Source organism: Populus euphratica, unplaced genomic scaffold (assembly GCF_000495115.2).
Source record: "Populus euphratica unplaced genomic scaffold, PopEup_1.0 scaffold63.1, whole genome shotgun sequence".
Classification (NCBI taxonomy): Eukaryota; Viridiplantae; Streptophyta; class Magnoliopsida; order Malpighiales; family Salicaceae; genus Populus; species Populus euphratica.
In genome coordinates, this window is record NW_011499942.1 from 283377 (window position 1) to 424635 (window position 141259).

Genomic DNA, 141259 nt, shown 5'->3' on the forward strand with positions numbered 1-141259 from the left:
TCTGCCTGGTGTAATATTAAAATGAAAAAACCCCACTTCTAAACCTTGATCCTTTTTACCTGCAAACTTTTCAACATTTGTATAATCTGTATATGTTCACGCAAGCTAATCCTTTCTTTAATGCGTGCGTGATGAGATCACTCGAATCCCAATGAGTATTGTTCATTTTCTCAGTATTTGCGGCACAAAGATCGGTTTGAATATTGTAATTATTTTACCAGTCCACTCGGCGACTCAAAGCATTAAAAGAAAAGGCAAACCACCTTATCAAACGGAGATCACAATCTGAATTCAATTCTGAACCCTCTCCTGCCACTGGGCTAGATGTCCTTTAATTATCTCTTAAAACACTAGTCGATACGCTATTCATTGCCTTCATCAAAATATGTCTGGCGATTACTTTATAGAAAAAAGCCAGCATGTATATCATTGCAACATTAAAGAAAAAAGAAAAAAAAATGCTCCAAGGAGAACTGTATTATCATTCTTTAACATGCAAGCTTGGCATCTCCAACAAGATGATACATGTGTTGGAAAAGAGCTTGCATTTGTAGATGCAAAAGAAATGAGACAATGAAATTCGAATGCCCGGATTGGATGGCATCGGTGATTAACATAAAAGTCATTTCCTTGGAAAGTTAAATTTGTGCTACAGACGGGGGAAAACATGTCCTAAATGTGGATGAAGTGGGACTTATCCCACAGCTCCCAATAGACAAAAATAAGTGAAATGTTACAATCAAAACAAAAGACTTGCGAACTGTACATTTTGATGGAAGTTCCTCGTTGTCTATCTTCCTACGTTGTCGCTACTTGCATCTGAAAGAATCGTTAACCTTCTAGCTGTCTTCAAAAACTCACTGCACAACAATCAGAAGTACAATCTATCAACAAACTGTATAACGATGAAACAAGCCAAAAATGTTGTAATATGGGAAAAAAAAAATGAAATGAAAATACCTAAAGGGTTCATCACCAGCGTGCTTGGTGGCGCCAGCTGCATTCCGGTAAAGCACATTGCTCAGCATCTCTGAACTCTCAATGCCAAACGTGTTATCCAACTTTCTGTGCAGCTCTTCATATGAACCAAGGACTGATAGGTTAAGGGTTCGACCCACATCCTCTGATTCCATGAACACCTTGCAATGACCGGCCTCCAGGCCAAGATCAGTTTTTTGGTAATCTTTGTACCAAGGACACCTCCCACCTGAAGAATTTTCCAGCGGAACATTCTGTCGTGATGCAGAACCAGAACCATCTGAAATTGCCTTCCCTGGACGTCCATCTGATGAACTGTTTGCATTTGTATCACCCGAGCAGCTTTGAGAACTCTGCTGATCGGTGACAATAAGCTGACCAAACAATAAAATGTGGGGTGTCTTTGTGTCACTGCCCTTCATACTCTGTGAGGAATTTCCCATTGTCAGCAAGCAAGAAATACTCTCACTGTTTTGAGTATTGCCAACGAAGTTACTATTGGAGATTCTAGAAGGAGGGGCAGCACGATCAAGCCGCTGAAAATCAACCGGGAACAGTCCCGCCTGCAGTTTGTTGAAGTGGAGATCCGAAGAAGATAGTCCAAATTGAGCATGCCTGGCTCCCTGTATGCCTGCAGGAATGTTATCTGAGACACAGCATAAGGGACTGTTCGATCTATGAGGGTTGCCAGTAAATGACGGCATAGGGATTTGACCAAGGGAGGGAAAATCCGGGGGTTGTGGAAGTCTCAGCTTCTTTCTTGGGGGTGAGAAGGGTGATAGGTGGATGGCTGGCATGTTTGATACCAATTCAACCAACCATGGGCTCACACGCTTTACATTATGGAGTAGATCTGGCTCATCCCATGCTACCTGACAAATGACAACATGAAAGAAGATATAGTCAGGAAAATAATGATCAAAATGAAGAGATTCAAGCCCAAGGCGGGACATTTGCAACGTGCTCTTATTGATGAATGTATATTAGCTACATTCTTCCTATCGCTTGCAAGCAACTAAACTAAGAAAATAGCAGGACATCCCCAAAGACAACAATTTTGCTATCAACGGGTGGGAATAGCAGGACATCTAGCATCTTGGACTTTAACTGAGCATTTTCAGATTCACCGACCCAACTACAAAATCATTTGTTGCCCAGATTCAATAATTACATGCAAATATATCACTCGACATCAACATTAAATCGAACAGGTAACAGGAAAAAAGAAAAAGAAAAAAAAGGCACTGAGTGTTGACGATCTACAAGTACAAAATTCCACATCCAAAATTGAGATTCACAGTACCTGCAGAAGCCGCCAGGGAGAATTGGGCCAGCGGATGGGGTCAGCAACCTGAACAGAAGATATAGTTCCCATGAACCAGCTAATCCGAGACGAATCCTCAGTCTCAAAAGCCATTTTGAACCTCATCCCTGGACACCACTGAATCTGTATTGCACTCCTCACAGCTGAGGCCTTTACACAAAATTCTGGAGTACTCGCTCTTGGATAATAGACAGCTTCAAAAGGCTGCCCATTGGCTGCAAGAGATGCAGCTTCAATAACAGACTCAGCCTTCACTTTCCCCTTCATATCCCCATTGCCATTCCTCCTCATCAATTTACTCTCATCTTCCCTCAAAAACCCAGAATAGCCCCCAAATGAATTCCACCCTGATGAGCATTCATTTCCACCAATCCCTCTCTTAGCACGTCTAATTCCAACACAAAGGTCTCCATTCTCTGCTCTCAAAAACACAATAGAGTCCCCGGCCACAAGTTTCTTTTGGTTCACAAAATTACTCCATCCAGTAGTCAACAAATGGCGACGAGGCGTCCCTCTATAGATATGCCTAAACTTCCAGGTCTCTCCGTGCACATCCTTAGCAAGAATGGTCTGCACAGGAGGCTCAGCAGTGTAATCCAATCTTGGGAATATAGTCTCGGCGCAATAACGTGGCACAGAGAAACCACCACCGTTATTAGCATCAGATTGAGTCAATGTCTTAGCAAAAGAAGCAGGCTTCTCTTGAGACTCAATCCCACTGTGCAACCTATCATCATTATCCTCACCACAACCATGTCCGAGCATTAAAACGCTATTATTCAGCGGGATTAGCCTAATTTTGGCATAAACCTCATCGGTTTCAGGATCTGCCATGTACTTAATAGCAGATACCTTACAAGGGATTAGTGCAGGAATCTGGAAATGACCAAATTCTACACTCCCTTGAGCATGTTCTGCATGACCCTGTGGAAAGTAGAAAACTTTTGAGTTAACTGCTGGCATTTGAACCATGCTACCTGCACAAGCATGCCATAATTGTGAATCTAAGCATTTTTCTGCCACTCTCATTTTTTCCTTTTGGGAATTCATAACTGCAAATTCCCTGATCATTGCACCACTCTGTAGTTTTGGGATCTGTAGAATCTGGGAAGAACCTGAAATTTGCAAAAGAAAAAAAAAATCAAATTACATGAGAAAGGAACAAAAAGAAGACATCTTTATTACACATAGCAACTGCATAATATTTCTATCACATGATGTTTTCACACTTGACAAGCCAAAACAGGGGGGAAAAGAAACATGAGAAAAGGATCAAATTTTAACAAGGAAAAATTTCAGAAAAAAAAATCAGACCAAGTGGAGGAAGAAAGAAAACAAAAACTTTTGAGAAATTGATAAAAACTCATGTCCTCTATCGATAATTTACAAAACATTAAACAGTCTTCTAATAAGTTTCAACGATAATGAAAGAAAGAATAACATACAGTCTCTTAGCTTCGCCTCAAACATCAGACTTGAGCTTCATAGGGCAACGAAAAAGTCGCAAGCTTTTCAAAGGGTAGAGATCAGAACTGTGAATCTTGGAGAGAATCCTTGCAAAGAGAGTAAGGAAGTAAAGGGGGTATGAAGCGAGGGACTTTCTTAATGGGTTTTGAGAGTGTGTGTGAAGTTGAAGCTTCCTTTCCTACGTTGCCGACAAGACTCACAGGGAAGTATTTGACAAAAGAGAAAACAAAGGGATGAGAGACGGTAATTGTTTCATGTGATTTCTTGAGTGAGAAAAACTAGTTTAGATGGCTTTTTAATGATGTTTTGGATCACAAGAGTCCAGCACCAGAGACAATCTTCAGGTGAAAATGAATCATCATCTCCGTGATTTTTTCCCCCCTCTCTATCTGCTAATTTTCTACTTTATTCAGTTTTATATATAGGAACATTAGTACAACAGAGTGTCTATAAGTACTTTCAGTTCAGTTTGGTCTATACTGGCGCCTGTAGTGCACGCTCTCTCTTTCTCTCTCTTACAGTTATTTTTTAATTCTATTATGGTAAGGACTTTCTTCTTTTACTAAGCAATTATTGTGCTGTCTTTTCATTTTTACATTTCAGTATTTTGAGCCCAGCTTCATTCATTTTTATTGGTATTTTCTTTTTTAAAATACGAATATAAGTTCCTTAAGATTTGATAAAAATAATTCTTACTAATTAAAATAAGCATCATTATTATTAAGAATGATTTTTTTCATTAACTTGGTATGCTTTATATCACATTGCATGATATTTTTAAAAAATATATTTTAATTAAAAATATATAAAAACAAATTTTTTAAATTTTTTGACATTTACAAATCAAAATCATTCAAAAACGGCGACAAGGCACACTGAGGATTGTTTGGCTGGTTTTTTTCAGGGCGTTGGGATGATGGGATTGTAATCTTTAACCTAATAAGTTAGAGGCGCAAAGCATACCCACGTCAGCACTAAATTAAACTGTCCCAAGCTCTTTGCAAAGTGACAAACACGCGATACAAATAGTAAGTAACGGTGGTGGTTCTTACCGGAGTCTCTGAATTATTAAATAAAAGGAGAGAATTTATTTAATAAATAAAAATTACTTTCACAGTTGATTAAAAATTAGATAATCCCAAAAACAAGTTTTTTTGGCTTCGCATCACAAAAAGCTTTCGTCAAAAGTTGCGAGTCGTTTAGGCAAAGCTCTGAAATCAAGGCAACCAGACCCAAATCCTAGCTAGATACATTTGACCACAGTTAAAGCTCATTCAAAGAGAGTGAGGACCGGAGCCCTAACTCCTAGGGCTAACCATGGTTAATAATTGACTACTGAGGTTATGTTTAATTAACCATGGTCATTAGTCAACACCCTAGACTCGCTTCTCACTTGTTATGTGTGTTTCTGATTTTTTGGTCGGAGGAAAAGATTTGGTCACGGTAAATTTATGGTTAAGGGAAGGATATAAGGGGAATTATCCAACACAATTTCTATTTTTGTTCTTACAAACTCTTCGCAAATGTTTTTTGTTTTAAAAAATATTTTAATATATTATAAAACAAAACTTTATTTAAAAAAAACACGTTGCAACAATCTTATAAATCCTTTAACAATTGCTTGAAATTTGGGTTTTTACATTGAAGTTACACAAATGCACTTCGGAGTTTGGGTTTGATTAAATTAGCTTTTTCGTGTTCGGGTCCAAATGGAGACATTTGCTTTGCACATTACTTGTTGGAGATTAAGCCGAAGATTATGATTTTAGATTAGGGAGTTTGGTTGGTAATGCTTGATGGTGACATTGAGATTAAAGACAAGTTGATTTTATATTTGTTGCATAAACACTCCAAATAGTTTGTTACCTAGTCAGTCTAATTAAAAGACATTTATTTAGGGTTGTTTGTTGGTTTATAAAGTTGTTTTATGTAAATTATTTTCTAATTTTTTTATATTTATTTATTATTAGAAAATTTGATGGATTGAAAATAATTTATAATTAAAAAAATCTTGGCTTGATTTTTAAGAAAGTATTTTTTTATTTTGAATGGAAAATATTTTACAGATTGAAAATAATTTATAGTTAAAAAAATCTTGGCTTGATTTTTAAAAAAATATTTTTTTATTTTGAATGGAAAATATTTTACAAAAGTTGTGAAAAATTTAGAAATATTATATTATTTGTTAATTATATCAAATTATAAAATTTAAAAAAACAAATACACTTTTAAAAACTACCACGATAACTAGAAAGCCAAACAAGTTCTTAGATTGCTAATTTTCTAGGCTGCAAGTGTAGAGTAAGGGATTCCCACGAATTACGATGGCTTAGATAATTTTGATTTTGTTAGGTTTCCATGCAATTAGCCATTTCTTTAGCCAGCGCACCAAAAAAACAGTACCTATAGAACGTGTATTTACTGTAGATTGATTTCTTATTAAATGCTAATTGAGGTGGGTGATTTTCATGTATTAAATTGTTGTCCACAGAAAAAGAAGGAAGAAAAAATCAAACCTACATCGGCAATGAAAGTCTGTCCACGGTGCTTACAACAAGGTAATATTTGTTAGACTTGGTTTTTATTATTTTTATTATTACTTATTTTATTTGAGATAATTTATAAAATTAGATTTTTTCAACTTCACTCATTCAACTTTGTAATTTGTAAAATTTGTTTTTTATTATTTTAATAAAATTTAAAAAAATATTAATAAGGTATTTTCTAACTTATTTTTCATAACATGACTAAATACTGGAAACTGTTTTCCAACTTATTTTTCATTACACCACCAAATATAAAAAATTAATTTACTTTTTAAGAAAACTACTTGAAAAAAAAATTATTTTTCAGCAAACAGACAGGAGTGTATATTTGATATACAATGTAGCTTGTTTTTTAAAAGTATTTTTTGTTTGAAAATATATTAAAATATTTTATTTATTTATTTTTATATTAACACATAAAAATCATAAAAATATTAATTTAATATTTTTTTAAAACAAATACACTTTTAAAAACTACCATGATAACTAGAAAGCCAAACAAGTTCTTAGATTGCTAATTTTCTAGGCTGCAAGTGTAGAGTAAAGGATTCCCACGAATTACGATGGCTTAGATAATTTTGATCTTGTTAGGTTTCCATGCAATTAGCCATTTCTTTAGCCAGCGCACCAAAAAAACAGTACCTATAGAACGTGTATTTACTGTAGATTGATTTCTTATTAAATGCTAATTGAGGTGGGTGATTTTCATGTATTAAATTGTTGTCCACAGAAAAAGAAGGAAGAAAAAATCAAACCTACATCGGCAATGAAAGTCTGTCCACGGTGCTTACAACAAGGTAACTCAAGCCGAGAGTTAATTTCATTAAAATTAATGCCACAGGAACTGGGCCACGGATCAAACCAAACCAAACCATTTATGTGACTAGACTTTGCATAATTAAGATGGAGATGTGGGAGTGGAGAAAGAATAGTTCTGTTGTTGCGTGCCTAAATTTCTGTTAAAAGATTTGTCAAAAGTTTTAATTGTCGACAGAGACCCTGCACCAATATGGAAGAGGCAGCATGTGGACTGTGGATGCCATCACACCACTGGCTATTATTGATTGAAGGAATTAATGATGTCATTTTATTGTTCAAGTAATCTGTATTGCACAGAAAACGATTGGATGGCTCAAGTAGTCTTTTCAATGGCGCTAATGCTTTCCAAGGTGGAAACTCTTTTTCTAGCTAGTGCTGGTAAATCAAGAGAAGGATGAAAAGGAGAGAGAGGGAGGGCGGAAACCCATCTCCCCTTCTCTCAGGTATCAGCCATGGAAAAATGAATATATATATATATATATATACACACCAACCCCCTGCTAAAAACATTCCTGAGAGTTTCCTGCAACCCTAAAGCACCAAGAAAGAGACCCTCTAACCAGACATAGAAGATAAAAATGGACATGAATGGAAGAGACAGAAACAGTTGGAAGTGAAACAAACATTGACGAAGACATTACCAGTATTTGTCAAGCTTATCGTTCTTTTACTTTTCTCCAACAAACTTTAAACAGAGCTTGACCCATCAATTAATGTTTATCAAGTGACCTCTCAACTATGTGTGTAGGTGGGTTTGTTTTCTCCAACCATTTGCTTGCTTGGTCTTCACACCACCACAAACCCTAGACATGGAGCATCTCTAGAAGGAATTTTATCCAAAAGTTAAATAAATCGTTGTCTTCTGGTTGTCTTTCACAACGCGTGCCTTTGACAAGGACGACGCAGTTGAATTACTATGAAGACAAAAGCTACCATTGTCTCCTGCATGCAATTAATCTTCCTAAATTATGAAAAGTTAAATTCAAGTCTTAATTAATTTGAAATATTGCTTGGGATTTTTATTTTTTATTTTTGAAAGAATTTCTCAACCACATGAGCATGTCCGTACTGATCACAAGACGTTAATTTTTCATGTTGTTTTGCTCTTTTTATTTTTATTTTTATTTTTTTGAGTTTTTCTCTGCGAAAACATTATAGAGGGCATAACCGCAGAAATCATTACGATGGGGATGGTTTTCATTGGCACCTCGTGAAGGAGTTACTTGGAGACAGTGAGATTTCTATGAAGTTTCAAGGTTCAAATCATTTGATGGTTGCTTGCAAACATTTGATTTCCAAAGCCAAGCAGCACAAAAGAGGCGTCCTAACTACCCAAAATTAAAATCACAAAACAATATCTCTATTTTTGGCATCGCGAAAGGGTTGTTTAAAAAAACCAAGAAAAAAAATGGAAAAATCCGAGTTTGGTGAATCAATAACGATATTGTTTTAAAATAATTAATTAAATTGAATCTCATCATTTGAATTTTGATAAGGAAATTATAAGTTGATTAGATTACAATTTAAATTCTAAATTAATGAGTCATTGTATTAACTCGATTTTAGATTTTATAATATTAATTTGAATAACTAATCTAGTTATATTTTTTTTTTCAGAGGTTAGAAGACAGCTCGTTGAAATCCTTTGAAAGAAGGGAAACGATAATGATATTTGAACTAAAACTTAATAACCATCATTGCTCCATCGCAAAAATAAAGACTTTATTTTTATCATAAAAAGGAACAGATATTATATATTACATATTTTTTAAAATATTATTAAATCTTCACTTTACTGCTGGCAGTGGTAGGGTTTTTATTTACATATATTTTTAATTCAATTTTAATTAATCATTAATTAATTAGATGAGCAACCGCCAAGGCTAGCATGGGGTCGAATTGCACCCGCTACCGGCCCTAACTCAGACGGCTCAAAATATAAATGAAGGATGCACGTTATTATAAGCTTATAGTTATCTATATTCCAGTTAAATAAAAAATTAAAAAAAAATTTATATTTATCAAGCCAGGACCGGGATTCTGAAAATAGAATCTTTCCTTGTCAGAATGAAAACCTTGAGAGTGGAAATTGCAAAGGAAAAAAATAAAAGACATAAATGAAGGAAAGCAAAGGAGCTTCCCTGGGTGGTCACACCACTGATCATGGCCTTTGCCGACACATTTGTTTTTATATATATTTGGAATTTTCTATCCTTCTGCTGTGTTTACATTGCGAAGATTTAGTGCCCCATCTTTAAGTACATCGTTGAATATAATCCTATGAAAATTAAGTTTTCTTTTTTACCAGAAATAAAACAATTTATTGTCCTTTTATGTCCTTGAAGTTATCGGACCCCTTTTTTGTCGCAGACACAGCGAGTCTCTGTCGCGATAGCGAGGCAGCAACCACCGGCTCCTCCTAACACGCGCCAGCGGGTAAAAGATAAAAACCGAGGACGTTAAAGTTTTTTTTTTTAAAAAAAACTAAAATTGGCCATGCTAGCGTGACAGCATGAGGACAAAACATTGAACCGTACGTGCAAGAATTTCAATCGAGGGAGCGATTTAGATTCCGACACCTGTCGAGATTAACACAAACCGGGCCAGTGTTCTATGTGAATCTCGTCAGTGATGGGACATGACGCGTGGGGCCCAAAAAGTAACGGGGCCGGATCCCGAATCTCTGTCGTTTCTTCTGGGACTAGTGAAAGTCTTGTTACAGCTTTGTCGGAGATTTTGTTACTTTGTATGGCTTGGTTTTTTTTCTTCTTTTTTTTTCACATTTTTATATATTTTCTATTAAGGTTTTTTCATTTCATTTCTTTTTTCTTTTAGCAATGTTTTGTGGGTCTATCCTATGATGTAATTAGCCAAACAAGTGTTGTATTCCGCTTGTTCTCCCTTTTCTCTCTCTTTTTGGAATGGTGAATTGAATAAAAAGCTCTCTCAATGTTTTTCGCAATCTTTTTTTTTTTTTAACAATTAAGCGATAACCCACAAATTAACAAGGACAATGTTTTTCTTTTATCCAACTGTATTAGTTATTTTTAAAAATAATTTCTATCACAATTTTATATAATTTCTATCACAATTTTAACAATTAAGCGATAACCCACAAATTAACAAGGACAATGTTTTTCTTTTATCCAACTGTATTAATTATTTTAAAAAATAATTTCTATCACAATTTTATATATTATCTAGACATGATTTGAATTATGCTTGATTTTTTTTTTTAAATACGAGTTTTCAACACAATTGCTTTTCCAAAACAGAATCTACAACAATTTTATCAATCATGATCTGATGATACAAGGTTTGGATATCAATGATAAATGAAATGCAGGCTACATGAAGCATAATGTCAATTGCTTAAGCTTCTTGTTTTTTTTTTAGCAAACAGAAATTAAGAAGCCTCGAGTTCTACGTACACAATGCTCCGCCCTTAGTCACTAAATCCATGCTCAATCCCTCGCATGGTTTTATTAAAAGAAATATAGTCGAGACTTGCACCAATATTGCACATGAACATGAATTTAATTCAAGGTAATTGATGATGGGATTTGATCTGTACAGTAAAATTTTCTTTCACCATCTTGACAACTTACAGCTTGGTGTTTCAAAATTTTTGTAGTTGAGCAGCATGAGTCACAGTGCAACTAAGAGGCAGTTTCAACCTGTATTTGAGTATGTATGTTTTAATAATATTTTGTGTTTGAAAAAATATTAAATTAATTTTCTAGTGCTTTTTATTTATTTTAATGTATTGATATTAAAGATAAAAAAACATTTTTATATAATTTTTTTAAAAATAACTTTAAAAATACTGTGCATCGTTGTAATAATGCTAAAGAAACCCTAAAAAGAATCATAATAAGGAGGTTCACTAGAGCCACAAGCTATTACAAATTAATATCACCATGTCTCCTTGTTGTTCCTACCCAACCGACCACTCAGATGACTCCATTGTCGCATCATTACAATATATTTTCATATATCTCACTCGTATTTCCATTCATATTTTATATCTTCTTCCTGCTTCTCTAGTCATGGTTTTATTTATGGCACGCATGATTATACTTTGGACCGACCGTATTTGATCGACTTTTTTAACAACACATGTCCTTGGTCGTATTTGTCAAGTGAGAAATTATCAGCATGGACTTAAAATATGATCACATTTTTGTTTAGTTACATTAATCTTGACTGTTCTAGATTCCATTCTATTCCATTTCTTTAACGTTTATGATTAATTATACATGTAGAATATTCGTGGATATATATACATTTCACGTGCCAACAGCATGCCCGAGTTAATGGTTGTGGTGCGATCATGGTTCATGAATAACAAGATAGTTCGTACCTCTTTCTACCTTTTGGATTAAACAAAACCTAGTTCGTCCTGCTGCTAAGTATTTACATTTAAATACATCTTAGTAAAATTGGCTAATTATTTTCTGGATAGTGTTTGTGTTAGTATCGTTGTGTGTTTAAATAAATAAAACACAATTGTTACAAGTTTCTTCTTGTTCAAGAACATAATCTGGTCAATACCCATTTTTATTTTGAAAATAAAGCACATATTACTTGATTAATTATAAAGAAAAAATGTGTATTACTTTTGAGATAAAATATGATATGTATCCCTATTTTTAATAAAAAGAAACACAATTGTTTATTGTGGGATCCATTTTTTTAAACTAAAACAACAACTTCATTCACTATTTTTTTTTTTTAATCACAAGTATAAAGATATACACTAGTGTTTTGCCGAGCTTTATTCCTGAATTCTTTTTAATTAAGAATTATTTTTATATAATTATACACTCGACTACTTTTTAATTTAGGAATTATTTGTATGAAAAATGCGTGTTCATGTATCATGCAAGTTTTTGTGATGGGTGGGGCGAGAAACACAGAGCTAGCTAGGACAGCAGACAATAAAAAAATCAAGCAGCCTAAACGATAATCATTGCCAAACCAAGATTACTGTCTGTGTGAAAGCATGACATTTTTGTGAAGCTTTCATCTCACAAATTCGACATTTGTTCCGAAGCAGACCCCTTTTATCTCTTCCATGTCACAAAGCATCGAAAGAGTCAAACTCGTTGTAAATTCTCATGATCTGGCCAGTCGAAACACGACATCGACACGCCTTTTCTTAATTTTCTATCGATCCTCGTCCAGCAGCTTCCTAGAATGGCCATGGTGTTGGAAAATCTGCCAGTTTACATCACCTAGATAATTATAGCAGCTAGATTAGACGGCACTACAAGCAATCCTTTCTGCGAGGCCAAACTATCAATCCATTAGGGTTTGACAAAAGCCACCAAATTAAAGCCATTGTACATAGTAGCTGGCCGGTGATTTTTTTTTCCAAACAATTGATCATTTATTCATTCCTTATTTTATTTTCAAGAATGTTAATCATTCTTGTCAAAGCCTCTTGTGTTCGGTAGTTTCAGTCGATAATCTATCTATCTCGAATTTATCTTAAATTTGATTTTAAATTAAATAAAAATAAAATAAACTCAATTAAAATCGATAAATCAACCTAGAACGTGGTGAATTTTATTGATTTTTAAAATAAAACTTTGTAACTTTTGAATTAATCCATAATTAACCGGGTTTTCAACCATGAATGGTAAGAAAAAAAACAACAATCTTATCTAGTAATCGGACAATCAACTATGCTCGAGTGGGCAGATTCCATCACTCGATCGTGGCAATGGGACACATAATGAGTAGATGGAATTAGCACACAACTTGTAAAGGACTCTTCATCTATCAATCTAAAGTCTTACTACCAAGGAACGTTTGCCATGGAGTGTTGACCTGGATGTGGATGCAGTGCTTGTGCGATGGAGTTTGTGTCTTCCAGGCATGTGAGAGGCAACAAAGATCTGTCCTATAAATAAATGAAGTAGGGCAGGCACGCATTAACTCTGCCTTGTGGTTGCATCATTATTGGCCGTCTCAGCATTGATTACTACACGTGTATGACACATTATCGGAGGCTGCTGATATGCCGTCACGGTGGCCGCAGGCGGCGGGCTTGCTGGTGGATTTGCTATAAACTTAAATCTTCAACCTCTAGGACCACCTAGTTGTGATTTAATTAATGAGTATTAATTATACAAGAATGATGCCATTTCATTCCATAAATTGTTAATCATTCTTCATTTTCGTTGTAATTTTTATCAAAAGACTTAGTCACTCCTTGTTTTTCATATAAATGTGGGGTATTTTATTCTGACATGATACAAATTATTGAGATATTGTTTTTTTTCAAGGAAATGACGCGGAAAACGTATAGCATTGGCTAAGCTTTGCACATTTGCCCGAGTCTGGTTAATTTCTGTTTGGGCTCAACCTGGAAATCTTGTCCTAGGCTCTATGCTCATCGTGGTCCGAGTTGAGGTACACATTTCGTTGGACCACACCTAGTGAATAGAAGTCTAGCAGGCTAAGCTACTACACTTTCTGCCTTCTCCATCCACTACAGAGTACAGACCATCAAAGTCCAAGGAATGCTGGGATTTCGAGCATCGTGTTTATTGTAAAACTATTCTCAGGTCAGCCCATTTTCTTAAATGGGCTTCACCTAAACCCAAATATCACATGTTTCATTATTGAATTCATTCCATCAGGCCCAACCCAAAAGCAGCTGTAATTTTATTTGTAAAGCCCATCATGAGCTTATAATTTATTTATGTTTTTATCTTTAAAAAACGAGGCTAAGCATTAACTTTCAGGGTCGCCATCAAGCTGTACAAAGTCCAAGTTAGTACTTCAACTATATAATTATTTAGTTCATATTAGGGGATAGATACGCGCTATTGTGGCATATAATTTGTTTTAAACATAATTTTTTTTTGAGGTATGGCGATTCTTTTTGGTATTGTTATCAAATTTGAAAATATAGTTGTTTTATTTTTTTTATAAGGATAATTTATTTTATTAATATATCTCTTATTTATCATATTTAATATAATATTTTTAATTGAAATCATTATTTTTGTTTTTTTAAAATAAAATTGTTAAGATAAATTAATAGTAAATATCAAAATAATATGCCCATATTTAGTGTAACTGAAAACTTAACAAATAATAAAATGTGATAAAATCATGTTCAAAAATTTTAAAAACAAAACATCAATTTCAATCAAATTTTCATGAAAAAATATTATTAATATTATTATTTCCATTCCAGCTAAATAAAAATTGAAAAAATAATTATTAAGATTTAAATAAAAATTTATAATTGTATTTAATAACTATATAAAAACTAAAGTGATTGAATATGAAAAAAAATTAAAATTTGTGTAAAAAAAAACCAAATAAAAAATGGAAAACACAAAAAAATATTCAAGAACATGCACCTTGCTTTTGATGCTGTCCACTCATTATCGGCCATTTATTTATTTTATTTTTAAAAAAAAATTATAACAATAAAAATTATCATGTCACAATGCAGCAAATATGTACGTCCTGGCAAGAATCGAACTTGCAACGTCAATTTTTATAACCACTTCAATTGTACCATGAAACCGGTATAAAACAATTAGAAATGCCTCAATTTTTTTTATTATTTGGAGTGTTTAGGCAATTATAGAATTTTTTTTATTACTACTATTATAAATTAGAGATTTACAAAAAGATACAAGAAGTGAAATTTAGAAAATTAATATGTTTATGTTATTATTATAAAAAGAGATTAAAATTCTAATTTTTTTTTTTGAGATTAACATGGATATTTAAGTTAGTTTATACGTATCATGATTAATCCCACGAATTAATAATAATTATAAAAACAACCAAGAATATGAACCTTAAACCACATAAAAAGTAAATTCTTTAATTCCAAGTCAAAATTCTAGATTTTATTTTTTTTAGATTAACGTGGGTGTCCGGGTACCACGACTAATCCCACGGACCCTGAAGTTAACGACCATGTAAACCTCCAGTGGCCATCATATGAGCAACCAAAGACTCGAACCTGAGAGCACAAAAAGAGCAAACCCCTAATCCAAAATCTTTTATTATTACAAGAGAGGGGTACTCATTGTTGCAAAATCAATGTTTAGTCTGCAATTAAAGGAGGAAGAAAAAAGAAGACCCTTCTGCTTGCATATTCATGCGTGAAATGAGACGATGGGGTTCACTCCATATTAGGTCGTTAAGGCTTTTCAATTTGGTGATCGAATAGACAATTCTTGCTCATGGTACGTTGTCATTCTTGCAAAGTCAAAGCATAAACGTAAAACATGTCTTTGAACACAATGCCACACCTTATTTATGATTAAAATGTTCAATCAAACTTTAAACTTGTGGAAGCAAACTATGATGATTGATTCAATCTATTTTTTGTGTTCTTTTCAACGCAAATTATTCTTCACTGTGACTTTTCTGTGGCAGTGTAGGGTCAGATTATGACGTCTTGCCAGATGCCCCGTTAACAAACTAAGGCGTGGTTATGATGATTACATGGGCTGAAGTTTAAGCAAGCGAAGTCCTTCTGTTAAAGATTATTTCTTGCTCATATCTATTCGCTGTCACCTGCCTGGTAGCCTGTGGCACCAGGTTGGTATGAAGCTGAATTCCTTTAATAATCTGACTTGTCTTGGAGAATTGGTTTTTGTTCAAATTATTTAGTGCTGGACATCATGGCTGGGCCACATCAACGAGCAGAAGCAAGATTGAATTTCATATGGGAATCCAAAGATCCCACTAGTTCTTATTCTCTTGCCAACTAGCTGCTAGCTTTTCCTTATTCGGGGCTATGGACAAGACGAGTCTGCATCGCATTGTTCCATGATTGCATGTTCTCAATCGAGGCCATTGTCTCCTGGGGAAGTTAAAACGTGACGCCTGTTATCGCCACGCTATTTGATTCCCACCCCAGAGACATGGATTTCATTATTTTCATAGATGCAGTGATTCATCAATGTCCCCTTAATGCATATGCTGATGCCTGTACCAAAGATGAGCAGTTTTATCTGCAAAGGTGCCAGAACTTTTTCTCGGTCTTGTCTTCCACCTCATTCACTATAACATCTGATGAAATCAACAGCACAGAGTTGAGTTTCCTCATGAATATAAGGTTGTGATCAGATTTCCAATCCACCAGATCACTAGAGAACACATCCATCATTTGTGCAGTTCACCTGTTTGATGGTTCATCATGATGATTTGTGAACTTCAAAGTGACCTGACAGAATTTGCGAATCTCCTGAATTCTCTCGACAGTAATGCTCTCAATTCACCGTGCATCAAAACTAGATAGTAGATTGATCCATTGATGTGGTACAAGAAGCTCAATTACCATTGAGCATAGAATCCAGGCATTCCTGGATATATTTCTCCAATCAACAAAAGCTGAGGCCATTAAGGTATTTGACAAAGCATTAAAAAAAACCCAGGCTTCGCAGACAGACGAACATAGCTGAAATGTGGAATCTAAGAATTAGAACAGTGCCGTGCATGGGAGAAGGAAATTGAGGATTGATGAATCATTACAAGTTCTCAAAATCCATTACTCGTCTCAGGATTTTTTACTAACAAATTGGACTGCAAAAAGAATACTCATGGCGAAAGAAAACAGGGAAAAGAATGCAAAAGAGAAACGAACACAGACTCTCAATACCTACTTACCTTAATTAAGAACCTACCCTTGACTGACTCTAAAACTCTACTATCCCTTAAGCTTCCATTACGCTCTAACCCTTTTCTGAGTTTTTCCTTACAGTGCTTCTCTATTAGCTAAAATTGTGGTCATCTAGTGCTATTTCCCCCATTCCATCTCTGTACAAAATCCAATGAACAAAGAAATGAAATAACAGTGAGCGAGAAGCATGACAGTGAAAATAGGGGGCCAGCAAAGTGAAATGATCCAACAGGAACACTGTTCTCTACATCCTCCCTCACATGTAATCCATTGCAGGGTTGCTCTCATTTGGATTCAACTCTGGCGAGTTGACCATCATTGTAGCAGGTCTGCTGGTAGTAATTTTCTCCCCGGCCTTTGCTCTCATCTCAACAACTTTCTTGTGCGAATTAGAGTGCAGGGAAGGAACAAAGGTTGGACTGGCCGCAGGCCGGTACTCGGGGAAAAGCCGGCCCGACTTGTATCGAACACCACAGGCATTGCAAAGGGTTTTTGGACCCATTGGTCCTGCTCTCCATTGTGGGGTCTTGGTTATCTCACAATGCATGCATTTCCTAACTGCTTGCTGTGGCTGTGAGTTTTGATTCATCTCCACAGTACCTGAGGGAACAATAAACTTAATTTTCTTCTTCTTCTTATGTTCTGGGTCAACATGCTTTGGTATCTTGATCACAAGTCTTGACTCGGCAAAGCTCTCAGAATCTGAAGGGACCCTAGGGGAAACAAATTGCTGGGGCACCTCAGTGATCGACGATGTTGGCGAAACCAGTTGCATTGCAGGGCGAGGAGTGAACGCAGCAGGGCGAGGACGCTTGCTGCGAGCACGCCCACATTTGCCAGAAGCAACAACTTCGGGGCTCCGAGGTGCATTTTTCTCTCCTGAGCAGTAGCTACTGCTCTCAAGGACAGAAACTGGGCTGGAAGTCTGGAACTGGGGGTGTGGCGCTGAGTCCTTTTTGTCCTTTTTGTCGACAAACGCAGACTCCTCTTTCTTCATTGTCAGGCTGCCCCCAGAGAAGGAATCCTCCACAAAGTTCGATAGCCATTCCAGCTGAACAATATCTTCGTACTGCAACAAAAAATCACATATTTTAAATTCCAGAAACACAAATTCCAATCAGTATGCACAAAATTAAACCAGCACAGAATGAGTTCCACCAATTCAAAATCAAATATTGCTTCCAATTAAAGTCTAAACAACCGTAATTAGCATCTAACAATTAAAACATTTTAGTCAATGATAGATCATAATTGCTTGACAACATCAATCTTTTCATTAAAGATAATTAATTAGCAATCATAACCTGAATTTCTCACTTGCTTGACACACAATAAACATTAACAAAAAAAAAAACACCCTCTGCTTTTATGGTGGGCCTCTAAAGGTTATAACAGCTTGCACATTATAATAATTTCACTTTAAGTAAATCACATGACAACCCACGTGACTTACACAATGGAACCAAAATAAAAATAAAAAAATCCAGCGTGTCGCCGACAATACATGCAATTTCCAAAACACCCCTGGACACCAGAAATCCAAGGCTTTCAAATTCTGACACGAATTGCCAGCGTGGCAGTCAATGACATCACAGCACACAAAATCCAACGGTTAAAATTAGCGACACCGAATTACAGAAAACAAAAGCCGCGTGTAAAATTAATCAAATCAACTCACCGGAACGGACAACTCGGCGGAGAGGTCAGATGCAGAACCGGGGAGTGATTCTGACTGAGTCGACCAAATACCAGGAAACGAGTTATCATCGTTGCCAATGAAACAACTAGCATGGTTGTTTGTGGTGGTACCGTCAGGCAAACCAGCGTCGACATCATCAGACGGGAAGTCTAGGAGGTCGTCGATGTGGTCGAAGAAGCTTCCACAGTCTATCTCGTCCATGAAACCACTAGAAGTATTTGTTTGTCCAATCATTTTCTCTTCACTTCTCTAAAACTTCTTTATTTCCTGAGAAATTTTTTATCTTGTGAGAAAATAAACAGAAAAATAGTAATGGGCAAAACGTAATACTACTATATGTGTGGTAGTAACGTAATAATTAAGAGTGGTTTGTGGCGTTTTTTTCTGTGGGTCTTTGAAAAAGTTAAAAAATAAAAATGTTTAATTTTCTCCCTGTCAATCCATTATGGATTGTATTTTAGAAAAAGTGCTACGCGTTTATGAGGTCAAGAGAGAAATAATATCCCTGCTTTACTTTTCTTATTTGGAATTTTGGCAGTGTGGAATTTGAAATATAATTTGGGAAAGAAAATTACCTTGAGGAGGGAGAGAAGGGGGTTCTTGGTAATTCGAATTTTGGAAGTTTGTGCTTTCAAATTCCTGCAAAACAAATATATAATTAATTGATGCTTAATTGTCGTTTATGAAATGCTAATGGACAAAAAATGCAATGAACCTACTTGAATTCTTGGAATTTGTTCGAGGAAATATCTTAGTTTAATGCTTAATTTGATTGCCAACAAATTTGAGGAAAGCAGAGAAGGGAACCCAGTTTGGCTCTGAAATCAGGAAAATACAGTGAGTTTTCTCGAGTTCTTTCCTTCGTTTCACAGCAGCCAAACAAGGTTGAAATTCATCTAAATCAAGCAATTAGTCCTCAAGTGAAATAAACCACGCCGGCATTTGAAATTCTTGATTGAAAAACAATTTAAAACCCAATTTGAGAAACAGAACAACTAATTAAGCTCAAAACCACCAAAAACGCAGAGCCAAAACACATATGGTTTCCCGCCCAAAACCCAAAACAATGCTGAATTTCTCTCGGAGAAAAGAAAAACCCAGCAGCCAACAGAATGTAATCCTGCCGACATTTGAAATTCACATTCAATAACAGTTTGAAAGCCCAAAGGAAGTGCTCAGTTTCTCACAAACAAAGTAAAACCAAGCAGCCCAGATACAGAAGCAGTACTATTAACCAACGAGTAGTGCATTACCTTATAGAGAGAGGTAGAGAGGGCGGTGGGAGTGAAGTGAGGTGAAGAGAGGGGAGGGGAATGTGTGATATGTGTTTGAGTTTTGAAACAGGGAGGAAGAGGTGGGTGGGTAGTACTAATAGTGTTAGTGGCAAGTGATTGAAGAAGGAAAGGAAAGGGCGCTATATGGTAGTTGAGCCTCCTCCTTCATTGCTAGCTAGCTGTACTTTTTTTACTACTATCCTTCTTCTTCTTCTCCACTGTCTTGATGTTGAAGTCTTCTCTCTCTCTCTCTGTCTCCCTCTCTCTGTCTCCTTACCCACATGGGTCCCACACCACCTCCCACCGCACCTCCCCTTTTTTAAAAAAAATTCCCTCTTTTTTTTTTTTCCTTGTGTTTTGTTTGTGTTAAATTGTTAATGGACATCTTGCTCAACCAGTAAAAGTGACTGTCTTGAAATTACAAATAATAATAATAATAATGATGATGATGTTTTCTTCTTACCGTCCAAAAAACATGTTGTGTGTTAGCATTTTTCGTGTGTTTATTTTTGAAAGTGTATTTTAAAGGTGAACATCACTTTTAAAAATATTAAATTAGTATTTTTTAAATAATTTTAATATGTTAATATTAAAAATAAAAAAACCTAATAAAAATTATTTTAAAAAAAATCATATATCACCGTACCAACAAATACTCGCTGACCCAATGAAATTAAGTTAAAGTCATGACTTCCCTAATATGATACAAACCCAAACAGAGTAATACAAAATAAAAATGAAGAATTTAATAAAAAAAAATAATATAATCAATTAACTGTGACTATTTGCAGCTTAGTCCTCGAATCGGGGCTGAGAATTACGAGTTTTCATCCTTTTTACAGCATTTATGCGGAATGTTGTGAAAAGAGAACCAGAGACTGGATTGGATTATCAACTGTGCTACGTCTAGATAATAGATTCACAGAAAGAGACAGAGACAGAGAGAGCCTGTGGCTTTTGTCAGGTTTTTTCACTGCCGTATCCACATTCCTTTTGGATTCTGTAACTCCAATATCGAGAAAGACTGTAGAAGCTGGGCTTCCAGTTCCCTCCTTGTAAATGGGATAACTACGAATCAGTACCCAGTCTTTAACATATTTCTGATTCCTCCCTGAACTCTCTCTCTCGACTAACTAGTCATCCCCCTCCTTCGACTGGATTTATTGAGTTCTTTTTTATGAATAAATTACCCATGAGAGGTGTATATAGAGTATATTATGACATTTACTTTGTCTTTTTTTTGGTATGTTTTTGCTCGTATAATTACAAAATATTATCACATTGAATATAATAATTTAAAGGCAATTTTTTATTTTTATCAAGTCAATTATAATATTATAACATATTGTATAGGATAAAATCATATAATTATTGAAAAAAATCGAAAATCAAGTGAATGTTAATTTATTTTTTGAATTGACAAGATAAGACTGTTAATTTATATCTTTTTTCATTGAAAAATTATTTTTATTTTTTTAAATTGTTTTGATATACTGGTATAAAAAAATAACATTTAAAAAATAAAAATAAAATATTATTTTAATATAGCATTTTTTTAACCAACCACTTTCACTTCTCCTATTATCGTGTTTTGATGCACTTTTTAAGAAAGTCATGTTTGATTTCACATGGGTTGTTAGGGGAGGTCAGTCTACTTTCACAAGTTCTAGATTAAGTTTTTATTTTCAAAATTATGTAAAAGTAAATTTAAATATAATTTTGTTGTTTAAAAAATATTAAATTAATATTTTTATATATTTTTTAAATAATTTTGGTGTGCTAATATTAAAAATATAAAAAATTATTTTAATATATTTTAATTTTTAAAATACTTTTAAAAAAATATCATTTAAAAAACACAGTTATTGATAACAGGGACAAGAGATAGCACTTATTTTGTCCTCTCTGTTTGTTATCAGTAGTTTATTCTCTCCTTGTATTCCCTTTTTGGTTAATTTTCTCCCGTGATAGAAAAAAATACAGGTGAGTTAAGCCAATAGATAACGATCTCTAATCTCCATAATTCATGCACCATGTGTGACTTTAAACAAATAACGCGTTAATAAATAAATAGAGATTAGAGTAAATTTTTTTAAAAAAAAATGAAAATAGCAATAGGTGTGATAATTAAGACTAATTTAAAAAATCACAGATATTGATTTTTGACATGTTATTTGGTTCTTATTTTCTAAAATACAAATGTCGTGTCTGACTGGTATTTCAACACATAAATAATAAATATATATATAAAAAAAACAAAATTCAGTACCGGAAAGATTTTAAAACGAGTTTTTATATTTTCAGAAGATGCTCTATCTAATTTTATTGACGAGTTAATTTCCAGATCGATAATACAAAGAGTTTCTTTGACCACAAACAGACAAAACCTAATTAAAAGTACAAAAAGATCGGTACAATGTTGAATGATGTACCGCTATTTTCGACCCTCCTCTCGCACTTTCTTCTCTTAAACAGGGGCTCCATGTCTTAACAATTTCTAGAATATACAGTTTACAGCGGGCCACTTCAATTCCAACTAAGCAGCCTTTTTTTCCACAGGTGTCCTGAAAATGGGAAAGGCTTTGCAAGCAATTAAAGGAGATGATTAATCTAGGGTTTAATAATTAATGGAGGTCTCACTGATAAAAGTGAGGGCACACCAGAAAAACGTTCTGCATGGGCCTAACACAAGATGATGGGCTCTCTCACTCAACCCTTCGTCTCCTTTCACTGTCCTTTAGCTGACTTGAGGTTTACCCCATGGCCTCTCTGCATCAATCGCTTCAGAAATACTCCTCTCCTCTCTGCAAAAAAGAATTCAACGTTAATTGAGAGGATATTGTTCTCATGCACCCTTTTTTGACCCTTTCTTTTTTAACTAACTTGGATCGCACTCCTTGAATCATTTCCTTCCGAGAGACTTCTCTAACTTTGAAAAGGTAAGTTTGGTAGAATTCCCAAATACATTTCAAGGCAGCCATAGGTTAGGCTCCATGCACTACTGGGGATGGAGCAGCTGCCATCATGAAAGAAAGAAGATGTCTCCAAAAACTGAGGAAAAAATGCCGGTGTAATTCCTTCTTCTTATTATTGAATATACACGCAGAAATTATATAATATATTTAAAAGAGATGGAGTGTCATCCTGATTCTCAATTTTATCTTTCGTTATTATTTTTATTTCATTCCTGTAAATTATTTTATTTTTTTAATAACCTTATTAGAGTTTCAAATAAATATCTGATATTAATCATCCGAGCTATGTATTCTTGAACCTGTCAAATCAATTGTATTATTATATCACAATAATTTTTATATAATTTAATTTGAAAGTCAGACTAAATATAGTCGTGTGGAAAAACTTCAAGGATAATAATATTATAAAATAATTTTTTATAACTTGATTTTTTTATATATTTTTTTTTGTTAATTTGAGTTGGAGCTGGCAAAACCCTGTAAACTAGCGAGTAATATATACATGCCGGTGAAAAATAAAACATACTCCAAGATTATTTATAACTATGTAAAAAATAAATCATGCCAAGATATGCATCACTGAAAAATTGTCAATTAACCTGCATCTCCATGTACAAACGATGTAAAGCCCACAGCTTCTTGCTTCCAATCATTCAGAAAAAAACTTTCATACATACCCTTTCGGTGTTCGTTTTATGAGAATTTTATAGCTGAATTCCAAGTGAATATACATTTGTTTAATGAGACTAATTTCTTGATTATCTTGAAAACTATAAACATGCCGTCTGCGTTTTTTTATCTTCCCTTCAAAGAAAAGCGAACCCAGAGAATTGTGTCAACGTTGAGCAGCAATGCTAGTTCACGCCCTCAAAAAAAAAAAAGAAAAAAAAAAGGAAGTTGAATCCACCAATAATTAATTCTTACACTGATCCCATGATTAGATGACTCATAATATTTTTAAGGATCGAAAGAATGAGCTTTACAATCTTAAAACGTGGCAAGACAATAAAAAAAATAGCTTAACTACAAAAATCTAAGTCGTGCCTATCTAGAGTTTTACAGACACGCATGAAGGCCAAAAATATTTTTTAAAAAAATAGCACCGACGAGATACAAGCAATCTATAACACACATTTTTTCCTAACACTCCATTTGTCTATCCTGCATTTTACATAAGAAACTTGCGAAACTTGTTCCTAGACAATCCATGCATCTTAATCCCGTAACAGCAACGTCTTTAATCCACAACTCTGCGTCGGTCCAGCTTCACATCATATTGTCCTTGTCGAGAAAAAAAAATTATCTCGGTGATCCAGAATCTCCTCCTCCCCGGCCTCCCCGTTAATAATCAAGCATTCATGTGTCGGCAAGGAAATTTTTTGACCATCCACAGTAGCTAAAGAAAAACAGCACATGCTTTTGTGCCCGGCAGCACAAGCATGCATTAAATTGAAAAACTCAACAGTGATCCATCCAAACATATCCATGGCTCAGGCTGGTTAATTATGCTTAACAATTGAGTCATTGTTGTGTTGATTAATGGCAGATCCCTTCAGACACGGGCATCGAATATTTGATTACAAGAGCTCTATTTGCCAATTCAGTTTAAGATTTTCAAAGTATTTATAAATAATTTTATTTATGTGTTTTCGATAGTCTTAACAAGATAATTTAAAAAATACATAAAAAAAATGTTTTTGATGAATAATTTCCATGCACATGTAATTTTATTAACCTTGGACTATCATTCGATATAAGAAATAGCTGGTACGATTATTTTTAAACTATGGAAGACTAATTGCTGTAACCTAAACCTGGTCACTTGATTTGTTTAAAATTCGTTTGATTCAGACGCTAAAGTCTTCTGTCATCTGATTTTCTAGGTGGTCGTTCCCTGTCATTAAAAATTAATCCATTTTGTGTTAACATGTTGGTTGTCACACACGCGTGCGTGGGGTATGATAAACGAAATGACACTGTAAACTTCGTATCCATTTATGACTAAATTGCCCTTGCTTATCCCAGCTTTACGTGATTAGTGATGGGCTATTACGGTCAATTGGTAGTTCGTTGGAATAGTTGGTGACGTGGCTGTACCCGGCGAGATAAGCGGAGAGAGATTGCACATGCATCGTGCGTGCGTCCAAGTAAGTGGCCATGTTCATGGCGGGACGCATCTTTGCTTGCACGTTGAAAAGAGTTTAGAGGAGCAATAGAATCCACGCGCTAATCAGACGTGGACCAAGACATCAGAATTTACCGTGTGATGGTGGGAGCCACACAGCGAATCAAAACCTGCTCAGTTCCAGCTGGGTAGTGCAGTGTACCGTAAGTGGACTCCTGTGACTTTGATGTCACGTGAATTTGTCTAGGGAATTGTGCAGTGATAGTTTTGTCCAAGATGGACTAATCATTGGTTGCCACGTCGTATGACTGACTCTTGTGAGACGAAAGTGTCCTAAGGGAATTATTTTTATTACCTTTTTGGGGTCATATGATCAGTTCGTTGATCATGACCAAAGTGGGGCCCTGATAAGAGGTTACGTGGGACCTTCGAATGCACAGCCGTGCAAAATAGAAGTAGGGACAGATGTGATCTTATAGAGTGGTGTGGGCCATGCCATGTATAAGGATCATCGAGCGTAGTCCACAGATCAGTAAGCAATCTAGCATAGGAGAATTGCTGTCAAAGTTTGCCAAAAGGCTGTGGGTGCAACCCCACGGTTACTTTGCTAGGACACAAGCAAGTAACAACAGGAGTTCATAACAAGAAAAGACCAGACCCACGAATACACACTTGATGCTACTATACCTTTGTATTTTGTAAATTGCGAGTGATAAAATTAATTTTCCTCACAAGGTTTTTTTTACGGGATAAACAAGTCATTGGATCGTATTTTACAAGTATATATTTGGAATTGTAATGTGAAATACTTTTTACTTAAAAATATTTTAAATTTTTTTAATATTAGTATATCAAAATCATAAAAAATACTAAAAAACATCTATTTTATATTTTATATTTTTTAAAAATAAAATTCACTTTTAAAACATGTCACGCTATTAGATATTCACCAAGATAAAAAGAAATGTTTGGTTTATTTATAATGGACGTACGAAAATATATTTGACATTCAAATAAATGAGATGGCAAAGTATAACTAAATCTAATTACATTTCTATGGTGATGATATGTATTTTGTGGTGGAATTTTATGACGTGTTATAACTTGTCGGTGTTCGTTAATATATATATATATATCAGAATTATGCAACGCCCTCCTCGTGTAAGTAATAATTAGAAATAATAATTAGTTGTGGTGCGCGCAAGCTGATCTGGATATCCACGTTAATAAAAAAAAAATGAAAATAGTACAGTAATAAACGACGATCATTAGTTATCCATTGATTTTCAGTGCTCGCGTATGATACCTAGAATTTACTTGATTGACTTGCATATATGATCATCTTCGTCTCTTTTTTTTTTCTATTTTCTTTTCAATTTGCTCGATAGTTTCATATATTTGTTTTTTCAACAATATACTACCATGCTTAGTATTTAACTAAAACCTTGTAGTTTAAAAAATTTGGTTTTAATACACCAAACAAACCCAACAATATTGGAAGCTTTAAAACAGTAGAAATATTTTTTTTTCTTTGTCAATGAAAAAGAAAACATCTCTTGAGATTCAATCGACTTTTGTTAGTCGCAATTAGGCTTTTCTTAGCCACAAATATCCTCTCAAAACCTTAAAATAAATGCGGCACAGGGACTTGACTTAGTTGGGCTAGGGCGTCATGGTTTTGGAGGTGCACCTTCCTTTATATTGCCTTTTCTCACTAGCTTTAAGCGAGTTACGTGCATTTGTGATCAAGCTACTCCCACCTGTGGAAATGAAACCCTATCTGGTCCCACAATCACAATCAAAGGCATTTAATCGATCAAGCCTACTTTGATGCACACAGTTCCACAATCCTACAGCACACAATTCATCTCCTTACCTTTAGCACACATGAAATTCCAATAGAACCCCTGTATTTTTAGTGGCTTGTAATAAAAACTGCATGAAAGGAAAAAGGCTGTCTTCCGGTAATAAATCTGGCGTGTCGGTGCCGACACAAAAAGCACCGACAAGATTACCGGGTGCAACAGGGGATAAAATCTGACATGGTAAGTGTTTACCGGCCAGGGAAGGTTAACCGATGGACACCCAAAATCCATGATGGAATATAACGCGTCGGCGGCGTTTAATTCTTGACTTGTGATTTTGAACAGTGAAGCTCCGTGCCTTCAACGGTTTTCCGCTGCTTCCTTGATTCTTGAACGTTTGACATTTAACCTTGTTCTCCTCCGAGAAATATTGCATGATTTTTTTTCTTAATTGGTTTTACTGGTTATTTTTCTAACCGTAAGCTTACTTGGAATCCTTGTAAAAACACGCTTTCGATTAGCTTGTATGCCCATGTTATATTGCGTGAAGACTCAAATTCTTTTAATATAAGAAAAAATTTCACTTTTTTTAGTTGTTTTTATCATTAAACTTGAATTATAATCACTTTAATTTCTTTCATATAAATAAAATTTTCTATTAATACATCTCTTATTTGTCTCAGCCAATACAATCTTTTTAATTAGAATTGTTGATTTTTTTATAAATAAAATTTCATAATTGTTAAAGTAAAAAAAAAATATTAAAATAATATGTTCATATTTTATGAGATTGAAAACTAAAAAAAAATCATAAATATAAAAAAATCACATTTGAAATAGATTTAAACATCTTAACAATAAAAAAGCACCTTCAATCAATTTTTTATGAACATTTATTATTATTATTATTATATACATGATAGTTAAAAAATAATATTAAAATTTAAATAAATATTTAAGAACTATATCAATTCTGAAAAGCAGGTGAATCTTGTCATTTTTTTTAAGTGTAAAAGAGAATAAAAAAAAAACAAAGAGAAAAAATAGTAATGGACAGGCCTAACCAGATACTTGACCCACCATATTATTCTTTATTAGCCCTACTTCGTTTTGTTATTAAGAGATAGAAGACATGTTCTTTGTTTTTTGAAAAAGACAAATGTGACAAATGATAGATTATTTGTCACACTTCATAAAATAAATATGTCCCCGGTATTTATATCCACCATCTTTATCATAAAAATAGGTGTGCCCTCGAAGCTTAAACCCACAATCTCTAGCCTTTCATGTGCTCTTGAACTATGCCATAAACTTATAATAAAATTATTACAAAAAATATTAAAGTGCTTTAATATTTATATAAACAGTAAAATACCATAAAAAATCTGAGTTTTTTTCAGAGTGTTTAGATTATTATCTCCAGTGGCAACTAATTTACTTCTCGACAATGTTATCATGTTTTTTAAGGTTTTTTTTTTAAAAAAAAACACAATACACCAACTAAAACACTAGTTAAAATAAGTTAAATAGCACAACTAAAAATTTATATGTGAAATAACACAACTAGTTGAGAGGCGTATGTCTCACGTGCAGTACCGGTGAAAGGTGGATGTAAGACCCACGCCAAGGATCTCTGCCTGTTTTAATTCAACCGGAGGCATATGTGTTATACCTGCACCTCTCTTGGTGGCGTTGGTCTCACCGGTGCCTTTTTACCGGTGACGCACGTGACCTCTAACAAGTTATGCTATGTTCAAAAATAAATTTTTAATCATGACATCTGGGATAATAATTCTAGTCACTGTGCTATTTTTTTTCCCCCGTGACAACAAGTTTCAGCTCAAGGTTTTTAGATAGGATACTGCTATTTTCTCTACTACAACTCTTTATTCGAGATGGTATCGTACAATTGCTCAATTGTGTAAAATATTTATAATTATTCCATTAAAATAGTTATGGATGCTAGAAAAACTCAATATTTTCTCTATTATATTTATTTGTTTTCATTATAATAGATGCTACGTCATTTTATAAGTAAATCTGGTATCCCATGGCATTAACCACGGAGAGGTGTCCAAGAAAATCGTTGTTTTCTACTAATGGCCAAGGCTATAGTAATATTTTTTTAGTTTTTAATAGAAGGTGTGTTTGGAGTCAATGGCCAGGTCCCTAGTAATATTGAAGTCCACTACATACATGTATAACATTATCAAGCATGATATTTTAAACTTCATGCTTGGAAAATGTTAAAATATTTTTTTTTTTTTACTATCAACATGTTAAAATCATAAAAAAATACTAAAAAATATATCAATTCAATATTTTTTTTTAAAGTGAAACATATTTTTTAAAAATTACCCTACCTCCCAAACACTCACTGTGTACATGGTCGGATTGCTTAGGCAGAGCCACTCACTATAACGTGCCAAAAACAGGATGTCTTTGCACACAAAATTCAAATGGTCAGCGATACTCCCATCACGTGGCAGCAGCAGCACTCGACGAATGATTTAAAAATCTTCAAATTTGAACGTTCAGAGTCTTCAAGACAGAAGGCTCTAAACAGATTAAGTAGTGACAAAATAAGCAATAGCCATAGAATTTGTGCACTACTTGCATATGCATCGCTAGCCATTAGGCAGGATTGTCGCTGTATAATATACACTAGGAAATTCTACATAGAAAAAGACCACCATAACGTGCCATAATTTATAGATCAGACGACATGCTGTCATGTAACAACTACGATGGATTGCAAAGAAGATGTAGAAGGCAGCATGTGATGGTGCCACGTGGTTGCGTGTTTATTATAACCTGGAAAAATAATGGCGGTGTAGGAAATAATGCTTATATATTTTTGGTCATCGCCGTTATAGGCGCCGGGAACAGGGACAATATTAAATGTGATGGTAACATGTGGGACTCTCTCTTTTTTTTTTCATAGAAAAGTAATAATACAAAACACGATTTGAGTTAATTAATTACATAAATTAAGCGTTAGGGTTAAAATGTAATGAAATTACAAAAACCAAAGATTTTCGGAAGAACATTAGTTCGTATTTCATAATTCATTTAGGGAGTGTTAAGTACATGCAAACAGTTTTTAAAATACCTCAATAATCACAAAAAAGGTTAATTAGTATTATTATTATTATTTTGTGAACAGACATGTCTATAGAATACGGACTCATAAAAGAAAAACAAAAAAATAGTGAAAATAAAACAACAAAACATCTTTGAAGGTAGCCACGTGCCACGTGGGTGCATCAAATCTGATGGTACTACGTGGGGACGACGTTGGATAATTAATAAATGTTGGATGGTGGTGGCGAAATGGCAAATCAACCCATAGTGTGAGGTGATTTTGGAGGGTTATGGCGAGGGTATTTAGGGCAAGGTGTGGAAAATGGTTGGGTTTCCAATTAAAGGGATAACTCCATTCCAGGAGGAAGCAATGCATCTATCCCTGCTATAGAAGCACAAGTTCCCCACAGATTCATGCTGTATCGTACGTTTTCTGTATCTGTATCGTAGCAAAAAAATGAGTGAGCTTTTAAATGTATTATCTAATAGTTAATGGTTAAGCGTACATTAACTTAACTTTATTGTCATTTTAATGTTTATGGGTAATGATTTTTTATGTATATTGTGGTCGAGGCCCGTTCTTATTGAAAACCATGTCTGTATTGATTTTCTTCATGGGCCTGATTTCAAGCCTGATTGGATTATTTTTTTTATAAAATTGTTCTTGTTTTTTTTTTTAATTGTTGTAAGCATAATTATAAAATCTAATCAGGTTAATAAGTTAATTTGATGACTTGAAAATTTAAAACCTTACAATATTTTTTTTCAATCAAAATAATGTTGTTTTGTTTATTCAAGACTTGAAAGTGATGGCATTTTAGTAAAAAAAAATTAAAAAAATAAAGTTAATCTATCAGAAGTCATGTTCCGATTCATACCTTAGACCGAACATGATAACCATGATCGTGAGGAGTTTATTTCTTAAGACACAAATTTATTGCACCAAATTATAATTTGAAATTTTAAAATTCACGGACCCAAGGAAAGGGGATGTTTGGGACACTAATAACGGATAGTTTTCTATGTATTTTTTCACTTATTTTTTTTATTTTTTAAATTAATTTATGAAATTTAAAAATTTAAAATATTCAAAAACACAAAAAAAAAATAATTTAAAGAATTTTTTTTTAAATGTTAAAAAACTTCAGTTGAAAAGCAATACCATACACCCTCGAAGTATCAAACCTTATGGCAGTTCTCAGTACTTTCTAGAATGGACTGGAGCTATTGTGGGCTTCTCTAGTCCCTGAGCTTTGTAGTTTTGATTTCTGACAATTCTCAATCATTTTGCGTTTCATCCCAGCTTGTGTAAATGGGCTTGAAGCCCAAGTTCTATTCTAACCATCCTGGCCCTGCTCAATAATTTCCCATTCATTAATAGAAAAAAAAATAATTTCTTCTGTTCCAAAAATGGTCCCATATTTTCCAATTAAAATCATGCTATTGGCGTAAATAAACATTATATGATGCTGGATAGACTTGATGTCACCAATCCATCTATTTCGAACCCAAATAAACCATAACAGTGATGCCATCCGACTTGATTATTGGAGGGAAAATCCAACGCCATTTTAATGTTCACAAAATATAATATGAAGAACAAAGCTCCTGACAAAATATATTCTATATAGAACAATGGCTCGACTAGCACATTAGATTAAGAAAATATGTAGAGTAGCATCTACTTGGTTATGCATCTCTACGAGGGAAAATAATAATAAAAGATGTAGAAAATAAACTGCCCTATCGAAGAATCACTGACGAAATTAGCAAATTATTGCCATTTGAACCTTGAATGAAAGAAAAGGGGGCACGTACAAGTGTTAATTCCATGATCATGGAGCACCTCGCCTGCCATTTTCGTCACTCTGCCTTTCTTATCCAGCTTCAACATTCTCACGCGGAGATGTCAGAAAAAAGAAGTGCAGGTCATGATATTGTGGCTATACAGGGACGGATTTGGATACATCCAGATTATTGAGTCGACAAGTTCCGAGAAGCATCTCCGGGAGCTCTTCCTCATTGTTACCCTACACAATTTTTTGAGACAGCAAGCGTCAATGCTTTTGTTTCGGGGAGTAACAAAAAAAGACCTTCCAACGCTCATGCTGGTACGGTCTTAATCTTCAAATCAGCACAATGTTTTTGCAAAATCACTAGAAACTTGGAAACGTTATCGTTCGATCTCTTGGAGAATTTATTATTTTCATGAATCATGCACATGCAGTTATACAGGGATTAATATGTGTCACCTGCACGAGAAATGCCATTTCTATGACCAAATTGTTTAGGTATCCGAGAACAAGACTGACCACCCCCCTGGCAACGGTGGAAGATCCGACATCAATGTCAAGCTGAAATCCAGACACATGTTGACATATGATAACATTGTCAGAAGCTTAGGTTATTAGATGAAATTCTCGTATCATATCAAAATCAAATCCAGTGAAACTTTAAGAATGATTTTATATTATTCTTCAAACAAACGCGATATGCTCGACCTGAAAACTATAGATGCAGAAAACATTATTCATAACCTACCTCCAAGTAATTCTTCCCACGAAAATAATGCATTTCTAGTGCCTGACCAACTAAGCAAGCTTTCTTACCAACACTCTGCTTGACTATCCATGATCCCTAATAAATTACAGACAATGCAAAATTAAAATGTAAGTGGCGCGACCATTTGTGTGATATTCCATGAATCCAAACCGAGTCAAACTTTGCTACTAACCTTAGAAATATAGGGTATGAGCTTAAATCTTGAATTCCTAAAGGCGTCATCACCGTGGACAAAGCTGTGTAGCAAGGGAGTTTCTTCCAGAGGAGTTTTTAACATATAATAAAGTGCGAGGGTATACTGGGTTGCACCGGGGACCTGATTCATGATCAAATATCACGTAATCTGTTTCTTGATGACGTGGAGAATCATCATCAGCCTTTAAAGCAACAAGAACGGTTAATTTAATTTTAATTAACCTGTATATTGATGACGAAGAAGAATTCTGGTCGACCTTGTGCTGCATACTTCTGCATGAATCCAACAGCAAGTGCTTCTATGAGAAGAATTGCGTTTCTATAATTGTTCATGATTTTTTCCTTTCATGAAGATGTATTCACGTAGTTTATAGAGATGGTTGTCAAAAAACCTGAATGATACTCTCAGGACGGCTTCCAAGATCATCCTCTCGGTGGTCGGATCTTAGCCAATCGGCTCCAACCATTTGCATTAATGAACCTTTTGCTTTGATCTGGAGAAATTAAAATGCTTAAGCAGAGAATCTGGAAGAATGGTGGAAGTTCTTAATAAATGCCTTGGTCTGAATTAGATAGAATTTAAGGAACACCTTCTGACTGTCTTTTAAATAATTTTCTCCACGAATCAAAAAGGTAGAAGGCTCGGCAGTAGCCCAACTGCAAGGTAAAGAATAGGTTGAGTCCTTCTGAAGCGTATTACCATAGGATGTTGCTACATTTGCATCTTTAGGCAACTCTTGAAAGTCTATATAACCCTTCTTCTGAACTGCAACAGACAAGTTTCGAGGAAATTCTTATCAGAACACAATTAATCAATGGTTCGTACCACCCATCCAACAGTCACCTTAAATTGAGAATCTTGGCTACCACAGCAGGACTAACCTGCAAGATCATGTAACTTATTCACAAAGACAGCGGCAGATGATAATCTGTGCAGGCATATATGCTGCACATTTGATTGCCAAAAAATGTCAGAAAACAAAGGTTGCGGCTCTTAATCTCAATTCATTTCTAACATACACAGAGAAGAAAAATCTAAGCAAGGATTCACAACATCATCTGAAGTTCATGATAGGAGAAGCAAAACAGAAGTCTTTTAAGTCTGGTTAAACTACATTTTGGAAAGCATAAATTCAGTCGTGGAGATTAGTAAGTACCGAAGCAGGCTGTTCTTGACTCTTTTCAGGATACCAGCCATTCTCCAAGAGGTCAAAATCCATATCTTCATTGGAATCAGGAAAATCAAAGAATTCATCAGAGGCATCATTCAGGCTCATCAAACTTCTGCGTCCTGAATTTTTTTTTTCTGCCTCATTTTCCTTTAAATCAGCATTCTGCTCGAACTTCTGTTGGCCTTTATCTTCTGATTCAATATCCTCCATTCCAGCCTTGGGCAACATTGTTTTTACTGATGAATCTGAAGAAGAGAAGTCAGATGGATGGTTGCCAGATTTGGCTCTGAACAACTCCCTCAGTGCTGCAAAATGCAACAACAGAGATAGTGATTTAATAAAGTAAACTTTCAGGAGACAAAGCTAAAATTACCAGAAGTGCAGTTCCCTAATCAGCAGAAAAGAAAGTACCTGCAATTCTTTCAAGCATACGGATGGTTATAGATCTTGCAGACGGTGGACGCAGATATACTTTCCAAAACTTCCAATCAATTGCAAGCATGTGTTTCACAAGCGATTCTCTTCCTTGATTTACAGGAGTTATTACATATCCTCCACCTGCAGGTTTGTAATAAATTAATACACATTAAGGAAAGTTATGGCATGAAGGATAACAATTCAACATAACCAACTGTGGCTGTAAACAGAAAAAATAGATACAGAATAAAGTGGAAATGTAGCAAACAAGCAAGAGTTACCATGCACAAAAGCCTCTCATAAATAGCTATACGTCAAGCAAGTTAGAGAACCTCAAATTAATCTTTACTTTTTATGATCATTGGAAGCACCGGCAAAGTATAGTGAGAAAAGCGAAAGAACACTTCAGAAGAAACGAAATTCTTGTTTTCCTCATTCATGGTTGGGTCAACTGGCAGCATTACAAAGTAAATTAGCACTTTAAATTTCCAAAAGCAAAGCATACATTACTTTTAAGGCAAGCTCGAACATATCCTTTTTGTGGAGGACACTTCTTTTGAATCACAGAATGGTATAGAATTACTGTGAAAAAAACAGAAGAAATGTTAGGGCCAAATAATAAAGGCCGTAGCTTTTGGAAACCATACACCTTCTTGATATCATATGCGTTTTCCATAAAATTTATGAAATGTTACCATATGTTCCGTCTTCCTCTCTTCTCCAATATCGTCGCAACAACAAATCTCTTCGCCTCATCCCCCTGCAAAAAACTAATGAGTAAATGGGAACACATATTAGAAGCAAGTTCCTATTTGCAGAAGGTCTTTATCCAACCAGGGTAGCCAATTGCTGTATAACTTCTTGTGAAGAATATCTGTGTGACCATCAAGGTGCTCAACAACACTGCCCCTGTAAAAACAGAAGTCCCATCTGCAAGGCATATATTTGCTAATTCAGCCTCAGGAACATCAAATCGTAGATAATCTGAAAACAATGTAACGCAAGAAATTAATTTAAATTTTCTTCTGATCCTAAAATAAAAAAATGCGGGCCGGGGTTGAACAATGGAAGTGTTTCATGTAGTTTAAGAATCATAACTAGGTAGGCTGTGATGCTTTCCTCAGAAACCCAGAACTTTGACGGCTATAAATCTTGTCTCCAGGCTCATAAAACCATACGTGGAAGATATTTCATAAAAGTTATAAAAGGAAGTCACCTATTTTCTCTTAAAACATGTCCCTGATACAGATGAAAGTATTATATGTATGGCCATAAAAGAAAGCCTCATCGCCTTCCAACTTTATCAAGTGCATGCACAAGTATTTTACATGAACATCTTAAACATTCGTTATGAAAATTGTTACGAAGTATGCTTCCAGTTTCGCTTTTAAGAAGATAAGAGGAAAAATTCCAGCAATCTTACTCTGATCTCGAGGCACCAAGAGACATAAGAGTACGGAAAATGGCTTCTGGAGTTCCATCAACCACACCAACTGCCATTATAGCTGGATGATCATCCCAATGCTGAGAAAAAACATCATCTTTAGCTGAAGAATTGAAGTGCAGCTATCCATAACCAGCAAGCTATGAAAGGATGCAACTTACCCTCCCCCGAGAATCCCAATCTTTTGCTTCTTTGAAGAGACGCAATCCTGAATATGCAACAAGTTTTGAGCATATAAGCAGTAGCCCTTGAATGCTAGATTACGAATGTAAGTCTTACCGTTCTGACAACCAAAAATCTTCCATGTTGACGGGGCTATTACATCAGATGTCACCGCCTCATTCTGCAAGAAGGGGTAATAACCTACAGATCTTTTACTGTCAGCCCTTTTTGAACTGCCAAATCTGTTAAAACAAAATTGGATTGTTTAAGTGGAAAGAAATATAAGACTTCTAGTAAAGAATGACACAACGGAGTTCAGCGCTTTATACCTAACTAAAGAGCATGCTTATGTGCATTGCTACTTCAAACATTGAAGCTAAACAAGAATCCCAAATGATTAAGACAGAGGAGTGTACATGGGGGGGGGGGGGATAGAAAGAAATAGAGATGCAAAAATGGATAATACATAATAAGAACAAAACGAAACCAAATGAGAAGGTTCAGTTTCAGAACTTGTCTTGCTAGAGCCTGACATACCTTGAAGGTGGCCAGTTCTTCTTAGAGAAAGACATAAATTCCTTTTCTGGATTTGGGCATTCCTGGAAAACATAGTAAAAGGTGAGGTTTTCGTCACCAGAAAAACTATAGAAATGGTTTATTACAAGTAAACAGTTTTAAACCTTCACCACAGCATTCTGTAAGGAACGAATCCATTTTCCCGCATCTTCTGAACTACTTGCTCCCAACTATAAAATATGTGACCATTAGCGCTTGCACTACTGAAATTTATAAATCAAATAGAATAAAATTGCTTGGAACTTACTGCACCTTAAGTTGATCATTGTCTTTTAAAGTATTATAAAGCGTGAAAATGAAGAAGACCTGCAAGTTGCAAACAATTACGCGTGCTTGGAAAAAAGAGCCTTTCCCTTGCAGGGCTATGAAGAATTTCATCCATCATAAATTAGCAAACAGAAATCATGAAAACGAGGGGCATACTTTCCTATTGATGCTCTCTCTTCCATTATCTGTAATGCGAATGTAAGAGTCTATATTTGCACTTCTAAGTGGCTCCTGAAATGTGAAGTTCCAATTAGCCCTTTCTCCTTACCATCATACATAATAAAATCATCTGATTGAAATAGCAAAACTATGTAACAGCATCTTATAGATTTAAGATGTTAAGTGTAAGTATATCATGCCATCAATTTAGTTTTCCTTGCAAAACTTTGGTTTTCCACCACAGAGGCTCTTTTCGACCATTAATTGCTGCGCCAACATAACTGCACCCATAGCTACATATATTTAATAGGTTATTATCAGGTCATAATCATCGCAGATTGTCAGATTTGGATAACTTCTAGCCCCTTCTGCTTTCCAGAATGCCCATTCTTGTGATGTCACCTTCAGGGCTTGATGTTCTTTTAATCTTATCCTATCTTTAATCGAAGTCGAAGCTATGTTTTTACAGATGATTCTACCATCAGTAAAACTTTCAAGATACCTGATCCTGATTTTAATTGAAGTCAATAAATAAGTTACCATGATTCAACTCAACACCCTGCATTTTTGGGGTGCTTAGCAAACATTTAATGCGAGAAGATCAAATCTAAAAAGGTGCATTCTTCCATTCCCAGCAAGGTATAATATTTTCACAGAAAGATATGCTTCACAACCCCACCATCGTTTTAATGTAATAAACCACTTGGAAAACCCTTCACTTTCTCACCCTTTCTTTTTCTAAGGAAGATAAAATCATATATAGGAATCAAAGGTAAAGTTGATAGATTCTGAAATATCTGATACCGAAATCAAAATCATGAACTTATATCAATAGATAAAAATTTCAGGTGAGGAAGATTCCATTTCAGTGACAATTTTTAGACAGCAAACCCCCCCATTTTCAGAGCACAAAACAGATTCTGCTTGAGAAAAAGAAGGGCCCGAATTCAAGCACCAGCACATTCATACCTTCTCTCAACCGTATCCAATTCCCCTTTACCCCGATAAAAAAAAAAAAGAAGAAGAAGAAGAAGAAAAGAACCGGAAAACAAGAAGAAACATCTATCTTCCTGTATCCTTTCGCATCATGAGTTGATCAGAATTCAAATGAAGAAACAGAACAGAATGAAAAACAAAAGAGAAACAACAGGTTACCTCTTCCTGTGAGATGGGTCTTGTTTTGTAGCATTTGAGGTAGCTGTCTTGAAGAATGAAATACCTTTTGCGTGAAAACTGTAAACCAAACCTATTGGACCTGATGACATACAGCCACCCTTCCATTTTGCAATCATTTTGAGAAACGCCCATTTCAGCAAACCACTCAAAACGTTGAAACCCTTTCAAAAACCTTCTGAAAAATGCTTCATGCAATCTTTTCTTCAGGTTTTTGTGCTTTGCTATATAAAAATCTTGTACAATGATATGTGGAACTCTTTACGTGTAGAAATCTTTATATATGTGCATAAACACATATACGATGTTGATCCTCTGATTCCACGTAAGGGAATCAGAAAACCAGATGGTCAGTCTCTTGCAAATCTTTCAGAGAATTCCTCCTCTTGGACTCTTTTCTGGTTCCCTTTCAAGTTTCTCTTCCATTTCCCACTTCTCAAAATAACTAATTTTGAGGGTGACAGTTGACAGAGCAATTGAATTGTTTCTTTAACCAATTTATTGAAACTACCATATCGCCCTTTACCTTTACGCTTCTAAAATCAAAATTTGGCATGCTTTTTTTTTTTTTATTATTATTATTATAGAATAAGATTTTTTTATTTCCAAAATATTCATTTGGAATGAATTTTTTTATCCCCCAGATAATATCAATTAGTGATAGCATGTTCATATGATATCAACCATCAAATAATAAGAATTATTCATTTCAAGAAAATTTATGAATAAATGTAAAGGGGCAATTCATAAAGTAAAAACTCAAAAACTCATACAAAATTATAACTTTATTATCATGAGAGAATTCGTGACATTTTTTCTTGATTCGTAGCAGCTTCTCAGATCATTGATACTTATTTAAGGAACTTTTCATCGAAAAACTAACTAAGATGGATGCCATGGAATGGATATTATTGCACCATTAATCATCATTTATTTCAAAGCACCCCATGAATTTCTTGATATAATCATGATTTTCATTTTTTTTCCTTCATCTTCAAATGTATAGGTTTGTGCATTGAGAGAAAGGGCGTTATGGTAAAATAAATTATGTATAAAGTGCATCATTTTTACTTCAAAGATCAAATTGCAGATGGATGTGAGACACCCTTTGAAGACACACAGGAGTGGTTAGACTTGCACTAGTTTGAAGAAATGAGTAGCTAATTAATAGTTAGTTATTGTTCGTGTAACTAATCTTGATTATTAATGTCTTATGTATTTGTAGTTTTCTTTTTAATTTTTGAAAAGAAATTAGCTCTATTTTTTGGGAAAGAAATATAATTTCAAAGTGTTTTTTTTTTAAAGTGTAATAAATGTTATGTTTTAAAGTGTTTTTTATTTATAAATACATTAAAATATTTTTTTTATTTTTAAAATTTATTTTTTATATTAATATATCAAAATGACCTAAAAATATAAAAAAAAATATATTAATTTAAAAAAAATAGCAAAACAATGTTTCAATTGCAATTCCTTTTTACCTTAAAATAAGATGTTTAAGGTTTGGAGTCATCCAAGTGGATGGTGACCAATCTTTTGATACCTTAGTCTTTCCAAAGATTACTAACAATCCATGCACTGCCTCTGTCTTTTCTCTTCTTTTCATAAGTCAAACAAAATGTCCCCTCTCTCTCTCTCCCATTACCTAAACCAAAAGGTAAGCTCACCATCACGATGCCGATTCTCAACAAAACTTGATCATCTACATGCTTATTTATACTTACTATGAACCATGTCAACTGAACCATTGACAAAGCACTTCATTGTGAAAACTCTAAGGTTGGTCCGTAAGCTAAATTCATGGTCCCCCCTGAGTTGTTCAAAAGCTGTGCTGGGATCAAGTTTCCGAAATTGTTTTTACCTGCATAACCTGTTAATGACACTATATTTTCTTCAATTCTGGAGGATATTCCAATGTTACAGCTGCTCAAGAAATGGGCCAATTCCTATGCTTGTTGCAGCTTTAAACTATTCAAAATGTTGGGCAACGTTTGCCTTTTTACTTCATGTTCATCATCAACTTAGCTAAGCTCTCTTTTGCATGCATACAAGCAAGCAAACCCATCTATCATTTAGATCAAATCTTTTGTATTTTTTTTTATTAACATGAGTGTCCGGCTCAGTTTATATATATTTCGACTAGTTTCACATATTCTAAAATTAATGATTATATAAGTTTTCAATGGCTATAAAATTTATGATATTCAAATAATATTTAGATAATAAATCTTACAACTTAACCAATTGAATTGCCCTGTAATATTCGGGTTTCAAACCTTTTTTATTAACTTGTTGATTGCATGCACATGAAAAAAAACATAGATGCAAGCTAATGGCATCTTATCATCTTCAAATTATGTCAAAGCCGTCCCCATCCGAAGTGCAATGGCATTTTCTCAACCGTTCTTTGAATTAAGACATCAAAGGATGAAAGAGTTTTTAGATCACGAGAAGAAATGTTGTCAGAATCTTAAGCTCGATGAGTTGCTAATTAATTAATAATTATGGTTTCTTAAACTTGAAGACTGTGTACTAGCTTGATTTTCTAACCTAAACCATAAATTAGGTTTACCTCTTAAACATCGTTTCTTTCTTTTTCTATTATCTTATCCACTCATTGCTAAACTTCCTTCCTCGCTAAAATTAAACAATGCCCGCTCATGATAAAGACATTTATTGCAAGTATGAAATGGCACGTTCGCATAATAAGAAGAGACCTGCTGTTACTTGTCAGATTGAAGAAAGGAGATGGAAGCTAATTACTATAGCCTGGCAATTAATAAATGCAAGAAAGCCCAGTTGGAAGAAGCAGACTACACCTTAAATGTCCTTTTCTGGCTTGAAGGGTCATTTAAGAGCTCGACATGGTGATGGGCTACAAAAGAAAAAACAGGAGGAGATGCGTGTTGCGTTTTGTTGCTCTTATCTACACCACAAAGTGCCTTACTGATCTCCTTCCGTCCCAATCCTTGTTTCACCAGAGCTGACAAAAGCTGGTGGCATTGAAGTTCTTGTCACCTTATTAAATTTTTTTCTTCCTATTACTCCGGGAAAGATTTTGCACCAAACCAGTTTCACCCTGTAGTTCATCAACTTCTTGGTGTTTTGAGGTGATTCGAATAAGATTGCTACGAGCAATAGCATATTTTACAACAAAGTGATATGATATAAACGTAAACTTCCTACAAATCCACAAGTAATTGTGCATGCTTCGGGCCAATTAGGAGAATACAGCAGAGCAGATCAATCTGGGCGCGTATTTTAGCATGGCTGAATTTTTTTTGAAAAAATGACACTTTCTTCTCAAATTAAATTGAATCGATTAGATTGCAGCACGCCCTGGTCATTACTTGGACACTAATCCCTTGGGGGCTGCCATTTTGGGAGTTAGTCATCTATCCTTAAAACACTGGCTATGGCACTTCTAGTTGGGGTCACTAAATGATTGTCTATCACAGAGGTCAAAATAATAACAAAAAGTTTCCAGCCAAAATCCCAGTTCCCAGCCATATTAGATGTTTAGAGAAAAAATAAAAACAAAGGGAGAGGTTACCTCCCTGACAAACTACCTCAAAATTCTTATATTGCACGTATGAAGATAACTACTGTTCAACAGACCCCGACAAAGGATGGGGTGAAAGTTAACAAGAAAACTTTCTAGTTCAGAGCTAATTTCACTGCAGAAAATCTAAAAGTTTTATAAGCGGCCCCAGATGGGCCTTGGATTCTGACCTGCTCAGTTTCTGATGATTCAATGAAAGTAAAGCTGACACCCTCCTCGGCCAAGAATGGCGGAACGAGCATATCAATGTCAAAAACTGGCACATACAGCACTAATAAGTTGCATAACCTGGCCTTTCTGGAGCATTTGTCACTTGCGGATGGAAAGATCAATCTGTAGGTAAGCTACACATGCCATGAAAAACAAGAAAAATACTGATGCCAACATCAACGGTTCTGCTAGCATGAATATAGGTTTGAAAGTGTAATAAACCTGCAAGAACAAGGCAAATGTTTGTAGACATTGTTAAATAGGGGAATCCAGGGGGGGCATTTTGTATGAGAAAATCAAAATGGAAATAGCGAGTAATGTTGTAGAACATAACCCCGGAGAATCATACAAGTCACAGACATATTACTACTGAAGGCAGCCAAGCATTTTCAATCTAAAAATTTCATACCACCAAAGAGAACTTCCACAACTCTAAATGAACCACTAACCAATTTCAGCAAAGTATAAAAGTCCATGTAAGTTAAAATATACAGTACAATCCTGCAGATCACAAACTCTTAAAAATATACAGTACAATCCTGCAGATCACAAATTCTTAAATAGTCAAATTCAGAGTCTTATTTTAGCACGAACAAGCAACTTGCCTAGAAAACTAACACGGCCTACTGCATTGCAGTGGCACATGGTATTGCAGTAGAGTAGGTGCAGTTAGTATCCAGCATCATAGTCAAAAATTCTTATTTTTCAAGCTGAAAATCAACATCTGTAAATAAATGAAATGATTGGATCTAGAACTGTCTACATCCAGTCCTAGAAAGGTGACTTAGATTGGAGTTTAATTGCCAATCAGAACCTTGATATTTTAACCCTTCATTTGATACTTAAGAAAATCAAAATTGAGATTCAAGGGGATTGCAGATCACCTGGAAAGGAGTAATGTGCTCAGGAACTACATTTTTCTTTTCCAGAACCAGCACGGTCCTCCCAACAACATCGAGGTATGAATATTTGGTCTGCACAAGTTTCCAAAAATATAAACGCAATCAGTGCTGTTATGTTGCAATAAAGCAAAGCACCAAGCTCACTTTTAAAGATTGAATATTTCTTATACAGGGAAAGCTAATCATTCGGATTTTTTAAACTATAAGTTTCAAGCAATGTTCTTGTTATTGCTTAGCACATAAAAATAAAATATGTCAACGATACGCCTCCAACACACTTGTTAAACTTAAAAGTAATATTTTGGATTGTGCTGGGATTAGTACCTCTAGATGCTGCTCCACAGGAAAAGGAACAGCAGCTGAAGGGTCTTTTGATCCTTCTGGCAGCACAACCTGAAATAACACATCTTCTGGCATTAGCATGAGAAGAATATGACTAAAGCAACAAACAGACAAATGTCAGACAAACAGCATCATCACTGCAAATGATTAATAGAAGCAAACCCACTTTGATGATCAGCTTGTTCACAACAGTCTGGGCAAGAGGACAACCAAAGCTGAAGTTGAGGTATCGCTTGCCATCAGGAGACTCAAACAAGAAATCTTCCAGTGGTAACCCATATCCAATAACAAAAGTAGCCTTCCAACCTCCGAATAAAGGATACCGAGGTTCAATTTCAAGTTCTGACTGTTTAGAGAGTGTCGAGTCAGCACATAAGATGATGAAAACTGCAGTCCATAAAAATAACACCAAGTACCACTTTTTTCCCAATTTGCAGTATTCCCATCTCTCCTTCTATCAAAATATAACCATAGTTCCATTATGATGCAAGCACATAACTAGAGAATAGGGGCAATACCTTACGGTAATCTGTACGTAAATGTGACGATGAGATGTTTCCGATTTCATCCCGATAATACACAGAGTGCACCCTGGGTGGTAGACTTGCTAGAAGGTGCTTGAATGAAGATGCGCCTTTAAAAGATGGCCTAGATTGATAATCAACCCTGCCAGAAGGTCTCAGAAGATGAGATTAAAACAGACTAATTACAGAAGATGAAACACAAGAAAGAGAAAAAAACAGTCATATAAACTATATTGAAACAGAGGGGTGGAGGAAGGAGGGGGTTATTTCAAGAAAGTCACACAAAACTTAATTAGATCAGAAACAAGCTAGAAAATCCTTAGTTATGGATTGTCTATACAGAATACGCTGACCAGTATGGCATTTTAACTTTCATTCTAGCCTAAATTCAAAAAGAAAGAGAAGGCGTGCGTGTTGGAGTGGGGAGGAGGGGGGGGTACAGAAAAATGAATGAATATGAAGTGCTAAAAACTAAAAGGAGGAAAAACACGGCATGGAGCAGCAATTCCAACCTTGAAAACACGCCTTTGTGTCTAGCACCAGCATGAACCAACTTGTAATGCTCTGTTATCTGAAGGTTGCCCCAGTGAGATATCTCCACTTCTCTTAAAAGCTCCTCAACAACTGCAAATGGGCTGTTATTCTCAAGATGAACAATTACTGGAGAAAATGAATATGGAGGACGGTCTTCATATGGTCCATACTTCAGTTCTCTGCCAGCAAACTTGGTGGGTTCCACTCTTGTATATGATTCCACTTTCGTACTTGGTGTCTTAATAAAAGTAGTTTGCTGCTTAATATGATATGGTGACAGTATTAATGCACTATCACGGAAATATACCAATTGCGATTCCGATTGGCTTATCTCTGCTGGGAAAGGTTCCAGAGAATGTGTTAATATATAAAGCACTTCCATAGTGGCAGTTTCACCCAAACTCAATGGATTCAGTAAAGATATAATAAAATATTTAGTTCCATTTGGCGCATCATGTAGCTCTGATGGATTTACAACAAGATGAACATAACTTTTCTTCTTCTTCGTGCCTAGAGCTGCTTGTGCTTTGACAAGTGCTAGGTGATCAGCTTGCGAAGGTGGGAATGCAAGAAGGATTTCTGAAGCAGGAGTTGTCCCAACATTTTCAACCTGAATTATATCCATATACATGTCCATAAAAAGAAGAAATCCACAAACAACAAACATACACACACACAAACAATAACCCGCTACCTGGAATGCAAATTCCTCTATAAGTGAATATACTAATCAAAATCCCTGCATCCTTTTTACCCAACTGTTGAATCGTTATTCTAGCATACTCAACTCTTTTTATATGATATCAAAGGTAGAAAGAAGGCAGACCATTTGACCTGGCAGATCTTTCTGAGACATGCCAACCTTCGCAGTGGCATGCATAGAGTAAAAAAACGAATCAAAGTTTGGAGTCTTCGTCCAAACATGGAATTGTTTGCACCTAGCACAACCAGAAATCAAGCCTAAAACACTTGCCTAATTAACATAATTCGAAGCAAGCCCTTAACCATCATGCTACAGGAGTATTGAGCCATGCTTTTAAAAAAAAAAAAAATTGAATTTTGAGCTAGATTATCGAAATTCTGCCAATGAAAGACTGCAAATTTCAACATCAATAATATATTAAAACCCCCCACAATTAAAAATTTTCGAAAATGCTTGATAATCCCATTTGTTTGATTATAAGAAAAACTAAGAATCAACCAAAGTAATGATGATAGGGGCATACCTTTAAAGTTAAGAAGACCTTAACGATATGTGAACTCAAGTCAATCTGCACCAATTATCACACAAACAAACAACAAATCATGAAACCTGATCATCTTCTTTCGTTCCACAGGATCAAATCAGTTTTTATTTCTGAAATTGAGCAAAGAGAGGTGCTCTTACTCTACGTTCGGCGTTAAGGATTTGGATCTGGTTATTTGAGGAGGAAGCGGAAAGAGTGAGAAATGTGAGGATCAAGAGAGCTAGAATGAGTCCCGCTGCTTTCATGGCTGTTGACCTAGCCATCTCTTGGAAACTGCCAAGTCCTCTGCTCTATGTATTCTCTCTACAGGGACTTGGGGGGGAGTGACAGTGACGAGACATAAGTGGAGGTGGAGGAGATGGATTTGGGCTTTTCGGACAGACATGTTTGGACCTTTGCCAATGTTATTTGAGCAGGGATGGCAATTTGGCCCAGGGAGAATACTGGTCTGAACCCATCCGAAAAAAATCCCTAATTTTGCCTCTGGAGTATTTAATTGTATCTTATAATTCAATATTTTTCTTAAATAAAATTTTGTTGAAATTATTAAGTATAAAAATTAAAATCACTGTATTTAAATTTATTTATTTTTTTAATTTGAGGTCAAAAAGTGGAAATGAAATGTTAGAAAAGTGCTTTTGAAAAAAATTAAAATTTTTATATTTTTTTTTACTTTAAATTAATATTTTTTGGTTTTTTTAGATCATTTTAATGCACTAATATTGAAAATAATTTTTAAAAATAAAAAAATTATTTTAATATATTTTTAAGTAAAAAATACTTTAAAAAGTAACTGTAACCACACTTCTAGTATTATTAATTTTGTTTTTGTAGTTTGCTTTAAACGCAAAAACAATCATATAAATAAACACGCTCTTCTCCATGTTCTTGTATTTGTGTATTAGTTTTGTAAGAGAAGTGAACAACGCCAAATGAATTAATTCACGTAGTACTGTTTACTTGAACAGTGCCAGCTGAATTTCACTTGGTACTGTTCACACAAACAATGTCTCTACTATTCGTTCGACCGCGTCTAATCCGGTAAAAAAATATTCATTTTTTTAATTGTATTTTACTTGAAAAACTAATATTTAATATTATTTAATAACATTATATAAATTAAAAGAAGATTGCATGATGACGTAACACTTGCAGAATTTGATTGTAATTTCAATTTTGTTTATGATAATATTTTATTTAATTTTGTTGTACACTCCAAAAATCATAAAAACTGTAATTTTTGTTAGATGAATTTTATACGTGATGAAATTATAAACAAGTTAATGGAACAATAAAAAATATTTGATATAGATTATTATTTATTTAATGATGTAATTGTGATAGTTGAATCTATAATATTTAAATAAAAAGCATCAATATTAATATATATATTTTTTAGTTATTTTATAACTTCAATATGAAAAACATGTTTAGCCAAACACATTAAACTACTTGTTATTCAACCTCAATTTCAATCATAATTTTAATTAAATATATACAAATAATAAACCAACCCCAAATAAATATATTTTTTATAATTTTTTTTAAATCATAACTATAAAAGCTACCGTACTAAAAAAAACATTTTAAATATCCAAAGTGTTTGTTATATATATATATAAACACACTAAGAGATGGAAGGAAAATTCCTAACTTTATTTGTTTTTTTCTCATTATTATTTTCAAAATGAAGAGGTTGGGAAAGTGGGTCCATATGAAGAATTTTTACCTCCTTTTTCTCCTTTCCAAACAAAAGAAAATGAGTTGGAATTTGTTTTTTCTTCTTATTTTCCACACTTTCAAACATTGCTACTTCAAATGTTCTTCAAGTTAGGTGATGAATAATGAGTAATTTTAAATACAATGAGGGAAATAAATATTGTAGATTTAAAAACAGGAGTGCCTTTTTTTATTCATTACAAACAAAAGTTATTAGGTTATGAATTAGTTTTTATATTTTTCAAATTAATATGTATTCCTTCTTAAATAAATATCTTTTATTTTTTAAAAAATAAAAATAATATTTTTTAAATAATATTAGATATTAACCTAATTGAACCAAATCATATTAAATTTAATGTTTTTAAAAACTAACCCAAATTACTCAAGTGATTCCTATAATGATTTAGAAATAAAATTTTATGATAGTATGTTTGGTAATATAGTTCAATATATTTTCTAAACTGAATTTTTATTAAATAATATAAAAAATATTTCTTATAATTCTACTACAATAATATTAAAATATAAAATATTATTTTAATATATTCTAAATAATGCTAAATTGCAGCAACACACAAATTAAATGTGTCTCGAACAGTTAAATTGGCGATAATTCCAAGAATGAATAGTAACAACCGACGACAAACGAAGCATATATTAACAAGTACAAAAATGCTTGCACTACTAACGTAAGAAAAGAAGTAAGTGCCTAGAAAGATTATCGAAACAAACACTGCCTGTTTTTTGTAACAGCAGCAAGTGATTCTGCTCCTGGATTTTCCCCTTTGGACTCGGGACTCTTTATTTTCTTTAAATCTTTCTTTATTTTTTTTTCTCTATTACCCGAAAAGCTGCAAACTTTATCAAAAAGGATCCGAACCAGCTTCTATGTTTCACTTATTTCTCTTTCTATCACTATCAGAATTCAGAAATCAACATTTCCATTGCTTTTCCTCGTTAAAAGATCATTTCTTTGATACTTACATCGCAAAAGATTGTTGCGTTGACAACTTCTTTCAGTGTTTTTGTTGTGGTAGCTTAAGCTACACATGGCTTGCATGAAGCTGGGATCAAAATCAGAAGTGTTTCATCTTGATGGCCATACCTGGTCTGTCACTCTTTCGTTTATACTTATGTTCATATGCGTGTGTGTGTGTGGATGAATGTAACGTATTTGATTATAAAAACTGGGGGTTTTGTCAAAGTTGGAAATAGTACAACGGGTTTATTTTGTTTTTTGTTTTTATGTTGAGATGGGTTTTTGGGTTGATTATGATAGTGCTAGAGGGTAATTATGTGAGGTTGTTGTGTGTTTGTGGCTTATCGTGCTTAAGAAATGCGTGTTTAAAGATGATTACTTGCAAAGATCACTGGCATTATATAGTGGTATTGATGTAGCCAATGTAATGAAAACTGAGTGTAGATGAATGAGTGGGGTCTTTCCCCATCTTAGTTCTGGGGTGAAAATTTCAAATGATGAGTGTAACTGTGTAACAATAGGTGCAAATCTGTTGAGTCAGTTCTACTACTGTTTGCAGTCAATTGGATTTACTTCCACTTGCTTTTGCATTGGATTATACAAAGGTTTTCAGGCACTGTATCATTCATTGATGCTAATTTTTTTCACGTATAACCTCACTTGATAACTAATTGTGCGTGCTTCTATATGAAGTAGTGTTCGTTTTTTAAATAAAGATTTCCAACTGCATTTCAAATAAACCAGAATGTGCTTAATTTGGTGCAGGCTTTGCTCAACTGGGCTTCAAAGTGATGTCATAATTGAAATTGGGGAGACGTCCTTCCATCTCCACAAGGTGTGTTTACATGGCCAAACCTAACTTTTGTTCATCACTAGATTACTAAAATTTGTTGTGTGTTATATAGACACCATACTCTGAGGTGACACTCGAAGGATGCTCCTTCAAGAGCAACATTAAGCTTGGACGTGCATGTCTCATACCTTATGGTTCACCTTATGTGTGAATTTTGCAAGTAGAATAGAAATTAACCAGAGTGGCCGGCATGCTCATCTGGCAACACTGAGTTATTCTTTCGTTGACTATTTAATAAAACAGACCATACTAAGCAGACAATACTTGAAGTTTTTTAAGGGAAATCATGTTATTTGGATACAGGAAAATGTATGCTTGATGATTGCACTATTGGTTCTTCCTAGTAATTTGGCGTTAATTTTTAGTTATCTCTAATCATCATAGTTTAGCTAAAGGATATCATAACTGGCGTTTAATCGTAACAGTTTTCTCTTACCCCATTTCATCAGCTGTGTTCCGAGCTTGGAAGATATTGCTTCCATGTGTTAAATTAGCTCATTTCACCTCAAAATATCGAGGATATCGTGGATCAAAAGGAGATTTAGCAATGAGACTTTCTTTTGTACCTTTTATCTTTGCTGTTTGTGAAAATTTTAAAGAATGAAGTTAGTAAAATGGAAATAAATTTTGGAAGCAATTATCTCCACCCTGTTATTAGTTCTTTGATTGTTTCCCCTTTTCCTCTCATTCTCAGATATAATGATACTCGTGTCTTACACATTGGCCTTGGTTTGCTCTACCATTCATTGGGGAAGAACAAAAGGCTTCCCCTTCTGCCTAGCTAATTAGAACTGTGGTAGACACCATATCTTATAGTGTTCACTTTTATGATTTTATTTATTCACCATTAAGCTGAAATTTTTTCTTTTGTCCTCTTTTCTTTCCTCCAGTTTCCATTGCTCTCTAGAAGTGAAGCGCTAGCATATCTTATAGGAGATCATTCTAGCGAGAATGAAAAAAAGTGTGTTCTACAACTTCATGATGTACCTGGTGGAGCAAAAACCTTCTTGCTCATTGCCAAATTCTGTTATGGTGTAAAAATGGAACTCACTACATCGAATGTAGTCAGTCTCAGATGTGCTGCTGAGTATTTTGGGATGAGCGAAGATTATGGGGAGGAAAACCTCATCGCACAAACAGAAAATTTTCTCAATGAAGTATTTGGCGGCTGGACAGACTCCCTTAAAGCTCTTGAAACCTGTGAAAAAGTTCGAGCACAAGCTGAAGAGCTTCATATTGTTTCGAGATGCATAAATTCCCTGGCGATGAAAGCTTCTGCAGATCCAAGCTTGTTCAGTTGGCCCATGCAAGGAGGCAGCGAGATGAGGGACCCATGTGGCACTGTATTCTGGAATGGAATACGTACTTCAGCCACGCCGCATCCTGTGGGTGAGGATTGGTGGTATGAGGATGTTTCCTTGCTTAGACTACCTCTGTACAAAAGGCTAATTCTGGCAGTTCGTTCAAATGATATGAAGCCTAAGAGGGTTGCTGGGGCACTAATGTACTATGCAAAGAGGCATCTGCCTTTGCTGGGCAGGGAATCAAGCATCGAAAGTGGAAACTTTGCTGCGCCTAGATCAACAATTTCTGGTACTTCTGAAGCAGATCAAAGGAATCTTCTTGAAGAACTAGTGGGATTGTTACCTGATCAAAGGGGTGCTACTCCAAGCAATTTCCTGCTTAGACTTTTGCGAACTGCCACAATGATACATGCCAGTCCATCATGCCGAGGGAACTTGGAGAAACGGGTTGGAGCCCAGTTGGACCAAGCGTCTCTTCAAGATCTTCTGATACCAAATACAGGCTACTCAGTGGAAACCCTTTATGATATTGACTGTGTTCAGCGAATTCTCGATCATTTCATGCTGGTGGATCATGATAATCCTACATCAAATTACATAGTAGATGAGGAGCAAATGATGGAAGGTTCTCATTTCCTCACTCCAAAAACAACAGTGGCAAATCTGATCGATAGTTATCTAGCAGAGGTGGCACCTGATGTTAATCTGAAGTTAGCAAAGTTTCATTCCCTTGCTGCTGCTGTCCCTGAATACGCCAGGTCATTAGATGATGGAATTTACCGAGCAATAGACATATATCTAAAGGTAAAGGCGATTACTTTCAAATTGTTCTATACTTGTATTCCTTATCAAACTTCATCATTAATTCTGATGATATAGTTCAATCTTAGGGAGGAGGATCATAAAGGTTTTTTAAGAAAATAGGTTTATCACATTGTTTGAAATGGAGCACTATTCTGTTGAAAGTTGCGCCTTATGCTCGCAATGCTTCTCCTTCTCTTTTCAATTTTTGGCTAGCCTATGTTAATGGAATTCTTTTCCTACAAAGCTATTTCCTTGTGCCTTGGATCTGTGCTTTTGTTATTTCTGTGGTCACTAAAACTTTCCTTTTAATGCAGGCGCATCCATGGCTAACGGATTCTGAACGGGAACAACTTTGCAGGCTCATGAACTGTAAGAAGTTTTCATTGGAAGCCAGCACTCACGCAACCCAGAATGAGAGGCTACCTCTTAGAGTCATTGTCCAAGTTGTATTCTTTGAACAACTACGGCTTCGCACCTCTGTTTCTGGCTTGTTTTATGTCTCTGAAAACCTTGATAATTCACAACATCCAAGTGGGAATCTTGCTCTTGCCAGAAATGATTTGCACGCTGAAGCAGGAGCCACACATGGCCGCATTGCGGTTGATGACATGAAAAAGCGAGTTTCTGAGCTCGAGATAGAGTGCTTGAGCATGAAACAAAAGATTGAGAAGATGGGGAAAACAAAGTTGGGGAGTTGGAACAACTTGTTCAGAAAGTTTGCTTTTAGCCAATCAAAGTCAAAACCTGGGGATCCTAAAGCATCAAAACCAACCGATACCAAAGAATCATCAACATCCTCAGCACCACTCGTGAATGGAGGAGAACATCACAATAACGAATCAGTAGAATGAACCTTTTGATCTCCCAAGGAAAAGAAAAGGAAAAAGAAAAAACATTTCCTTTCTTGAGTTTAGCGTAAGCTATCTAGTTAGAGGCTGGTTAAGCTTATCACGTGATTGTCTGTGTTTACGAATTAGCTAGTCAGGACTCGCCAATTTTTTTTTTTTAATTTGTAATTAATTTATTAATAGTAGATTATCAAATTTTAATATAAAGGTGCTTTATTCATTGTACTGGAGGATTGTATTCAAGGTGACATGAAGGGGCATGTTTGGGAGCTCGAAAAAGAGTGTCTGAGGATGAAAAAATGAGATTGAGAAGCTAAGGAAGACAAAACAAAGTTGGACCATCTAGGCCAGGCAGTTTGTTCTGGTTGATCAAAGCCAAAATCTAGGATACCAAAGCAGTAAATTAAACCCAAAAATTCCAAAGTATCACTTTGCCAGCTTCACTCATGAATGGAACAGAACATCACAATCCCGATCAGTAGAAAGAAAGCGAACTCTCGAGCACCTCTTCTGAAAGCTATATAGGAAAGGAAAGCTAATTCGCTGCAAATCCATGCAAACCATAACCACAACTCACTAGTGGCTTGTATGAGGGATGCCATTGTTTTTCTGATGTCTTTCAAGTTTAATCGCAAGATTAATCCAACTATCAACAACAAAAAAATTTCCAATCAAAAACCACGAAATCTATCACAATATTAAATTGATTTTAGCCCACTTGTGCTCCTCTTTGTTAAATTGTTTTGATTTTAAAAAATTTACAACTTTGTTCCATATTCTTCTTCCAAGAAAATATTTGTAGACCTCACAACTAGGAAGCAAGGCCCAATAAACAAGAGAATCTAGTTAATATTTTTCAGCCCGCAGACAATAGCCTAAGCAAAGCCCAAGACATTTAAATCACCAAACATTTAAAAGACTATTCGAATCAAGCAGCAAAGATATCCCAAAACAGAACCCTGGAAAATCGAAATCCAAAACGAAAATCAAAACCAAAAAACCAGGGAGCAATCCGGTGATGCGTGTAGCTTTTAATGATTTAGAGTAAAAATGTCAACAATTGAGACCAATATGAGCCAGCCCCGTAAAACCACTAACGCGGCTAGAAAGATTGAGACGTCATTTGCATCATCGTTCAAAAGATGGGGTAGAGGCCATCCTTTTGTCAGATACGGTCTCCCCATGATTTCTCTCACTGTTTTTGGGAGTATAGGACTTGCTCATCTCTTGCAAGGCAGGTTTGTGCTTTTCTTTTTCTCAATTTATGAAAAAGTTCGTAGCTTTATAAATCTCGGGATGAAAGATGGGGCCTTTGTAATATTGTAAGATTATAAGCATTCATGTGAGATCAGTTTCTATTGTGAAAAACCCAGTTCGTAGTTTTGGTGTTTATATCAGGTTGGTGTTGAATTTAGGCTGATAATCTTAGCTTCTGTTTTGTGGTTTGAAACTTTGGTTACTTTATGAATCATGTTAGCTTGTGTTTGCGTGTTGTTAAATTTTTCATTAACTTTTGTAACTTTATGAATTGTGCTAGCTTTAGTCTGGCTTATTTGAGTTATTAAAAAAGGTGAGTGGCCTAATTTTAAGGTTACTTTCAAGCTCATGTTTGCAAATAGTTGCGGACAGAAGTTGCAGTTGGTTGATTAATTTATTGAGATGTTGGTATATTTAGGTTTTAGTTATTTTAGTTTCACTTGCTTTGAAGACCGATAGTTTGTGTAGTTCTTGTATGATATGCCGTTACCTGAAAGCCTGCTTGGTACCCATTTTTGGGTTTTTGGTCTGGTTTCTTTTCTGGTGGAGACTGAGTTTCTTGGTTTTGGAATTTTCATGGCTGAAATATCATTCATGGAGGAGATTACATGTTGAATGAGGTGCACTTATTTTCTCTTGATAGAGATCTGCTGGTTGTCAAAAAGTCTTGTTTTAGGAGAAGTCGGGAGCTTCTCAGTTTGGAACATGTGAATGATGTTTGAGAACTTTTTAATTTTATGACACTACCTTTATCTTTCTAATCTTTTAATGTATCATATGAGAAGATCTAACCATATTGGCTGCGCAGATTTCCTATGTGGTACCATTGAAACCCAACTCATTTTGGTTGTCCAGATTTCGTATGTGGCACCATTGAAATCTGAATGTGAGGTGAAATGGTCAGTTAGATCCTTTGGCTGTACTGGAAGATATTGATCAAGATTGTTGGATGATTTTGAGCAGTTTTAATCTGACTTAATCACTCTAGGAGGATCAGAATGTGTTATTTGATCATATAATCCAAATGATTGCAAAATGGCCATGGTTTATCTCGGGCACGGCTTTCTTCATACAATGCACGCGACATAGTGACATAGATGTTGCGCAGATGATCTGTATATATGCTTTTGTGATCATGATTTCAGTTATTGGTCTTGGCCCATACTTGATTCATGATATATGAAATAATGCCTGTTTAAAACACTGTTTCAATGCCTAAAAACTCACAATTATCTTGAGGTTTTCATTTCATTTCATAATCTTCTACTAAGATAGTGGGATTCTGTAGTTCAGGAAGGATATTGCTAAGGTGAAAGATGATCGAGAATGGGAGATTATTGAGACACAAGGAGCACTATCTAGATCTGGACCACCAGGATCATACAATCCTAAAAAGATGTCATTGGAAGAGGAGTTAAAGGTAATTGCGGTTCTGATAGCACAGCTTAAATTAATAAAACCATGGACATTTCTATAGCTTACTTGCTTTTCTGTGTTTTACAGGCTTTGCAAAAGAAAGTGGACATAACCAACTTTGAGTACAAAAAAATTCCTAGGCCAAACGAAGGCAAATCAGGCTAGTCCTGCTAGTTTGAGCTTGTTGCATGTGTCACTAAATTGCACTTTAGCTGGAAAGTTCATGAGATTTTGTATTATTTGTGTAGCAGTAGTGTTTTCTAGTTTTACGAGTGAAACACTCCCATATGCCCCGGTCGTTCAGCAATAAATAGTGAATAGATGTGATACAGGCATCCAGTTTTGCCTGAATAAGTTCAATGCTCATATTTGATTATTTTGTATCCCAATAGACCCCAGTGACAACCAATTACACTATCCAATTCATAAGTGGAAAACTAGCACTGGATCATACAACAAATCTCTCCCGTACATTTGTTGAGCATACTTCAAATGAAGAACTGGTCTGAGAGGACGATAATTGTTTATTTAAACTCGGACGAGCATATGACATATTCAAGTCGTCACACTGCTGGTGGGGGTTCAGGTGGAAACAGACCTGGACAGCAACTTGTAAATAGACCACAGCAGCACAGAAACCAGATCCTGGATATTTCAGAAATTGGGAAAAAAAAAGGGGTAAAATTACCCAACAGAATCGCAAGTACTGATATTTATTTTGAATGTTATATAGGCAAGGAGAAAGAAATGTTCATTACCATGACAATAGTCGTCTAGAAGGTCCAGGAGGCATGCCTGCCGCTGCTGGTGGTGCTTCTTGCGGTGGAGGTTGATCCATCTTTCTTTGTAGTGATCGGAGGGGAATTAAAGTAGTTCTGGAGTAGATGGGTGTTCGAGAGGTTTTGAACTAACAGGAGAGTTTTTGTTTTACGATACTACGTGGGAGCATGGATAGAGTAATTTGGTACAACTCCCGTTCTTAACACTTGCATCCATCTACCATTCAGACGCTGTTGTATCACGTCAAACTCACCTGTATTTCTCTTGAAGTCCATCAATTTTATGTACAAGTACCTGTACATTTGAATTTTGATGAGTGGTCCCTAGTCTCTTTTTTACAACTTGGGTGAACTAACAAGGACTCTTGAATATCTTATTACAAGGGGGGGTCTAGAATGCTAGTGTTCTGGGTATAGACACGATACCTGTCTCCGTCTGGAAAATCGGATTTGAATACAAAAGCGGATCCGTTGGTCTAGCTGGGCATAAGCCGAAGTACCAACTTCCTTACTATATATTAACTTGATGGAAATTTCAAGAATCCTGTGCCAAGGCTGAGCGCAAGCATCTTAAAAAGGCACTCAACTATTACGGTACAACGTAAAGCTGTGGCTTAAGAGGCTAGGATTCGAGTGAGTTCGAATCACATTAGGGGCTCCATCCTTTTGGAGTGAAGTGTCTAACTATGGATAAAATATCCGGCATCATTTCTGACGAAATTCCATTTATTATTGCCCTGATGTTTCTCCATTATTTGAGTTATGACTGATTGGACGCTGTGTTCCTTTGTTACTCTGCAGTCTGCCATGCCATTTTTTCACTTTCCACATTCCTCCGATGACAGTTAGCATTTAGAGTCTCAGGAAATACAAATTAACCATCTCATTGTCCAGCATGTAACCCACCGCAGGCATTGCAATAAGTTAATAACTATGGCACAAAGATCCATTTCATTATCTAACTGCATGTAAGATGATTCTCTTCTTTCCCTTCTGACATGCTTGATATAAATGACATAAAGATTAACCTCATCAGGCCCCATACATACATACATATTATGCATGTGCATGCACGAAAGCGGGGGAGTAAGTTGGAAAAAGCGATCAACACTCTCTGAAAAGAATTGAGAGCAGGTAAGAGCAGGTAAACTATATCAGGCGAAAACTTCACCCCAACCATCTCCACAATTACAAACTTATCCCCAGTTACCCCAGAGAAAGTACCGCTGCTCCTTATGTACATCTCCCCCATCAACACAAATACGAGAGCAAAAGTTGTAAAACCAACCTAGTGATCCTTATCTCTTTCCTCTCAAATATATCCCCCCACACCTTTCCCCAGTTTTTATTCATTTACACGTGACATCAGCAAAATCACAGTACAAAAAAACTCTCTTCTTATCTCTCCAATTTTATCCCCTTAACCCCAAATAAAATGTGAAAACAAAAGGGAAGGCACTGAAAAATGCTACTTGAAGACAATGACCGCGATGGTCCTAAAATCACCTTGGCTTTGGTTGTGATCCAAATGACCATGATGGTTGAACAAGCCTCTGATTTGATGGACTGCCCAGGAATGCAGCCTGAGATCGAGCGAGCATCTCCGTCATTGATGGGGTTTGATAAGATTGAGCAAGACTTGAACCATCAGTGGAGTCTCCTCTCACAGTTGCTCTTTGCCATGAGTGCGAGCTTAGGCCTGATAGAATATATGCTCTCCCAGATGCCTCATATACATGTCTGCTTGCCATCCTTTCTTGCATCTCCTTGAGCTCAGCATCTAGTGCAATACATAATCGATCATGGAACTTAGCCGACACAGTTTCTAACAATAACATTCGACAGTTTTCAAGGATAGAAGCTGCACCAACTAGATCTCCTCGTTCAGCTGTGGTTCTTGCCCGTGACATTGCTTCAGCTGCTTGGAATCTATTGCGTTGCCTATCCACTTCAATTGACACTATTGCTTCTCCAGATATTTCAGGTCTTTCAAGTTTAATTTCTTCACTTTCTAATGTTGCCATTTCTTTAGTTAAAGGATCCCTGTATGCACATCTCACCTTTAGCAGTGATGTTTGATTCCTGGAAGGCTCTGCTGGAACATTGACCGAAACCAGGAAATCTCTCTCTTCATCAGCATATAAATCTCCAACATCGATAAACCCAGAGCGGGCATCAACCATCACACGACTAGGGTAACTTCCTGCTTTCAATGAGCCAAGGTGGACACTAGGGTGCATGCACTCAACTCCCACTTGCAACTCCTGCACAACAACACTTAGAAGACCCCCAATGCACTGTGCAAATGCATCCTGGATCACAGCTTCAGTCTCAATAAAAGAGAAGGTGCCTCCAGAAATTTCAGAAATGGAATGCATTGATGAAGCATCATGGTCAGCGCCAAAGCCAAAAGCATGCACCGGAATCTGGAATCCAGCATTGTCACCACCATGAATCGACAAAGGGAGGAGCAGCTGGTAGTTTGGTTGAGGTTGGTTACCACCATTACCACTGACAGTATAAGTATCCTGCCCATCAGATAAAAGTATAATACTTGCCACAGGATTCTTTTCCCTTCGGTCTTCCATTAACTTGGCTCCCTTTCTCAGACCTTCAGCAATGTTGGTCCCACCATTCGCAACCAAAGAGTTGACTGCCTGAAGTGCATGCTGCCGACCTGTGTCAGACATTCTACGAAGGGGAAAGAGGCGGCGAGCATTAGAAGAAAAGGCAATAACCGAAAGCCTGTCATTGGAACCAAGGTTCTGAATAACAAACCCCATTGCTCGTTTTAGCAATGCCAGCTTTGTACCTGCGATGCTACCACTGATGTCAAGCACTGTGACTAAATCAACTGGAGCGCGTGGAGTTTGAGTTAGTTGAGGCAAGCTAGCCTGGTTTACTCTGGGGTTTAATCTTGCAACTGTTGCAGCAGCTTTGATATGGACCAAGACAGTGAAGTTATTGTAAGAATTAGAACATGATGCAGCTGACACTTCTGGGTAGGTTTTGATCTCAACTGTTTTAGCAGGATTGTGGCCTGCATCATTTTTATTGCCGGAATTTCTCTCAGAGGATGCAGGTTGGAGATCTAAGGATTCATCATCATCAAACACACTAGGTTCAGGAGCCTGCAGCAATGACACATGTCGCCGATTAAGATCTCGACGTGGTAGGGGAGGTAATCGGTGGACCCTAGTAATCACAGCATCAGTTTGAGGCCAGCCCGCTGATGCTCTCCCAGGCAGTGGATCCAAAGTTGGTGCCTGAAAGGGGATTTCTTTCCATTTTGCTCTGCAAACTGGACAAAGTTGGTTGCCATGTTTGACATTTGAAGAAATGCAGTGGAAATGAAAGGAATGTGAGCACTCTGCCGTAAAAATAGCATGTCCATCACCTTGTTTCATCTTGGCCAGGCATATCGAGCAGGTTTGCTGAAATTGAAAATAAAGAAGTCAGAAAGGACATGTGTCAGACAAAAATTTGGAAAAAATAATTCTCACAACATCCATGACAGTAGTCGCAGCATGCCATAGCAAACCAGCAACCTCAAAAATAAATCTGGGAAATGAATATATAATAGATCTACAGAAATCAGATGAAAAGTTAGAGGTTGCATTGAGCAATCTGATAAGTCTCAGTATGACAACATTTACTTCATAGAAGTTGCTGTATCACAGGACCAGTTAAGGATAGTGAAGGACTAATATGAAGCATGTTAAGAACAATCTCCCAGAACTCGAGCATCTAATAGTGAGTGGCTGCATATGTCAGTCCGATTTAAAGAACCTGCAAATTAGAAACTACTTCTGACATCTAGTACTCAAGAAAAACAGACTTTAAACATGAAAAAAGACACACGAGCACATTTTCTTATTTTTTTCTTGTGGTTATAAGTGCACAATATCAGCATAAATTACAGATATCAGATTGTTTTACGTCAACTTTATCATCACAAATTGCATAACAATCTATTGCTAGCATATCACTGTAATCCCTGGGCAATCTTCTTGTTTTTAATGCCCCTCCCTCTGCTTTCAATAAAAGATGAATGCGAGGATATTTCATGTTGATCGGGTAGAACTACTCACAACTGATTACAATTGTAGGTGTGATTAGCTTTAGGGCCTTGGGCCAGTCCAGAAAAGAAGTATTATAAAAAGGGGAGTAAGGAAAGTAGCAAGAAATCAACATTAAGGTTAAAGAAAGTCAATGTTAGGTATCCGACATATGGGACACACTGGGAAATGTAGAGTTAAAATACGAGAGTGCCTTTTGAAGATTATCATGCAACTATACAGTGGATACAGATGAACCAGAGCTTTCAACAATGCTAAATCCAAATCCACATCCATGAAAGGAAGCGAAATGTTAAGTTGCTTTATGATGATTCTTTTCCTGTCTTTTCTTTTGCTCTCTGATGAAGTTTCACACCTAGAAAGCTTGCAACCAAATACTCGAAATAGTTCAAGTCACCAAGCAAGCTGCTTTTCTCGTCTCCAAGGGAACGAGGAAAAGGAGAGATGAAGTCTATAGTGTTCCTTTTACTATTAAGCCAGTTGGTAATGGTTCAGAAAGGGGCTCAAGCAGAAACCCCACAAGGTCAAAGAAAGGAAAACAACATGACATCAGCTTCACAGCGCAATAATTTCAAGTACTGGTCAAAAACTGCCAAAACTACTGATTTAAGATCAGACCAAGTAGAGATATATTATTAAATTCTACAGTCATTTTTTTTTATGCATACAGATGATACGCAGACAAGATCTTCAAACAAATCAACGGATAGACGCAGAGTCCATCATATGTTCATTTTAGAAATAGAATACAGAGCCAAAACAAGACGCAAAGATACAAGCTCGTGCAAATTCATTAGAAGCAGGAAAAACAACAATAAATACCATGATTAATGGTACAAAATCTCTAAAATGCAAACAAAACAAAGATGCTGGAAAATACTTCTAAATGCCAAAAACTGTTTCAGCTGTCCATGTCATGAGAAAAATACAAAGGAAATAAATGCTTATAAAAATCCAGTGCCCCTATTTTGAAGGTGACAACGATGTATAATGAAAATCTAGGAAACTAGATTCCTTATCTATGCTACACTTAGTAAGGGAAAACCTTCATTCAATTAATAGTAGTACACCTAGTTGGCTTATTAAAACTAGTTGAGCAGAGCTTTTAAGGATCAGAAAAAAAAAAAAAAAAAAAAAAAAAAAAAAAAAAAAAAAAAAAAAAAAAAAAACAGTAGGAGATACATCAACCTTTCTCTCTACTTTCTCAAGAATCAAAGACCAAACAGGTAATTATAAGATCCATCACCCATAATTACTTGAAAATCACAAGCTCTGGCAATAACATATACCTTAATAGAACATGGGCAAAACTATCTACACTAAGAACTACCCTAAAACACAGACTAGAATATAGCAAATACTATACACAAAACTTCTTTTTCACCGCAATCTCAACTAAAAACTAACCAAACCCATCAAGAAACAAGAAAGAAAACACTATAATGTTCAATCCTTTGCAAATAAACAAACCTTGGATGATTTGCTTCCACTCTTGGCCAACCTTAACCCATGCGAAGATGGTGTCGGCGTCATTGGCCTAGAATCCCAATTTTTTGGTGAAAGCAAAGCAGCATCAGATAATCTTTCACTTGAAGGTGCTGCCAAGTCGTCTAGAGTTCTAGGTACATAAACACAAAGATTTAAACCCAAGGCCAGCTTTGCTTTTCTCCATTTACTTCCCATTTTTACTTCAATAATCTTTCTTAGCTAAACAAAGCAAGAACACACACCCAAGAAAAAAGACAGATCTCAAAGTGAAAGCCTTTGAAACTCCAAGATGCTTCCTTTTTGTGTTTTCTTTCTTGGAATGATAGAGAAAAGTGATGGGTTTTAAACAAAAGTAGAATGGAACACAGAAACCAAGACCGAGAGAGAGAGAGAGAGATTAGTGGGGGGAGGTCTTGTTTTTGTTTTGTGGTGTTATATATTCTAGAGAGAAAATTTTGGGTTTTGCAAGGCTAAAAAAAATGTCAAAGGAAGTGACTGATTCTCAGACACAGAATGAGAAATAGGTGGCTTGAGAGCAGTCCAAGCCCTCTCGTGGTGTTCTTCTTGGCCGCCATTGAAGAGGGAGTTAGAGAGAGATAGACAAAGTAGGCTTTTAGAGAGATTTAAGGATTTTGAGTTTTGACCTTTGTTGTCGATGTGTTGAGATTTTGAGAGTAGCAAATGGAGGCATAAATATCTATTTTTTTATTAAAAAAATAATAAAGCACGTTTGGGTTGAACAGAGAAAGCTTGATGGCTGCTTTATGCTATCATCAATCATGCAGCTCTTGGCTATCGGATTACTGATTACTCATCTCCTCCATTTTCTTTTTCTTTTTTACTTTTTCACCATCTTTTACAGCTCAGTCTAGGTGGTAATTACTCCACTTCTACAAAGTAAAATTACCATCCAAAACCATATGCGCAAGAAATCATGATGATACGTTTTGAGAATGATTTCAGTCTACAAAGTTTAATTTTCATGATTCCTATCCACCTGAGTAAAATTAGAAAAATGTATTTTAATTTATTATAAAAGGGTTGATTGGAGCAATTTTTTTTTATTTTTTAATCATTTGGTTCGCATGCTGTCCATCTTTTAGGTTTGCGATGCCCGTACATTTGACTATGCATTTTTAACCCTTGGGAAACCTGCAATTACTTCCTGACAAATCTCTTTTCGAGGACAAATGTCTTTGGACTATTCCTTCCCCCATGTTAAAACCACACAAGATAAAGTAAACTCTACTTTTACAATTGGTCAGCACCCTATGAAGGCTAACTGTGTATTTTTATTTTATTTTTTGTATTTTGTATTGATGGGGAGGGTATGTTTAAGAGTTTTTTTTTAATCCAAAAGAATTAAATAATATATTTTTTATTTTTTTCCTTACATTGTAATATTAGAATTATAAAAAAATATCAATTTAATATTTTTATAATAAAAAACAATTTAAAGAATACTTAAAAAAATATATGTTGTAGAGGTTTGCGAGTTGGGACTTCCTCAAAGCATTAAACCAGTTTCGGTGTGTATATAAGTAATAAACATAAATTAAATGGGCGTTTCTGTGGTAATGTTAGTGCTTGGTTGTCAAATCTCTGAGTCTCTCCCTGTTTACCAAAATAATTCTCCGAGTCAAGTGAGAAGTCTTAAAATAATCAATATTTTCCCTTAGTGGATCTCTGCCATGATCCTCTTTCAAGAGACCCTCCTCCTCCATCACTACTCCATTCATTCATGACTCCATTTCTATGGCCTGGCCTCGCTCTGGCCAAGCCACCATTATGAAGAATCATTGCTGGGCGTGAGTCAAATGGTGGGGATTTTTTTATAATGATGTTAGTTTTTGTTTTTTTTTTGTTTTTTAATTTTCCCACATGAAATGATAAGTATACCACACGTGCACATCATCACAGTTTAGTCGTTTTGTGGTTCCCATGTCATCAGGGGGTTGACATTGCTACATTTTCTTTCACATTAGCTTGAAGGGATGCTTCCTCTTTTACCCTTGATTTCTTTCTACCAAGCATTCTCATCTTCTAATCCCATATATTTTTATCATGAAATTATAAAGAATAAAATAAAATAATATTAAAGGAGGTAGATTAACAAGTTAAATTTTAAATTTATTTTTTAAAAATCATCAATTTGAGTACTATAAATATTAAGGCTATTAAAAATTTATATAATTATTAATTTTAGGGCTTATAAAATTAGTCAAGGTATGTTTATGTTAACTTAGACACTTACTTTAATTAAAAAAAAATAATTAAAAATTCTCATGCATTTCATGGAGATGCATCAAATTTGACTTTAATTTATTTGCATTCCATGTTGTTTTTTATTATATAAAATTACTTTAATTCCAATACTTTCAATTTCCTCTTGATTTCTTTTTTTTTTTGTTATATTTAACGGAAACATGTGTGTTGAAAATTATATTCTTAAAACTTAATTCCAAGTTGATTTAAGATAAGGATTTTGTTATATACATAGATAGTTCATTTATTTTTTTAAAAAAATTAAAATAATATTATTTTAATAAAAAATATTTAACAGGCTTTTGACCAATTGCAAAATAATTTCGACTTTTAATCGAATTTGGCTATTTAAATTTGTTTATTATTTTAAAAAAATTCAAACCAGTCCAAATCAAGATTCACCGGGTGATTTGGAATTTAAAACTTTGGTTGAAACAATGTGTTTTTTCTTGTTGTTGTGAAAGCTTATTATATATGGTAACTTACACATTTGGAATTTCTCAGACAGGCATGGCTTGCCTGGAAGAGAATATATAAATCTACTGTACACTCAACAAGAAAATTAATAAGGTACTTTAATTAATTAATGAGATATTTTACATATATCAACACATTTGGCATTCAAATTCGGCGCTTTGAGTTGGATCGCTAGATAGTGTATTTGAATCCATAATTCAAATGATATTTTATATAGTACGTATTATAACCGGTTCATATTGAAGAGTTCAAATGAATTGAATTTTTAATACCGGTCCATATGGATTCAAATGATCGATGCGGCCTGAAATTAAAAATTCAATTCATTTGAATTCTTCAATATGGACCGGTTATAATACTTACTATGGAAAGGTCTTGAAAATCCAGAAGTTCAATTCCAAGCTGATCTTGTATGCGTTTAGTCTAGCTGTTCGTTAACTTGTTATGGATAATTAACAAATTATACATGTAAAATGGCGATAAAAAATGTTGAACTTTCCAGATAACGATGTGATCATCTCGTTATTATCGTTGTCCTCAATAGACTAACCCTAATTTTGGTGGTGATAGTTGATTATTAATTGTTGTATGCCAAGCTTGGGACGTGTGTTCAATATGTACAAAAGCCTTGGTCGATGAACCAAGACAGTCTCAAAAATTGGGATTCAATGGTCAAAAACTGATCTCTCGGGAGTTTTCAATATAGCCATGTATTTTGAATTTTATATTCGCTGGCTGAGATTGATCGATAAATCTGAAATCCTTAGCTTGATGCATGGTCTGTGCATACTGTTCTTGGAGACCAGTACCGTGCATGGCCGGTCTTGTTGACTCTAATGATCAATTCCCCGCTTGCTCTAATTGATCCCAGTCTGATTTCTTACTTGATTTAAGGTATTAATCGGTGATAAGGGACGGAACAGTGTGTTGTGATGTGATTTTATCCTTCAGTTAAAACCAGATTTAAATACCATGATGGAAATATATATATATATATATATATATATATATAGAGAGAGAGAGAGAGAGAGAGAGAGAGGATTGCTTGGAAGGAACAGGGAGTACGTGGTGTTTTTTTTTTTTTTAATCTTGGGAATATAGAATGGTGTCGAGGAGGAGCTAAACTAGAAAAAAGGAGGATATATTCTAGAGCATATAAAGGTTCCCTGATGGACCATTATAAATTATAATTCCTAGGCTAACACACCTAGAAGTAGTCACCATGTGTTAGGGGAGGATTCTTGAGCATATGTTCCCTCAATGGACCATTATAAATCATTCTAAGGACACCAATGGAAGTCAATTTGAGTTGAGTCCAACGTGTGCATGCCCCCATTATTTCTGGAATAGTACAGGCAACTTTGTTCTCACCTTGGAAATTAAATACGGTACTGATCTTCCATCACTATCTCTCTCCAATTCCAATTGGGAGTTGGTGTTTTCTGATGAATTTCAAAGGTAATTTGGTGCTGGGGCACGAAACAAATGGTGATATACAGTAGCTGAGAGTGCACTAATTAACCAAGCTTTATCAGCGTAGCCAAAAACACCGCATGAGAGCTAACCTAAGAGACTAGTTTTGAGTGGAGTTCCCTGTTCCCACATACTTTTACCACTCTTAAAAGACAACCTTTTAAAAGGAAAATGTTCTATCTTTTTACAATGGCAAAAGTTATTCCAATCCCCCACAAAAGAACACCAGCAAGGAACCAAGACGGTGACTCCTTTTCATTTCACCCTTGCTTTTAAGAGCACACATGCCACACATACACACACAACTTGTTAGAGATGGGAGAGAGAGAGAGAGAGAGAGGGTAATGAAGGGTTCTATGCAATGAGTGGAGATCCATTAACAAAGAATCCTGATAAAAACATTTGCGGGTGCCGGGATAGGATTCCCTTTACTGCCTCTAAATTTGCCAGACTTTCTGGGTCAAGTCAACGAGAAAGCTGTAGCCTTTATTTCTATTATTATACAAAGGGAACCTCTCCCTCTTATGGTGCCTCCCACTTTAGGAGGTGATTTAAGAGCAATGGGATGTCTTGCACTTAGAAATTAATCACAGTAGTAGCAGTGCCCAATCACTTACTATCTTGTCTTCGTCCCATTAATATAATAGGATAAATTAATTTACTGAAGAATCTTCAAGTGTTTTGGAACCCTAAACACAATATCATATGACCAAGCTAGCTAGGTTTGCTCACCCTGCATTGATATTCTCGTCTTGCGGAGGGCGGCGTATGCGAAACACAAGTAGTTGATTATATCAACGAGAATATTTATTCTTGGGATGTGCTAGTGAATATATATATATATATATGTAAGATCACATCATCTTAAAGAAAAATATATCGTTATTATCAACACAGCAGTAATTAAAACATTATCGGAAGTCAAATTAATTTATTCCCAAGCATCATCACTACTTGAGACAATAATATATATAATTAAGACTCCAGCTAGCCATGCATGCATATCCAATACAGGGAAACAACTATCCAGAGTGGGGGGCTTTCCTTAAATCATGATGTCACATGAAATCTTTCCACTGTTTGTCATCAGCAAGTCAAACCTAATCCATGCATTCTCAAGGGCCCAGATGGCTAAGATCATGTCGATCCAGAACTCTCTTTGTGAATTCAATCTTTCACTATCATTTGACACTAGCTAGCGTGCACTTGGATATATCTCGCTTAATCATGACCATAATTTTAATTTATAGATAAAAAGTTTGCCCAAATGACTCCTTCAATCAGGGCTTCTTGAGTTTTGTATGGATCTTCTAAAGGGATTTTCCCACCATGAGACCATTTAATTGGTAGAGATACAAACGAAGAGCTTTCAAGTGATGATTCTAATTATCACACAACTAGCTAAAGAGGGAGTCGTATGAATTTCTTTTGTGATCTAATGATCATAGCAATTAACTTTTTCAAGTGATCATGTCAACTGCATGGTAGATTTGGGTTTGCCGAATTCTAGCCAGAGAACAGGGTTCATCCAAGAACTCTCAGTGCTCTCGCAGTACTGTAGGGATAGCTTTGTAGTGATGTCTTGTGTAATCATGTAAGTTTGGCCTCTTTATCGTCCACGTGTAAAGCATTTCGGCACCAATATTTCTCCCATGGCAATGGGAGTGAATTAATTAGAAGCTTTCAAGAATTAATGTTATAGAATCACCTTTTCTTTCTTCAATTAACGGATATTATATTAATATTATATCAATATTATATTAAGAGTATAACTTAATTTTCATATCATTAAATCACAAGATATCATTTATTAACATTGCCACAAAAAAAAAAAAAAACATTGCAGCTCGTTTAAGTGTGAACACTTTGTCACTAACTGGTTGCCATGGGAAAAAGGGAGGGGCGTCGAAAATATAGAAAAGAGAAAAAAAAACCCTACTTTCTGGCTTGCCCCATCATCATCAGCTTAAAATTTTAGTACTTTAATAACCTGTGAGCTGTGGTTTCCTCCTCTAGCTTTTCATTAATGATTTGAGCCGGGTTTAAATGAGTTTGGGTTTAAAAATAAAATAACAAAATTGATTCATATAAAAAATTAGATTAATTTGCTATCCGAGTAAAATTTATAAAAAATTATTGATTTTAAAAAAACTATCAAAACATAATTATTTTAATTATTTTTTTAAAAATAGAGTTAACTTAGATGAATTCTAGAGCTCAATCTGATTTTGCTCCATGTTAACTTCCAGATCTGTTTTAAAACTAAACCAAGTTGTTGACAATAAGTCCTTTAGCGATTTTTTTATTTTTTTAATTGAGTTTAATGCTTGAATTTTTAACACTGATTGATCAAATTTATCTTATTCAATCAGCTTCAAACTTGAATGCGTGATGATGTTCGTAAGATTTCTCATCTATGAACAATGCTTCCGGTTCCATAAGAAGAATCTTATATGAAAATAGCCTTTTTCTATGTTTTTTTAAACTATCGCTTTCAGTTTGTCAGTATTGTAGAGTTAAATTGTTAGTAGTTGAAACTAGACTGCAAAGCCTGCCTAGCCCGCTGAACAGCATGAACAATCAATCCTACAGTACTTTGTATAGGACAAACCATTGGAATTGGCAGGCCTTTGCAAGCTCCCTGTCCCCTGGGGCTTGAAACAGGTAACAAGCCTATGCCTATATATAGGTTTTCTACTGTTCATCCACCACAGCCTAAGCACTAAAAGGCGTTTACAGCACAGCACAGCTACACTGCCCTTTTGCGGTGGCAATCATCGACCATCTTCTTTACCAGGGAAGCAATCAAGGTGTGCCCTAGTGCCTCTTTATTTCATTTTATTTTAATTTGTTTTTGTGCTAAGGAAAAGTTAAACAGACCCAGGGCCTGACAAAGAACACTTCACAACATCTAGCGAACAGCAACTATCTCAACCCTGGAGAAGGGTTCTTCCAGTCCAACTTCGTCACCTGTTGATGACATCCTAATTTGACCTTGAAGCCTGCACATTGAGCAAGTGAAGCCTCTAGCCAAGGAGGGTAGCCGCCACTGCAGTCCTTGGAGGATAAATGAATGGCTTCCAAAGAATCCTATTCCACATAACAAGCAAGTGGAGCCTCTAGCCCAGGTCCCCATGCCATCTCTTATCAGACCACCGTCGTGAGGGCATATCAAAATTCTGTAAATTTGTAAGTGAGGTTATCACCTAGTGGTGGGAGGGGCTTGTTCCCTTTCTTTGTACCTGAATTCAAACTTTATTATACATGTCTGTCATCCCCGCGATGCCTTACCTGTTCACTGGACTTGCAGGATAGTCAGTGGGCCGTGGGGATTAGTTATGGTGCTCGTAAACTGACCCGAACACCCCACGTAAATAAAAAAAAAAATTATGTAAATTTTGATGTTTCAATTGTGACTCGTAAGTATTGCTATCAAAATTTGCATATCACTTTAGGATATTGAAACAATACATTCTCTATCTACAAGTGAAGGCCTTTTTTTCCTGGGCCTGTCCTCCCTCGGAATCCTCAAACCAGAACATATGTATTATGTATTACAGCGTAAGTAATTTTGTATACAAATATTTCACTTCTCTCCTCTGTCCAGTAATTTCGACTCACAATTGTGTATTCTCCAAAATATAAAAAGTCACATCCACTTTACACTCTTCAATCTCTCAAACTGTACTCCATCGAATCTCAACATGTATCACTCCATTCTTCGAATCAATTAGATGGTATTTCTGGTTGATGCGTCCATTGTGCACAACATCATCAAGATTGATTTCCACATGCCCCAGTGATTCCTTCATGGTAAAAAAAAAAAATCATCAACAATATAAGAAACAACAACGAAAAAACAACAACGCTGATGAAAAAATTAATGTTTTTTGGTACCTTTGATCGGAAACTAAAGCTTGTCCGCTTGCTCATGACCTCGATACGAATCAACTCGTGCAAGGGAGGTTGATCCAGAGTAAACTGGAATTCTTCGTTCCAGCGTGGATCGCGAGTCTTTTTAATCATCTGCAGAAACGAAGTCGCAGATTTAAACACAATGTGAAGACTAGACTATGTATGCAGATTCAGTAGTGGACTTAATATTTATTATTATGAAGAAAGTTCACCTTAGTTCTCTTCCTTTCTCCTCTGAAATGGACTAAAGCATAGGGATTAATGTGATGCTTCCCTTCTACATCCTCAGCTCCTTGAACAATGACTGAGAGCAAACCTGCTCCACTCAGTGATTCGTCACCTGAAGAAGACCTACCGCTTGCACTTCCCCTTCCATCATTTCCATCCAAAGGTTCTCTAAACTCGATACTGTCTTCTCTGAAAGGCACATAGGTCAGCTCCAGCACAATTTGCCCTCGTGGTTTCTTGTCCTGAGAGTCCGAAATATTTGTGTGCTTAAGCAAATCAAGAGTGAATTCCTTAGTTTCACGGGGGGTAAGCACTTTCAGGGGAACAAACTGCATTCCTAATCTGTCATGACCACCAACCTACAAAATAAATTAACAAGTTTTGAATTCCTGCTGCAAAATGAAATGCAAGTTTAAACTCAACCAGACAAGTTCTTTTGAATGCTGTTCTCGAAGGAACCAGAAAACAACTATCTATCAGTTCTTCGAAGGATTCTTTAGATGATGAAAAAATGTCAGAGAACCGAGAATACAAAGAATCAATGTTTAGATTTCTAAGGGAAAACCTTGTCCCAGTCAAACACTTGTAATTGAAGAGCTTGAGATTCAGGATCCTTGACAACAAGCTTGAAGTTCTCGTTCCATTCAGGATTCAAATTCTTCTTCTTGATTGTTGTTTTCTTTGCCGGGAGCTTTTCTCCAGTCAGGCTAAGTTTCACATATGGATCAGAAGTTCCCAGGATGTCAGCCTTCAAAAGTTTCTTTGCTCGCACAACTTTCACATGAAGTATCCCCACTGGCTTCTTTATAACCATTCTAAAGAAAAAATATAATCAGGAAATAATATCGACTCTCATTGAAAATCGTGTGTGAATTCAGGAAAAAAGTTCTAAATCAAGTCCTGCAGGCCTTCTACTAGTCTAAAAGCTAATTCTAATATTTCAAACATGAATTATGTATAATCACATTGGTGAGAATCTAAACTGTTGTTTGAAGCCCTATTTGTGACCAACTTCGGCTATCTGATCTTTGGATGCAGAGTAGACCAGCAATATTACTTTTTGGAGTGGATAGCACAGGTGAAGCAAATGATATTATATATATGGAACTTAAATTCATTGGAAGAATGGATAGCTTAAAAAACCATATAAGGTTTACCATCTAATATAAACTTACGTTGAGGCATCAAGGACAGGTATATCGAGAGTTTGGGGCCATAGGTAGAGGCTCGCTACTTGTTTTTTGATCATATCCTGCAAGCAACTAGAATAATTAGTCGATTCAAACCCCCCATCTAACTGTTTTATTTAATACTAGGAATCTTAACGATGATCCATATTGTAGACACTCGTATTATTGCTTGACTCCACATATACAAGAATTACAAGTGTAGCACCTGAACTAATGGATAAAGGCCAGGTATGGACATAACATCTCCTCCCAGTATTTTCAGTCCAAAGTCTACATGAGGCTGCAGATAAATCAGTAGAGGATGATCATAAGAGATATTTAGTCATCAGCCTTTAATCGAGTTAAAACCTCACTGTACCAAAATACACGTCTCACCCTCTCCATCAAGGACACCACAATATTTGCAAAACATGGAAAGGTAGGCAAGAGAGGTTTCAAAGCTACTCGTGGCGCTGCAAATATTTGCATATCAACTAACTGCAAAGAAGCACTATCAGTCTACTAGGAAGCATGCATCTTCTTTATAAGCATGAAGTCTACTAGCAATACTATAATTCTGAAAAACAAGATTGTCTTAAGGCTGTTCTGACCTGAAATCTAAGTCTTACAGACAGTAATTGTAGCACCAAAACGATGTTGGGATTTCCAGCCCACCTAATTGCTGGTTCCATTACTAAATCCTTCTCCATTGTTTCGTAGACTTTAAGACCTGAAAAATTATAGACCACCACCAAAAGTAAAAGAAGTTAGGGAACTTGGATTAAAATTTCTGATGCAATTTTCTCCCACTTAACTGAACGTTCATTTCATTGCTTCGCTGAAGTTCACACACAAGATTCTTCACTTTTGGAATTAGAAAGCCAAGCAACATGGAAGCACTCCAATTAATGAATATGATCAATCACATACAATGTAAAAATGAACCGAGAGAAAATATTCTGAATGTTCCTACGTTGTTTAAATGTGCATGTAGTAAGAGCTATTCAACTGGCTTTCGATCTTCAAATTTCTCGGTCATCAACATCACAAGGGCCATGAAGAACCTACCTTGAATTATAGGAGGAAGTGTTCCGAGAGTTAGATGCTCAAACTCAATTGCTTCTATCTTATACTTCCCAATATACTCCGCAAACATAGGTTTTGTTGTGCTTCTTATCATTGCACAAATTGCCTGAATGTAACAGTGAACTCAAAATTCTGAAAATGCTTAAACAAGATGAAGGCAAGTTTAATTACCAAATCACCTTATCAAGGTAAGGCCACATATCCAAGAGAAACTTGTTCAACCAGTCTACCTGTGATAATCGCATAAATACAATCAAGACATCGACACCTTTGAGATAATATTTAACTAACAAACAACAATAAATACACGAAAAACAGTGTTTTAACTCATGAATTGGCCTTGCTAATGTACAGTACTTACTCGTTCATAATCAGGGCATTTAACCCATAACGGGATATCTGGTAGAATATCTAGCAAAGCATCTGTGTCTAACTCATGAAGTGGCCTGACCACTGGATCCTGCATTAGATAGCCCAACATTAAAATGGCACGCATGTTAAGCAAAGATTACCGAGCACACCTCTCCAACTTCAACCAGCGTCCTTTTGAGCATACACTTAAAGGACTTGTGTTGCCTTCAAATCATCAGAAACAAATGCAACCAAAGGAAACCTTAGTGCATTGCTTGCAAGTGAACCGATCAACATTTTAACTTACAGAGTACTTTAGAATTGGTTACTTAAAACTATCCTAGTTTTTTTTTTAAATTTAATTTCATGAAATATAACATAATTTCAACTCCGCTTGAGTGTTTTGAGAGGAAACATCAACAAAAAAGCAGTAATAACTAATAAGATGGTCTAATTTGTCAAACTGTTGAAATTGATGCCAAATTTACACGGGAAAAGGAACAGAAAGCCAATCTCAAAAACTAACTAATAACAGATGAGTTAATCAAGGCAGACCCACAATACAAGTATATAAGCAGTCATATTCAACTTAAATTTAGACCTAATCAACAAAGTTAAACAACAACAAATTGCAAAGCAATTATAAGTATAATATTTGAATAACAAAGAGGAAATAAGAATTAATTCGTGTCTGTCACCATATTCTCAACTATTCCGGGAGAGCTAGGAAAAAAACATAAGCAAAAAATATTATTTCTTCTTTCATATAAGAGCCCCACCAAAACAAAAATCACAATTCAATCTACAAATAATTGAGCATCGAATGTCACTTTGTGCTAAAGAACACAGCATCGCATTCAAGAACTGGAATTCATAAAAAAGTACAACCACGGAACATTAAGAATCTTCTTAAAGTAAAGAAATGCAACTCCTCCACATTAATCTTAACCAAGAAAGAAAGATTTGTTTCAGATGACAACGTAAACATAATCAATCAGAGTAAAACAATGATCAAACAAAGAACATTTCCTTGAGAACACAACAGCAAACTAACATATAGATAGATAGATAGATAGATAGATAGATAATGATGATGATTAATTACCTGAACATCTTTAGGCTTGGAATAAACGAATAGAAAGAAACCAATCAAGAGACCAAAAGAAAGTCCAATTCCAAAACCAAGAAATTCCAAGAACGCATTCAAGAATCCCATCTCTCTATCTCTCTCTCGACAAAAACCAACAACATAGACAACACTAAATACTTATCAAGGAGTGATCACTTGGGCGAGAAAATCAAAGGTAAGAAAGTGTTTACTGGGAAAGGTAACGGGTGCATGAAGAGAAAGAGAGAGAGACAGACAGACAGACAACAATGGAGTCAATGAAAAGCGCCAAGAATTTCGATATAAAACAACGAAAGAAAGACACGTTGTCGCCAACTATTTGTTAATCTATTTTGCTTTCAAAATTCAAAATCTAAGACAGACAAACACTAAACTGAACTCTGCGTGTCCTTCTCTCCTCTTGTGAATCAGTGCCTAAGCATTTTTTATTCAACAATTGCCTGAGTTTCCTTTTAATTACTTTTCTATTCTTCTTCTTCTTCTTTTCTTTTCGTCAAACACCTGGTTGGAAAAATAATATAAAAGCTGTCCAAAGTTTGTGCTTTCTACTTACATTGTATTTTCTACCAAAAAAATAGCTATTTCAGAAAAAAAATCACAAATTTGCATAGCATGTCTTAAGACACAGTATTAAAAGTATGTCATTTCACCTTAGTGAATTAACTCACCAAAAAATATCAATCATTAAATTTATAAATTTATTAATGTTACTTACTATATAAGATATCATTAAGAATCGTTTGTTGTGGATCACTTTTAAAAAAATTATTTTTTATTTTTTTACTTTAAATTATTATTTTTATGTTTTTAAATAATTTTAATAGATTCATGTTATAAATAAATTTTAAAAACAAAAAATATATATTATTTTAACCGCTTCCATAATGCTAACAAATGGAATTTAAATCTTACCATGGCGGTGGAGCATGGAATTGATTGTTAGGGTACATGCCTGAAATATTGAGAAGTTGAGAGGATATTATAAAGATATTTTGAAAACTTTGGGGGTATAGTAACAATTTTTAAGAGATTGGTATGAAAAATACTTGAAATGCAGAGACTGGAATGATTCTCTAAATCTTTAGCAATATTACATCTAATTTTAATTTTAATCTTAATTGAATAAACTTTAGGAATTACGAGCACTTGAATTTGTGCATAATTTGAAGTCATTGGGCCTTGAATACTGTTTTTGATTATAATAACTATAATTAAATCTCTATAAATTGATAACTTTAAAATTATAAAATTTATTATAAAAATATTATTTAACCAAGTTTATTAATTTATAAATTAAGATTATATTATATATTAGACCCTCTTGCGCGCATGGCGTGATGACCAAGCTAGGAGAAACCGAACCTTGAGAAAATATTCGCATTTTCATGAAAAGGGGTTGTAAAGAAGATAAAGCCTGGCCTATTCCTGATAATTTACAGTATAATTTTCCCTTTTTCTTTTTTTTTTTTATTTCATGGAGGCAAATAATGACAAGAAGGAGAGGAAGAACTAGGAAGAGTAAGCAAGGTTGATTCGGGAGTTAGGAAACATCGACCTAGGACTGTAGAGACCAGGACAAATCAACAATGTTTTATAACTGGAAACGTTATTCTTAAACACGATTCATTCGATTGTTACGTAATTATCTTATCTGAGAGACAAGAAAAACGCAAAACCCTTAAAGTTGTCTTTATCATTTGTTGTTGTGATGTTCTCCGAACGAAAGTTCGTCACGGGCACGTTGCGACGGTTTTGCAGTTATTGGCCAACTTGTCTTGGAGTCCTGGACTGACTTTTATTTAGAATTGTATTCGAAATGGTTTTTTATAAAAAAATTATTTTTTAAAAAAATTATTGTTGTTTTTTATATTTTTAAATCATTTTTATTTGATGATATTAAAAATAATTTTTAAAAGATAAAAATATTTATATATTATTTTAATATAAAAAAACTTTAAAAAATAACTACCAATCTAACAGAATTAAAATTTTCTATATAATTAGAGCGCTTGTTTGAGGTTTAACCAAGAAGTAACTGGGATTTAGGCGAGCTGTTAGCTGGACTATAATTTTTCAACTTCATCTCCAATTTTTCAAGTTGATCTGTCAGTCCTCCTCCTCTATCTCTAGAAGCGCGAACCTGGTTTTTTTCTTTTATTTTTATACCTATTTATATCATATATTTTAAATATTGGCAATTGAAAATTAAAACATTATATTATTTTTTTTCATTTTATTGTAAGGAAAAAAAATGCACGATTTACACATAAAAGTAACTTTAAAAGACGCTGGTTGATTTATAAAATATATTTATGAAAAGTGTATCATGCTTAAATTGTAATTGCTTTGATCTTGTAAATTTCTTTTTTCTAATCGGAGTATCCTTAGATTATTTTAGAAGATGAGACTAATCCCGTTTAGAATTTGTAATTGTTTTATTAATAAATATATTTTCTAAAAATTAAATTTATATTCTTATTCTAGGAGGTATAAAAATACCTTAGCTGTTACATCAATTTTACTGGTAAACTAATTTATCATATGTCTATACCTTCCCAGATACCAAGAATATAATTAATAGCCCTGGGCATAAGATCTGCCATGCACGTTAAATTATATATTTCACCTTATTAATTAATCAAGCATCTTTGAATTTTTATTGCTTTTTAAATCTCTCTTTGTTTTGCTGTCACATGAACAAATCACATGTAAGCTAAGTCCATATTCTAACATTAATTAATCAAACCCAAATTCGATTGAAAAAATATTCGTTGTGAATATATATTAATTTAAATGTGGAAGCATGGTCAACTTGGAACATAATTTATACCTGCCTATACACGATTACATTTATATTATTAAGAATTGACATTAAAATTTAAAATACTCCTGAAAACGAAGGTATTTAATAAAAAAAGAATACACCATCTTATCAAGAAATTAATAGTGTACACAATAAAATACACATTACATTTATATTAATGAGAGTCGAGATTAAAATTTAAAATACTTCTAGAAACGAAACTATTTAATTAAAAAGAGAATACACCATCTTATCACGAAATATTTATTTAAAACATTGAGCTCACTGTGTTATTGATCAAAGACACCATCTAGACCCACCTTGCTAGATGTTCTTACGTGATTACCAACCTTTAATTAATTTATTCTTTTATTTACCTTCCCAGCTAGGGGAGTTCATGCCAGCACCTCGATTATCTCTAGCTTTCGCTTTCCGGTGAAAAAAGTTCAAAGATAAAGATTTCAAAAAATAATAATTTTATTAAAATATTTATAAGATTTCTCAGCCGTGATTATGAAACATGGAAAGTTGAAATGGTCTCTCGTTTTCACTTGGCACCTAGTTTTTCAAAATGGCATAAGCAATGACTCGTATTTCATTCATAGCTTCAATGTCCCAGACTAGACTAATATTTCTTCTTCTTCTTTCCTTTCAACGTCCCAGACTAGACTTGATTCTCTCTCGTCGGTCGTAATTTAATTAAATGATATCAAATGGATATGACAGATCATCCTTTGAAAGATTATTATTGTTTGTTGCAGAGTTTTGTTTTGATTTTAATCGTGTTAATTACGGCACCATTTTTTCTCTCATGGATGCTCTTCTAGAATGGTGACCTGATTAAGGAAAGGATTGGTTAAAGAGTAAGCCAAGAACTAGATATGTTGCCGTGGCCGAGTAAAAAAAAAAAAAATTAACGTAAAAAAAATTTGTAAAAGAAAATTTAAGTTCCAAGTTATTTGCCAAGATTGTTTTTTAAATAATATAAAAAATAATAATCAATAAACTAAAAAAAAATTCTAAATGGGCTATCAATTTATTTTTTAATTGTATTTAATAAATATAATTTACAATAATACTTTCGAGGCACCTTAAAAATTATAATAAAAACAATATAAATTGACAAAAACTCCCTTAAACGAGAGTTCAATTGGTTTTATCTATAAGAGCATTAAAGTAATCTTATTCTAAAAAAATTAAAAATACAAGAATAACAAGTAGGAGGCATTAAATTATTTAGTTTCAGTCTTAAATGAGTAATTTAATACATATTAAAAAATAATATTATCAAAATAACCAATATAATAAATCATATCAATGACTAGTTTAAAGACATAATAGCCAAAGAAGAATATAATAATTATACTATAATACAATAATTTGTGTTTTTGGGCACAGTAATTATCCTTCCACCTTTAGTTTTGTTTTTTTAGTACTCATTTAGTTGTGGGTCTGCATTTTAGGGGAAGAAAGGAGACTATAGAAGCCACCATTATCGAAGTCGAAATGGGCAAGGGCCACCAGATGACGGGAACGAGAGAAATTTAGCTACCAACAAGTCAATGGGCCTGCCAATCTATGAATCATGAGACCTAGGCCCAATACACCCATATAAATCCAACTACTATTCTTAACTACCAAGCCCATGCCGATTTTCTCTCTTCCTTTTCCTTCTAAAGTTCAAAGCACTCAGCGGCTTCTACTAATAAAATTTTCTGAAAAAAATAAAAATCGATTACCATTAAAATTAAGATTATCTTGAGAATTGAAAGCTTAATATCATTAGGAATGATATTCTCCCTTTCATCTTGCTTCTTGAAGGTAAAATAACTAAATAATAATTCAAAACATGATTTATGAATATTGTATGTATCAATATTTTTATTTAATAAATAAAAATAATAAGATAAAAAAAATGATGTTTGAAAATATATTAACTATTGTTTTTTAAAATAGTTGTTACTTGGAAATACATTAAAGTAATATTTTTTAATTTTTAAAAAAATATTTTTAACATTAACATATCAAAATAATTTAAAAACATAAAAATAATTAATTTAAAATATAAAAATATTTTTTAAATAAAAAACATAAAAACAAACATGACTAAAATAAGGTAACATAGCACTATGCTATTCAAGTAAAATTTCCACGTTGATCTTAGCGTTAAAATCCAGAGGTATTAAATTTTAAAACTCAATCCATTAAAGAAATTATCTGTTAAATATTTTTAATTGGATCGTTACATTTCTTATATTATAATAAATATAGCCATGTTCTTCTATTAATATTCTTTTTATGTCGACATTTAATTGAATCGGGGCTGCAAATTTAAGGATCCTCTAATTGAATTGGGTAGTTGCCTGCCGAGTGCTGCCTATCACTTGGTCTGGAAAGCCTCTAGTGTCGTGGTCCGTCAATGCAGACATGCACAAATTGAAAAAACATGTAAAGCATTTTAGGACACTATTATTTTTTCTTGTCCTTTTTGTAAAATTTACTTCACAAAAATTACGCTGATGATCTTATAATTTAATTTTTATTTTACTCTGTAACTGATTTTTTAAATACCATATATTTTTTTTAATCTTAGGTCAAATTAGTTCTATTAACTTATTTGAGGAGGAAATCTCAAACATATGCCGAGTCCAAGATCAACGAAGGTGTCAATGATTTCATAGGTATATTTATTTTTATCAACATAAAAAATTGGAGGAAGCAGTGTAAAAAGACCATTTCTTTTTCTAAAATGGTATTTAAAATCACTTCAGATATTGGACTGAAGATGGCATTTGCTGGGCTAGAAATTCCAAGGGCCATGCCTAAGAGATTTTGTTTATATGTTTTTAAAATATTTTATTTATTTATTTATTTATTTTAAAATATATTAATTTAAAATAAATAAAAAATTTAATCATTTTTAGTATTTTAAATTATTTTAATATGTTAATATTAAAAATAAATTTTAAAAAATAAAAAAATATAATGAGCAAACTGTAAATGGGATTCCAGCAAATCTATACACGACAAAAAGAATTAAAACCACCGAGCGACAGTAATCATTAGAGTCCTGGCATCTTCTGTTCTATGTGGTAGATGTGTTCAGGCATTTAGAGAAAAGCGATGGGTTTGGCTGCCTTCCGGGGCAGTCCACAAGGGCTGTCACAGGAATGTTCAAATTGTACAGCGCTTGTCGGATGCTCTTTATGAGTTACAGAGTTAGAAGATCTTTGAATTTCGGGATTGGGGTGGAACGTTCACTCTGTCCGCGCAACGGTGCATGGTGGTTTTTTTTTAAAAAAAAAAATATATTAAAATTTTTTTTCAAAAAAATCATTTTAATATCAGTATATTAATTTCAAAACATTAAAAAAAGACACCCAATAATATTTTTGTTATTTTTAGATTTTAAAGGTTTTCTTAGTTATTATTTAAAGTATAATGATATTTTTGTAAATTAATAAATTTTTTTATTGATATTTTTCTTGACATCAACTCTCCATAATAAAAAAAATATTTTCCACACTTTTTAAAATTAAAAGTGTAAAATATAATAGTTGAAAAATTAATTGTAAAGTGAAAAAAAAAAAACCACATCATCATCATCATCAGAGTCACTTTGTAATTTCCCCCCTTGTTTGAAAGAAAGAACTAGCCCGATCTCTTTCATACGGTTATGACCAGGAGGCCAGAAGTAGCTGAGGCCTTGAAGGGCTTGTCTGTGCTGTCGGTCCTGCTCTGCTAGTTTGAAAAGGATATTTCATAGTTTTTTCATTTTGCTCGAAGAGACATCTCCAAGTTGGGTAATTATTAAAAAAAAATAGAGTTATTGGATTGGAAGACTCAATCAATTAAATGTCTACTCGTAAAAAAAAATGCATGTTAAATATTTTCGATTAAATTGTTACATTTCTTTTATTTTAATAAATATAAGCATGTTCTTCTATTAATATTTCTTTTTTATGATTTAAGTCTAGAGTTCACGAGTGTGGCCGGAGCAAAATCATCATTAAGATTTTTTTAAATATTTTTTTTATATTTTATATAAATATGAAAATTGAAATTTTGGAAAAAGATTATTTCATTCTTGAAGTTTCCTGTTTGTTAGGTAGAGAGAATCTTTGTTTTATAAATTATAATTAACAAATATATTTTATTTATTTATTATTAAACATAGATATTGAATCATTTTTCAAGTACTATTAGCTTATGCCATCCCTGTCACTTTAATTAGCTGTTTGTGTTTTTAATGACATTAACTAGTGAGAGCTGCTTCGATGACCTTGCCCAGTATATTGTGGTCCAGAAACAAGAAAGAAAAGCTGTAGGGTTTCTCACTATATCCACGTAACAAGCTGGTGCAAATTTATGGAGCCTCTGATTGAATTGGGTAGTTGCCTGCTGTGCTGCCTGTCATTTGATTGGCAAGTCTCTTGCATGTGCCCGTGGTTTGTCAATGCAGACATGTGAAAATGGAAAATACATGCAAAGCATTTTCTAATTTTCTTCTGTGCTTCGGAAAGTTTGTGAATTTAATCAATCAATAAATAAATAAAAAATATTTTTTTTAAATTAATATAATCAATTTAAATATATCTCAACTAATTCTATAAATTTTAAAATTAACAATTATATAAATCTTTATAAACACTGAAGTTTGCTAAACTCAAACTAATGATATCTAAAAATAAAATTCAAAACTTAATTATTTAAATTATATCTCTCATAGTTAAATTAACTTACCAAACTAATCATAGTGAATTTATTTTTTTATTTATTAAAATAAAAATAATATTATTTAAAAATAATTAATAATCAATCCTATATTTTTTGGTCTAACCAGATTACATGGAGTCAATTATCTTTAAACATGTGTAAACCCATCTGGTAAAATATTTATCACCTTTTTCCTTTCTTTCTGATGTCTTTATTGACGAAAAAACGAGGAGCAGTTGATGAGGGCAGCACCTCCCTCTTCGCAAAAGCATGCTGGAATAAAAAACGAACATGATGCCAGGACAAACATAATTAAAGCACTAGAACTAAAACTTTCTGTTGGAGGAAATTCATCTACTTTGATCTTACGAGGTGCAGACCACTCAACTTTGAGTACGAGATTATCATAGCCATATCCATGAGATTGTCGATGGCTCTCTCCGAGCATCTTCCTTGTTAACAAGAGGAACACAACCAAAACCTTTGTTCAAACCAGTGACAGCAAACACTCGAGCTGTTGGTCCCAATGGTCGGTAGAGGTCATTCAAGTCTCTTTCTCGAGTGTCCTCTAAGAGGCACATGGCTGTCCACCTGTCGTGCCACAAGTCCTACACTGTAACATGAGAGTTGCACCCCTGTTTCCAAGCTGTGCTGGAGAGTCCCCTGCTTTCTTGGTTTCGCCGTATGCTCGACTTCCTGTTTGCAATTTCAACAAGGGATGTATTAAGTAAGATTAGGGTTTTAAATTTCAAATTTAGGGTTGTGGCTTGATTTTAATTTCAACGGCACCACCGCATACTTTTCATCCGCCACACCAACAACCTTCACTTTCGATCTTTTCTCTCTCCACAACGAGCAGCAGCCCAGTCAAGTTTATCTTCATCATTACTCTATTCTGAATTCTAAGAAAAATTCAGATGAGAAAAAGGTTCTGGTTGTAAACATAAAAGAGAAGACAAACTTTACTAGCAGCAATAGTGGGCTTGCTTAGGTTAGTCAAATCCTATAACACTTGAAAATGTCCGTTCAGATTCTGATCAGATCGCTTTACTGAGTTTCCGTAGTTGTTTTTTTATATATATATGTTTTAAAAGTTTTTTTATTAAAAATATTAAATTATTATTTTTTTAGTAGCGCTTGATATTTTTAACTAAAACAATTTTTTTCAATAATTTGCATTCCTGACTAATTCCACTTTGACCATATTATGTGCATGGAGTGAGGCTCTCAACAACCATACATGTAGCTTATCCAAGTGTTTGACAAATTAAATCAAGCCCGTAAGCTTGATCTCTCTATGATTTTCTCGTTGTCTTCACCTACCTCCCTGGATGAGAACCACAACTGTGGTTGGTGGTGAGCAAGACCCGTCTAACCACAACAACTCTTGGCTCCTATTTTTTATTTTTTATTCTTTACATTTTCTTGAAGAATATAAATATATGCACTGTGGTGTTCTCCACTCTGATGTATCTTTTTTTAATTGATGCAGGCTGCTGGATATCTACCAGGACCTCACTGTCAGCTTTTGTCAATCTTGGACTTGCTTAATTGGTCAATATTCATCGAGAACAGCGCGTTTTTGAAGCACTCAACCTTGTCAATGGTTGACTGCAAATCTCATTTTACGATCAACAGTGATGAGTAGAGACACCAAGAAGAACAACAGGAAATTAATGTGGAAAAATTAAACGCTACCCTTAGGTACTTTGCTTGTGATCATGAGTACGCCCATACGTTGTTAGAAGAATTGTGCCAGCAACGATTGCCGATTTTCTACGATACCATACCCATAGCTTGAACTCTTGGTAGTGTTTTGTTACGACACTCGAAGAAAAAGATAAAAATAATAGAGATATGATATATTTATTTTTATATATTTCTTGTTTTGAAAATATATAAATTTATTTTAAAAACCGTTACCATATAGACACATTTATTTTATTTGTGTAAATTTATCTTCGAATAAATATGTTTTTTCCTATCTTTTTTTTTACGACTGCTCATATTAAAGACTTTATTATGAGCAATCGTCCATTAACACCATAAAAGAAAAGGCATTCGATTTTTTTCAAGAGGTTAATGATCATAACACATGTAATGCTGAATTGATCATGGGAAACATGTAAGATATTTCTTTCTCAAACAGCAAACCTTAAACTAGTTGCTTTGAATCATTCTGTACGCGTGATTCTTTGGAAGGTCAAGCAAGACCTGATGCAAATAAGGAGGCTTGAGAAGAGACCCCGTGATGCATGAATCCTACTAGAAAATGGAAATGTGGGAAAATCAAAGAATTTTGACAGAACCTAATTAAAACTCATTAGTTGTAGTTATTATTTTTCTAGAATAGCTGTTAGTTCCTAGTTAAATTAGTGTTACATTTCACATATATATCAAACTACTTTGAACAAAATAAGAGAATTAATTAGTTTTTTGTATTTTTTACAATTGCATTCTAGAAATACAAATTGGAAAGATTCATATACATCAAGACCATTCTAGAATATTATTAATAGAGAAGGATCTAGCTAGTTGCTAAGTCTTATGTTTGAATCCAACATATTTCCTTATATATACATATGACTCCATATATTTGTTTTCTTTTTTTTTGGATCGAGCAAGTAATCCAGCATAAAACACATAAATTAATTGTTTTTTTTTAAATGGCTATTTGTAAGTAGGGATTTCATAGTTGTTAATAATTTTAAACATAATTTTAAGATAATGTTATTTTAATTAAAAAACAAAAATTAATAAATTACAATTAAATTTTTGACCAGCTTTATCAGATCAATTAAGTTACCGAGATTAACCAAGTTATACTAGATTTTTTATTTTTTTTATTTTATTTTTTCAATCCAGTTTGATCAGCAAGATCCCGACCCGCCTGCCGTGCTAGGCCGGTTTCAAAAATATGGTTTTAAATGATATATACGTCCCACGATAAGTGATGTGACGAGGTTGTGAGAATTAATATATACGACCAAACCATAATTAACGAGCACCATCAATTCAACTACTTTTAGGTTTTAGAAAATTGGGAAAAAATGGTTGAAAAATAAAAATTTAAAAAGAAAAGGAAAAGGAAAAGGACAATTTCCCTGGTCTCAGGGCCACTAACTATTTTGTTTAATTTCCTGAATATTTTTTTTTAATCATCCGTGTGGTTGCTGCAGCTCCAATTTAGATAATATCGAACGGATGGCACTGTAATTACTGGCATTAGGATTGCGACAACACACCATACATGGCATAAACAATCAGCTAGCGTCATAAAATCAACATTAAATACAAATTAATTAGAGAACGATTTATATTGTTTGAGATAAATAAACTCCGATCAGTAGAGATATTTAGGAAATTTATAGTGGATGAGGAGGAGGTGGGGGCAAAGAAGACTTTAATGGCAGCACCCTACCAACCGCAATAAAATAAAAATAAAATGGGGGTGGCAAGCAGGCTTTCCCACTGCAAGTTGGTGAGGACAAGGGGAATTTGCAAGTACAAGAAATGTAAGAACCCTCCTACCTATCACGTTAACCAATAAATCTTTTCAAATTTTTTAATCCAATTATTTTACTGGCTCGTGTGTAAAATTAATCGAAGTAAATATTATTTTGATATGAATTAATAATCTTGAAAACATATAAATAAAAAATAAAAAATATAGTTTGATTTTTTTAAAATAAATCTAAAATAATATTTTTTAAAAAATTTAACATGTTAAATCTACTTAAATTTTATGGATAAGTACGCTAAATTTATAATTAATATCATAAACTACTTTGTTGTATTTGATAATTTTATTTTAATGTTATGATAATAAAAAATATATTAAAATTAAATATTAATAAATAAAAATAGAAGTAAATTAAAATAAATTATAAGAATAATTTTAAGTATTAAAAAATTAAAAAAGATTCAATAAAAAAATAGAAGACGAATTCAAGAAAAGGACAAAAAAGGGAGCAACACCTTTATTGTTCTTTTTATCCCGGTTCTTTTAGCACAAGGAGACAATAATTAAAGATTATGGGGGTCTCTTACAAATACCGGAAAAATCTATTTAATATATTTTGCTAGTAAGCAAGCAAGCTTGACGGCGACGTATGAAATAATGACGATGGCTACACGGATGTGAATCCATGGATGCTTACTGGCTAGAGTTTTTTCTTCTCTCTTCACTGTTATTTTTTGTTTTTGTTTGCCATTGCTGGACTGCGTAGGATTCTGCTGCGAGGTTTCAAAATATTATTATATATAAGAGAAATACAGTACATTTAATAAAACCAAACTGAACTTGTGATTTGCATTCTATATATAAGAAACAGTGGTGTGCAGACCATGGGGGCAAAGGGATCGCTGCAAAATGGTACAAGGTTCCGCAGGTCCTTAATTGGAAGCATGAAACGTCCAAGAGATAGGCTACAGATGTAGAGGTATGCACAAAAAAAACCAAAATGGCTTTCAAATTGTCAAGTAATCAGTGCATGGAGTCTGGGAAAAAGAAATGGCTAAAGAGCTGCACATTACAAATGAAGAACGGCCGGCCATGAGTTGAATACTTTCAGCTTTTCTTGTTAATGGTTAGCTTCAAGTGACATTATTTTAATTTTAAAAAATTAAATTTATTTTTTATTGAGTTATGGAATGATTCACTATGTTATTTGTATTTGACTAGCTTATCTCCAGCCTGATTTTTTTGCAGCCGGTCCGAGATAGTTTTCGGATCAACCCGCTAGCTTAGATAGATTTTAATAACACCATGGTTCAAATGTTACGTGAGGGATAAGAAATAGATTTTTCATAAATTTCTTAATTGTGACGTGGATAAAGAATTCAAAATGAAAAGTTTCACATTAATAACCGAAAATAGAGCGAATTAAAATGAAAAGGATAAGAAAAGAATTAATTCTTCCCTAGTTTTTTTACAACTCTACTTTGAGCGTGTTTGGAAATATATTTGTGATTGTTTGTTAAAATATTTTTAATGTTGAAATATATCAAAATAATATTTTTTTATTTTTTAAAAATTATTTTTGAAATCAATATATTAAAATAATTTAAAATATATAAAAAATTAAATCTTTTTAAAAACACACTTTTCCAACCATTCTATGAGAGCATGTTCAAACAATAGGGCAAGCAGGTTTTAATAAAGGTGGTTCTCTATGCTCTGCTTTTCTACTCATAAGAGAGAAGGATGTATATGGGTAAACTTTCAGGATGAGAAATATATCATTTTCTTTGTTGTCTTCGTAGATTTTTTTTTTTTTTGGATTCGTAGATTTTTTCTTCATTATGGCTATCCTATGTATCAGCCAGTACGTGACTTGGTCCCGGCTTTCAGCTGTAAAAAAAAACCCTAACTATCCTCAATTATATCTGATATAAATTCTTAAAATTGGTTGAACCGGAACACCAAATAATATTTTAATAGCAATTTTCTTTTCCAAATTTTGCCAGGAAGCACACTGTTCAGGCTGTTTTAACACCCAATTAAGTAAATCTCATCAGGAGTAGCCAAAAGAAGAAGCACATGATTGCAATTAATAAATTTTACTCGAGTTTTCTTCTATAATATTTTTGCCTGGCATTGATCCAGCCGACATGATTCTTGGATTCACCACGCACTCGAAATGAAAATTCACAACTTGGTGTAATTAATATAAAAAAAGAAATACCTAACACCAAGGCCGAGTTAGAAACAATGCCCTAGTCCAATAGCTTGCATCAACTTGAAAGCTAGGATGACGGGAAAGTTTATAAGAAATCAAAGAGAAACTGTAGAAATTCAAAATAATCCGTAAATATCCCATGATATATAATTATCAATATTTATTTTTTAAAAGGAAAATAACTAACAAAATCAATCGAGTTACATAGCATTTCCGCGTGTGGATAAATAGAGAAAAAATGGATTTTTTACTATTTTCAGGTAAATATATGCATGGATGTGTTCATGATATCCAGACACCGTCGATGATTATAATCTCCTCCGCCATTTATGGAAGGGAAACTAAGGTAGATATGGTGATTTAAATTTAATGGCAGAAAAAATCATTGATTAAATAATAAGAAATAGAGCCGTGACGTAGTGCTGATGTGCCACTTCTCAACAACCCCCATTTCTCCCCAAACTTCTATCTTTTTGACAAGAACAGGAAATCCTCCCAGTTATGGGACCCCACTTAAGTGCATGCTACTTACCACAACATCCCAAGTGTCACAATCCCACCCATTGAATCCCATGATGATCCAACGGCCACGTACACTTTTCAACTAACACATTGGCCAACCCACCCCACCCTCCACCTGCCTGCCGCTCCCCGTTCCTTCTCTATTTAAAGCACCGAAATTTTGGTGAACAAACTCAGGATTTTTGGGTAACCTGAAAATTCCTACATACATTTAGAGCCTCGCAACTTCAATTTTGTTTTTACTATAAAGCCCTCATATAATTTTTTACGCCAGAAAATTCTTTGTGCTCACACATCCGTTCTTCTCTCTCATTTTCTCTTTGATCATCCCAATCGATCCATCACTCTTTTTTCGTCTCTCCCCCATCTTGGCATAGAGGATCATCGCTATACTGCAGGAAAAAATGGAATTTTGTCAAGATTCACGCAATGGCAATGGTTCACTGGGATTTAACACTAATGACCCTTTGAACTGGGGCATGGCGGCAGAGTCACTAAAAGGAAGCCACCTGGATGAGGTCAAGCGCATGATCGAGGAGTACAGGAAGCCTGTGGTCAAGTTAGGAGGTGAGACCCTGACCATAGGCCAGGTAACTGCGATTGCCAGCCGTGACGTTGGTGTCGTGGTGGAGTTGTCAGAGGAGGCTCGAGCTGGTGTCAAAGCCAGCAGTGACTGGGTCATGGACAGCATGAGCAAGGGCACAGACAGTTATGGTGTTACTACTGGTTTTGGTGCAACCTCACATAGAAGAACCAAGCAAGGTGGAGAGCTTCAAAAGGAGCTTATAAGGTAATCAAACTCATGACAAATCCCAAAATTTACTTTAATAGTATCTTAACTGCTAGTAAGGTAGCTTTTTTAATTACTGTACATATCACGCAGTTTTTTTTTTTGCCATGATATTGTTCATTTGTTACTTTAAAGAGGGGATTGTTGGCTTGTTAGTATTGATATTTCCCAGGAAAAAACAACTAATGTCTTGTCAGAGACAAAAAAAGAAGAAAAAGGTCTTGTTGTGGACACGATTCGTTCCTGTTAGTTGCTTCCACGTTCGACAACATATATATGTCTGCGTTAGCAGTTGAATCATTAATCACATAGACAAATTGATCTAATCATGTAACAAACGTATTAACAATTATTAATGTCTTCTTTTGGTCCTTTCAAAACAATGGAAGCAAAGGGTTCTTTCTGTTAATTGGAATTTTGGATCATTTCTGGCAAAAATCCCAAGACATATAGCAATAATGATCGATTGTTAAGGTGGGAGATGATGTATTGTGTCGTGTCATAAAGATTAAAAAAAATTAAAAATTAAAACCTAAGGAGTTTTTGTTAGGGAGGAAGATACCACAAGGGCATGTGAGCCTTAATTTATATATGAGGTGCTCCTTCACTCTCCTGGAAAATGCCTAAAATTAGCACGCACGCACGTTACATCAGCAGTCTTGTTAACTTGTTATTGTTAGGTTGGTAAGTTGTACGTGGAAGTCCAGCAAGGACCAAAAAAAAATAGAGAGAGATGATGTGGTTAGGTAGGTGATCAGATTAAAGCAGTGAAATAAACTATTATAAAGGGTTGAATATTTCCAACCGGCCTAATTATATTTAAATTACGTATCAAAGATCATTTAGGTGCCTGAATTTCAAATAAAATATTTTGCTTTGTGTATATTTCCAAGTTGACCTGACTCGTCTTGTTTTATTTTAACCATCAAATAAAAAAATATTCAAAGAGAAAAAGTATAGTGTCCCGGACGGTAAACATCATTAATTACTTGTAATTTACTTCGTTAATTATGGTTTGCCAATGTTAAGAAAGAGTGCAAGAAACTATCCTAGTTGCTAGTAACATTTTTTGGTTACAAATTGTCACCTACACTTCGCTGAAGTTCTTGCAAGAATAACTAATTAAAAATTCTATTACCAAATAAACTTGTCACCTAATTTATTTTTGTTTTCAATTAAGATTGTTGCTAATGTGGTTTATGGGATTTTATTTCACCAGGTTCTTGAATGCCGGTATCTTTGGAAATGGCACGGAGTCTAGCCATACATTGCCTCGCTCAGCAACCAGGGCAGCTATGTTGGTCAGAATCAACACCCTGCTTCAAGGTTATTCAGGCATAAGATTTGAGATGCTGGAAGCTATCACGAAGCTGCTCAACCACAACATCACCCCATGTTTGCCACTTAGAGGAACAATCACTGCCTCTGGTGACCTTGTACCATTGTCCTACATTGCTGGGCTCTTGACAGGCAGGCCTAATTCAAAGGCAGTTGGACCCCATGGAGAGCCCCTAAGCCCTGCTGAAGCCTTTACACAAGCTAGGATTGATGGCGGCTTTTTTGAGTTGCAGCCGAAGGAGGGTCTAGCACTAGTGAATGGTACTGCAGTGGGTTCCGGTCTGGCTTCAATGGTGCTTTTTGAGGCTAATGTGTTGGCAATCCTATCAGAAGTTCTGTCAGCAATCTTTGCTGAAGTTATGCAAGGAAAACCTGAGTTTACTGATCACCTGACACATAAATTGAAGCATCATCCTGGCCAAATTGAAGCTGCCGCCATCATGGAACATATTTTAGATGGCAGTGCCTATGTTAAAGAAGCTCAGAAGTTACATGAGATCGATCCTCTACAAAAACCTAAACAAGACCGATACGCTCTTCGAACATCTCCACAATGGCTAGGCCCTTTGATCGAAGTGATTAGAACATCAACTAAAATGATCGAACGAGAAATCAACTCTGTCAATGACAATCCTTTGATTGACGTGTCGAGGAATAAGGCTCTAAATGGAGGGAATTTCCAGGGGACCCCAATTGGTGTTTCAATGGACAACACTCGTTTGGCCATTGCTTCAATTGGCAAACTCATGTTTGCACAATTCTCTGAACTTGTTAATGACTTTTACAATAATGGATTGCCTTCAAACCTTACTGGTGGCCGCAATCCAAGCTTGGATTACGGGTTCAAAGGTGCCGAAATTGCCATGGCATCTTACTGCTCGGAGCTCCAATTCCTAGCCAATCCTGTCACCAATCATGTCCAGAGTGCTGAGCAACACAACCAAGATGTCAACTCCCTGGGCTTGATTTCTTCAAGAAAAACAGCTGAAGCTGTTGACATATTGAAGCTCGTGTCAACCACTTTCTTGGTTGGTCTATGCCAAGCCGTTGACTTGAGGCACGTAGAAGAGAACCTAAAGAACACAGTTAAGAACACTGTCAATCAAGTTGCTAAGAGAGTCTTGACAATGGGCTTCAGTGACGAGCTTCACCCTTTAAGATTCTATGAAAAAGACTTGCTCAAGGTTGTTGACAGAGAACATGTCTTTTCCTACATTGACGATCCTTGCAGTGCAACCTATCCATTAATGCAAAAGCTAAGGCAAGTACTAGTCGAGCATGCCTTGGTGAATGGCGAAAGGGAAAGGAATTCAACCACTTCGATTTTCCAAAAGATCGGATCTTTTGAGGAAGAACTGAAAACCCTTTTGCCTAAAGAAGTGGAGAATGCTAGACTTGAAGTTGAGAATGGAAATCCAGCTATTCCAAACAGGATCAAGGAATGCAGGTCATACCCCCTGTACAAGTTTGTGAGGGAAGAATTGGGAACTAGGTTGCTAACAGGTGAGAAGGTCAAATCTCCCGGCGAGGAGTTCGACAAGGTTTTCACAGCTATCTGTGCAGGGAAGTTGATTGATCCCTTACTGGAATGCTTGAAGGAATGGAATGGTGCTCCTCTTCCTATTTGCTAAGCTATGGATGTCCTGTAATCATCTGTCTTTTTTCTTTTTTCTTACTAAACTTACTTGTCATGTCAATTTGTACGTAACAAGAAAAGTGTAAGCCTATGTTGTCTATTTACTTTCAAATCATTAAAGAATATTTCTTTGTACATCAACAAATGCACAATCCTAAATAAAAAGGATTAGTTTTTTTACTATGAAATTTCTCTACACTACTACTCCTCAAATGCCTACCAGTACAGATTTCAAATTATTTAGACCAATATCTTACGCTATTTAATTGCATTTAAATCTAATAAACTTTTAAGCAAGAACACCTTTTTGTTTTTACAAAGATACAACCCTTTAATTTTATTAATTAAACTAATTTTAAGTTTAATTAAATATCTAAATTTATTAGTTCTTCAATTACATTCTTGATTTGGTTAAATAAACTAATCTAAAGTTTAATTAAGTCCTAAAAACTTTAATTTAGGTTGTCTTGACCCAAAATTTAATTTATTCTTTATTTATTTCATTTTTCATTTATTATTTTTTTACTTTTATATCATCATTCTTTTTATAAAATAAAAATTGTAAAAAATTGTGTTATGATTCTAATTTGACCAAATCAACTCGTTTAACAAAAAACTTGACTTTTTGGTCGGGTCAACTCTCAAGCCAAGTTTGATAATTATGATTATCATTAAAATATATTTTTTATATTTTTTAAGCTATTAAAATACATTAAAAAAATTTACATAAATAATTTTTTTATATTTTTTAAGTTATTAAAATACATTAAAAAAATTTACATAAATAACTCTTTATAAAAAATAAAAATATTTAACTTATAGCACAGCCCGAGCCACGTGATTAGTAGCTTTAAGAACCTGTAAGTGGCGGAGGTTGGGGACTACCCCAACACTTCACCAACAATGAGGTTATAGATCTTATCCGTCTGGTTGTTCTTAGTCTATCTTTGGAGTTCTCATTACTTTTATCTCTTTCAATACCATCGTTTTATTTTATATTTGAGAAAGGTTTTTTTTTTTTTATTTTTCCACTCTGAAAGGTTAATTCAAAAGATAAGAATAAATTCTTATTTTGACTGTTTTATAAACTTGATTTTGAGTTTTATAATCAAATATTTGAAATTTGTATCGATGAATGTAAAATTAATTTATATATACTTTCATTTTATTTACTAAAAAAATTATATAAAAAACTGGTAATGCTATTTATATTTACTACAAAATGAGCTGAAATTTAATATTTTATCTTATTTTGATCATTATCTCGAGAAAAATACATTGTTATTATAAAATATAAAATAAATATTAAAATAAATTAAAATGGATAGAAAATAAGCTAAATACATCATTAACTAAACAATAATAACACATTTAAAGGGTGCTCGAGGGTGAAGTAAATTTTGATTTTTAAAGTAATTTTTATTCTAAAATATATTAAAATAATATTTTTTTTATTTTTTAAAATTTATTTTTCATATTACCTATTAATTTATAATTTAAAATAAAAATCCTTTTTTATTTTAAATTAATCTCAGTTCCAAACAAGTGCCTACTATAATACTTACGGATGAGAAAAATAACTGAAAATCGATTAAACTGATAAAATAAAAAATAATAATTACAAAAATTAAACTGTAAAAAAATAATTAAACTGATTATAATTTAAAAAATTAATTGGTTTGATTTGATTTTAGTTTTATAAATCTGAAACTAAAAAAACCGAACTAAAACCAAACCGGAAAAACTAGAAAAAACTACAGCCAAACCGAAAAAACTAAGCCAAATCAAGAAAATTAAGATAAAAAATCGAGCTAAACTAAAAAATCAAACTAAACTGATTTAAATAGGTTTTTATCTGGAAAACCGAGCCAAAATACCAAACCGAAAAAACTAAACCAAATCAAGAAAATTAAGATAAAAAACCGAGCTAAACTAAAAAATTAAACTAAACTGATTTAAACAGGTTTTTATCTGGAAAACCGAGCCAAAATTAACCAATTTAAACTATTTTTTAAAAATAATTTAATTTAATTATTTTTTTATAAAAAACAAATCAAACAAAAAATAATTAACCTGATTGACACCGCAGCTTCCCTATTTTCCCCTGTGACCCCGCTTCTTTCTACACGCGTAAGCTCCCGTGTCTCTCTCTTTCGATTTCTCTCTCTCCTTCTCTCTCACAAAAGAAACACGAAAATGGCGTGCGTGGGGATCTTGTTAGGCACGGGAAACCCGCTCCTCGACATTTTTGCTGTTGTAGACGATGATTTCTTGCAGAAGTTGTGTCTCTTTTAACACCTCTTTTACTATGTTTATTGCTCTCATTGTTGCAGAAAGCAAAACCTGAACTTTGCTTTATTTGATGTTGTTCTTTTAATGCTTCAATCTTTATTATTCGATACTGCTTGATCCGTGTTTGTTACCTATTAATTAGTTCTTGTTGTCTGATTGAAAATAAGACGTAGATCTGAGCTGCTTTCAACGTGTGTTCTGGTTTGCCATGACAGATATGATTTTGTTCTTTCATTGCATGATTGATTCTCTGTTTTCTCTCTTTAAGAAATTTCATCGTGATTGTTTGGTTACTGAGAAAATCTTAATGTTTGACGTGTTAAACGAATTTCTTAAATGTGAGAATTGAGCTCGATTTTTTTTGTAAATCTTTGTTTTCTACAGTTTAGATCATATTCTATTCGTTTCATATTTAAGTATTATGTGATTTACTTTGGGAATTTGAATAGCTTTCGTTAATTTGTCTATTTTGATAGATACGACATCAAGCTGGGCAATGCTATCCTCGCCGAAGACAAGCACTTGCCTATGTGAGTTCTTTTTATATCTATGCATTTTCCTATAAGGGTTCCCTTTTTCAGGCATTTGAAACATTGTATTGATGCTTCTTGTTTTTATGGATAGTTGAAGGTACGATGAAATGGCTAGCAAGGACAATGCAGAATTTTCCTATTTGAAGGTACATTGCTGGAGGTAATATAAGAATTTCTGAATTTAATGATGTCATGTTTAAATTTTAATATTTTCAGTTAATGAGTAATATTATTTTATTGATGCCTGTCAACTAACAAGCATCGTTTTTTATCCCAACCAAGTTATACTGAGTCAATTATCTTTGTATTTTTGTTGAAACATGGTGTAAACCCGTCTGGTAAAATATTTATCACCACCTTTTTCCTTTCTTTCTCTTGTCTTTATTGACAAAGAAACGAGGAGCAGTTGATGAGGGCAGCACCTACCTCTTCGCAAAAGCATGCTGCAAAAAAGAAAAAGAAAAAAAAGGAACATGATTCCAGAACAAACATAATCAGAGCACTAGAACTAAAACTTTCTGATGGAGGAAATTCATCTACTTTGATCCAGCGAGGTGCAGACCACTCAACTTTGAGGACGAGATTATCATAGCCATATCCATGAGATTGTCGATGGCTCTCTCCGAGCATCTTCCTTGTTAACAAGAGGAACACAACCAAAACCTTTGTTCAAACCAGTGACAGCAAACACTCGAGCTGTTGGTCCCAATGGTCGGTAGAGGTCATTCAAGTCTCTTTCTCGAGTGTCCTCTAAGAGGCACATGGCTGTCCACCTGTCGTGCCACAAGTCCTACACTGTAACATGAGAGTTGCACCTCTGTTTCCAAGCTGTGCTCGAGAGTCCCCTGCTATCTTGGTTTCGCCGTATGCTCCGCTGCCTGTTTGCAATTTCGACAAGGGATCTATTAAAGTACGATTAGGGTTTTTAATTTCAAATCAAGGGTTGTGGCTTGATTTTAATTTCAACGGCACCACCGCATGCTTTTCATCCAGCCACGCCAACAACCTTCACTTTCGATCTTTTTTCAGTCACGTTTATCTTAATCATTATTCTATTCTGAATTTGGAGAAAAAATCAGAGGAGAAAAAGATTTTGGTCGTAAAAAAAAAGAGAAGTCAGACTTAATTTTTAATATACTAATATTAAAAATAAAAATAAAAATAAAAATATTTTAATATATTTTTAACGAAAATGATTTTATTCAATAATTTGCCCAAAAAATAAGCTTGACTAATTTCACTTTGACCATATTATGTGTATAGAGTGAGGCTCTCAACAACCATACATGTAGCTTATCCAAGAGTTTAACACATTAAGTAAAGCCTGTAAGCCTGATGTCTCTATGATTTTCTCATTGTCTTCACCTACCCTCACTGGATCAGAACCCCGACTGTGCTTGTTCCGGTCTAACCACAACAGCTCCTGGCTACTATTTTCTTCTTTTTTTAACATTTTCTTAAAGAATATGTGCAGTGTGGTGTTCTCCACTGATGTGTCTTTTTCAATTGATGCAGGCTGCTGGATATCTACCAGGAACCTCACGATACCGGGAGTAAAAGATAAAAATAATTTCATATATTTCTTGTTTTAAAAATATATAAATTTATCTTAAAAACTGTTTCCATAGAGACATGTTTATTTTATTTGTGTAAATAAATATGCTTCTTTCTATCTTTTTTATTACTATTGCTCACCATAAAGGCTTTATTATGGGCAATCGTCCATTGACAGCATAGAAGAAAAGGATCATAACACGTGTAATGATGAATTGATCATGGGAAACATGTAAATGTTTCCTTCTCAAACAGCAAACCTTAAACTAGTTGCTTTGAAGAACTGAAAAAAGGGTTTGGATCATAAATTAACTTGACAGGTAACTTCAAATTTAATTGATTAATTCTCACCTAGGTTTTTACAACTCCACTCAGAGCAGGTTCAAATTATCGGGCAAGCAGGGTTTAATAAAGGCGGCTCTGTAGTCTCTATGCTCTGCTTTTCTTCTCGAAAGAGAGAAGGATACATATACATCAGTCAATGACTTTCAGGATGATAAATATATACTTTTCTTTGTTGTCTTCGTAGGCTTTTTTTGGATTCGTTGATTTTTTCTTCATTATGGCTATCCTATGTATCAGCCAACGACTTGTCCAAACCCTACGTTCGATATAAATATTTTTAAATAGTTGAACCATAATACCAAATAATATTTTAATAACAGTTTTTTCAAAAAAAAAAAAAAGAAGCTGTTCGGGCCGTTTTCACACCCAACTAAGTAAATCTCAGTAGGACTAGCCAAAAGAAGCACATGATTACAATTAATAAATTTTACTTGAATTTTCTTCTATAATAATTTTGCCTGGCATTGATCCAGCCGCCATGATTCTTGGATTTACCATGCACTCACGATGAAAATTCACCACTAAAGTGCATGCTACTTACCACAACATCAACCAGCACATCGGCCAACCCGCCCCATCCTTCTCTGTTTAAAGCACCTAAATTTTAGTGAACAAACTCAGGATTTTTGGGTAAACTGAAATTCCTTGTGCTCACACATCCGTTCTTCTCTCTCATTTTCTCTTTGATCATACCAATCGATCCATCACTCATTTTTTGTCTCTCCCCCATCTTGGCATTGAGGATCATCGCTTTACAGGAAAAAAATGGAATTTTGTCAAGATTCACGCAATGGCAATGGTTCACGGGGATTTAACACTAACGCCCCTTTGAACTGGGGCATGGCGGCAGAGTCACTAAAAGGAAGCCACCTGGATGAGGTCAAGCGCATGATCGAGGAGTACAGGAAGCCTGTGGTCAAGTTAGGAGGTGAGACCCTGACCATAGGCCAGGTAACTGCGATTGCCAGCCGTGACGTTGGTGTCGTGGTGGAGTTGTCAGAGGAGGCTCGAGCTGGTGTCAAAGCCAGCAGTGACTGGGTCATGGACAGCATGAGCAAGGGCACAGACAGTTATGGTGTTACTACTGGTTTTGGTGCAACCTCACATAGAAGAACCAAGCAAGGTGGAGAGCTTCAAAAGGAGCTTATAAGGTAATCAAACTCATGACAAATCCCAAAATTTACTCTACTCGTATCTTAACTGCTAGCAAGGTAACTTTTTTATTATTGTATATATTATGTAGGTTTTTTTTTTTTGTCATGATATTGCTAATTTGTTGCTTTAAATAGGGGATTGTTGGCTTGTTAGTATTGATATTTCCCAGGACAAAAAAAACTAAATTCTTGTTAGAGACCAAAAAAAAAAGGTCTTGTTGTGGACACGATCCGGTCCTGTTAGTGGCGTCCACGTTGACAACATATATATGTCTGCGTTAGCAGTTGAATCATTAATCACATAGACAAATTGATCTAATCATGTAACAAACGTATTAACAATTATTAATGTCTTCTTTTGGTCCTTTCAAAACAATGGAAGCAAAGGGTTCTTTCTGTTAATTGGAATTTTGGATCATTTCTGGCAAAAATCCCAAGACATATAGCAATAATGATCGATTGTTAAGACATCTAGCAAAGGGTTCTTTCAGTTTTTTTCAGGGAGGAAGATACCACAGGTGCTTGTGAGGTGCTCCTTCACTCTCATGGAAAATGCCTGAAATTAGCACGCACACGTTTCATCAGCTGTCTTGTTAACTTGATACTGTTTGGTTGGTAAGTTGCACGTGGAAGTCCAGCATTTAGGTGGTAGGCGGGTAATCAGATTTTATTTAAATTACGTATTAAAGATCATTTAGGTGCCTGAATTTCAAATAAAATGATCTACTTTGTGTATATTTCCAGCTTGACTTGACTCGTATTGAGTTATTTAACCATCAAATAAAAAATATTCGAAGAGAAAAGTCTACCATCCCGGAAGGGAAGCATCACTAATTACTTGTAATTTACTTCGTTAATTATGGTTTGCCAATATTAAGAAAGAGTGCAAGAAACTGTCCTAGCTGCTAGTAACATTTTTTTGTTACAAATTGTCACCCACACTTCGCCGAGGTTCTAACTAATTAAAATCCTATTACCAAATAAACTTGTCAGCTAAATGTTTTTTTTTTTTTTGAAGGTTGTTGTTAATGTGGTTTATGGGATTTTATTTCACTAGGTTCTTGAATGTTGGTATCTTCGGCAATGATACGGAGTCTAGCCATACATTACCTCGCTCAGCAACCAGGGCAGCTATGTTGGTGAGAACCAACACCCTGCTTCAAGGTTATTCAGGCATAAGATTTGAGATGCTGGAAGCTATCACCAAGCTGCTCAACCACAACATCACTCCATGTTTGCCACTTAGAGGAACAATCACTGCCTCTGGTGACCTTGTCCCATTGTCCTACATTGCTGGGCTCTTGACAGGCAGGCCTAATTCAAAGGCAGTTGGACCCCATGGAGAGCCCCTAAGCCCTGCTGAAGCCTTTACACAAGCTAGGATTGATGGCGGCTTTTTTGAGTTGCAGCCGAAGGAGGGTCTAGCACTAGTGAATGGTACTGCAGTGGGTTCCGGTCTGGCTTCAATGGTGCTTTTTGAGGCTAATGTGTTGGCAATCCTATCAGAAGTTCTGTCAGCAATCTTTGCTGAAGTTATGCAAGGAAAACCTGAGTTTACTGATCACCTGACACATAAATTGAAGCATCATCCTGGCCAAATTGAAGCTGCCGCTATTATGGAACATATTTTAGATGGCAGCTCCTATGTTAAAGAAGCTCAGAAGTTACATGAGATCGATACTCTACAGAAACCTAAAAAAGACCGATATGCTCTTCAAACATCTCCACAATGGCTAGGCCCTTTGATCGAAGTGATTAGAACATCAACGAAAATGATCGAACGAGAAATCAACTCTGTCAATGACAATCCTTTGATTGACGTGTCGAGGAATAAGGCTCTAAATGGAGGGAATTTCCAGGGGACCCCAATTGGTGTTTCAATGGACAACACTCGTTTGGCCATTGCTTCAATTGGCAAACTCATGTTTGCACAATTCTCTGAACTTGTTAATGACTTTTACAACAATGGATTGCCTTCAAACCTAACTGGTGGCCGCAATCCAAGCTTGGATTACGGGTTCAAAGGTGCCGAAATTGCCATGGCATCTTACTGCTCGGAGCTCCAATTCCTAGCCAATCCTGTCACCAATCATGTCCAGAGTGCTGAGCAACACAACCAAGATGTCAACTCCCTGGGCTTGATTTCTTCAAGAAAAACAGCTGAAGCTGTTGACATATTGAAGCTCGTGTCAACCACTTTCTTGGTTGGTCTATGCCAAGCCGTTGACTTGAGGCACGTAGAAGAGAACCTAAAGAACACAGTTAAGAACACTGTCAATCAAGTTGCTAAGAGAGTCTTGACAATGGGCTTCAGTGACGAGCTTCACCCTTTAAGATTCTATGAAAAAGACTTGCTCAAGGTTGTTGACAGAGAACATGTCTTTTCCTACATTGACGATCCTTGCAGTGCAACCTATCCATTAATGCAAAAGCTAAGGCAAGTACTAGTCGAGCATGCCTTGGTGAATGGCGAAAGGGAAAGGAATTCAACCACTTCGATTTTCCAAAAGATCGGATCTTTTGAGGAAGAACTGAAAACCCTTTTGCCTAAAGAAGTGGAGAATGCTAGACTTGAAGTTGAGAATGGAAATCCAGCTATTCCAAACAGGATCAAGGAATGCAGGTCATACCCCCTGTACAAGTTTGTGAGGGAAGAATTGGGAACTAGGTTGCTAACAGGTGAGAAGGTCAAATCTCCCGGCGAGGAGTTCGACAAGGTTTTCACAGCTATCTGTGCAGGGAAGTTGATTGATCCCTTACTGGAATGCTTGAAGGAATGGAATGGTGCTCCTCTTCCTATTTGCTAAGCTATGGATGTCATGTAATCATCCGTCTTTTTTTTATTTTTCTTACTAAGCTTACTTGTCATGTCAATTTGTTCGTAACAAGCAAATTGCCTATCTATATTGTCTATTTACTTTCAAATAATTAAAGAATCTTTCTTTGTACAACAAAAAATGCGCCATCCTAAATGAAAAGGATTAGTTTTTTTTTGCTGTCAAATTTCTTTACATTACCACTCCTTAAATGCCTACCAGTACATATTTCAAATGATTTAGTCCAATATCTTACACTCTTTAATTGCATTTAAATGTAATAAACTTGCAAGCAAGACCACCTTTTTGGTTTTATAAAGATATAATCCTCAGGGATTTTTTATTTTTTAGAATAGTTAATGTTCTTGTTCATAAAAGGTTGTCATTTCATGTTCATGATTTCTTGACAATACATGTTAACATTGAGGCCACAATAAAAACCCACTTGGAACTACCATTAGACTCATGATCTTACACTTGCTAAATTTTACTCTTTTTTTTTGGTAACCAATGCAAAAAAATAAAAAACCTTGTTTACCTGAAAGGATGGAAAAATATCGATGAGATACAAATTCAAGAATTAAATTTAAAATTTAAGGACACAATATAATATGAATCTGAGGTCAAAATAAGCTTTGTTATGCATTTCATATTTATACATTTATGACAAAATAATTATTATAAAAAAATATAGCCATTTTAAAAAAATCACAAGATATTTTTTTTCCTATAATTAAAATATGCAAAAAAATCTCAGGCTAGTTTATACTAGAGTGAGGGATGAGCTTCTCACACGAAGCCACGTAGCGCCACATCAACCGTTGATGGCCACCTGAAATTGTCAGAGTTTAATTAATACGATGAGGACACTGAAAATTCGAAGTTGAAACTATATTTAATTCAAATTCTATACAAGTACGTGTTTTATAGGTATACGTAGATTATTAAGGAATTTCAATACAATTTTATAAATAAACTTGATAATTTATAGATTTAAAACATAACCCGCTCAATTTTTATTTCAAGTTATTTTGAATAAATTTAGATGAGAATAGCCTACATGAATTCTAATATTGTTTTTGAAAAAAATATTTATTAAAACAATATTATTTTAATTTTTAAAATTTTAATTCAAAAACTTTGTTTTAGGCTTGAGGGATAATTCACAAGTTAACTTAATCACCATAGTTTTCAATTGGGTTAGTTTATGATCATTTATAGCAGCTGTTAGTAAATCTTTAAGATTATCACAGCATTTATTATAATTATTAAATAAATTGTGAAATGCCCACCACCATCAGACATCTGCTGATTCAGCGCTGCTAAATGTGTCTCTAAAATGCTAAATCCAACCATTGATTCTATAAAACAAATTTGTATTTACACTATCACAAAAAAACTTTTTCTTTATGTCCTTTATGTTAAATATAATTGTAAATTGTTGAGAATATAATAATGGTTATTTTTAAAATAATTTTTATTTAAAAATATATTAAAATAATTTTATTTTTATTTTTTAAAATTTGTTTACAATAAGAATACATTAAAATAATATAAAAATAAAAAATAAATTAATTTAAAATTAAAAAAATTTATTTTTTTCAAAAATATTTTTAAAACATAAAACTAAATTCTTCAAAACCAACGTCACACGTTCTAATAATTTCAAGATACTCCGTGGTACGAATATCTCATGTTTTTTTTCCACGGTAGGTTAAAGGTTTTTTTTATTTTATTTCTGTAGATAAATAATTAAATGAAAGTCAGTAAATAAATATTTAAACAAAAAATTTTCTTAGACTGCTTTACTACCAAACAAATAAAACGTGAGATTGAGACCAAACAAAAACAATTATATTTTAATTAAACCAATTAATCAACCCAACCACTCGCTTTGAAAACCCGCCAGTGGCGGAGGTTGGTGACTCCACCGACACCTCACCAACAATTAGGTTATATGGTTCATCTTGTCCCTCTTTTTGTTATGAATCTATCTTCTAGCCACTCAGTACTTTTTTCTCTCAATACCATCCTTTTATTCTGTATTCGGCATTTAATACGAGAAAGGTCCTTTTCCCCCTCTCAAAGGTTGATTCAAAAGGTAAGAAAAATTCTCATTTTGGCTGATTTATTGACTTGATTTTGAGTTTTATCACCGAACATTTGAAATTTCTATGGATGAATGTATAATCAATTTATATATACTTTCATTTCATTTACTAAGAAAATTATTTCCCTTGAATTGTCATAAAATACTTCCCAATGGTTAACGATGATGCTAGATTACATTTACTTGAAAGTGAGATAAAATTCAATGTTTTATCTTATTTCAGAATAAAAATCAAAATTAATAAAAAAGTGAAGTAAATGTTGATTTTTTAAAAGTTATTTTTATTTAAAAGTATATTAAAATAATTTTTTTAATTTTTTTTTTGATATTACACATTATTTTATAATTTTTAAAAAATCATTTTTTGTTTTTAAATTAATCTCAATTCCAAACGGGTGCCTACTATAATACCTACCACTGCTTCCCCATTTTTCCCTGCGACCCCGCTTCCTTCTACAGGCATAAGCTCCTCCGTTTCTCTCTCTCTATCTCTATCACAAAAGAAACACGAAAATGGCGTGCGAGGGGATCTTGTTAGGCATGGGAAACCCACTCCTCGACATTTCTGCTGTTGTAGACGATGATTTCTTGCAAAAGTAAGTTGTGTCTCTTTTAATACCTCTTTTACTATGTTTATTGTTCTCATTGTTGCAGAAACCTAAACCTGAACTTTGCTTTATTTGATGTTGTTCTTTTAATGCTTCAATCTTTATTATTCGATACTGTCTGATCCGTGCTTGTTAGCTATTGATTAGTTCTTGTTGTCTGATTGGAAATAAGAGGTAGATCTGAGCTGCTTTCAACATGTGTTTTGGTTTGCAATGACAGATCTGATTTTGTTCTTTCATTGCATGATTGATTCTCTCTGTTTTTGTCTCTTTATGAAAATTTCATCATGATTGTTTGACTACTGAGAAACTCTTAATGTTTGACGTGTTAAATGAATTTCATAAATGTGAGAATTGAGCTCTATTTTTTTGTAAATCACTGTTTTCTACAGTTTAGATCATATTCTATTCGTTTCAAATTTAAGTATTATGTGATTTAGTTTGGGAATTTAAATACCTTTCTTCCTTTGTTGATTTTCGTTAATTGGACTATTTTGATAGATATGACATCAAGCTGAACAATGCTATCCTCGCCGAAGACAAGCACTTGCCTATGTGAGTTCTTTTTATATCTATGCATTTTCCTATAAGGGTTCCCTTTTTCAGGCATTTGAAACATTGTATTGATGGTTATTGTTTTTATGGATATTGAAGGTACGATGAAATGGCTAGCAAGGGCAATGTAGAATACATTGCTGGAGGTAATATCAGGATTTCTGAATTTAATGATGTCATGTTTAAATTTTAATATTTTCAGTTAATGAATAATATTATTTTAACGATGCCCGTAAACTAATGAGTATCGCTTTTTCTGTTATGTTTAGGTGCTACTCAAAATTCAATCAGAGTTGCACAGGTTTGCTGTGATAGATATGACTGCATACATTTTTGTAGTTATGCTTCTATTGTATGTGACTAATTTGTTTTTACTCCTCTTGACTTTTGTTTATTGCAGTGGATGCTCCAAATTCCTGGTGCAACCAGCTATATGGGCTCCACTGGGAAGGACAAGTTTGGAGAGGAGATGAAGAAAAACTCCACTGAAGCTGGTGTTAATGTAAATTACCCTGCATCTTTTGTTTCCAACGTTTAGGTTGATTGTACTGTCAAGGAGATTTAATGAGGATGTGAAATCAGGTACATTATTATGAGGATGAGGCTGCTCCCACTGGAACATGTGCTGTTTGTGTTGTTGGTGGTGAGAGGTCAGTTTTACCTGTGAGTTAGAATTCTGTGCATCTGCTCGTTATTTTGTCCTTGCTAAATACATTGCTGCAAACTGACATGAATCTTGCTCTTGTTTCAAAAATTTCAGAATTGTGCTGTTTATAACTGGTATAATCTTTTATGGATATGAAACATTGTATTATTGAAAAATTATAACATTAACAATTAACAAAAGAAACTAAAAGAGCATGGTGGTTTACGATAGTAATGTGGACTGGACACCGTGTTATATTGTCCATCATAGACAAAGTAACATCATGTAGGGTGTTTTAGGTACTAAACAATGTTGTTTTGTCAACAAATTTAAGTGATTTTTTGGAAATATATGTTCACTTTAGTGCTTGGTTTTCAAGGCTTGTATGACTGGTCCTTGAATTTCATTTGTCTTCAACTCTGGTCCCTAGATGGGAGAGAGAAGAGAGAAATGGCAGAAGAGAGGTAGGAGAGAGAAATTTATGTTCAGCCTCATTTTGGCCACAAAAACCTCCAACATTGGTTTCTACAGTTTGCCTTGGAGCGAGTAGTTTATTTATGGTGGTTATAGGCACAAAAATAATCGGGTTATTTTGGTTGATTAAAATTTTTTTGAGGTTGAAAATGTGTTTGGGAGTTTTTGAGATGATTTTGAGATAGTTTAGGTGAAAAATGGAGTGATCTGCCTGCAAAATGTCGCTGAAAAATTAGGGTTTTTTTATTAAATATTCTTTTGCAATTGGTGTATTGATGGGATTTTTTTTTTTAAATCCCTGGATGGGGTTTTTTTATTAAATATTTATTTGCAATAGAAATAATTCGTCACTCCAATTTTTATAGAGATCCTGTGCTGTTAGTTAGGCACTAGTTGTGATTTTCTGCTTATTGACTTTCCATTTATCATGGGTCCATGTTTTCTAGCACTGTGTCCAAGATCAACATTTTTTCCAGTTTCATTCTACATGCTGAGCATATGTGTTGTATGCCTGTTGGAGGTAGTGGCATCTGTGGCAAGGGAGGGGCTATTAGTAATCCATGAAGTATTGATGGCATGCCAAGGTGTACTGTCATTCACCCCTGGGCCAAATATTTTATTATGGAGAATAAATATCAGCCCTAATCTTGTTACAACATAAAATGTTGTAACAAAAGTAGACTGCATGTTGGTGTGAACTTTGCAATTGAAACTATGCATTTGTCAATGTTTTCTGGGTTAAAAGTTAAGTTTTTGTTCAGGTCGCTCATTGCAAATTTGTCTGCTGCAAATTGTTACAAATCTGAGCACTTGAAGAGTCCAGAAAATTGGAAACTTGGTACTACCATTTATCTTTCTCTGCTTCCATATTCAACACTTTGTTTAGTTGTTGGCCATATGTCATGCTGGTCTCCCCTTTGCAACTTAATCCTTCTTTTTTTTTTCTTTGAAACAGTTGAAAAGGCAAAATATTTCTACATTGCTGGGTTTTTCCTTACCGTGTCTCCTGAATCCATTATGCTTGTTGCTGAACACGCAGCTGCAAACAACAAGGTAAAACTTGTCCAGTCAGATCTTTCTCTTTTGTAATTATTGCTTTTCTCAGTTCCGTAATCTGAGACATGCATGTGCAGGTCTTCATGATGAACCTCTCTGCTCCATTTATCTGTGAGTTCTTCAAGGATGTGCAGGAGAAGGCTCTACCGTAAGTTAGCCATCCTCTGTTTTGTTCATGATGTTTGTCAATGGTTCAAAACTTATTCACCTTTTGTCTACAGTTATATGGACTATGTCTTTGGGAATGAGACTGAAGCCAGAACCTTTGCAAAGGTTCATGGATGGGAGGTGATTGTTTCTTCATGCATTATAGTCAATCAGAGGACCAAATTCAGCTACACCATGCAATTTACCTTACTGGATTTTTCTTGTTTATCAGACTGAGAATGTTGAGGAGATTGCTCTTAAGATTTCTCAATGGCCTAAGGCATCAGGGGCACACAAGAGGATTACTGTTATTACACAAGGTGCAGATCCTGTTGTAGTTGCTGAGGATGGGAAGGTGAAATTATTCCCTGTGATATTGTTACCCAAGGAGAAGCTGGTTGATACAAATGGAGCAGGTACGCTCTTCTCTTCCATCTTTTTAGTCTGTCCGATATTTGTATCTGCCTGGAGATCTTTAAGATATACCCATTGATTTGAGTTTCAAAGTGTTTAAAGTTAGTCTCTGCTGCACTTCCCGATGTTTGTATCTGCCTAGAGATCTTTAAGATATATCCATTGATTTGAATCTCAAAGTGTTTAAAGTTAGTCTCTGCTGCACTTTCTTCCTTACAGCTGAACTCAATATCTTATCTCTAGTTCCCTCCATCTAAACAGCAGCTTGCTAGAAAGCTAGATCATCTACTTTGGTTATAAGAAATGCAAAAAAGATAACATCTGTTAGATCCTGAAATTTAGTGTTTTAAGCTGCTATTAGTTTCAATATTCCTGCAGGATTCATACCTGGTGTTAGTATCTTCGCAATCTTGACTTCTCCGAGCAAATCTTAATAGCTTTTCTTCCGTGGCAGGTGATGCGTTCGTTGGTGGATTTTTGTCACAGCTGGTGCAAGAGAAGCCCGTTGAAGACTGTGTGAAAGCTGGTTGCTATGCAGCAAATGTCATTATCCAAAGGTCAGGCTGCACATATCCAGAGAAGCCCGATTTCAAGTAGGCTCATATCCCCCATCCGAGCCTCTTACTTTGTACTGGAGTTGATTTTTCTGCGCGTTCTCCTAAACATAATTTTTCTGTGCGTTCTCCTGAACCCATGTATTTTGGTAGAGGAGTTTTTTTTTTTTTCCAAGTCACCAGTGTTGCCTTGCTTGGGGTAGCAGTCCACAGAGCTGGCGAGCCATCCTTGGCTTAATCCACTAAGCAATTTTTCTCTTTCATAATGAAAAATGGTGAACCAGGTTTGGTTCAGATGAGTCTGTTGTCTATGAAGTAGGATTCGGTCATTTGTGCTATTTATATAAACCTGGCCTATCACCGGGTATCGTATTTCATCCTGCTATCCTCTTGATCATTCTGAACCGTATATGATAGGAAATTATCATAGAAAATCAAAGCCAGCCACTATATAATATAATTCTTTATTCTCTGTATACACAGAATAAAAGTGGATTTACGTGCTGAGGCACCCAAGAGCATACAATGGAAGATTAATAGAGAAACAGGTATTTACTTGACGGTCCTTGTAGATTTGGATTGTCCAAGATCTGTTTCTGGTCGTCAGTTTTTTATTCTTTAAATAAAATTTTTATAATTATAGTTATTAAATCTGGACTCACGGGTTGACTTGGAAAGTTTAGGGTTTAATTTTAATTTAAATAAAAAAATATGAACATACTGAATCTAGTTAATATAGTGGTTGATGTGGTTTTTTATGTTTTAATAAAAAAATAGCTCGTGTTAATATTGACTACGCGAAGGTTGAATTGGAGATTTAATTGTCAAGTTTTTTCCCGATCAAAACTTGAATAAGATTGAAAACTATACAGTTTCTCATGAATCTGAAAAGGGAGATGATAAAAACTCGTTTTCAACAAATTTTGCTAGGGAATGTCTCTATCCACTCGGGATTGATTGCTTGCAGTGCTAGGAGCTGGAGGAACATTTCAGGATTACTGTTGTCCTCTTTTTCTTTCAATTTAAATAGTAGTTACTATTAACATCAACAAAACAACTAAATAATGTGAGATAAATTTAACTATTTATATAAACAATTAAGAAATCTAATATATATTTAATCGTTAGGTTAACAAATTCAAAATGTATCTCGATTGGTGGGTGCACGGGTTGAAATCGAGGTAGAAGTTTGTGCTAGGCGTTGTGACATTTTTTTTAAAAAAAAAGGCCTCATGCGAAAAGAAAAAAAATAATTTGGCCAGGCATGAAGGACTCCCTCGTAATTATATGAGTGTTTCTGGATAAAGTAGGTAGGTTTTGATTTATAATTGTATTTAATTTAATTTTTGTTATTTTACAAAATATAAATCTAGCTTATTTAAAAAGAAATTTGGATCTGAGCAAGTTTGTATTGAGTTGGGCTGAGCTGGGCTAGAATTTTTGAGCTGGACTAGAGTTTTTGTGAATATTATAAATATCCGCTAGTTATATATATTATCTTATTCTTTTACAATCCTAACAAAATACCATGTTGTAATTATTAGAACTATAGAAGATCTCTAAAATATCTATATTAGGGAATATTATCATAATTTTTATGTAAAAAAAAAAATAATCGATAAATATTTTATCAAATAATTAGAGTGCAATATGATACAAAAACAAATTAGTAAAAAATATATTATAAAATATTTATAGATTTATAATTTGATTAAAAAAATAAAAGTTTGGTCTGGATTCTTGAGATTCTTATTTGTTTTTTTTATGATCTCTTGGTTACTAAAAATTGAAATTATGAAACACATCGTCACTTTATCAAATCAAACTTAAAAAATAAAAACTATAATTTATATGAAAATAAAAAATAAATAAAATAAAAGGAAGATTAAGAAAATGAGAAATGATTATAAATATGAAGTTGAGAGAGAAAAAAAATAAAGAAAAAAATATTTATTATAATGAAACATGTTACTTATATTTGGATATATAAGTTGGGTTGAACGGATTTTAAAAATGTCAACTTGCACCCAAAACATAATATTCATTTATTAATATTTTTTTTTTCAATTTGCTATCATCTCCAGTATTATTTGATTTTAATAAATCCAGTAAAGGCAACTTAAATAATAAAAATATTATAAATGGGCCCTCCTAAACCCGCGCGCGCTGAATTGTTGAAGTACCGGATGGGCTTCAAGAAAGAAGGCTCATCCTTAAGAGATTTGAGCCTGGCCCTATATTTAACAACGCTTCCAGTAATGATCCAGCTACAACCAAAACTATTATCGTGTGAAACCAGCAAAAAATACACTCAACAAATAAAACCAAGGAAAATAAATAAATAAATAAATTGTGCGAAAAAATTGCATGAATATTTGGTTACAAAACCGTTATATCAAGTTGAATTACATGACTTTTATTATTTAATATTAAGTTATTCACAAATATGTTTTTGTATTTTTTATTATATAAAAAATAAATCTAAACTAGTAAAATCCATAACTTAAATTAAAAGTTTTGTGAGTTGTCTAACATGTTTATTTTTTATTTCTGGATAACTAAAAAAATTTATATATAATTTAATTAAAAATTTAAGGTAAATTTTTTTTTTATATAATTTAATTAAAAATTTAAGGTAAACAAAGAGTCAAGAGTTGAGATTTTATAGATTTAAATCATTATATCAAGTTAAATGACAATACTAAAAAAAAATTAATACTTAATATTTTAAGTTACGAGTTTTTTTAAGTTGTTGATTTATCTTTTATTAATTTTAATAAATAAATTCAATAAATACAGACAGATGAATATTTTATTTTATGTAATTGAATATCTTGATTTATATTTATTTTTTAATTTTATTAATTTTTTTTTGTTGTTAACAATTTTATTCCTGTTGATTGACATAGTGATTATTAATTTATTTAATGGGATATTTAAATAAATTTTTTAATTTTTTATATGAAAAAATACATGGAAACTATTTATACAGTTAATAATTTTTTAAAAAAATTATGATCGGCGGAGAATCACGGTTAGTAGTCGCTAAATAGCGGATCGTTGACTACTGGGCCCCGCAAGAAAACTTTGAAGAGAAGGCGAAGGCAAGAAAACTTGGAAGAGAAGACGAAGCTAGAAGCGACATCACTGTCCGTGGAGCTGGGGACAATACTAGCGCCAGTAGTAACATTTGTTTTGTTTCCAACAAATCTTTATACAGCTAAAGTAGGAATCTATCTTGAATTATCAAAGCATTTTAAAAGATTTATACATGCAGGAAGCCATTCGGCCCAAATCTAACGACCCGGGCTTTTTTCTGGCAAGATCTCCAGCGAGGCCTGAAAACTATAAAACCAAGATGGCAAAATTTCCTTTTCAACGAACGAATTTTGCTAGTGCATATCTCTATCCGCTGCTGGGCACTGATTTTTTTTTAATTGATGTGAATATTCAGTTTAATTTATATTTTTTTAATTAATTTTATAAATTTTAAAATTAAAAATTATATAAATTCATAATAATTTTAAAATTCACAAGAATTAATAACTTTCAGACAACAAATTTAAAATTTGATTAGTTAAGTTACTTTTCTTAAAATTATTAAAATTACTAAATATTAATTTTTTTATTATTAATATGGATATCCAAAAAATAACTTAACTAATCTTATATATCTTGAAATTAACTATCATATATGTTTTTATAAGGTTTGAACTTGGTAATTTTTAGAAAGGCAATTCAGAATCTCCAACATTAAAACTATACTATACCCCTCATATTTGTGGTGCTCCGGGGACACTGATTACTTGCAGTGCCAGGAGCTGGAGGAACATTACAAAATTACTCACTGTTATCATTAACCAAAACCGGACCAGTTTAATTGTTTATTCCAATAATTAAGAAGATTAATATATATATTTTTAATTATTTGATTAAAGAATTCAAATTGTATCTCGAGTGGCTAGCACGCGGTTCAAAGTCGAGATAGCATGATAATGACACTAATATTTTACGCGTTGTCGAAAAAAGAAAGCCCCGTATAGAAGGAAAAAAAATACTGGTACAGGCATGCAAGCCTCCCCTGTGCCCACACGCATTGTTGTCTTGTAGGATCATGGGATGGGCTTCAAGAAAGAAGGCCCATCATTAAAAAACAACTTAAGAGCGTGCTCTCTATGTATAATAACGTTTTGAAATTGTTTTTTTGTTTTTATATATATATATATATATAAATTAATTTATTTTTATTCTTATATCGATTCTTCTGATATTAAAAAAAAATATTTTTTAAAACATGATCTCAATATATTGCAAAAGTGAGAAATATTAGAAAAAACCTATTATTATAATAATAAACGGAATCTTCCAAGAATGAGCCAGCTCCAGCCAAAACTACTAAACTAGTAGTGTGTGAAACCAGCCAAAATTATCCTTAACAAATAAAACCAAGGAAAAAAAATTGTGCCAGAACACTTGCATGAATTTTTGGTTTTAAAACACCAAGTTTAATGACTTGCCCATGAATTTTTTTAATTGGACATTTGATTTTGATTTTTTACTTTTTTTATCTTTTGATTTTATTATTTTTATTGAATTTTATTATTTGATACTGTAGATTTGTTTTTATATTTTTTTTTATCATTCAATAAAATAAAAAAATAAATTCAACTAAGTTGTAGATTTGTTTTTATATTTTTTATCATCCAATAAAATAAAAAAATAAATTCAACTAAGTGGAATTCATAATTCAAGTTATAAATTTTAAAAATCAACTAGAATGAACCTGATATAATAGTTAAATATTATTATATATAGTTATAATAATTTAATTTAAAATATGAATTAAGCAATAAGTCAAATGGAGAATTCTTAAATTTAAACTGTCATACCATTATTAATGATAATAACAACAAAAACTCCAACACTGTGTATTATATTTTTAATTTCAATCTTTTTTGAGTCCAGTGTTAAATAGCAAACTGTTGATAGCTGAGGCCCGCAAGAAAACTTTGAAGAAAAGACAAAACTCGAAGCAATCTCACTGTCCGTAAAGTTGGGATGTGAATTTTACAGAATCTTTACAATACTAGCAGCAGCAGCAGCATTTGTTTTGTATCCACGTATTATCCAACAAACTTTAACACAGCTTAAGTAGGAATCTTGTATTATCAAAGTATTTTAAAGATTTATACATGCAGGAAGCCAATCGGCCCAAGTCTCGGATGAAATTGATCACATCAAATTGTGGTATCCATGGCCATATTGGGTTAAATAAGTAATGCAAAACCCTACGATAATAGAATCTATGGTTGCGATGGAATTAATTGTGAACTTCAACTTCTTCAAAATGATCAAGATGGTGCCAAGACTCTCATTGGGTGTAACTTTCTTCTTCCTTGATGGAGACGGAGACCCCTACGTGGTTTTTTTTTTTTTTTTCATTAATGTTTTGGGATCTAAATTAATTCCTTTCCTCCCAAGTTTCTTTTTAACTTGAGGAGGAACTGTCCTGATCCTACTTGGAAACTGACATGGGCGCATAAACATACTGTTCTTCTTTGACGCAGCTTCGCTTTCTCCTATTTTAGCCCTGCTTGCTCTTTCCCCTACAACTACAAAACCAATTTTTTTCCCCTTGGAAACAAGAGCCCCCAACCGCTTTCTTCTTTGCCATGGAGTCTCATGATCTTAGCTCAGATATCATCTATGAGATTCTAACTCGTTCATCCATGGAAACCGTAGGAAGATGCAGAGTTCTTTCCAAGGAATGCAACAGGATCACCTATGACTCTATTTTCACCAATCTTCATAGCGAAAGAACAAACACTGTATCCGGTTATTTCATGCAAAGCATGATGAGCAACAGATTTTATTCCTCCTTTGTGTCCATTGACGCTACTACTTCGAGGTCCTATCCTAAACTGTCCCTCAATTTCTTACCTGACAGAGTGGAGATTCAGGGATCAACAAACCAAGGTATTTTGCTTTGTCGAACACATCATCCACGATATTATGTGTGCAAGCCTACCACCAAACAATGGCGAAGAATCCCGAATCCGAAGACCCGATACCATTCTTTAGCTACTGGCATGATTGTGATAAGATCGAACCCTTTGCATTATAAGATAGTCAGGTTCTCACAACCCAAAGCTCGGTGTCATGATAAAGAATTCTTTCAATATTATTGGGTTAGATGTGAGTTGTTTGATTCAAAGACTTGGAAGTGGAAGCAATTGGATGAAGTAAAGTTGCAAAATCACGAATCACTTTCTCGCGAGCCTGCTGTATCTGTATCCGGCTCCCTTCACTGGCTTACATGGGCAGAAAACAACATATTTGCTTTTCATGTAAGCAAAGAAAGCTACAGCATATTTTCACTACCTCTATCAGTTTCTGAGGATAGCAAGGGCAAGGACATTGAACTCGTCGAATATATGGGAAAACTTGCCGTAACCTGCATTGGTAAAGATGAGAGTTCCATGGAATTATGGGTCATGGAGAATTATGGGAAAGCAGAATGGAACAAGAGGTACAAAATAAACATTGAAGCTTTAAGAAGAAAGGAACCCGACACCAGGCCCGCTGCCTTCTACAATGCTGATATTGTGCTAATGAAAGAATATAATCATCGCGTGACGTTCCTCAACTTCAAGAATGGAAGTATTGATAGGCTGTCTTTAGAGAACAACGTAAATCGTGGATGTTTCCGATTTCAATCGGATTTTGAGCCGAGTGATTTGACGGGTGGATTTGCATTGAAACATCCGCAGGGTAAACGAGGAAGAAGTAAATCAAGGAGAAGGAAGTCTCCTACAAAATATAGTATTGGTCAATTAGGTTTCAGACAATTCTTTGCTTTAACCACTTCAAAATCGTTTCTCATTCTGCTGTTAGCCTTCAGTTTTTTCTGTTACGTTTTAGATTTCTAGATAGTCATATTAGTTTGGTCGAAGATTAATATTGGCAGTGGATTAGTATTGTTTTTCTATTCAATCTTGTTTAAGTACCTGGTTAATTCCTTGCATTTGTTTATGCTCGATGATTTCTACTCTTGAAATAAGAGGATCAACAAATTTCTACAAAGATTGAAGTACTTGGCAAAGAAAATTAGTGTGCTAGCTCTGACTCTAAAACAGTTAGACTTGCTAAGCTAAATTTGTTTGCAGGAATTTACTGATATCAAGCCTGCCTTGTATGTTGCGCTGAAGCCATGAAAATTACATATTAACGAACAACAGAATTACACAGTTTCAATTACAGTTTCTGCTCAATAATGTACAATTAAGCTTCCCTTCTCTTGCTCTTTCTTCTCTCAACCAAAATTGCTAAACTAGATAAAAAACAGTGCATCTCAGAGACATAACAAAAACTTATGATCCTGTTGAGAGTTTACACTGTAGAATGCTATTGAACATGTTCTCATAGCATGGAATGCAAAGTTTCGGCCCTGTGGTGAATCCAAAAACCTCCTCGGTGCGATCAAGCAATGCCTTGAAGAGAGGATGCTGCAGTAAAGCAACCTTGATCACATATCTTTTGCAGTCTTCACCTACATAAACTGCTAGATGACCTTTTGGAACATCTTTTGGTATGAAGTACTCATCCTTAGGCAAAAGAGACCAGCTTTTCCGACTTTGAAAATGGTTACAAGTTGCATGTTTCAGAAACCAGTTCATACCGATATTGAGGTACTTGCAGAGACAATGTTTGAGAAACTTGCCCCTTTACCATCTTCGGTACCATGATCCTATGAGAAAGAGAGAGGGATATAAAGAGGGAGATGGGATGGGAAAATATGGAACTGGATGTGTGGTTTTTATACTTGTCTAACAGTGTTGAAATTGACAGATTGGCATATTTTGCCCATCTTTTTTTTACGCACCTTTTGTATTGCAAACGTTATAGCTAGTTTGATCATGTTCTTAGAGATAATAATAAGAAAAATGGGATAGATCTGGTTGGAAAGTTCTGACATGAAATATGTAAAAAAAATTGCAATTTGTGTCTGTCATGGTTGATGGTTCTCTTGGATATTTTTAAAAATCACTTCACTCTTCTAGGCCAGAGAGACAAGTGTGCTCCAAATCCTGATGAAGTATCTACTTGAGAATAATATCAGTGCCATGACTGTGTACTAATCATGAAAGTGTATAAAAATATATCAGAATGGAGCTAAGCTCATAGGGTCAAAAATCATGCGCTAAATTTAAGGACTCGGGTAGGTGCAGCAAATACTGTAGCACTCTCTTTCAAATGGAGTTCTAGTTTCCTTTCAACTTTCAAGTATCTGCTAATGGTGGTTCTTGATCGTTTGCAGGATTTGGTAAACCTTTAAAATATTTTTTTCTGCCAATCATCCAAGGCTAGGAGTTCTTATTCTTCTGAATTCTGATTATTAGCTATCAACACACATTTTTCTTCAATCAAGTGTTCTTCGAAACAAGTTGGCATAGTTTTTAGTTTTCATAAGAAACTCACGTGCGGTCTGTTATCTGCCCAAGACACCAAATATTAGATATTGATTTCACATGCCGATTTTCCAGAGGAGAGAACCTCAAGTTAGCACACGGATTTGTCTTAAAGGACATAGCTTTGTTAGGTACTACTGTATGAAGAGATGTTCTGTAAGGACACACCATTCAAACAAATTAAACAGATAGCCAACAGAATTTGAAAACATGGGTTAGAATGATCTCAATGATTCCATCCTCTTCCTACCCAATTTGTAAGGGGAGAGGGAGAGATATGGCATGGTCGGAGGTTGGAAGTTTTTCTCACATGATGCCAAAAGATCTGGTAGTTTAGGACACTATTTTCTAGTTCGTTGCTCAATTATTTTGTATTATCTTTTGAACATTAGGGACGTATTGATATTCTTAGAGTTTCTCTAAAAGATCTAAAGTGAAGAGAATTAAATTTTACTGATATTGTTAGCAACACACTACACCTTCAAAGCATATGGTTCATGTTTCTGTGTTGTTATGTAAATGGACTGGGACTGGGACTGGGACCCCTGCTGCTCTCAATCTTGGGTGCCATGGAAATGGCTTCTTGGCTTCCTATTTGATGATAGCCACCCTAGCTTGTGGCACAATCTGTACCCTTCCATTCTCCTACTCGGTGCCCTCTTTGCTGACTGCTATGGATATTAAAAATTTGGTTCCCTGGATAATTTATATTCTAAGTACATAATGCAGGAGTTTTCAATCAATTAGCACTGTACTTGATGCAAGGGTGGCATGCAGGTATGGATCAAGAATTCTTTTCTCCAACTTTGTCTGGCCCATCCAAGATTTAACCAATGTTGACCCAGCAATCCAATAACTGTGTAAAATGCTGGCATGTAGCATTTCTCTTTACACTATGGTAAAACTTAATCAGATGGTCAAAGAAATGGCAATTTTGTGTGGAGAAAACTAACAAGAACGTTTGTCTCTGCATGCTTGCCACTTGTACCTGATGAAACTCCATGATCTCACCTCTTTCACTCCTCACTCATTCCACATCCAAATGTCAAGTTTTTACACAATCTACATCACTAGGAGTCTAGGACTTCTCACTTCAGTCTGACACCTGGGTCCTGACTCCTTTCAACTCTCTCAGCTCAGCTTCCCCAGCCAAAATAGCCTCACTTTGCACCACAGCCAGCAGGCACCGCCATCTCTGTCTTTCACCATGGCTCTCTCTTCCCTTCTCTCCAAACCTTTCATTTCTCTCCTTTCCTCCAAACCCTCTCCCGACAACAAAAACAACAAAATTTCACCAACTTCATTCACTCTTTGCAGTTCTCTCAAAACTAAACAATCACGCGTAACCAAACCAGCCACTCTATCCAAAACCCACAAACTGTCGTGGCAGCAAGAACTCAAACAAGCATTTCAACAACCCAAAAGCCAGAACTTACAAACAAACAATGATAGCATCGATTGCAACATTGATGATATTGATGATGAGTCCTTTCAAAAATTGGTTGACAAGAGATGTGTAGACAATGTAAAAATGCTAATAGTAGATGCTGTTCAAAATGCACAAGCAGGTCACCCTGGAATGGCACTAGGGATGGCTGATACTGGATATTATTTATACAGACATGTTATGAGGTATAATCCAAGAGACCCCCAGTGGTTTAACAGGGATAGGTTTGTTTTGAGTGCTGGTCATGGATGTTTACTTCAGTATGTTTGCCTTCATCTTGCTGGGTTCGAATCTGTTCAGGTATTGGCTTTTTTCAGTCTCAGTAACTTTTTATGTCAGTTTAAGCTTCTAATTGAAGTGTCTATTTACATTGCAGAAAATACTGTCTCTATTAAATATTCAATGGTTTTGAGATTAGCTTCTCCTGCCTGAACAGGGAAAATCTAGTTCTTGATTAAGAAATTAACATTTATATCAGATTGTTTATGCCAACCAACACCGATACTTAATATATCATTACAGGAATAATTAATGTGTGATCAACAAGAGGTTAATGTTTTAAGGTCTAGCAGCCTCCTGCAAAGACAGAGTAGTCAGTTGAGGTCTTGAGTAAAAGACCAGAAGTCCTAATTTTGATTGTTCTAGGCTATTCATGCATCTTTTGAACTTTAGTTTTCTTTACTCCCGGTAGTTCCCATCTCCAGCATAGATATATCTATGCACATTTGAGGCTTTTAAATTTACAAATTTCAATGTAATGCTTCATTCAGCTAGAAGACCTGACGCGCTTGTGTAAACTTGGGAGTCGCACCCCAGGTCACCCAGAGAATACAGTAACAGATGGTATCGAAGTCACAACAGGTATGAATTTTTTTTATAAAAAAAAGATCATCTGCAGCTTGTATTGATATGAAGGATAAACTATATGGGAGCAATGTGTATATGCTTAATTACTCAAGGAAATTTATATTGATTTACTTTATATATGATTTTCCAATAGGCCCTCTTGGTCAAGGAGTCGCTAACGCGGTTGGTCTTGCCCTAGCGGAAGCTCACTTGGCTGCTAGATTCAATAAGCCCGATTGCGATATTGTTGACCATCGGACGTTAGTATATATTCTAGCTATCTCATTTGCAAAAATAACATCAAGATGTGCAGGTTTCCATAGTTGTGACACTGATTCTTGATGTAGATATTGCATCATGGGAGATGGGTGTGCCATGGAGGGAATAACGCATGAAGCTGCATCTTTGGCTGCACATTGGAAGCTCCACAAGCTCACAATGATTTACGATGACAATCATAATACCATTGATGGACCGATTAGCCTGGCATTTTCTGAAGATATATCCGCTCGATTCAAGGCTCTTGGCTGGAATGCAATCACAGTGGATGACACACATGATGATATGGATTCATTCAACGATGCTCTTCTCTCTGCTTTTGGTGACACTGAAAAACCAACTTTCATAAGAGTTCGTGACTTCATCAAAAGTTGCTCACTGAAAAACCAATTTCAGTTTTTGTTATTTTTCTGAGATTCCCTCTAGTAGTTCATGTCATGGGAAGCAATTGTGAAACGAAAAAACTGCAAATTGACTAGGCCATAGCTACCCTGTATGCAATTTAACAAATACTTCCAGTTATATGTCTAATTGCACCTGTAATCTTCTAAATACACAGGTGAAAACTTTGATAGGGAGATTATCTAGAAAGGAAGGGACATCGAAAGCTCACCATGGAAACTTTGAAGAAGATGATGTGAAGCAAATGAGGCAGAAAGTTAAATGGGATAGTCGGGAGCCATTCCATGTCATTCCTATGGTCTATAGGTCTGGTTTACTGAATCATTTCTGGTTTAGCAACTTCATTTCTACAGCCACACCTAAGAATTCGTCAGAAGAATAATTGTGCCGTAATATACTGCAGGGAAATGCAAATTCAGACGGATCACGGAGAAAAATTGGAGAAAGAGTGGTTCTCTAAATTCGACTATTTCAAAACCAATTATCCAGAGGAGGCTGCAGAATTTGAAGTTCTTCTTAGTGGTGGTCTGCCTCCTAACTGGGAAAGCTGCCTACCGGTAATTTGCAGATTACAAGATACTCTATATACATACTTGGAAACATTAGAAGGTTTAGTTTACTTTGTTTCCAGTTCTTTTGTACCTATGAAGGAGTTTATTAAGTTCAGAAATGACAACGTAGCGTGATCTAAACCAATTTCACTAACAAGATATTGTTCTTATTCCAACAGGAGTGGTCCGTAACAGACCCAGTGGATGCTACTCGCGGGTACTCCGAAAAGTGCTTGAATCAACTTGTCAAGGTGCTTCCAGGACTGATTGGTGGGAGTGCTGATCTTGCTTCTTCTAACAAAGTCTATCTCCAGGGGTCCCAAGACTTTCAGCATAGCTCCTTCTATGGTCGCAACATTCGCTATGGAGTACGAGAGCATGCAATGGCAGGAATTTCAAATGGAATTGCATTGCATAAAAGTGGTCTAATCCCCTTTGCAGCTACTTTCCTTATATTCTCAGACTACATGAAAAACTCAATCCGCCTTTCTGCCTTGAGCCATGCAGGAGTAATATATATCATGACGCATGACTCTATTGGTCTCGGGGAAGATGGCCCAACTCACCAGCCAATCGAACAGCTTGCTGGACTTAGAGCAGTACCACGGCTTCTAGTTTTCAGACCAGCAGATGGAAATGAAACTGCTGGTGCGTACAGAGAGGCTATAACAAATAGAGATGCACCTAGTGTCATTGCATTATCAAGGCAAAAGGTGGCAGCAAACTTAGAAGGAACATCAGCAAACGAAGTTGAAAAGGGAGGATACATTTTAAGTGACAATTCTGGTAAAAGCTTGCCAGATATCATATTAATCAGTACCGGTTCTGAACTATGTCTTTGTGAAGAGAGTGCTAAGATTCTAAGGAAAGAAGGGAGGAAAGTGAGGGTTGTTTCTCTTGTTTGCTGGCAACTTTTCAACAGGCAGCCAAAGGAGTATAAGGAGCATGTATTGCCATCGAGTGTTTCAAAGCGCATTAGCGTCGAGGCTGGATCCTCAATGGGTTGGAGTGAGTATGTAGGTAGAGAAGGTATAGTTATGGGCGTGGAAGAGTTTGGGGCTAGTGGAGCATATTTGGACACATTTAAGAAGTTTGGTTTCACTGAAGAGAATGTAACTAGGGTTGCAAAGTCATTGCTTTCTCAGTATTAGTACCATAGAACAGAAGGTACACAACTTCAGTTCTTCTTAGAAACACCAAAAAACATCTGATATTTCTCTTTGAATTAAATGAGTTCGTGAGGAAATAAGAAAGTTACATGGTAAAGTGAAAATAATCCTGCCTTCAGATCATTTAGCTGCTATTATCAGGTTAACTGCAGTTTTCTCAAGAAGGGTGGGTACGTGATATTCCGAAATTACTTGTGGCCTTGTCCAAATGATAAGAAACGACACCAAAAAAAAGTTAAAATATCTGAGAATGTCACTGTTATCCCACATTTTCAGCTCTCCGAATGGTCAAGGGACCTTAAATTCTTCAGAAAATTGTAGCCTTCGGCTTCAAGGGTCATGCATGCCTCAGGCTTTCCCTTGTTTTACTCCAAACCACTAATAGCAATCTGTGAAGCCCATCTCTTTTCCCAGATAACCGCAGCTCTTTGCCCTACTATAGGCAATAACATCACCTATTTATTAACCTAATAGTCCATTCAAAATTTGCTGAGTCTCAAAAGAAAATGGCCATTAAGAAAATCGTCGCCGCCTTCCTCATCTTGACATTTCTTGTCATTGTATGTGCAGTCGATGACCCATTGACAACATGTGTCAATAGCTGTCTTCCACAATGCATTGAAACTGCACCAAGTTCATTACGGCCTAAATGTGAGACAGCCTGCCTGGAATTTTGCACAGCTAATTGAGACTCTGTTGGTGTGGACTACCCGGAAGCATTTCGCAAGAATCAGAACAGGTAGATAAGTCTGCTAGTGCTGTACATTCAAACCTGGTTTTTTTTTTTTAATGTCTTGTGAGGTTGCAAAATCTAGTTCGATACAGCTCACTAGAGTATTTGGATTATTATCATCATTTCTTTTCCTTTCATGTTGGTGATAGAACATTTAGCGAGTCTTCATCTGGGCTATATATATATATATATATGCAAGAAAATCTTTTTGTCTAACCGGCCAGCTTCTTTAGCACACCATTATTAATCTCATTGTTAATTGTTGGAAAAATATTATATAAAGACGATGTGAATTGATATTAACCAAATTCTTCTGATTCGTTGGTGCAACGGGCCTGGAGTGATTGCCAGCTGCTGCAGCAGGTTCTTGTAATGCGATTGATATGGTTAATTTTTGGCTTAGATCTTCAATATTTCTTTTTTCTTTCTGGTTTTCTTGATGAAAAGTTTGCGAGAAAAGCCTCGGGATTTTAGGACAGTGGTAATTCGTGAAGAGGGGAGCATCAAAATGCGCTGTTGATTTGATCAGCTGTGCTGATTAATATCTGTCCACATTTTTTCATCAGCTTCAAGTGGCCTTGTTGAAAAAATATTAACGGATTATAGTTATAGCTTTTCCAATAGTTTTTTTTTTTACATATATTGAAGTAATAATTTTTTTAATTTTTTTTTAATATCATCATATCAAAACAATTTAAAAATATAAAAAATTAATTTAAAATATAAAATAAATATAAAAACTTCATATTTTTAAAAAAATATTTTTAAAACACAAAAACTCTCAATCATCTTTCATACATCATGTTTCCATACTGAATTTTAATCTAAATTATTGGATCATTAAAAATTGAACGAGATTAATTTTTTATTTTTGGAATAAAATAAAATAACTATAAACACATAATTTCTTAAAAAATAACCTTTTAAATTTAATTTTTAAAATTGATTTGGTCAAGTATAATCTGAATTCTAAACTAGATTATTAGATCATCCAGAGTCAAATGTTATTAATTTTAAAATAGTGTGGTTTTTGAAAAAAATAAAATAAATACAATATCATGGTTTCTTATAAAAAAAAACTTTTAAATTTGGATTTTAGAGTTGATCAATGATGGAAATTAGATCACAGATAAATTATAAGGTCATCCAAATTACTTATTCAAACTTGATTTTAATAAATTTTAAAAGAATAGATAGATAAAATAAATAATTAAAAACTGTATAATATTACAGCTCTTGTCATTACATCCATTCATGTAAAATTAATTAATTTTGATTCGTGCTGTGTAATGTTATCCCTTGAAAACACATAAGAGTTCAATGGTCAGAAGTTACCCTTAAAATACCTTAATGTTGTAATAAGAGCAAAGAGCAAGTGACAAGTTGATTTGATAAGAAGTTTAGGCCTCAGAAATTGAGAGGCACGTAGCATGGACAAGCAAGCTCTTGACTATTTCTGGTGGCTTAATAAATTAAGGAATAAAATCATAAAGTAATATGATTAATTGTCATTACTGTCGTCTCAACCACCAAATTAATCATCAATTATTGTACATTATCAACCAATTTTAATATTTTATATTTCAATAACCTTTTAATTTTCTTAAATTAGAAATTAAGTAAATAATTCTTGAACAGTGAACCAGAATAAGCCAGCGTTGAGCTTTGAAGTTTCAAAGGGTGGGGAACGCATCTTTCCCGTGATGAAATGATGGGCCGGATGATCATATATGCCCTTTTCTCTGCTTTATATATATATATATAGAATTTCATATAATCACCTAAGTCAATTTGATAAGATTATTTGTATCATCTTTATATATATATATATAGAATTTCATATAATCACCAAAGTCAATTTGATAAGATTATTTGTATCATGTCAAATTTATTCAGCATTTAAATTTTAGTCTTAAAAAAAAGTCACAAATTAAGAATTTGAATTTTCATTAGAAGGTTTCAAGCTTAAATCCTAGCCAGATAGAGAGGAATGATAAGAGCTGCTCCTATTATTTAATCTCAACTCTTTAAATCTCCAATTTAGCAAAAAAAAAAAATATTTTAGAATAAATGTTCTTTAATTTTATGATTTTATGGTGTTGTGGAACCAAAATACCATCATGCAAGTATTAGAAAAACATGAAATTTTTTTAATTTTATGGTTCGAAATTAAGTTTATTTTTTTCTTCTAAAAAAAAAAGTCCATGTCTTTACTTTGATATATAAATATTCAAATAATTATTAATTTTAATTATTTTTTTTGGTAGATTTAGATTTGGTATCGACATGGTAAATTAATAATTCATTAAATTTATAATATAATATATTTAAACAAGACACACACATGTTTCCAGACATGTAAAGTAATAATTTCTTTGTATATTAAAGTTATATATACATGTAACTCAATTAAATTAAAAGATTTTTATAAAATATGACTCTAATATTACATGTTTTGTTTTGAAATTGTTATCTTTTTAGTCTTTATCTCTAACTTTTCTTTGACTATTAAAGAGTCTTAATATAATATTTTTGTATTGTTAGAGAAAAATATATAACGTGATTATTGTTTTAAATGTATAGTTGCCATGGACAAGCTTCAATATATAACTACATAGCTTTATTTTTTATTTTATTTTTTCACGATATTCTTAGTAATTTTCTCGTCACTTAACAATTTTTAAGTTGTCTTATTTTCCACTAGCTAGTTAAAAAATGCTCAACAATTTCAGTTTTTTATAAGAAAAACATATATAATAATGATAATTTTTAATTTAAGAATTAAATAATATTCATACAATTACAATATATACTATATGTATTAAGCTCAATATGTTTTAATATTATAATAAATTGGTATTTATTAATTAATGTATAAATTAATAATTTTTTTAATTTATCTATTAAATAACATGTCAATTAATTAATAAATTTTCATGGTGCTATTAATTTTAAAATTTTGACGTTCTAGATCACCATAGAGACATTGCAATGGTGTCCCTTTCCATATTTTTAACACCGCCTGGTGCTAAATTGCGCTCTTAGGTACACAACACACCCATATTTCGCGCTAAAAAATGGGCCCTCAACTGAAATCGTACAGTGAACAGACAGGAGCTCCACCCGTGCGCCTTATTTCCCTTTGACACGTTGACAAACCCACGCTTTAAAACGCTACCCTGCGCCGTATTAGAAAATGCCCCCCCCTTAACCTGCACAGACCCCCCCACTCTCTCTCTTCCTCTCTCTCCCCCTCTGACACTCTCTCTCTCTAGCCTGGTGGTTTTGATTAGGGCAAAATCAAAAGAAAGTCTCTTGCTTTTTACCAGGTTCTGTTTTTGTTTGGCTTACATTTATGTTACTTTTGCTTATTTTTTCCAGTTAATGTAGCTTAATCACAATGAAACACTGAACCCATGAAACAACTTCACAAAGCTAGAATCTTTGAACTGGGGTTTTCAAAATATGGGTTTTTTTTAGCTTGAATGGCAATGAAGACTTGCATACTTGAGCATGATATGGTGTAGCAATGGTGATTTTGTTGTGCTTTTGTAATTGGTGTTAATGTGAATAATTTGTTGAAATGGGTAACGTGGAAATACCCGAATGGTTAAAAGGGTTGCCTTTAGCACCTGAGTTTAGGCCAACCGATACTGAATTTGCAGACCCAATAGCTTACATATCGAAGATTGAGAAGGAAGCTAGTGCTTTTGGGATTTGTAAGATCATACCTCCATTGCCTAAACCTTCGAAAAGATATGTTTTCAGTAACTTGAATAAGGCGCTGTCCAAGTGTCCGGAATTGGGTGATGATGTGGACTTGTCGAATGGTGTTTTAAGGGATGGTGGTAATGATGGGGAGAATAGGGCGGTGTTTACTACTAGGCAGCAGGAGTTAGGGCAAAGTGCGAAGAAAGCAAAAGGGGTGGATAAGGAGAATCCCCTATCGGGTGTTCATCAGCAAGTTTGGCAAAGTGGCGAGGTTTATACGTTGGAACAGTTTGAGTCTAAGTCTAAGGCTTTTGCGAGGAGTTTATTGGGTATGATTAAGGAGGTTAATCCATTGGCTGTGGAGGCATTGTTTTGGAAGGCAGCTTCCGAGAAGCCTATCTATGTGGAATATGCAAATGATGTGCCTGGTTCAGGATTTGGGGAACCTGAAGGTCACTTTCGATATTTTCAAAGACGGAGAAGGAAGAGGGCATCATATCAGTCTTATCGCCGGAGTAGAGAAATCCCTGTTTGCCGGGAAAATGATATCGATGGTGTAAAGAATTCCCATAATAATGATGTTACTGTTAAGAATGGGCCAAGCATGTGTTTGAAGATGACACCGAGGTCATCTATGGCATCCGCAACTCCTTCTGCAGAGGATAGTTTGAAGTCTTCTAAGAAAAAGAGTTTAGCTGCATCTAATGATATGGAAGGTACTGCAGGCTGGAAGCTTTCTAATAGCCCTTGGAATCTGCAAGTGATTGCTCGCTCACCTGGCTCACTTACTCGTTTTATGCCAGATGATATCCCAGGTGTTACTTCTCCTATGGTCTATATTGGTATGTTGTTTAGTTGGTTTGCTTGGCATGTTGAGGATCATGAGCTTCACAGCATGAATTTTCTACATATTGGTTCTCCAAAGACTTGGTATGCTGTCCCTGGAGATTATGTATTTGCTTTTGAGGAAGTTATACGCACTAAGGCATATGGTGGCAATATTGATCGACTAGGTATGCATTGATTTCTGACATGTTATTTATTATGACTGATACAAATCCTTTGTCACAACTTCCTTGAGATTATGCATTTTCTTATGAAGAAGTCCTCTTCCTTGTGCATTTTATTCACTTGATCTCTCTTTCTGCCTGGCCATTTTATTGCCAAAATCATAGCAAATAAATGGACTTCCAGAAAAGTAGTTGCGTTGGAGATATATCTCGTCAATGATTATGTCCTGCTATTTGATGCCATTTTGCATGTTTATTTGCAACCAGAGATATTTCACTGTTAGAAACTTCTCCAATCTGTTAGTCCATCATTCTCTCAAATTTCCACCTATTGTTATCCAGGTCCAATGTAGCTTCTCCAATTGGTGTTATGCTGCCTGGTTTCCTTTTTAACGGTAGACTAATCGTGACTCTTAAGTTCATGGTTGTGGACTTCTAAACAATGGAAATAAATCTAACCCACAAAGAGGTATGAGATGTAAGAACGATTAGCTGTTTATGCGAAATTGGACCTGCCAGACCTGTTAAGGCCAACTGTCTAAATTTGTACCAGAATTGATGATAAACGAGGCCTGAATCAGGTTGCAAAGAATTTTTGTGATTAACTAATTTGTATCTTGCAGCTGCATTCTCTTTTCTTCTAGTTTTACGGTTAAAACAAACCATAAGCTGGTTCATTTGAATTTTCTCAGATTTGGCAAGTTCTAGTAACTATGGATATTTGTTAGTCTGGCAACTTGTATCAACTCTGTTACAATGAAATGGTTTGTTTGAATCTGGACTTGTTAGGCATTAACTCCTATATGTTTTTTTGTAACTTAAAATTCTGGTTTCTTTTTCTAGCTGCCCTGAGTCTGTTGGGTGAGAAGACAACCCTTCTGTCTCCTGAAGCAATTATTTCCTCAGGCATTCCTTGTTGTAGGTGGGTCATTCCGTTGATTTTGCATGAAAACTTAGATTTAGAGGTGGTCTTGATCTTGGGATTTGGTGGTTCTACTGACTGTAATTGTTTTGCTGTAGGTTAGTACAGAATCCTGGTGAATTTGTTGTGACTTTTCCAAGGGCCTACCATGTAGGATTCAGCCATGGTATGCTTTATTGCCTTGTTTTATCCTCTCTTGCTTGAGATAACTTTTCTTTTATTTATTTATTTATTTATTTGGATTTTGATAGGTTTTAACTGTGGGGAAGCTGCCAACTTTGGAACTCCACAATGGCTTAAAGTAGCTAAGGAAGCTGCAGTCCGTAGAGCTGCCATGAACTATCTTCCCATGCTTTCTCATCAACAGCTTCTATACCTGCTGACCATGTCTTTTGTTTCCAGGTCAGTGGATTATCAACTTTAGCTTTCTTGTGTCTTGTAGTTTATGAAACTTTCTCTATGAAGAATGTTTGCTTTTTCAGTTGAAATGGAAGCTTTGGCCTGATGGAGCATAGATAAAATGTTTACTAGGTTAAAATTGATAATGATCGTTTTAGTTTTTCTAATTGCTTTCATTGCATGTCTTATTAGGGTGATCAATAGAAAACTTTGAGATCCACGTGACTTATTTTAATTAACATGACCCATATTGAATCTCATTTTTTTCAGTCCATTTCAACAAGTTTTGTATATACGTTTTGATTTCTATTTGAAATCAATTGTTTTTTCACTAGATGTTCAGGGTATTAACTAATTTGCCTTTTTATCAATCCTTCAACATGATTTTTTGCATACACTTGAATTACTTTTGTAAGATTTAGATATATCTGGCTAAATTCCATCTAGCTTACAAGCCCCATAACCACACAAATATTTTTCTGTCATGCAGTGCTTTATGTTGTTATATTTGAACAGTTTCTGTGATGACCCCTCCTTTCATATTTTTATAAAGTTATTATTTGCATGCTTTATTGATTATTGTTGTTGGATTTCTTTTGATGCCAGAGTGCCAAGATCCTTACTACCAGGTGCTCGGAGTTCTCGTCTTAGAGATCGTCAGAGAGAAGAAAGAGAGTTGTCAGTAAAGAAGGCTTTTCTAGAAGACATGTTAAAGGAAAATGATGTTTTATCTGCTTTTCTTGAGAAAAATTCCACTTGTCATGTGGTGATATGGAACCCTGATTTGCTTCCTTGTGCAAGTAAAGAGTCTCAATTACTCAGCATAACTTCTACTATCACTACTACATCAAATGAAAATGCTTCCCATGTTCATTCTGACTTAAATAGTAATAATAATGAGAATGATCTGTTTAAGGAGATGAGCTTGTATATGGAAACTCTCAATGATTTATACATGGAAGATGATTTGTCGTGTGATTTTCAAGTTGATTCGGGGACATTAGCATGTGTGGCATGTGGAATCCTTGGTTTTCCATTTATGTCCGTTGTACAACCTTCGGAGAGAGCATTTATAGAACTTACGCCTGGGGATTATCTTTTGGCTCAAGAAGAGCCTGGAGTTACAAGAAGCGATAATGTTCAGCCCTCTCCAAATCCTGATACCTCTGTTAAAGGCTCCATTCCAGGTATTGAGTTTTTGTACTTTTATCTTACTTGATACTTGTGTATTCTTTTCTGCCTCTTCCCATCTCTCTTTATTTTTCGTTTTCACACTTTCATTTTCGTGCATTTGCTAATGACTTCTCACTTGATTTGGAATGGAGTTCTAGTAATAACTTCTATGTAAAACATAAAATCTTATCAGAGCAAACATACTCTTATGTACAGCCGAGCCTCTTTGGGTGCTAAAGTTAATCGGTTTGTCCATTTTTCTGGCTCTGCAGATGATCATGCTCCTGTGATTGATCTTTCTGTGTCCCTGAAGGATCTTCCAGTGCCAACAGGGTGGAACACTTCTTGTAAGTTTTTGAGACCTCGTATTTTCTGCCTGGAGCATGGTGTCCAAATTGAGGAGCTGTTACAGTCTAAAGGTGGAGCAAACATGCTTATAATTTGCCATTCAGGTGAGGTGGACTTACATTTTTTTTCTGTAGAGTCACTTGGTAAAATGAGATTTAACAGTACACACATGCATGATGTGCCATCCTATTCATTCTCTTTGGTATTTGCTATCTGTTTGTCGATTTGGTCAATGATTATTTTGCAAATTTTATATGTAGACTATCAAAAGATAAAAGCTCATGCTTTTGCCATTGCGGAGGAAATTGAGAATCCTTTCAATTATCACGAGATTCCTTTGGAAGCTGCATCCCAAGAAAATCTGAACTTGATAAATCTTGCAATCGATGATGAAGATCATCATGAATGTGGAGAAGATTGGACATCGAAACTGGGTATCAACTTACGGTATTGTGTAAAGATCAGAAAGAACTCTCCATCTAAGAAAGTTCAACATGCATTAGCATTGGGAGGATTATTCTCTGACAGAAGTCTCTGTTCAGATTTCTTAAACATCAAATGGCAATCTAGAAGATCTCGGTCAAGAATCAAGTTAAATCAGCCTGTCAATTGTAAACCATGCAAGATTATGGAAACAAACAAAGATGAATCGTTGGGGAATAAGTCAGATGGTCTCACTGACAAAAAAGAAAAAAAACTTATTCATTACACAAGAAGGAAGTACAAGGTAAAAATAGATTATTCCACAAATGGGCTTCGAAGATGCTCTAGAAAGTGCTTGGCAGAAGAAGTTTCAGGAGCTAGTGGTGATGATCCTGATAAGCATGCTGAACAAACTACCTTGATTTACCCGTGCAACATTGGGATTACCAGAAGTGGTTCTGCAGCATTTGGTTTTTCTCCAATTGACGATTCTGAAATGCTGCATGAGGTCCAGGTGCTGGAAGCAGCTAGTGGTTTGACGTTGAATTCTGCTCCTTCACAAATTGCAGGTTCAATTCTCACTGCTACCATGGCTGTCAAAAGTGTTGCGGGGCAGATTGAGGATCGATTGCTGGAGGAATCAAACACCGAGAGGAACATTTGTAATGTAAAAGCCAGTGGTAGTTGTGAGATAGAGCATGAGATAAATGCCTCAGGAGGAACCAGTGAAAGACAGGATTTTTGCACCACAAAATGCTGCAGTCCATTCGACACTGCAGCTAATGAAAGATTTGAAATGCAGATAGAGGATCAAATTATGGGAAATGTCAACATTATGAGTGAGACTTGTGATTTGGTTTCAGAAGGACAACGAAGGATCCTGGATGATGATGATGATGCTTCAATGCATGAGGTTTCTGATCTTGCTAACTCAGCAAGTTTACATGTTTCTCACCTCCCTGTCGCACAAATGGCGAATGTAGTTGTGGAGAATTCATCTATTAACAATGAGGTTTCTTCTCCTGTGACTTTGGATAATGAAGTGCAGAGAGAGATCAAGACTAAAAGCAGAACCAATGGTGACCAATGCTCTTCAAGTGATGACACACTGATGAATCGGCCTTCTACCCCACTGGATGAAAGATGTGATCATGAACAAGAGACCTGTGCAGCAGAAAATAAGATGCAGCAAGAAAATGAAATCACAAATGGGGGTCATGAGGAACTGGTTCTAAGTGATGTTATTAGCGGGCCTAATATTATTCCTATGGATGAAAGTTCTGAATTTCATAGAGAGCCGCATGCTGCAGTCAACTTGTGCAATGGTGTGGCTTTTGAAAGTGGGGAGCAGCTGGTTTTTCTGACTGCAAATGATTCTAAGAAGGAACTTACTCCATGTTCTGGTACACAAATGGAAATAAATCCATCTACTGCGTCACCAGAATTCTCTAAACTAAATAGGCAGGACTCTGCTGAAAATAACTTGTGCAGCGGTTCTACTTTAGGCACTGTTGTGCCACTAGAAATTCCAACTACAGACATAAGCACCGTGGAGGAATTTGCCCCTAATTCTGCAACCAAAAACCAAGTACTTGCTGAAGCTTCAAGAGAGATCTGTGTTATTCCAGACTTGTATTCTTGTATGGATTTAGAACATGAAGTGGAGCAGGAAATTCAGTCCAATGATGTGGTGATTGGAGACAGTGTAGCACAGAAAATGCACGAGAGTTCAAGTTCTATTAACGAAGACAGACCTGTGTCTACTTGTGTTATTCTGGTAAATCAGCCTACTCCTTCCCCAGTTAAAAAATGTTGTGACATTGAATGCAAATCATGTGGTGGAGAAAGTGTGGTAAAATGCAATGAAGTTTGTTCATCTCAGGAGATTGAGAGCATTGAGTCCAGTCTGGTAGACTTTAGATCAAATGCTGGAAAGGGCAGAAAAAGAAAGAGTGAAGTGGAGCAGCCAACAGAAAACAAGCTCAATAGCAATGGCTTCATCAGGAGTCCATGCGAAGGATTGAGACCAAGGGCAGGGAAAGATGCAATATGTAAGAGTGAGGTTGACGATGGAAAATCAGCTGAGGAGAATCCAGTAACAAAGAGGTCAAGGAAACCTTCTGATGCTTCAGTTCCTTGCCCAAAAAGGAAAGAAATCACAAAGAGATCTCACAAGTGTAATCTAGAAGGTTGCCGCATGAGTTTTGAGACAAAGACAGAGTTACAGTTGCACAAGCGCAACCGATGCACATATGATGGATGTGGTAAGAAGTTTCGTTCCCACAAATATGCAATAGTTCATCAACGTGTTCATGAAGATGATAGACCCCTCAAGTGTCCATGGAAGGGTTGCTCCATGTCGTTCAAGTGGGCATGGGCCAGGATTGAGCATATTCGGGTGCACACTGGTGAGAAGCCATACCTGTGCAAGGTTGAAGGCTGTGGCCTTTCTTTCAGGTTTGTATCAGACTTCAGTCGGCACAGGAGGAAAACAGGACACTATTCAAACACACCTGCATGAAGATTTATTTTGTAATCAGGCTGGATCTGTATCATATGGAAATGAGAAATTGAATTTTGAGGCCAAATAGGCTTGCAAAGTCAATTGTAAAAACTTGAATATTGTAGGTTAGGGTTAGACTGATCCTTTTGTAGTGGGACATTCACAATTATTTGAATGCAGTGGTAGTTGAAAACCCTTTTTCCAGTTTCTATTCGTCTGGATCTTTCGATACCTATACCCTTTGAATAGGACTGGTGGTCGCAATGGCAGGAATAATTGCTTTAGAGGAAGCTCTTTTAGAGGTGTTACACTCCATAACATCTTGAGGCCTCTCTGGTGGTCAAGGTAGGTTTCCTTGAAGCTGGGTTATCATGAAATTACATTATTTATTGTCATGAAAGATATCGAGCTCTTATTCTCCTTTGAAATTTTCTGATACTCTGTTCATGAATGGATTTGTTTACTTGTTCTGTCTTTGTATACCTTCTGTTCATTTCGTCAATATCGACTTTGGAATGGGCTAAGCACACACCAGATGCAAGTAGGTTTTCAACTCATTTCCAGGATCATCCTGTCCACTACCCAAATGCTAGGCTTTTTTTAACCGCTTTTCTGGATCATATGCAATTTACACATGATCATCCATTTCCCATGAGCATAGCAACTTTCCAGGAAAAATCCCAAAAAAATTATATTGACAAACCTATCCTTCCAAAACACACTAAAAAGTAAAAACCTCAAATATAAGACCCCCACGTATCCGCTCCACTCCCCATCCTTCCCATTGCTTCCATCACTCACAAAATCTCCTCGCTTCTCTAGAAACTCCCAATTTCCATTTCCACTAAAATGGCAGCAGCAGCACCGCCGCCACCACCAACCCCTGCGCCTTCCGCCCCTACAGGCCTCCCAGACTCTGACTCAACACCAGTAGGCCACCCTCTCTTCTCCCGGATCCGCTTAGCAACACCACTGGACGTACCTCACATCCAAAAACTCATCCACCAAATGGCAATCTTTGAAAAGCTAACCCACCTTTTCACTGCCACAGAATCCGAGCTTGCCTCTACGCTATTCAAGTCTCCACCTTTCCACTCTTTCACCATCTTCCTTCTTGAAGTCTCCTCACGCCCTTTTGAAAAAGACTCGAACTTGCACTCTCAAAACTTCACTCCCGTTGAAAGAATCATTAACCTGGATCATTCTTTAATTGACCCAGAAGCTGAAACATTCAGAAATGGGATCAATGGAGATGCTGTGGTTGCTGGGTTTGTTTTGTTTTTTCCAAACTACTCAACTTTTTTGGGGAAACCAGGGTTTTATGTGGAGGATTTGTTCGTGAGAGAGTGCTATAGGAGAAAGGGACTAGGGAAGATGTTGCTTTCTGCTGTGGCTTCACAGGCTGTGAAAATGGGGTATGGGAGGGTGGAATGGGTGGTTCTTGACTGGAATGTTAATGCCATCAAGTTTTATGAGGAGATGGGTGCTAATGTTTTGCCTGAATGGAGGATTTGCAGGATTACTGGCCCTGCTCTTGATGCTTATCGTGATGCTATTTGAAGTGAGTTTCCTTGTGTTTTCCCGAGGAGTTAGGGCATGTTGGGTGTTCTGTTGTGTGATTAGGCGTCAAGAGATCATATCATGACTCTATGCTTTTCATGTTTCTATTTACTGCAAGTATTCTCTAGTCTGTTGATCCAAAAAAAAAAAGGAGGAATTTCAGTCTTACTCTTGTTAACTTTATATGCAAATCTTAATGTTTATTGAACTTGACATTGGATAAAAATTGTGACTTTGTTGATCTCCAATTTCCTTTTGTTTTGCCAAATGTCGTTTGTCTTCTGATATGTTCGATGATTGTTCGGTTACTGATCTTTATCCACAATGGAATCCAGAGAAGGAAATCGTGATAGGGTTTGCAAGAACTTTGAGCTTTGTATGTTTGTTTCTTTTCAACGTTGAAACAGTGCAAGATGAATCTAAAATTGAATTTAAAGGTGAAGCTTGAGTTGAATTTTGATCCGACCTGGTGACACCCTTTCCTAGCAACATTTTGACGGTGGAGGTTCTTACCTGCAATTTGTTTGAGATCTATGGTGGTTGTGAATTTCCCTGTGCAGTTAAAAATTAGTCAAAGAGTAGGTAACAAGATTTTATGTCATTGCTTCTTTAAAAAAACGTCATTGTTCATATGACGTTAAAACTCTTTTCTAACACTAGTTCATTGATTTTATTGAAAGAGTTTTATTTGACAAAACTCTTTTTTTATATATATAAAAAAAGGAGCAAAGCTTATAAAAAAAAAAATAAGAATCCTGGTGTGCGGATCTAAACTTGAATATCCAACTGTTTGAGCTTAAAAATAAGAATCCTGGTGTGCGGGTCTAAACTTGAATATCCAACTGTTTGAGCTTTGTTTTTATGTAGCCTGTCTTCTTCTTCTTTTATCCAATTAATATGTGTGTAATATTAAAAGCAAAAGTCATGAATTATGTTTTTTTTTATATTTTAAATATAATTTTAGTATATTTGTTAATATTGTTTTCTTTAATTATATACAAAATATTATGAAATGTTTCATTTCAATTGTTTTTAGGACCATAATGCATTTATGTTTAAGAAATAGTTTTTATAATTTACTAAACATGTTGATTTTAGATTAACTTATTTTTATTCTATGGGTATTTATTTTTTTATTATTAAACCAAAAATAGTTTTAAAACATACAAGGTCACAGTTTTTAAATTTAATCCGAGTTTAATAATACAATTAAAAGTTTTTCACAATTTTAATATTTTTTTAATCTGACGCGCTGTAATCCCCAGGAATGTCCTTGGACCCTTCTCCATCTTTGATTTTTCTTCAGACGATTAAATCGGAATTTGTGAGAAACCGAAAGGTGTCAATTGTTTTGTTTTTTTTTTGCTTTCCCCCACAGTCTCTGACGTCTGTTGTCTATTGGCATGTGGCATGTGGCATGTGGCGAGTGGCGAGTGGCTCATAGTGACGTAGCACAAAAGGGTCATGACTCCTGCTGTTTGTGGTTATCATCGAGTTTTAAGCCCTTTTGTTTTATTTTATTATTTATTTATTTGTTTAGTATTTTTTTTATCGTTTTAAAATGCAAAATCCACTTTAAAAAGTATATATGCCACCACGTTTTCAAACACTTTTCTCAAGAGATGGTAGGATATGCCGCGTGGCTTGTTTGGTGTCACTTTCTTGAGATCCGAGCTCTAGAAATCTCAACAGCAAACGGACTCTTTCATTGATGCTGGGCTGGAAGCCCAGGGTTACAAGAATGGACGGACACGTGAGCTCCATCAATTACTATAGATTTCTTAAGCAGGAAATTTTCAGCAAATATTTTTTCACTGGCCCAAATGTAATTCATCATCACCCCCGGAAGGACCGGAGAACTGCTGTCATGTACCGGTTAGTTTATGCCTTTCTAACACGTATCATGGATGATGTATTTTTTTTTTAATCAATGTGAATGCTTATTAGTTTATGTATATTTTAACTAATTATATAAATTTTTAAATTAATAATTATATAAATTTTTAATAATTCTAAAAAAATTAAATTTATAATCATTAAAAAAACTTAATATAAAACCAGTTGAATCATCTCTTAAGGTTATTAAAAATAATATCTTATTTTTTTAGTTATGTAAGAAACTATTAAATTTTAAAATCGTGATATTGGTTTATCCAAGATTATTTTTAAAATATATTAAGAGCTTGTTTGGTATTGTGAACCAAGATTATTTTTAAAATTTATCTAGAGTTTGTTTGATATTGTAATAAAGATTATTTTTTATTTAAAAAATACTAAAAATACTTTAAGGTAATATTTTAAAATTTTTAAAATTTATTCTTTGTTTTGACACATCAAAACGATATACCAAATAATATTAATTTAAAATAAAAAAATAAATGTAAAATATTTTTTAAAAATACTCTTTTAAAATATAAAAATTAATAAACAACTTATTAGCCCAAAATAATTCTTCATCTACTAATTCCTTTTTAGACTGGGAGTGCGAAGATGAAAGCAACAAGTATATTTTTCAAAGATCAAGTTTATGTTCTTATTATTTTTGGAATAGAAACCGCTTTTAACACCACGAAAAATCGCTTGTTAGTATTGCAATAGCTTTGTTAGGTATGGCCTTAGTGCACGCATTTAGAATATAAATACTTTATTATTATTTATTTCATTAAATATCTCAATTTGACCAACAAAGCTTATTGGAGAGCATCATCAGCAGTCATCTTCTCATAAAACAAAATAACAGCGTTCACATTCCACTCCATCACTGACCACACTAATCCCTTAAACACCATTTTAACCGCCTGTTCTGCCACTACTGATAACAACAATATCCTTCCAAATCCTTTCACTCTATAGCACTCCCTGACCAGCAAATGCTCCGCATGAAACCCAGCTGGGCACAAACCCTGCCACCACAACATTAATTGATGCCATTTTCATTATTAGCAATACGATCTTGAATGTTTCTGCTTCGGGGTCTGTAGCTAGATGATCAGCAGGGAGAGCACGTTCAATGGGAACAAAAGCGGGAGAGTGGATGCTTGTGAAGGGCTAAATCAGGAGAGACCTCAAGGAGGAAGATGATGGAGGAATGGAAGTGTTAGAGAATAATATAAATTATATTTTAGTAGTTTAAGTTACTAGATTTAGATAGTTATATTAGAGTTTTGTTGGCTAAGTTGTGTTCTATTTCATCAAAATTAAAAATAAGATAGTATAAGAGTATATAAGTTTCAAATTTAAAAAAAAATTACTTTAAAAAATAATATAAATTATATATTAAAACTTCACTAAATAATTAAAATTATATATATGTTATTGTGTTCATCATTTTGAATGCTATCTGCAGCATGCATGCCTTCCTTGCAATTTCGTTTTACCAACTTATAAAGTAATTTCCATGCTTTTGCACGTCTTTCAAAGGTGGTATATCTATGCTATGAAAACGACGCTTCCCTTTTTCTTCCACTTCTCAAAAAAACCACATTAATTAAACATTAAAGAAACAGCGCACTGTCGTAGGGATACTCCATGTGCGTGTATATATAGAAGGTTTCTTCTCTGCTTCTATGAATTCCAGTGATCATATATAAATCTGGTCACGATCGAAGCAATTGTACCCATCACTCTTGATAGTTTGTATTCTTGGCATTCCAGCCTGGAATCTACGGGCGATGACCTAGCTCTTACGTAGTGCTTGAAGACGAGCTTTATATTAAGCCATGTCCAAGTTGAATGCAGGTAATATAGATGTCTCTGTCCACTGCATCTCCTTAATTTAAAGCTACTCTCCGCATTCAAATCCTTGAACGAACAACTATGGACGCCATCTCCGCATTTAATTATATGATGAAAAATTAAATATGTATTCCAGCCAGAATATATCATGTGTCTGTTTCTTTCCGTTGCATATTTAAATTTGCTTCAAATCAACTTCCTCTCTACTGTGTCCATTTATTAGTAATGAGAATATTGAATTATGATGGGCTAAAATCACCTTTAATTGACATTATTAATTCTAATTAATGTATAAATTCATTTATGAATAATTAATTCTTAACATTAAATTAAAATAACAACAACAACAACATCATCAATTTTATTTTATTTCAAACTTGTAACATATTATATAAAAACGTTTGCCAAGTATGTATGTGTACACACACACAAATATATATATATATATATATATATATATATATATATATATGAAACATGTTAAGAAGAAATCACTCCATCTGTGATAGTGGGCTAATAATCTTAATTTTGGAATTTTCGATACCTTGCTAACTTGTATAGAAAAGGATTTGTTGCTCATCACCATGGAAATAGTTAACGAGGTTATTCTTCTGAAAATATAAGGTAATATATATAGCTATTTGAGTCAAATGCATGATTAAATGGGGTAGCATACCTTATTTTCCTACAAAAGATGTTCATGTTCAAAGATCATTTGACATGGTCTTGAAGGTGAATTTAATCAGTATAATAATTTAGAAAATTCTGCTATTTCATTTATCTTAAATTAAGGATAAAGTAAATTATTACAATTTAGGGTAGATTAGATAAGCAAACATGATGCATTAACTTATAGATAATCTAAGGGATTAATTATAGTAATATAAACTTCAACTTAGAAGATTGAAGTCATACCCATGTTATACTCCACACTACTATTCAACAGCATCAAAATTCATTCACGGGTAACACCCAAATTACTAAATAATATTTTAAAATCCCTAGAGTCTAACAACTATGCTATTTTCCTATTCTTCCTGCCCGATCCATACCATGGACCAATTTTCTCTGTTTCTCAGTCTATCCTATCTTCCAAGTTATAAGTTGACAGCTTGGACAAGGACCTAACTGGAAACCTCCAAAAACAGCCATCGACCCGTAGATTTCTTCAAATTTGAAAAATTTATCTTGCTGCCCCACAATCAAAAACCAAGACTTCATGGTTCTATCAGCCTGTTGTAGTTCTTTTATGTCCTTCCCATTCTTTCCTCATGTGCAAATCAAAAAAGAGCACCAGCATCATCTATTCTACAACCCCAAAATCCATGGCTTCCAAATCCTTAAAATCATCGACTTCATCTTTTGTAAACACATCATCATCTCACAACTACCCATCAACAAATTACACTCCAAACTACTCAACAACATCAAAGTCCTGGTCTTTTTCAAACAAAACTTCTCTTTCTAGCCTTAGAGATTCATTACCAGAAAACCCTCACATTTATGACTTCTCTGAAATATGCAAAGCTACGAAGAACTTCTTACAGAAACCCTTTTCTTCTTCCTCTTCATCAACCTCTTGGAGATGTTCAATTCGTGGAAAAGAAGTGATTCTTTTTCAAAGGAAATCTCGCCGTCAGATTGGATTACCTGAGCTTCAAGAGAGGTTGCTGACCATTTGCAGGAGTCATCACAGTAGTTTGGTCAAGCTTCTTGGTGCATCCACTTCAGGGAATTATATTTTTCTCGTTTATGAATACGTTCATGGTGCAAATTTAGCTACTTGTCTTAGAAATCCACAGAATCCCAGTTACACAGTTTTGTCATCTTGGTTATCACGTATGAAGGTCGCTACGGATTTAGCTCATGGTCTTGATTATATTCATCATTGTTTAGGTCTGAATTCAGAATATGTGCATAATCATGTAAAAAGTTATGGTATTTTAGTTACTGAAGATTCTTTAAATGCCAAGATTTGTCATTTTGGGACTGCTGAATTGTGTGGAGAGATAGTGGGGAATGAAAGGTCTTCGGCCAAAAGTTTTGGTAGGTTGGATAGTAGGGTAATGAAAATCGAGGGAACAAGAGGGTATATGGCGCCTGAGTCTCAATCAATTGGAGTTAAGACACAGAAAGGTGATGTTTATGCATTTGGGGTGGTGATTTTAGAGTTGGTATCTGGGGAGGAGGCATTGAGTTATGTGTTTGACGAGGGGGGTGCAGGGTATAAGAGAATCAGTGTAATTGAGAGGGCAAGGGAGGTGGTGGCTGTTGGTGGGGGTGAGTTGAGAAAGTGGGTTGATAAGAGGGTGAAGGATTCGTATCCAGTTGAAGTCGCAGAGAAGATAGTGTTGTTGGGATTGGAGTGTGTGGATGATGATCCTGAGAACAGGCCCGATATGGGGCAGGTTGATGTTAGAGTGTCTAAATTGTATTTGGAGTCAAAGAATTGGGCTGAAAAGATTGGTTTGCCTACTGATTTCTCAGTCTCAATGGCACCTCGATGACGATGATTAATGAGAAATAATGGATCAATTGGTGATTAGAGTTTGTTGCCGAATGTGCTCGTGTATTTAGGATTTGATTTTCAGTTTTTCTTTGAACTGATGAGATTTGTTGATTTTTGTATACTTGTTGATAATATAAACAAGCGACATTTCTGCATTGATATGCTTTGTTAGTTCTTTTTCTGTCATTACAATATCTGTAGTGAATGCTTCCTTCCCTGAGGGGAGCAGGCTAAAAAATGCCATCTTTGAGTTCAAGAAACATTTTAGTTTGTTGGCTGTCAGTAGATATTCTTGCAACCAACTTCAATGCTACTGGAAAATCAACTTTGTTTTCAGCTTAAGCCTTGGACCATGTTTGTTACATTAGTGGATTCTGGTAATTTTGAGTAAAACGATTGCTTTGAGTCTAGAGGTGGGTAATATTTGCCTATTTTTGCGCAATAACCATGGAATGAAAAAGGTCAAAGCAGCAGTGATTAGGAGGAACATAGAGGATCAATATTGGTTGAGCTTTTCTTGGCTACACAGTTAGGTTTTAAATCGATCTGTTGGACCGATCTAGGTTTTAAGACAATACTACTAAATAGAAAATATCTAATATTAACTCCTTGATTCTCTATTGATAATCAAATTTGGTGAAATGTTTACAAAAACTTGCATCCACCTGATTTGATTTTTCATAATTTTGTTACCTATTAACTCCAACCTTTATAGCACTGTTACAAGGGGTTTATATAATGTGAATTCTTGGCACTTTTAGGGTTTATTTAATTTCTTTCCGGTTGTGGGCAGGTAATTTATGGAGAGGCAGTGGTGCAAGAATTGTTTTAAAATTACCTAACCAACCAATATATATTAACAGTATTTAAAAGATTCCTTCTATAAAAAATAGAGAGGAGATTTCATAGCAAGGCATGCTAATTCCTTTTCTATAAAGAATCTTCTTTGAGTCCAGACTTTATAGTACTTCAATAAAATTAAGGGGCAAATCCTCTTTACTTTTTTCAAGGATAATCTAGTCCAATGGTTAGGGTTTTAATCATCTGATTAAAAAAATGGGAAGAGATTATTTAATACAATGTAGACAAACTAGTAATTGAACTTTAAAAAATTGTTGTTATCATATTTATTTTAAATCTGAAATAAATTAGAGATTAAATGAAATTGATGGAAGACTTGGGACTTGACCAAGCCTTTAGCCCAGAACCCAAGATATGGCTAAAAAACAAGTATGGCCTTATGGGCCCCTCTATTTAAAAAAAAAAATTAAATAAAAAAATTATTTTAAAAAAGTAATTAAATCAAAATAATTTCCACTTGTAATGAGATAATTCTAAGAAGGATCTCCAGTTGAAAATAGAGGAGTTTTTTTTTTTTGCCCAGTTTGAATTACAGGATTTGACTTGACTATATATGCAGCAAGATTGAAGTTCCACACATGATTTTTGTTCTTGTTCGTTCTTCCTTTAAAAATTGGAAGAACATGACATGGACATTGGACACGTAGAAACCTCAAAAAAACACAGTCAACTCTTTAACCCCAAGATTCAATACTTCCAAATTCTTAAAATCATCACCATCATCAGCAACGAATTCATTGCTATTTTAAAAATGTTTTGATTAAATTATATTTTTTATATTTTAAATTATTTTTTTATGTTTTTCAATGGTTTTAACGTGCTGTTATGAAAAACTAAATTTAAAAATAAAAAATACTTAAAAAATAACCATTAATGCTAATCATCTTCATCTTTCGTCAAACCATCTTTATCATCGTCATCTAACAGCTACCCACCAGCAAATTTCACTCCATAATACCCAGCAACATCAAAGTCATGGTCTTTTTCCCACATAAATAAAATGTATTTTTATTTTCTTGCAATGGATTAAGCTGATAATGGGCCCTGGCCCGACGTGATTATTTGGAGATTTGGGCCTTGATTCAATCTTGCAAGATTCGTTACTATTCGGGGGCTTTTGGTCAGGTTAATTACTTTATTTCAGTCTCGAAAAACTAGCAAGTAGGTCCGTGTAGGATATATTTATTTTTTAACATAGAATAAGAAGACATTGATGTTACATACGCATGATTTGATATCACTATTTTTTTCTTATTTAAAAATTGAAAGACAATATCTATACCCAATAAAAAGAATTAAAAAAAATTATTAACACTAATTAAAAGTTAAAATAATAAGTTTATCTTTCTTGTAAAAAAAAAAGGACATACAAATTTTTTTTCTTGATTATTCTTTTTATTTTATTTGTTTTCTCTTTCTCATCTTATAGGCTAAATAAATATATCATGCAAATATAACTCATCTAATTGAAATTCAAGAGAAAAAAAAATATTTTTTATGATTAAAATAAATATTCATAAGAACTCTAATGGCTTATAGTTTGTTACCAAACAATATTTCTCTGGCAAAAATTCATTTTTCGTCATTTATGAATTTTTTTGTTTTAATGGAATAATTTTTTTGTTTTGTTGTTTTTTAACTAAGTGTACCATGTCTGCCGCATTTTTTTCGAATGGACATAGGCAGTTCCCTAGGTAGACAACGTCTCTTTCTCTAAATTAGTTTTTGATCATATATAATAATTGAAAATTTCTAATTTTTATTTATTTTTTAAAATATTTATATATAAATCCATTTTCAATCCAAAAAAAACTTATAATTGTTATAAAAAAAATAAAAAAATGAATTAAAAAAAATTAATAATCTCGATCTTTTTTTCGAGCATAGTAACTCTTTTAAAAAAATAAATTTATTAATACTACAATTAATTTTTTTGATAAAAATAAATTTATAATCCAAATATTTTAATTTTCTCTCCTCAATGTTTTTCTTGGGCAATCTTCTCTCTCATCTTTTAATACCTAGCAAATAAAATATAAATATTAAAATTCAAATGTGAAATGCTAAATAACAAGGACCAAAAAGTGGATGAATTAAAACTATAATAAGCAAATTTAAGTTTTTCCATTCCAATATGCGGATATGATTTTTTTTTCTTTGTTAAATTTAATATTTTTATAATTTATATCTTTAACTATAAATAAAGTTTTATTTTAAAATATCTTTTGACACTATGTATATGTAAGAAAATACAAATAAAAAAAAATCTTAATATATAAAACCATGCTAACATAATTTGAGGGATGAAATTGGAATTAAAAAAATTTCGATTACCGGATTGAAAAGAAATACATGTTTCATATAAATATTGAAAACCCTAGTTCTTTTAAATGTATTGAATGCGGATTCGTTTTCCTTTGGGAAGTACACTAACAAACAGCGATATATAGAGAACAAAAGCAGACACTGTGTTTTTTCGCTTCTACTGTCTCGTAGTTTGTTTTTGGAGGGCTACCAGTTGTTTTTTTTAATTTTTTTTATTAGAAGACATGGATTTAGGTTCATGTGAAAACAGCGATGATCATCAGTTCCTGGAGAAAGATCCTACAGGTCGGTTCGTTAGGTCTGATGAA

General features: G+C 34.6%; 17 protein-coding genes across 22 annotated transcripts in view; 11 read left to right on the top strand and 6 right to left on the bottom strand.

The window, feature by feature from the left end:
- Positions 1-507: 507 nt before the first annotated feature.
- On the bottom strand, positions 508-4195 carry LOC105137104 (auxin response factor 18-like). Its single transcript, XM_011042709.1, has 4 exons — positions 3748-4195; positions 2282-3417; positions 961-1850; positions 508-860 (listed from the first exon to the last, which is right to left on the bottom strand). Exons 1-4 carry the CDS (start codon positions 3770-3772, stop codon positions 791-793), a joined length of 2121 nt encoding a protein of 706 aa, XP_011041011.1. The 5' UTR covers positions 3773-4195; the 3' UTR covers positions 508-790.
- Positions 4196-16617: 12422 nt separating this feature from the next.
- LOC105137105 (GATA transcription factor 8-like) lies at positions 16618-19981 on the bottom strand. 2 transcript variants are annotated; one of them, XM_011042711.1, is made up of 5 exons: positions 19754-19981; positions 19220-19318; positions 19076-19139; positions 18480-18767; positions 16618-17870 (listed from the first exon to the last, which is right to left on the bottom strand). In XM_011042711.1, the coding sequence occupies exons 4-5, from the start codon at positions 18732-18734 to the stop codon at positions 17058-17060; spliced, it is 1068 nt and encodes a 355-aa protein (XP_011041013.1). In that variant the 5' UTR covers positions 18735-18767; positions 19076-19139; positions 19220-19318; positions 19754-19981; the 3' UTR covers positions 16618-17057. The 2 variants fall into 2 exon arrangements, with proteins under 2 accessions (XP_011041013.1, XP_011041012.1); XM_011042710.1 differs by lacking the exon at positions 19220-19318.
- An 11295-nt stretch (positions 19982-31276) lies between these two features.
- Positions 31277-38326, bottom strand: LOC105137107 (protein ENHANCED DISEASE RESISTANCE 2-like). Of its 2 annotated transcripts, XM_011042713.1 has the most exons (21): positions 37873-38326; positions 36715-36789; positions 36544-36597; positions 36396-36461; positions 36253-36314; positions 35833-35957; positions 35715-35761; positions 35533-35633; positions 34944-35039; positions 34805-34869; positions 34620-34691; positions 34104-34250; positions 33678-33997; positions 33403-33466; positions 33111-33286; positions 32913-33014; positions 32743-32793; positions 32498-32641; positions 32305-32400; positions 32016-32117; positions 31277-31793 (listed from the first exon to the last, which is right to left on the bottom strand). In XM_011042713.1, the coding sequence occupies exons 1-21, from the start codon at positions 38023-38025 to the stop codon at positions 31707-31709; spliced, it is 2205 nt and encodes a 734-aa protein (XP_011041015.1). In that variant the 5' UTR covers positions 38026-38326; the 3' UTR covers positions 31277-31706. The 2 variants fall into 2 exon arrangements, with proteins under 2 accessions (XP_011041015.1, XP_011041016.1); XM_011042714.1 differs by lacking the exon at positions 37873-38326 and having other exon boundaries at positions 36539-36597; positions 36715-37261.
- Positions 38327-41422: 3096 nt separating this feature from the next.
- On the bottom strand, positions 41423-45530 carry LOC105137106 (dolichyl-diphosphooligosaccharide--protein glycosyltransferase subunit 1B-like). Its single transcript, XM_011042712.1, has 8 exons — positions 45352-45530; positions 45191-45235; positions 43943-44574; positions 43425-43572; positions 43073-43252; positions 42889-42957; positions 42547-42636; positions 41423-41884 (listed from the first exon to the last, which is right to left on the bottom strand). The coding sequence occupies exons 1-8, from the start codon at positions 45472-45474 to the stop codon at positions 41762-41764; spliced, it is 1410 nt and encodes a 469-aa protein (XP_011041014.1). The 5' UTR covers positions 45475-45530; the 3' UTR covers positions 41423-41761.
- A 2114-nt stretch (positions 45531-47644) lies between these two features.
- LOC105137108 (BTB/POZ domain-containing protein At5g03250-like) lies at positions 47645-51861 on the top strand. The gene is made up of 4 exons (XM_011042715.1): positions 47645-48041; positions 48678-48747; positions 49656-50873; positions 51188-51861. The coding sequence occupies exons 1-4, from the start codon at positions 47983-47985 to the stop codon at positions 51722-51724; spliced, it is 1884 nt and encodes a 627-aa protein (XP_011041017.1). The 5' UTR covers positions 47645-47982; the 3' UTR covers positions 51725-51861.
- Positions 51862-52642: 781 nt separating this feature from the next.
- Positions 52643-55058, top strand: LOC105137109 (cytochrome C oxidase assembly protein). The gene is made up of 3 exons (XM_011042716.1): positions 52643-52959; positions 54272-54398; positions 54482-55058. The coding sequence occupies exons 1-3, from the start codon at positions 52772-52774 to the stop codon at positions 54557-54559; spliced, it is 393 nt and encodes a 130-aa protein (XP_011041018.1). The 5' UTR covers positions 52643-52771; the 3' UTR covers positions 54560-55058.
- A 1252-nt stretch (positions 55059-56310) lies between these two features.
- LOC105137111 (uncharacterized) lies at positions 56311-61432 on the bottom strand. The gene is made up of 2 exons (XM_011042717.1): positions 60723-61432; positions 56311-58607 (listed from the first exon to the last, which is right to left on the bottom strand). The coding sequence occupies exons 1-2, from the start codon at positions 60933-60935 to the stop codon at positions 56676-56678; spliced, it is 2145 nt and encodes a 714-aa protein (XP_011041019.1). The 5' UTR covers positions 60936-61432; the 3' UTR covers positions 56311-56675.
- Positions 61433-68368: 6936 nt separating this feature from the next.
- LOC105137112 (synaptotagmin-3-like) lies at positions 68369-73320 on the bottom strand. 2 transcript variants are annotated; one of them, XM_011042719.1, is made up of 13 exons: positions 72810-73320; positions 71715-71813; positions 71533-71583; positions 71336-71459; positions 70879-70997; positions 70664-70765; positions 70494-70568; positions 70274-70350; positions 69664-69913; positions 69083-69457; positions 68853-68981; positions 68626-68761; positions 68369-68563 (listed from the first exon to the last, which is right to left on the bottom strand). In XM_011042719.1, the coding sequence occupies exons 1-12, from the start codon at positions 72918-72920 to the stop codon at positions 68633-68635; spliced, it is 1641 nt and encodes a 546-aa protein (XP_011041021.1). In that variant the 5' UTR covers positions 72921-73320; the 3' UTR covers positions 68369-68563; positions 68626-68632. The 2 variants fall into 2 exon arrangements, with proteins under 2 accessions (XP_011041021.1, XP_011041020.1); XM_011042718.1 differs by having other exon boundaries at positions 68369-68761.
- A 13392-nt stretch (positions 73321-86712) lies between these two features.
- Positions 86713-99200, top strand: LOC105137115 (phenylalanine ammonia-lyase G2B-like). 2 transcript variants are annotated; one of them, XM_011042724.1, is made up of 4 exons: positions 86713-86849; positions 95701-96194; positions 96699-96812; positions 97255-99200. In XM_011042724.1, the coding sequence occupies exons 2-4, from the start codon at positions 95809-95811 to the stop codon at positions 99002-99004; spliced, it is 2250 nt and encodes a 749-aa protein (XP_011041026.1). In that variant the 5' UTR covers positions 86713-86849; positions 95701-95808; the 3' UTR covers positions 99005-99200. The 2 variants fall into 2 exon arrangements, with proteins under 2 accessions (XP_011041026.1, XP_011041027.1); XM_011042725.1 differs by lacking the exon at positions 96699-96812 and having other exon boundaries at positions 97255-99196.
- On the top strand, positions 86843-90499 carry LOC105137114 (phenylalanine ammonia-lyase G2B). Its single transcript, XM_011042723.1, has 2 exons — positions 86843-87345; positions 88565-90499. Exons 1-2 carry the CDS (start codon positions 86960-86962, stop codon positions 90312-90314), a joined length of 2136 nt encoding a protein of 711 aa, XP_011041025.1. The 5' UTR covers positions 86843-86959; the 3' UTR covers positions 90315-90499.
- On the top strand, positions 92422-105954 carry LOC105137113 (adenosine kinase 2). Of its 2 annotated transcripts, none has more exons than XM_011042722.1 (12): positions 92422-92598; positions 102233-102286; positions 102386-102432; positions 102556-102587; positions 102687-102788; positions 102869-102936; positions 104168-104244; positions 104362-104459; positions 104540-104610; positions 104684-104750; positions 104842-105025; positions 105478-105954. In XM_011042722.1, exons 1-12 carry the CDS (start codon positions 92516-92518, stop codon positions 105618-105620), a joined length of 1026 nt encoding a protein of 341 aa, XP_011041024.1. In that variant the 5' UTR covers positions 92422-92515; the 3' UTR covers positions 105621-105954. The 2 variants fall into 2 exon arrangements, with proteins under 2 accessions (XP_011041024.1, XP_011041023.1); XM_011042721.1 differs by lacking the exon at positions 92422-92598 and adding an exon at positions 101542-101719.
- A 5295-nt stretch (positions 105955-111249) lies between these two features.
- Positions 111250-113322, top strand: LOC105137158 (F-box protein At5g03970-like). The gene is made up of 2 exons (XM_011042786.1): positions 111250-112348; positions 113174-113322. The coding sequence occupies exons 1-2, from the start codon at positions 111250-111252 to the stop codon at positions 113320-113322; spliced, it is 1248 nt and encodes a 415-aa protein (XP_011041088.1).
- Positions 113323-115222: 1900 nt separating this feature from the next.
- Positions 115223-118764, top strand: LOC105137116 (transketolase, chloroplastic-like). The gene is made up of 7 exons (XM_011042726.1): positions 115223-115792; positions 116263-116353; positions 116493-116598; positions 116686-116968; positions 117177-117325; positions 117423-117576; positions 117750-118764. The coding sequence occupies exons 1-7, from the start codon at positions 115253-115255 to the stop codon at positions 118719-118721; spliced, it is 2295 nt and encodes a 764-aa protein (XP_011041028.1). The 5' UTR covers positions 115223-115252; the 3' UTR covers positions 118722-118764.
- A 3901-nt stretch (positions 118765-122665) lies between these two features.
- On the top strand, positions 122666-130173 carry ELF6 (Zinc finger (C2H2 type) family protein / transcription factor jumonji (jmj) family protein). The gene is made up of 7 exons (XM_011042727.1): positions 122666-124196; positions 125037-125115; positions 125214-125281; positions 125367-125517; positions 126121-126701; positions 126960-127139; positions 127296-130173. The coding sequence occupies exons 1-7, from the start codon at positions 123056-123058 to the stop codon at positions 129977-129979; spliced, it is 4884 nt and encodes a 1627-aa protein (XP_011041029.1). The 5' UTR covers positions 122666-123055; the 3' UTR covers positions 129980-130173.
- Positions 130174-130550: 377 nt separating this feature from the next.
- On the top strand, positions 130551-131769 carry LOC105137118 (probable acetyltransferase NATA1-like). Its single transcript, XM_011042728.1, has one exon. The coding sequence runs from the start codon at positions 130811-130813 to the stop codon at positions 131519-131521; it is 711 nt and encodes a 236-aa protein (XP_011041030.1). The 5' UTR covers positions 130551-130810; the 3' UTR covers positions 131522-131769.
- Positions 131770-136467: 4698 nt separating this feature from the next.
- On the top strand, positions 136468-138293 carry LOC105137119 (lysM domain receptor-like kinase 3). Its single transcript, XM_011042729.1, has one exon. The coding sequence runs from the start codon at positions 136528-136530 to the stop codon at positions 137761-137763; it is 1236 nt and encodes a 411-aa protein (XP_011041031.1). The 5' UTR covers positions 136468-136527; the 3' UTR covers positions 137764-138293.
- Positions 138294-141115: 2822 nt separating this feature from the next.
- Positions 141116-141259, top strand: part of LOC105137120 (serine/threonine-protein kinase WNK8-like) — a 1725-nt gene continuing 1581 nt past the window's right edge. Inside the window, exon 1 of the mRNA XM_011042730.1 lies at positions 141116-141259. This exon is cut by the window's right edge and continues 1581 nt beyond it. Coding sequence (XP_011041032.1) covers positions 141176-141259 — 84 coding nt within the window. The 5' untranslated portion in view covers positions 141116-141175.

Coding starts and splice junctions, on each gene's coding strand:
- LOC105137104 (XM_011042709.1), bottom strand. CDS start 3,772: ATGTTTGAGGCGAAGCTAAGAGACT. Junction 1,851..2,281: donor CTCCCTGGCGGCTTCTGCAG/GTACTGTGAATC, acceptor GTCATTTGTCAG/GTAGCATGGGATGAGCCAGA. Junction 861..960: donor GCTGGTGATGAACCCTTTAG/GTATTTTCATTT, acceptor ATTGTTGTGCAG/TGAGTTTTTGAAGACAGCTA.
- LOC105137105 (XM_011042710.1), bottom strand. CDS start 18,734: ATGATTGGACAAACAAATACTTCTAGTGGTTTCATGGACGAGATAGAC. Junction 17,871..18,479: donor CCGCCGAGTTGTCCGTTCCG/GTGAGTTGATTT, acceptor TTTTTGTTGCAG/TACGAAGATATTGTTCAGCT.
- LOC105137107 (XM_011042713.1), bottom strand. CDS start 38,025: ATGGGCGTTTCTCAAAATGATTGCAAAATGGAAGGGTGGCTGTATGTC. Junction 32,642..32,742: donor TCTTCGTCATCAATATACAG/GTTAATTAAAAT, acceptor ATCATGAATCAG/GTCCCCGGTGCAACCCAGTA. Junction 32,401..32,497: donor TCATACCCTATATTTCTAAG/GTTAGTAGCAAA, acceptor GTAATTTATTAG/GGATCATGGATAGTCAAGCA.
- LOC105137106 (XM_011042712.1), bottom strand. CDS start 45,474: ATGGCTAGGTCAACAGCCATGAAAGCAGCGGGACTCATTCTAGCTCTC. Junction 44,575..45,190: donor AGGTCTTCTTAACTTTAAAG/GTATGCCCCTAT, acceptor GATATAATTCAG/GTTGAAAATGTTGGGACAAC. Junction 43,573..43,942: donor CACAAAGGCGTGTTTTCAAG/GTTGGAATTGCT, acceptor ACCTTCTGGCAG/GGTTGATTATCAATCTAGGC.
- LOC105137108 (XM_011042715.1), top strand. CDS start 47,983: ATGGCTTGCATGAAGCTGGGATCAAAATCAGAAGTGTTTCATCTTGAT. Junction 48,042..48,677: donor CATCTTGATGGCCATACCTG/GTCTGTCACTCT, acceptor AATTTGGTGCAG/GCTTTGCTCAACTGGGCTTC. Junction 50,874..51,187: donor CAATAGACATATATCTAAAG/GTAAAGGCGATT, acceptor CTTTTAATGCAG/GCGCATCCATGGCTAACGGA.
- LOC105137109 (XM_011042716.1), top strand. CDS start 52,772: ATGTCAACAATTGAGACCAATATGAGCCAGCCCCGTAAAACCACTAAC. Junction 52,960..54,271: donor GCTCATCTCTTGCAAGGCAG/GTTTGTGCTTTT, acceptor TCTGTAGTTCAG/GAAGGATATTGCTAAGGTGA. Junction 54,399..54,481: donor CATTGGAAGAGGAGTTAAAG/GTAATTGCGGTT, acceptor TGTGTTTTACAG/GCTTTGCAAAAGAAAGTGGA.
- LOC105137111 (XM_011042717.1), bottom strand. CDS start 60,935: ATGGGAAGTAAATGGAGAAAAGCAAAGCTGGCCTTGGGTTTAAATCTT. Junction 58,608..60,722: donor GTGGAAGCAAATCATCCAAG/GTTTGTTTATTT, acceptor TTTCAATTTCAG/CAAACCTGCTCGATATGCCT.
- LOC105137112 (XM_011042719.1), bottom strand. CDS start 72,920: ATGGGATTCTTGAATGCGTTCTTGGAATTTCTTGGTTTTGGAATTGGA. Junction 70,351..70,493: donor GCCTTTATCCATTAGTTCAG/GTGCTACACTTG, acceptor AGTTGCTTGCAG/GATATGATCAAAAAACAAGT. Junction 69,914..70,273: donor CCTGTCCTTGATGCCTCAAC/GTAAGTTTATAT, acceptor TTTTTTCTTTAG/AATGGTTATAAAGAAGCCAG.
- LOC105137114 (XM_011042723.1), top strand. CDS start 86,960: ATGGAATTTTGTCAAGATTCACGCAATGGCAATGGTTCACTGGGATTT. Junction 87,346..88,564: donor CTTCAAAAGGAGCTTATAAG/GTAATCAAACTC, acceptor TTATTTCACCAG/GTTCTTGAATGCCGGTATCT.
- LOC105137113 (XM_011042722.1), top strand. CDS start 92,516: ATGGCGTGCGTGGGGATCTTGTTAGGCACGGGAAACCCGCTCCTCGAC. Junction 102,937..104,167: donor TGTGTTGTTGGTGGTGAGAG/GTCAGTTTTACC, acceptor GTTTTTGTTCAG/GTCGCTCATTGCAAATTTGT. Junction 104,460..104,539: donor ACGCAGCTGCAAACAACAAG/GTAAAACTTGTC, acceptor ATGCATGTGCAG/GTCTTCATGATGAACCTCTC.
- LOC105137115 (XM_011042724.1), top strand. CDS start 95,809: ATGGAATTTTGTCAAGATTCACGCAATGGCAATGGTTCACGGGGATTT. Junction 96,195..96,698: donor CTTCAAAAGGAGCTTATAAG/GTAATCAAACTC, acceptor AGTTTTTTTCAG/GGAGGAAGATACCACAGGTG. Junction 96,813..97,254: donor AACTTGATACTGTTTGGTTG/GTAAGTTGCACG, acceptor TTATTTCACTAG/GTTCTTGAATGTTGGTATCT.
- LOC105137158 (XM_011042786.1), top strand. CDS start 111,250: ATGGAGTCTCATGATCTTAGCTCAGATATCATCTATGAGATTCTAACT. Junction 112,349..113,173: donor TGCATTGAAACATCCGCAGG/GTAAACGAGGAA, acceptor TTTGGTATGAAG/TACTCATCCTTAGGCAAAAG.
- LOC105137116 (XM_011042726.1), top strand. CDS start 115,253: ATGGCTCTCTCTTCCCTTCTCTCCAAACCTTTCATTTCTCTCCTTTCC. Junction 116,599..116,685: donor GATATTGTTGACCATCGGAC/GTTAGTATATAT, acceptor TTCTTGATGTAG/ATATTGCATCATGGGAGATG. Junction 117,577..117,749: donor ACTGGGAAAGCTGCCTACCG/GTAATTTGCAGA, acceptor TTATTCCAACAG/GAGTGGTCCGTAACAGACCC.
- ELF6 (XM_011042727.1), top strand. CDS start 123,056: ATGGGTAACGTGGAAATACCCGAATGGTTAAAAGGGTTGCCTTTAGCA. Junction 124,197..125,036: donor TGGCAATATTGATCGACTAG/GTATGCATTGAT, acceptor TTCTTTTTCTAG/CTGCCCTGAGTCTGTTGGGT. Junction 125,282..125,366: donor CCATGTAGGATTCAGCCATG/GTATGCTTTATT, acceptor GGATTTTGATAG/GTTTTAACTGTGGGGAAGCT.
- LOC105137118 (XM_011042728.1), top strand. CDS start 130,811: ATGGCAGCAGCAGCACCGCCGCCACCACCAACCCCTGCGCCTTCCGCC.
- LOC105137119 (XM_011042729.1), top strand. CDS start 136,528: ATGTGCAAATCAAAAAAGAGCACCAGCATCATCTATTCTACAACCCCA.